Genomic DNA, 144,179 nt, shown 5'->3' on the forward strand with positions numbered 1-144,179 from the left:
CTGAGCGCTTTGCGCTCGTGCTGCTTAACGTCTTTTCAGCTTACCATCTTTTCAGCCATCGGCCAACCGGGGACATTTCTGGAGTGTGCAGAGCATAGTACTAAGCGCTTGGGAGAGTCCAATAGAGTTGGTAGGCATGATCCCTGCCCTCGAGGAGCTGACAGGATAGCCGCGCGGCTCATTTCCCTGCAGTGGGTTCCTTTCTGATCAAAATGCATTCAGGGAGGAAGTGGGTAGGGGAGGAGGAGAGGGCCTCAAGGGCCTTTTTCACGTTCTTTAAGCGCCTACTATGTGGCAGGCACTGTACTAAGCACTGGGATAGTTACAAGATAAACAGGTTGGACACAGTCCCTGTCTCACATGGGGCTCACAGTCATAATCCCCATTTTACAGATGAGGGAACTGAGGCCCTGAGAAGCCAAGTGACTCGCCCACGGTCACACAGAAGACGAACGGCGAAGCTGGGATTAGAACCCAGGTTCTTCCGTCTCCCTAGCCCAGGTCTGAGAGCCCCTGAGAATAATAAATAACTACCAGCAGTGTGAGCTTGGGAATGCAGCGTGAATGAAAATATTGATGACAAAGCTAAAGATTGAAACCTTAGATTTATTATTAACGATTAAATATGGTTTAATCAAAACTGGCAGGACTTTTGTAAGCATCAGAAATTCATCCAAGATCGCTTCTGTTCCCACGTTCCGCTGCCCGGCTAGAGGGAAAATGTCGGTTGTGTCTTTCTCGATGAGAGAAGAAAGACCAATATGTGCTTTTCGTGGTTTCAAACGGACCTTCTGTTCCTTCGGGGCTTTTGCTTAGTATCCAACAGCCAAATGGGGAAACTGAATGGGAAAAAAAGAATCATCATTAATTACTGTTAAATTCCTCAAACTAACCTGCTGTAAGTGATGGAAAGGAGACACTGTTAAAGTCCTCAAACTAACCTGCTATAAGTGATGGAAAGGAGTGTTATAAGATCGTAATGCTACTCGGTTTCTAATATTACCTTTTTTTTAATGGTATTTGTTAAGCGCTTACTATGTGCCAGCGCTGTACTAAGGTCTGGGTTGGATACAGGCTAATCAAGTTGGACACAGTCCTTGTCCCACATGGGGCTCGCAGTCTTAATCCCCATTTTACAGATGTGGTAAGAAGTCAAGTGACTTTCCCAAGGTCACCCAGCAAACAACTGGAGGAGCCAGGATTAGAACCCAGGTCTTTCTGAGTCTCAGGCCCATGCTCTAACCACTAGGCCACTGTGCTTCTCAGCCTAGTACCTAATGTGTATTTTAAAGAGCAAGGGGCAAATTTCAGGGTTCCTTACTCTCCCAAGCGCTTAGTACAGTGCTCTGCACCCAGTAAGCGCTGAATAAATGATTAACCGACAGGAAATGGGGCTGCCTATGCATAGTTGCTGGGACAGAAAACAGTGCTTTGCACACAGTAAGCGCTGAATAAATGCCGCCATCATTATTATTATTATTAAAAGGGAGTGATTCACAGCTGCTTGCCAACAGCCGCCGTCAGACAGGACCAGACCAAAGATGGTTTCCTTTGGAATTCCCAAACATTCCGGTTCTTAATGGCACGTGCGTTTCCTGATTCATTTTCCCTCACCCTCCACCCAGGTTGGAATCAGCCCAGGTTGTCGCAAGGACTGAGTTTCGGTTTCCGGCCGGGCGGAAACCATTTGCGGGGGCGGCTTCTCGGCCCACGTGAGTTTTCGACCGCGGGATCGTGCCCTGTGAGTTTTCCGCTGAACACCGTGCGGACACCTCATCCGATGGACAGCGCACGGGCCCGGGTGTCAGAAGGACCTGGGTTCTAATCCCGGCTCTGCCAAATGTCTGCTGTGACCTTGGGCAAGTCACTTCCCTCTTCTGGGCCTTGGTTACCTCATCTGCAAAATGGGTTTGAAAGGATGTGAACCCCGTGTGGGACGGGGACTGTGTCCAACCTGCTTGTTTTGGTTTTTGTTAATCAATCAATCATATAATAATAATAATAATAATGGCATTTATTAAGCGCTTACTATGTGCAAAGCACTGTTCTAAGCGCTGGCGGGATACAAGGTGATGAGGTTGTCCCACGTGGGGCTCACAGTCTTCATCCCCATTTTACAGATGAGGGAACTGAGGTACAGAGAAGTGAAGTGACTTGCCCAAAGTCACACAGCTGACAAGTGGCGGAGCCAGGATTTGAACCCATGACCTCTGACTCCAAAGCCCGGGCTCTTTCCCACTGAGCCACGCTGCTTCTCGTCTAAAAGGGGGAGACAGAGAACAAAACCAAACATAGTAACAAAATAAAACAAATAGAATAGATATGTACAAGTAAAATAAATAAATAAATAAATAGAGTAAGCACTTACTATGTGCCAGGCACTGTACTAAATGCTGAGGTAGATACAAGCTAATCAGATTGGACCAAGTCCAGGTTCACAGGTCTTGATCCCCATTTTACAGATGAGGAAACTGAGGCCCAGAGAAGTGACGTGAACGTTATTTTGTTGGTATGTTTGGTTTTGTTCTCTGTCTCCCCCTTTTAGACTGTGAGCCCACTGTTGGGTAAGAACTGTCTCTTTATGTTGCCAATTTGTACTTCCCAAGCGCTTAGTACAGTGCTCTGCACGTAGTAAGCGCTCAATAAATACGATTGATGATGATGATGACCCGAGATCACACAGCAGGGAAGTGACAGAGCTGGTCTTTCTGACTCCCACCCCCAGGCTCTATCCATTAGGCCACATTGCCCCTCTCCAGTTTCCAGGGAAGAAAAGCGCTCAAAATATATGCGTACTCCAAATAATCAACCGGAAAAACTCACCTCCCAAAAAGCCTGGTCATCAAAGTGTTTAACCACGTGGGGGGTTTTCCATATTTTCAACATTAAAAGTAAACCTGTTTAGGAACAGAACGTTTCCACGTGATTCATTCATTCAGTCGTATTTATTGAGCATTTACTGTGTGCGCGGCACTGTACTGGGCGCTCCATGTGATTCCGATGGAGTAGAAAGCACACTGCTTATGTCCGTAGCTGTAATTTATTTATTTCTATTAATCTCTGCCTCCCCCTCTAGACTGTAAGCTCGATGTGGTTAGGGAACGTGTCTGTTTACCATTCTACTGTACTCTCCCACGGGCTCTGCACACGGTAAGTGCTCAAATATGATTGAATGACTATATGAGAGCGTGGGAATCATCCAACATCCAGTCAGAATTACGGTAGGGATCCTTGGGAAAACTTCTCGCCGGTCCGGGGAGACAGATGAGTTAAAGTATCTTTCCTCTGTGGTTCTAACTGCTTCGGGAGACTTAAGCGTCTGGCAAGAACAAAGAAGAACTTGAGTCTGAGTTGTGTGGCTATCCTGCGCAATTTCGTGTGTTTGACCCAGGCCGAGCTGAGCTCAAGGGGTGGCCCATTTGAACCCCGGCCAGTTTAAAACAAAAACCGCATTCAAATTGGGCCACTTGGTTAGTTCCAGAAAAATAAACTTTCCTAGACCTCATTAGAACTAAACTACAAGCTTGTTGTGGGCAGGAAACGTGTCTATTGTATTCTCCCAAGTGCTCCTTCCTCCCCCTCTCCATCCCCCCGCCTTACCTCCTTCCCCTCCCCACACCACCTGTATATATGTTTGTACATATTTATTACTCTATTTTACTTGTACATATTCTATTTATTTTATTTTGTTAATCTGTTTGGTTTTGTTCTCCGTCTCCCCCTTCTAGACTGTGAGCCCGCTGTTGGGTAGGGACCGTCTCTAGATGTGGCCAACTTGGACTTCCCAAGCGCTTGGTCCAGTGCTCTGCACACAGTAAGCGCTCAATAAATACGATTGATTGATTGTTGAGTAGGGACCGTCTCTATATGTTGCCAACTTGTACTTCCCAAGCGCTTAGTACAGTGCTCTGCACACAGTAAGCGCTCAATAAATACGATTGATTGATTGTTGAGTAGGGACCGTCTCTATATGTTGCCAACTTGTACTTCCCAAACGCTTAGTCCAGTGCTCTGCACACAGTAAGCGCTCAATAAATACGATTGAATGCTCTGCACACAGCAAGTGCTCAGTAAATATGACTGAATGAGTGAAACACGTAATGATGTGATGAGGCCTGGAGAATCAGTCGTATTTCTTGAGCGCTTACTCTGTGCAGGGCACTCTGCTGAGCACTTGGGAGAGTACGGTACAGCAGAGAAGGGAAGCGACTTGCCTGAGGTCACACAGCGGACAAGTGGTGGTGCTGAGATTAGAACCCAGGTCCTCCCGATTCCCAGGGCCGGGCTGTAGCCACTAGGCCACTCTGCAGTCTGGGAGAGAAGCCGTCCTTGGGTGGAGTTGGCATATTAGGTGGGAAAAGGGGGATCAAATCGATCAAATGCCCGGGAGAAGATTGTTTCCTTGGGTTTATCGAAGGGCTTTTTCCACACTCACCTGTCAGGACGCCCGTCGCCAAACTCATAGCCACGGCTAAACTGAGACTGCCCGCGTCAAGCAGGGCCTGGTAGCCCATCCTAAAAACGAGAAAACAGAGAAGCAGAAGCAGCGTGGTGTAGTGAACAGCGCCTCAGAGTCAGAAGGTCACGGCTTCCAATCCCAGCTCTGCCACTTGTCTGCCGTATGACCTTGGGAAAGTCACTTTTAACCTCTCTGGGCCTCAGTTACCTCCTCTGTAAAATGGGGATTGAGACTGTGAGCCCCACGTGGGACAAAGGACCGCGTCCAACCCGACCTGCTCGTATCTACCCCAGCGCAGCGGGGCTCAGTGGAAAGAGCCCGGGCTTTGGAGTCAGAGGTGGTGGATTCAAATCCCGGCTCCGCCAAATGTCAGCTGTGTGACTTTGGGCAAGTCACTTCTCTGTGCCTCAGTGACCTCATCTGTAAAATGGGGATTAAGACTGTGAGCCCCCTGTGGGACAACCTGATCGCCTTGTAACCTCCCCAGCGCTTAGAACGGTGCTTTGCACATAGTAAGTGCTTAATAAATGCCATCATCATCATTATTATTATTATTACAGAGAATTATTATTATTAGAGAAGCAGCGTGGCTCTGTGGAAAGAGCCCGGGCTTTGGAGTCAGAGGTCATGGGTTCAAATCCCGGCTGCGCCACTTGTCAGCTGGGTGACTCTGGGCAAGTCACTTCACTTCTCTGTGCCTCAGTTACCTCATCTGTAAAATGGGGCTTAAGACTGTAAGCCCCCTGTGGGACAACCTGATCGCCTTGTAACCTCCCCAGCGCTTAGAACAGTGCTTTGCACATAGTAAGTGCTTAATAAATGCCATCATCATTATTATTATTATTATTACAGTGCCTGGCACATAGTAAGTGCTTAACAAATACCGTAATTCTTATTACTATTATCATTATTAATTTATTTTATTTTGTTAGTATGTTTGGTTTTGTTCTCTGTCTTCCCCTTATAGACTGTGAGCCCACTGTTGGGTAGGGACTGTCTCTATATGTTGCCAATTTGTACTTCCCAAGCGCTTAGTACAGTGCTCTGCACATAGTAAGCGCTCAATAAATACGATTGATGATGATGATGATTATTAAAGGCTTTCACCCCCACAGTGGCAACAACCGTCCCCCGTCTTGGACCGGGCCGCCGGGAATGCTGAATATCGGAACACCAGAATGGACAGGTTTCTCTGCAGCATTATTCATTCAATCGTGTTTATTGCGCGTTTACTGTGTGCAGAGCACTGTACTAAGCGCTTGGGAAGTACAAGTTGGCTTTTATGGGTTGGAAACACATTTTATGGGTGAGGAAACGGAGGCCCAGAGAAGTGAAGTGACCCACCCAAGGTCACCCAGCAGATAAGTGGTGGAGTTGAGATTAGAAACCAGGACCTCTGATTCTTAGGTCCATGCTCTTTTTCGTACTTTAAAAAAAAATGGTATTAAGCACTTACTATGTGCCAGGCACTGTACTAAATCCTGGGGTAGACACAAACTAATCAGGTTGGACACAGTCCCCGTCCCACCTGGGGCTCCCAGTCTTGGTCCCCGTTTTTCAATCAATCAATCAATCAGTCATATTTATTGAGCGCTTACTGTGTGCAGAGCACTGTACTAAGCGCTTGGGAAGTACAAGTTGGCAACATATAGAGACAGTCCCTGCCCAACAGTGGGCTCACAGTCTAAAAGGGGGAGACAGAGAACAAAACCAAACATACTAACAAAGTAAGATAAATAGAATCGATATGTACAAGTAAAATAAGTAAATAGAGTAATAAATATGTACATATATACAGGTGCTGTGGGGAAGGGAAGGAGGTAAGGCGGGGGGATGGAGATGAAGGAGGGGGCTCAGTGTGGGAAGGCCTCCTGGAGGAGGTGAGCTCTCAGTAGGGCCTTGAAGGGAGGAAGAGAGGGCAGAGGGAGGGCATTCCAGGCCCGGGGGAGGACGTGGGCCGGGGGTCGATGGTGGGACAGGCGAGAACGAGGTACAGTGAGGGGAGGGAATTAAGGCCCGAAGAAGTGAAGCGACGTGCCCGAGGTCACGCCGAAGACAAGTGGAGGAGCGGGGATCGGAACGCAGGGCCTCGAAGGGAAACGGAGGAACCTACTTGGTGAAATTGGTCCAACTGGCCTCCACCAGATTGAACCCGATGTAGGCGACGCCTCCGAGCAGCCCGGGCAGGCCGAAGGTGGAGTGAACGCCACAGGTGTCGTGAATCTTGAGCACTCGGTTAAAGCACACCTAGGGGGCAAAATGGGGCACGGGGGGCTGACCAATCTGCCTCGCCCCCTTCCCATGACGACCCACCCAACACAACCGGCCCATCTGATGCCAACCTCCTCGCTGAACCCCTGACGAGCAGCGGCCTCGGTAACGGGCTGTGACGCGGCAAGGACGGATTGTTTGAGGATTGTTTCTAGGCCGTGAGCCCGCTGTTGGGTAGGGACCGTCTCTATGTGTTGCCGACTTGTACTTTCCAATCAATCAATCAATCAATCGTATTTATTGAGCGCTTACTATGTGCAGAGCACTGGACTAAGTGCTTGGGAAGTACAAATTGGCAACACATAGTGACAGTCCCTACCCAACAGTGGGCTCACGGTCTAAAAGGGGGAGACAGAGAACAGAACCAAACATACCAACAAAATAAAATAAATAGGATAGAAATGTACAAGTAAAATAAATGAATAAATAGAGTAATAAATATGTACAACCATATATACATATATACAGGTGCTGTGGGGAAGGGATGGAGAGGGGGGCGAGAGGGAGAGGAAGGAAGGGGCTCAGTCTGGGAAGGCCTCCTGGAGGAGGTGAGCTCTCAGCAGGGCCTTGAAGGGAGGAAGAGAGCTAGCTTGGCGGATGGGCAGAGGGAGCGCCCTCCAAGCGCTTAGTGCTCTGCCCACAGTAAGTGCTCGATTAATACGATTGATTGATTGATCGATTGAGGAGGGAACCTCACCGGTAAGCATTTGGCCCCCAAGACGGAGATGGAGCCGGCCACCAGTCCAAGAGCCATGGCCAAGGCCGGGGACTCGATGAGGCGAGCCGTGGGGCCCACGGCCACCCCGCCGGCCAGCGTCGCGTTGTGTACGTCGACCTGCAGGACGGAGCGAGAACCAAAGGTGAGGTGGATGGACCCCCGGGGGGGGGGGGGGGCGGAGAGCACAATCCAGCGGGAAGACAGTTTTCAACCCTCAGTATTACAATTAAATTATAATTTATGGTATTTTTTTAATGGCATTTATTAAGCGCTTACTATGTGCAAAGCACTGTTCCAAGCGCTGGGGAGGATACAAGGTGACCACGTTGTCCCACTTGGGGCTCACAGTCTTAATCCACATTTTCTTTTAGACTGTGAGCCCACTGTTGGGTAGGGACTGTCTCTATGTGTTGCCAATTTGTACTTCCCAAGCGCTTAGTACAGTGCTCTGCACATAGTAAGCGCTCAATAAATACGATTGATTGATTGATTGATTTTCCGGATGAGGGAACTGAGGCCCAGAGAAGTGAAGTGACTGGCCCAAAGTCACCCAGCTGGCAATTGGCAGAGCCGGGATTTGAACCCGTGACGTTTGGCTCCAAAGCCCGGCACTGGGCCACGAGGGTGGGCACTGTGCTAAGCACTGGGGTGGATACAAGCACATCGGGTTGGACGCAGTCCCCGTCCCACGTGGGGCTCCTCTCAGTTTACAGAGGAGGGAACTGAGGCAAAGAGAAGTGAAGTAATTTGCCCAAAGCCACACAGCGGACAGGCGGCGAAGCCGGGATTGGGAGCCGGGTCCTTCGGACTCCCAAGCCCGGACTCTAGGCCACGAGGTCTTTTCCTGGGATTGGGAAGAGCTAGCGGCCCCGCTGCTCCGGTTACAGCTCGGGCCTGGGCGTCAGAAGGACCTGGGTTCTAATCCCAGCTCTGCCACTTCCCTGTTGTGTGACTTGGGGCAATTTTTTTTTATAACGGCATTTATTAAGCGCTTACTATGTGCCAAGCACTGTTCTAAGCGCTGGGAATTGTTAGTTTCTCTGGAGAAGCAGCATGGCTCAATGGAAAGAGCCCGGGCTTGGGAGTCAGAGGTCATCGGTTCAAATCCCGGCTCTGCCAATTAATAATAATGGCATTCGTTAAGCACTTACTATATGCAAAGCACTGTTCAAAGCGCTTGGCGGGGGGATACAAGGTGATCAGGTGGTCCCACGTGGGGCTCACAGTCTTAATCTCCATTTTACAGAGGAGGCAACTGAGGCCCAGAGAAGTGAAATGACTTACCCAATGTCACACAGCAGACATGTGGCGGAGTTGGGATTCGAACCCATGACCTCTGACTCCAGAGCCTGTGCTCTTTCCACTGAGCCACGCTGCTTCTGCTGTGTGACCTTGGCCAAGTCACTTCACTTCTTTTAGACTGCGAGCCCACTGTTGGGTAGGGACTGTCTGTATATGTTGCCAATTTGTACTTCCCAAGCGCTTAGTACAGTGCACACAGTAAGCGCTCAATAAATACGATTGATGATGCTGACTTCTCTTTGCCTCAGTTCCCTCCTCTGTAAGATGGGGATTAAGACTGTGAGCCCCACGTGGGACAACCTGATCACCTTGTATCCTCCCCAGCGCTTAGGACGGTGCTTTGCACATAGTAAGCGCTGAACAAATGCCATCATTTATTATTCTCTGGGCCTCTGTACCCTCATCAGTCAAATGGGCTTATTAATAATAATAATAATAATAATAATATAATAATAATAATAATAATAATGGGGTTAAGACCATGAGCCCCGTGTGGGATGGAGACCGTGTCCAACCCGATTTTCTTTTATCTACTCCAGCGCTCCATACACTGCCTGGCCCATAGTAAGAGCTTAAGAAACACCATTATTAGTATTATTGTTATTATTCCGAGGCGGAGCCGCCCTGCCCCAGCCTGCTGGTTAAGCTGGAAGAGCAGGAAAATGGCCGGTAGGTGCCCAAGAAAGGCCTGTGCCACCATCAATCAATCAATTGTATTTATTGAGCGCTTATTGGGTGCAGAGCACTGTACTGAGCGCTCGGGAGAGAACAACTCCAACAGAGTTGGTAGACAAGTTCCCCCACCTCAGCAGCTGGTCCTCGCTGTGGCTTTCCAGGGCTTCATAGCCTGCTGTTTTTTGGGAATGATACTTGTTGAGCGCTTACTATGTGCCAGGCACTGTTGAGCAGTGGAATAGGAGAAGCAGCGTGGCTCAGTGGAAAGAGCCCGGGCTTTGCAGTCAGAGGTCATGGGTTCAAATCCCGGTTCCACCAATTGTCAGCTGTGTGACTTTGGGCGAGTCACTTCTCTGGGCCTCAGTTACCTCATCTGTAAAATGAGGATTTAGACTGTGAGCCCCACTTGGGACAACCCGATCACCTTGTATCCTCCCCAGCGTTTAGAACAGTGGTTGGCACATAGTAAGCGCTTGTGGAAAGAGCCCGGGCTTTGGAGTCAGAGGTCATGGGTTCAAATCCCAGTTCCGCCACTTGTCAGCTGTGTGACTTTGGGCAAGTCACTTCTCTGGGCCTCAGTTACCTCATCTGTAAAATGGGGATTAAGACTGTGAGCCCCCTGTGGGCCAACCTGATCACCTTGTAACCTCCCCAGCGCTTAGAACAGTGCTTGGCACATTGTAAGTGCTTAATAAATAAAAAAGCAGCATGGCTCAGTGGAAAGAGCCCGGGCTTTGGAGTCAGAGGTCATGGGTTCAAATCCCAGTTCCGCCACCTGTCAGCTGTATGACTTTGGGCAAGTCAGTTAACTTCTCTGGGCCTCAGTTCCCTCATCTGTAAAATGGGGATGAAGACTGGGAGCCCCCCGTGGGACAATCTGATCACCTTGTAACCTCCCCAGCGCTTAGAACAGTGCTTTGCACATAGTAGACTGTGAGCCCACTGTTGGGTAGGGACTGTCTCTATATGTTGCCAATTTGTACTTCCCAAGCGCTTAGTACAGTGCTCTGGACATAGTAAGCGCTCAATAAATACGATTGATGATGATGATAGTAAGTGCTTAATAAATGCCATTATTATTATTATTATTATAATGAGGTTGGACACAGTCCCTGTCCCACATGGGGCCCCCAGTTTAGGGCCCTGTCCCTCCCCACATCCCCTCACCTTTCCCCTGCCCTCTCTCCCTCGGTCCCTCCCTCTCACCATATCGATCTTCCCTCGGCTGTGCGCTGCAGCCGACAGAGCTATGGCGGTCACCGCGCTGGCCGCGATGGCGTAGTAGGTGTTGAAGACGGCCTTCTTCGCCACGTGAACGTCCAGCAAGACGGAATTGAAGGTGGGCCAGAACATCCACAGGAAGAGCGTGCCTGCCACACAGGATGCCCGCCCGCCCGTCAGAACCTCAGCAGTCCTCAGGTCTGCCCGCCACATTTTCCCCCAGGCCTCCTGAGGAGGAGGAGGAGGAGGAGGAAGAGGAGCCCCCGGTTTCCTGGGAGGCAATCAGGCTTTTGGGAAAAGGAGAGAATTCTTCCCCAGCCCTTCCCGGGACGTCTGACCTTTGAGCCCCCTTCTAATAATAATAATAATGGCATTTATTAAGCCCTTACTATGTGCAGCGCACCGTTCTAAGTGCCGGGGAGGTTACAAGGCGATCAGGTTGGCCCATGGGGGGCTCACAGTCTTCATCCCCATTTTCCACATGAGGTAACTGAGGCCCAGAGAAGTGAAGTGACTCGCCCAAAGTCACCCAGCTGACAATTGGCGGAGCCGGGATTTGAACCCGTGACCTCGGACTCCAAAGCCTGGACTCTTTCCACTGAGCCACGCTGCTGCTGCTTCTTCTTCTAGACTGTGAGCCCGTTGTTGGGTAGGGACCATCTCTATATGTTGCCGACTTGTACTTCCCAAGCGCTTAGTACAGTGCTCTGCACACAGTAAGTGCTCAATAAATACTATTGAATGAATGAAAGAATGAACCAGGGGCTGAGCATGTGAGGGGGCTTCGCTGATACTCTTTAGACCATAAGGCTGTCCCTCTAGACGGCCTCTTGTGGGCAGGGAATCTGTCTACCAACTCTGTTGGATTGGACTCCCGAACGCTTAGTACATCATCATCATCATCAATCGTATTTATTGAGCGCTTACTGTGTGCAGAGCACTGTACTAAGCGCTTGGGAAGTACAAGTTTGCAACACATAGAGACAGTCCCTACCCAACAGTGGGCTCACAGTCTAAAAGGGGGAAGACAGAGAACAAAACCAAACATACTAACAAAATAAAATAAATAGAATAGATATGTACAAGTAAAATAAATAAATAAATAAATAGAGTAATAAATATGTACAAACATATATACATATATACAGGTGCTGTGGGGAAGGGAAGGAGGTAAGATGGGGGGGATGGAGAGGGGGACGAGGGGGAGAGGAAGGAAGGGGCTCACTGTGGGAAGGCCTCCTGGAGGAGGTGAGCTCTTAGTAGGGCCTTGAAGGGAGGAAGAGAGCTAGCTTGGCGGATGGGCAGAGGGATTGGGGGCATCCCAGGCCCGGGGGAGGACGTGGGCCGGGGGTCGATGGCGGGACAGGCGAGAACGAGGTACGGGGAGGAGATTAGCAGCACAGTGCTTGGCACACAGTCAGTCAATCGTACTATTGAGAGCTTACTGTGTACAGAGCACTGTACTAAGGTCTTGGGAGAGGACAACAGAACAATATAACAGACACATCCCCTGCCCACAGCGAGATTACAGTCTGGGGAGAGGAGGGGACAGACATTAATGTACATAAAAATAAATGACAGATACAGACTTAAGAAGCAGAGAAGCAGCATGGCTCCATGGGAAGAGCACTGACTTTGGAGTCAGAAGTCATGGGTTCAAATCCCGGCTCTGCCAATTGTCAGCTGTGTCACTTTGGGCAAGTCACTTCACTTCCCCTTTTAGACTGTGAGCCCACTGTTGGGTAGGGACTGTCTCTATATGTTGCCAACTTGTACTTCCCAAGCGCTTAGTACAGTGCTCCGCACACAGTAAGCGCTCAATAAATACGATTGATTGATTGACTGATTCCCTTTGCCTCAATTACCTCATCTGGAAAATGGGGATGAAGACTGTGAGCCCCCCCACTTGGGACAACCTGATCACCTTGCAACCTTCCCAGCGCTTAAAACAGTGCTTTTCACATAGTAAGTGCTTAATAAATGCCATTATTATTATTATTATAAGTGCTGTAGGGTTGGGAGTCGGGGGATGAATGAAGGGAGCGAGTCAGGGCGACGCAGAAGGGAGTGGGAGAAGAGGAAAGGAGGCGGTCCAGTAGATGCTCAAGGAATACGCTTGATTTCCCAGATGGGAACGCCCCAGCAGAGGAAAACGGGCCTCCCCGAGACCTGATTTTTCCACTCCCACCCACGGCACAACCTCCCCACCCCGCCTCCCTTGGGTGTGAGGGGTCTTACCCAGCATGGAAAATAAGCCGGTGGTAGTTGCTGCCTTGGCCTTCTCCAAGGCTTCCTTGGGCAGTGGCTTCCAGAGGAACCAGGCCACCATCAATCCAAAATAGGCCCCAAAAATGTGGACGTACATCATGAACTCGTGGGTCTCCACCTGCAAAGCAGCCCAGCAGGAACCTTGAGAATGGAAGCATCTGGAGGGCAGGCCTGGACGCCTTATTCCGTTGCCACATCCTCCAGGATGATCCTAAAACTGAAGACCTTTTACCCGAGTCTCGTCAATAGCGTGGCCTTATGGAAAGAGGCTGAAGGTCAGTAGCGGGGTTCACCCAGCCGGGCCCAGGAGCCCCCCCCACCTTCGACCTGAGGGTGGGAATTATTTCTCTTATTTCTCTTATTATTACTTCCATTATTTTTTATTATTATTTCTGCTTCTAGAGAAGCAGCGTGGCCCAGTGGAAAGAGCCCGGGCTTTGGAGTCCGAGGTCATGGGTTCAAATCCCCCTCCCCATCCCCGCGCCTTACCTCCTTCCCCTCCCCACAGCACCTGTATATATGTTTATATGTTTGTACAGATGTATTACTCTATTTTACTTGTACATCTTTATTCTATTTCTTTTATTTTGTTAATATGTTTTGTTTTGTTGCCTGTCTCCCCCTTCTAGACTGTGAGCCCGCTGTTGGGTAGGGATCGTCTCTGGATGTTGCCAACTTGTACTTCCCAAGCACTTAGTACAGTGCTGTGCACACAGTAAGCGCTCAACAAATACGATTGAATGAATGAATGAATAAAGAAGATTGAATGAATGAATAAATACGAATGAATGAATGAATGAATGAATGAATGAATGAATTTGACCAGCCCAAAATTCACTGCTTTTCTCCCTGGGCTAGTGACTGTTTTACCTACAGGTCTGCACCCCTCTTTTCAGGTCTCGGGGCTCAGAGTCAGAGTTTGAGTGCAGAAGGATTCCCACTGGGATACCTTTCCTCCAGAACAGTTGCCAAGAAGCAACTCGATAAAGGAGCCAAGAGAAGTGGATCTTTCAAAGCCCTTGATGGATTTGGCCCCGTTCTCCCTCATAAAGGTAAGGACGTCAGCCCCCGCTTTGGCTGGGGGGAAACCGAGGCATAGGCCGATCCAGAAGCAAGCCCATAGAGAGACGAACAGACCTGTGGGATGGATCTAGGAGGAGGTCCAGAGCCCCTGTGATACTTCACTGACATAATAATAATAACGATGGCATTTATTAAGCGCTTACTATGTGCAAAGCACTGTTCTAAGCGCTGGGGAGGTTACAAGGTGATCAGGTTGTCCCACGGGGGGCTCACAGTCTTAATCCCCATTTTACAGATGAGGCCCAGAGAAGTTAAGTGACTTGCCCAGAGTCACCCAGCTGACAATTGGCAGAGCCGGGATTTGAACCCATGACCTCTGACTCCAAAGCCGTGCTCTTTCCACTGAGCCACACTGCTTCTCTAACTTCACTCTTGACTAGGAATGCCCCCTGCACTTATAATAATAATAATGATAATAGTTAACAATGATTAATTACAATGTTTGCCACATAGTACACGCTTAAGAAATACCCTTAAAAAAAGTTTTTAAAAAGCACTTACTATGTATCCAGCACTGTACTAAGAGCTGGGGTAGCTACAAGATCGTCAGGTCCCTAATGGGGCTCCCGGTTTAAGTAGGGGGGAGAACAGGAATCGAATCCCCATTTTGCAGATGAGGGAACTGAGGCTCAGATAAGTGAAGTGACTTATCCAAGGTCATACAGCAGACAAGGAGCGCAGCTGGGATTATTATAATAATAATAATTGTGAGCCCGTTGTTGGGTAAGGACCGTCTCTATATGTTGCCAACTTGTACTTCCCAAGCGCTTAGTACAGTGCTCTGCGCACAGTAAGCGCTCAGTAAATATGACTGAATGAATGAATCGTGGTGTTTAAGTGCTTACTATGTGCCAGGCACTGTTCTAAGTGCTGGGGTGGATCCAAGCAAATCGGGTTGGACATAGTTCCCATCCCGCGTGGGGCTCACAGTCTTAATCCCCCTTTTAGACTGTGAGCCCACTGTTGGGTAGGGACTGTCTCTATATGTTGCCAACTTGTACTTCCCAAGCGCCTAGTACAGTGCTCTGCACACAGCGCTCAATAAATACGATTGATTGATTGATTAATCCCCATTTTCCAGATGAGGTAATTGAGGCCCAGAGAAGTGAAGCCACTTGCCCAAGGTCACCCAGCAGACAAGTGGCGGAACGAGCCCGTCTTCTAGACTGTGAGCCCGTTGTGGGGTAGGGACCGTCTCTCTATGTTGCCGATTGGTACTTCCCAAGCGCTCTGCACACAGTAAGCGCTCAATAAATCCGATTGAATTTTTAGACTGTGAGCCCACTGTTGGGTAGGGACCGTCTCTCTATGTCGCCAACTTGTACTTCCCAGGCGCTTAGTCCGGTGCTCTGCACATAGTAAGCGCTCAATAAATAATAATAATAATAATGGCATTTATTAAGTGCTTACTATGTGCAAAGCACTGTTCTAAGCGCTGGGGAGGTTACAAGGCGATCAGGTTGTCCCACTTGGGGCTCCCCGTCTTCATCCCCATTTTCCAGATGAGGAAACTGAGGCCCAGAGAAGTGAAGTGACCGGCCCAAGGTCACACAGCTGACAAGCGGCGGAGCTGGGGTTTGAACCCGTGACCTCTGACTCCCAAGCCCACGCTCTTTCCACTGACTGAGCCACGCTGCTTCTCAAGAAATCAATAAAAATACGATTGATTGATTGAATGAATGAATGAACTGGGATTAGAACCCACATTCAGTCAGCCAGTCAGCCGTATTTATTGAGTGCTTACTGTGTGCAGAGCACCGGACGAAGCGCTTGGGAAGTACAAGATCCTTGCGCCTCCGAGGCCCCGGGCTCCACCCATTAGGCCACACTGCTTGGCTTGGGGCAGCCAAGACGTTCCCAGGTCCCGGAACGGCCCCGCCGCCCGAGTCACCTGGAGGATTTCCAGGCTGAGCCACCTGGTGATGGAGAAGGCCGAGACTTCCACCAGCGTCATCACCAGGAGCTGGACCACATTGGCCTGGCCCAGGATGGCCCCGGCCGAGATCAGCACGGATACCACACTCATGGTGGCCACCAACAGGCTGCGAGACAGGGAGAGGGAGAGGGAGAGAGAGAGAGAGAGAGAGAGACTGTGTTCAATCAATCAATCAATCAATCAATCAATCAATCAATCGTCTTTATTGAGCGCTTACTGTGTGCAGAGCACTGTACTAAGCTCTTGGGAAGTCCAAATTGGCAACACATAGAGACAGTCCCTACCCAACAGTGGGCTCACAGTCTAAAAGTTTCATTCATTCAATCGTATTTATTAATAATAATAATGGCATTTATTAAGCGCTTACTATGTGCAAAGCACTGTTCTCATCAATCGATCAATCGTATTGATTGAGCGCCGACCGTGTGCAGAGCACTGGACTAAGCGCTTGGGAAGTCCAAGTTGGCAACATCTAGAGACGGTCCCGACCCAACGGTGGGCTCGCAGTCTAGAAGGGGGAGCGCTTACTATGTGCCAATCACTGGGATAGACACAATGACTATCTATGACTATGACTAATATCATCATCATCATCATCAATCGTATTTATTGAGCGCTTACTATGTGCAGAGCACTGTACTAAGCGCTTGGGAAGTACAAATTGGCAACACATAGAGACAGTCCCTACCCAGCAGTGGGCTCACAGTCTAAAAGGGGGAGACAGAGAACAAAACCAAACATACCGACAAAATAAAATAAATAGGACAGATATGTACAAGTAAAATGAGCCCACTGTTGGGTAGGGACTGTCTCTATATGTTGCCAACTTGGACTTCCCAAGCGCTTAGTCCAGTGCTCTGCACACAGTAAGCGCTCAATAAATACGATTGATGATGATCCAATGACTAAAATGACTATGATTAGACTGTGAGCCCACTGTTGGGTAGGGAGTGTCTCTATATGTTGCCAACTTGTACTTCCCAAGCGCTTAGTACAGTGCTCTGCACACAGTGAGCGCTCAATAAATACAATTGATGATGATGATGATGACTGTCTCTATATGTTGCCAACTTGTACTTCCCAAGCTCTTAGTACAGTGCTCTGCACACAGTAAGCACTCAATAAATATGATTGATGATGATACAATGACTATGACTATGACTATGACTAATAATGACTATGATTAGACTGTGAGCCCACTGTTGGGTAGGAACTGTCTCTAGATGTTGCCAACTTGGACTTCCCAAGCGCTTAGTCCAGTGCTCTGCACACAGTAAGCACTCAATAAATACGATTGATGATGATACAATGACTATCTATGACTATGACTATGACTAATAATGACTATGATTAGACTGTGAGCCCACTGTTGGGTAGGGACTGTCTCTATATGTTGCCAACTTGTACTTCCCAAGCGCTTAGTCCAGTGCTCTGCACATAGTAAGCGCTCAATAAATACGATTGATGATGATACAATGACTATCTATGACTATGACTATGACTAATAATGACTATGATTAGACTGTGAGCCCACTGTTCGGTAGGGACTGTCTCTATATGTTGCCAACTTGGACTTCCCAAGCGCTTAGTACAGTGCTCTGCACACAGTAAGTGCTCAATAAATACGATTGATGATGATGACTGTCTCTATATGTTGCCAACTTGTACTTCCCAAGCGCTTAGTCCAGTGCTCTGCACACAGTAAGCGCTCAATAAATACGATTGATGATGATACAATGACTATCTATGACTATGACTATGACTAATAATGACTATGATTAGACTGTGAGCCCACTGTTGGGTAGGGACTGTCTCTATATGTTGCCAACTTGTACTTCCCAAGCGCTTAGTCCAGTGCTCTGCACATAGTAAGTGCTCAATAAATACAATTGATGATGATACAATGACTATCTATGACTATGACTATGACTAATAATGACTATGATTAGACTGTGAGCCCACTGTTGGGTAGGGACTGTCTCTATATGTTGCCAACTTGGACTTCCCAAGCACTTAGTACAGTGCTCTGCACACAGTGAGCACTCAATAAATACGATTGATGATGATGATGATGACTGTCTCTATATGTTGCCAACTTGTACTTCCCAAGCTTTTAGTACAGTGCTCTGCACACAGTAAGCACTCAATAAATATGATTGATGATGATACAATGACTATGACTATGACTATGACTAATAATGACTATGATTAGACTGTGAGCCCACTGTTGGGTAGGGACTGTCTCTATATGTTGCCAACTTGGACTTCCCAAGCGCTTAGTCCAGTGCTCTGCACACAGTAAGCGCTCAATAAATACGATTGATGATGATACAATGACTATCTATGACTATGACTATGACTAATAATGACTATGATTAGACTGTGAGCCCACTGTTGGGTAGGGACTGTCTCTATATGTTGCCAACTTGTACTTCCCAAGCGCTTAGTCCAGTGCTCTGCACATAGTAAGCGCTCAATAAATACGATTGATGATGATACAATGACTATCTATGACTATGACTATGACTAATAATGACTATGATTAGACTGTGAGCCCACTGTTCGGTAGGGACTGTCTCTATATGTTGCCAACTTGGACTTCCCAAGCGCTTAGTACAGTGCTCTGCACACAGTAAGTGCTCAATAAATACGATTGATGATGATGACTGTCTCTATATGTTGCCAACTTGTACTTCCCAAGCGCTTAGTCCAGTGCTCTGCACACAGTAAGCGCTCAATAAATACGATTGATGATGATACAATGACTATCTATGACTATGACTATGACTAATAATGACTATGATTAGACTGTGAGCCCACTGTTGGGTAGGGACTGTCTCTATATGTTGCCAACTTGTACTTCCCAAGCGCTTAGTCCAGTGCTCTGCACATAGTAAGCGCTCAATAAATACGATTGATGATGATACAATGACTATCTATGACTATGACTATGACTAATAATGACTATGATTAGACTGTGAGCCCACTGTTGGGTAGGGACTGTCTCTATATGTTGCCAACTTGGACTTCCCAAGCGCTTAGTCCAGTGCTCTGCACACAGTAAGCGCTCAATAAATACGATTGATTGATTGATACAAGTTGATCAGGTTGGACACAGGCCTAATATAGAGACCCGAACTGCGCCACTCCACTCCCTTCACGTGGTCTGAAGGACAACAGTCCAGGGCGGTCAGACGGAATAATCGGTTGGCAGTGCCAGCTGTTCTAAGCGCTGGGGAGGTTACAAGGTGATCAGGTTGTCCCACGGGGGGCTCACAGTTTTAATCCCCATTTTCCAGATGAGGTAACTGAGGCCCAGAGAAGTGAAGTAGCGTGGCTCAGTGGAAAAGAGCCCGGGCTTTGGTGTCAGAGGTCATGAGTTCAAATCCCGGCTCCACCAGTTGTCAGCTGTGTGACTTTGGGCAAGTCACTTCACTTCTCTGGGCCTCATCTGTAAAATGGGGATGGTGACTGTGAGCCCCACGTGGGACAACCTGATCACCCTCTAACCTCCCCAGTGCTTAGAACAGTGCTTGGCACCTAGTAAGCGCTTAATAAATGCCATCATCATCATCGAGTGAAGTGACTGGCCCAAAGTCACACAGCTGACAGTTGGCGGAGCTGGGATTTGAACCCATGACCTGCTTTTGTTCTCTGTCTCCCCCTTTTAGACTGTGAGCCCACTGTTGGGTAGGGACTGTCTCTATATGTTGCCAACCTGTACTTCCCAAGCACTTAGTACAGTGCTCTGCCCACAGTAAGCGCTCAATAAATACGATTGATGAGGATGACCTCTGACCCCAAAGCCCGAGCTCTTTCCACTGAGCCACGCTGCTTCTCCAAGCAGCAGCAGCATGGACGTGGACTGTGTCCAACCTGATTAGCTGGTGTCTACCTCAGCATGGAGACGGTGCGTGGCGCGTAGTAAGCGCCTAATGATTACCCTGCCAAAAAAAATGGTTCAGAAGCCCGATTTGTTTGTTGACCAGTGTAGGGGGGGAGGCTTGGGGGTCCAGGAGCCGTAAGCAGCGGTTACCTGCGCAGGCCGATGTAAAGTTTCCCGGCGGAGAAGTGAAAGAGGAAGCCGTCCAGCAGGACGGTCCACTGGACGCCGACGGCCACGAGGAACAGGTTGAAGGCCAGCCCGCTCCAGGAGAAACGCCGCAGGGAGGCCACCAGGAAGCCGAAGCCCAGCACGGCCATGACGTTCACATCCTGGAAGGCTGCCCGGCGGGGGCGGCGGCGGCGGGGGAGAGGAAGAGAGTGAAGCAGAAGGGTCAGGAGGCAGTGGGGCCTAGTGGCTGGAGCTCCCCTTCTATCAATCAATCAATCAATCCCCAGACTGAGCCCCTTCCTTCCTCTCCCCCTCTCCTTCCCCACAGCACCTGTATATATGTATATATGTTTGTACGTATTTATTACTCTATTTTACTTGTACGTATCTATTCTATTTATTTTATTTTGTTAGTATCATCATCATCAATCGTATTTATTGAGCGCTTACTATGTGCAGAGCACTGGACTAAGAGCTTGGGAAGTACAAATTGGCAACACATAGAGACGGTCCCTACCCAACAGTGGGCTCACAGTCTAAAAGGGGGAGACAGAGAACAGAACCAAACATACGAACAAAATAAAATAAATAGAATAGATATGTACAAGTAAAATAAATAAATAGAGTAATAAGTATGTTTGGTTTTGTTCTCTGTCTCCCCCTTTTAGACTGTGAGCCCACTGTTGGGTAGGGACTGTCTCTCTATGTTGCCAATTTGTACTTCCCAAGCGCTTAGTCCAGTGCTCTGCACATAGTAAGCGCTCAATAAATACGATTGATGATGATGATCCCCATTTTACAGATGAGGTAACTGAGACACAGAGAATCAATCAATCAATCGTATTTATTGAGCGCTTACTGTGTGCGGAGCACTGGACTAAGCGCTTGGGAAGTCCAAGTTGGCAACATCTAGAGACGGTCCCGACCCAACAGCGGGCTCACAGTCTAAAAGACTGGGTAGGGACCGTCTCTAGATGTACACTTCCCAAGCGCTTAGTCCAGTGCTCTGCACACAGTAAGCGCTCAATAAATACGATTGAATGAATGATGGACTTCCCAAGCGCTTAGTCCAGTGCTCTGCACCCAGTAAGCGCTCAATAAATACGATTGAATGAATGATGGACTTCCCAAGCGCTTAGTCCAGTGCTCTGCACACAGTAAGCGCTCAATAAATACAATTGAATGAATGATGGACTTCCCAAGCGCTTAGTCCAGTGCTCTGCACACAGTAAGCGCTCAATAAATGCGATTGAATGAATGATGGACTTCCCAAGTGCTTAGTTCAGTGCTCTGCACCCAGTAAGCGCTCAGTAAATACGATTGAATGAATGGAGCTTGGGAGTCAGAGGACCTGAGTTCTTATCAGCGTGGCTCAGTGGCAAGAGCATGGGCTTTGGAGGCAGAGGTCGTGGGTTCAAATCCCCGCTCTTCCAACTGGCAGCTGTAGTCACTTCACGTCTCTATATGTATATGTTGCCAACTTGTACTTCCCAAGCGCTTAGTACAGTGCTCTGCACACAGTAAGTGCTCAATAAATACGATTGACTGATTCTCTGTGCCTCAGTTACCTCATCTGTAAAATGGAGATTAAAACTGTGAGCCCCCGTGGGACAACCTGATCGCCTTGTAACCTCCCCAGCGCTTAGAACAGTGCTTCGCACATAGTAAGCGCTTAACAAATACCATTATTATTATTATCCTGGCTCCATCACTGGCCTGCTGGGTGACCTTGGGCAAGTCACTTAACTTCTCTGGACTTCAGTTTCCTCGTCTCATGAAGTAATAACTGTGGGGATTTTTTAAGGGCTTACTATTTCTAGACTGTGAGCCCACTGTTGGGTAGTGACTGTCTCTATATGTCGCCAACTTGTACTTCCCACGCGCTTAGTACAGTGCTCTGCACACAGTAAGCGCTCAATAAATATGATTTAATGAATGAATGAATGTGCTAAGTAATAATAATAATAATAATAATGGCAGTTATTAAACACTTACTATGTGCAAAGCACTGTTCTAAGTGCTGACAGCGTGGCTCAATGGAAAGAGCCCGGACTTGGGAGTCAGAGGTCATGGGTTCAAATCCCGGCTCCGCCAGTTGTCGCTGTGTGACTTTGGGCAAGTCACTTAGCTTCTCTGTGCCTCAGTTACCTCATCTGTAAAATGGGGATGTGAGCCCCACGTGGGACAATCTGATCACCCTGTACCCTCCCCAGCGCTTAGAACAGTGCTTTGCGCATAGTAAGCGCTTAACAGATGCCATCATTATTATTATTACTGTACTAAGCACTAGGATAGTTACAAAAGAATCAGTCCAACTAGGAGAGAGGCTTGGTATTATTATTATTGTTATTAATTGGGGTACTTGTTTGGCACTTACTAAGTTTCAAGCACTGTACTAAGCACGTGGGGGAGTACAGAATAACAGAAGGGTGGACGTGTTCCCTGCCCGCAAGGGGATTACAGTTTAGAGTGAAAGTCTAGCCTCTTTAGCAGCTGTTTAGGAAAATGGAGTCAACTGGAGCGTTTCTTTCAAGGCCAGGGTCAACCATTAAAGGGGAGGGAGGGAGAGGAGGGGAAGGAGGAGGGAGGAGGAGGAGGGAGGAGGAGGCTATCCAATCAGTCTGACCCAAAAGCAGCTGCTGCCGGGGATAAGGGACCATTTTCTTTCTCAGCTGGGTCCCTCCAAAGTCCCAGGGCACTGCAATTAACTTTCACAACCCTTATCTTGGCCTTAGTCTTCCATGGCCCCCCCAGATCCCCATTAAAGCGCTTAGCACCGTGCTCTGCACACAGTAAGTGCTCAATAAATATGATTTAATGAATGAATGAATGTGCTAAGTAATAATAATAATAATAATGGCATTTGTTAAGCGCTTACTATGTGCAAAGCACTGTTCTAAGCGCTGGGGGGGGGGGGATACAAGGTGATCAGGTTGTCCCGCGTGGGGCTCACAGTCATCATCTCCATTTTCCAGATGAGGGAACCGAGGCTCCGAGAAGTGAAGTGGCTTGCCCAAGGTCACCCAGCAGACATGTGGCGGAGCTGGGATTCGCACCCGTGACCTCTGACTCCAAAGCCCGGGCTCTTTCCACTGAGCCATTCCCCATTTCCCTCAAACCCCTTGATTTTCACTCCACTCCCAAAAGCACCCTGAGGCATATCCGTTTGTAATTTTCCTTTTTGATTTTTCAAAGGTATTTGTTCAGCACTTACTTTTCATCAAACACTGTTCTGAGCCCCAAGTAAGGTACAATTTCAATAGGTTGGACACCGTCCGTGTATAACATGGGGTTCAGAGTCTAGGTAGGAGGGAGAAAAGGGATTTCATCCCATTTTACAGCTGCGGGAACTGAGATGCCCAGAGAAGTGAGGTGACTTACCCGAGGTCACGCAGCTCACAGTTGGCAGAGGCAGGATTAGAACCATAAGTGCAGGTGGATCGTCAATTATAAAACTTGAGAAGGAGCGTGGCCAGTGGAAAAGGCCCCGGGCCTGCGAGTCAGAGGACCCGCGTTCTAATCCTGGCTCCGCCACTTATGTGCTGTGTGACTTTGGGCGAGTCACTTCACTTCTCTGGGCCTCAGTTCCCTCATCTGCAAAATGGAGATTCAATACGTGTTCTCCCTCCTACTTAGACTGTGAGCCCCGTGTAAGACCGGAGTAGCTTGTATCTCCCCCAGTGTTTAGGATAGTGCTTGGCACATAGTGGGCTCTTACCAAATACCACTATTATTATTCTAATCCATCAATCAATCAATCATATTTATTGAGCGCTTACTGTGTGCAGAGCACTGTACTAAGCGCTTGGGAAGTACAAGTTGGCAACGTATAGAGACAGTCCCTACCCAACAGTGGGCTCACAGTCTGAAAGGGGGAGACGGAGAGCAAAACCAAACATACTAACAAAATAAAATAAATAGAATAGATATGTACAAGATATGTATAAATACATAAATAGAGTAATAGACTGTGAGCCCACTGTTGGGTACCCACTATTGGGTAGGGACCATCTCTATATGTTGCCAACTTGTACTTCCCAAGCGCTTAGTGCAGTGCTCTGCACACAGTAAGTGCTCAATAAATACAATTGAATGAATGAATGAATATTATTATTATTCAGTGCAGTTGCCTTTGAGGCAATTTACGTTGGGCAAAAAGGGGGCCATCCCAGCTGGAAGGGTTAAATGTTGGAATGAGTTTCAGAAATTAACAAGGAATCTCCTTTCTTGTGAGCCCATGTGAGACACAGACTGTATCCAACCTGATTATCTGGTATCTACCTCGGTGCTTAGAACAGTGCTTGGCACATAGAGCTTAACAAATACCACTATTGTTATTATTACTATTTCCAAAAAATAATAATAATAATGATGATGGCATTTATTAAGCGCTTAATATGTGCAAAGCACTGTTCTAAGCGCTGATCTTTAAGCCTAAGAAAGAGCCTCCCTTGCTTCCCTAGTGGAAATAATAATAATAATAATAATGGCATTTGTTAAGCGCTTACTATGTGCAAAGCACTGTTCTAAGCACTAATCTTTAAGCCTAAGAAAGACCCTTCCTTGCTTCCCTAGTGGAAATAATAATAATAATAATAATAATAATAGTAATAATAATAATAATAATAACATTTGTTAAGCGCTTACTATGTGCAAAGCACTGTTCTAAGCGCTGGGGGGGATACAAGGTAATGAGGTTGTCCCACGTGGGGCTCATGGTCTTAATCCCCATTTTCCAGATGAGATAACTGAGGCACAGAGAAGTTAAGTGACTTGCCCAAAGTCACACAGCAGACAAGTGGTGGAGCCTGAATTCGAACCCATGACATCAGACTCACTCCCAAGCCTGTACTCTTTCCAAAGATCACGGGTCTGGAAATCAGAGGACCTGGATTCTAATCCCGGCTCCGCCACTTGCCTGTTGTGAGACCTTGGTCCCGTCATTTTACGTCTCTGCGCCTCAGCTTCCTCAGCTGTCAAAGGGGGTTCAATCCCCGCTCTCCATCCTTCTTAGACCGGGAGCCCCACGCGGGCCGGGGACTGGGTCCGACCTGATTAACTTGCGTCCAATCAATCAATCAATCAATCGTATGTATTGAGCGCTTACTGTGTGCAGAGCACTGTACTAAGCACTTGGGAAGTACAAGTTGGCAACATATAGAGACAGTCCCTACCCAGCAGTGGGCTCACAGTCTAAAAGACAATAATAATAATGGCATTTGTTAAGCGCTTACTATGTGCAAAGCACTGTTCTAAGCGCTGAGGAGGTTACAAGGTGATCAGGTTATCCCACGAGGGGCTCACAGTCTTCATCCCCATTTTCCAGATGAGGTAACTGAGGCCCAGAGAAGTGAAGTGACTTGCCCGAAGTCACACGGCTGACAATTGGCGGAGCCGGGATTTGAACCCACGACCTCTGACTCCAAAGCCCGGGCTCTTTCCACTGATCCAGGCTGCTTCTCTATAATAATAATAATGATGGCATTTATTAAGCACTTACTATGTGCAGAGCACCGTTCTACGTGCTGGTTGGGGGGGGATACAAGGTGATCAAGTTGTCCCATATGGGGCTCACGGTCTTCATCTCCATTTTCCAGATGAGGTAACTGAGGCTCAGAGAAGTTAAGTGACTTGCCCAAGGTCACACAGCAGACACGTGGCGGAGCCGGGATTTGAACCCATGACCTCTGACTCCAAAGCCCGGGCTCTTTCCACTGAGCCACTGAGCCCAGCACTTAGCACAGCGCTCGACAGATGGTAAGGGCTTAACAGATGCTGCTTAGAGAAGCAGCATGGTTCAGTGGAAAGAGCCCGGGCTTTGGAGTCAGAGGTCACGCGTTCAAATCCCGCCTCTGCCACTTGTCAACTGTGTGACTTTAGGCAAGCCACTTAACTTCCCTGTGCCTCCGTTCCCTCATCTGTAAAATGGGGATTAAGACTGTGAGCTCCATGTGGGACAACCTGATCACCTTGTAACCTCCCCGGCGCTTAGAACAGTGCTTTGCACATAGTAAGCGCTTAATAAATGCCATTATTATTATTATTATTATACCTTTAAAAAAAAAAAGAAAAATCCTCCTCCCTCCTTTTCGCCTTCCCCGACTCCCTTTTCAAGTGGGCCGGGTAACGCAGAGGCAGGGGGATGGATGAGATGACCTTCCCGGCTCTAGGTCTACCAAGGCCTCTGCCGTCAGTCAGAGCTCTGCGCAAGGTAAGCGCTCAATAAATACGATTGACTGAACGAATGACACGCCAGCCTGCACACTTCACTCCTCTCAGGCCAAACCGTGCCTTCTTTTACTCGTCCATATCTATTCAATTTATTTTATTTTGTTAGTACGTTTGGTTTTGTTCTCTGTCTCCCCCTTTTAGACTGTGAGCCTACTGTTGGGTAGGGACTGTCTCTATACGTTGCCAACTTGGATTTCCCAAGCGCTTGGTACAGTGCTCTGCACACAGTAAGCGCTCAATCAATACGATTGATTGATTGATTGATTGATTGGCGTCTTCTTCCCACCCTCAGGCCTGGGCGCTCACCTGAGTACAGCTCCAGGGAATCCTTCAACATGTTGGCGGGAGCCTCAGAGGGAATGAGAAACATGAAGGTGAGGATGAAGGCCGCTTCCAGGAGGAGGGTCCACAGGGGCAGGAACAGCCGGAGCGAGGGGGCGTATTTGGAACCCATTACCGATCGGGGCGGCAGCCTTCGTGAGAGAAGAAAAACCATCTTCCCCATCCCCGTTGCTGGGTCTGCCCCGCTCAGGCCGATTTCGCGCCAGCCGAGGAGGGGGAAAGGCCCTGCCGGGGGCCGATAAGTCTGCGGGAGAGGCCTTATCTGTGGTAGCGACCCAACGGCCACGCCATCCTCAATCAATCGTATTTATTGAGCGCTTACTGTGTGCAGAGCACTGTACTAAGCGCTCGGGAAGTACAAATTGGCAACATATAGCCACAGTCCCTACCCAACAGTGGGCTCACAGCCTAAAAGGGGGAGACAAAACCAAACATACTACAAAATAGAATAGGTATGTACAAGTAAAATAAATAAATAGAGTAATAAATGTGTACAAACATATAGACATATATACAGGTGCTGTGGGGAAGGTCACCGACCAGTCTGTGCGGAGCGAGGTGGTTAATCAAGGTGGGAGGCAGGAGGACCCGAGTTCTAATTCCGGCTCCGCCGCTGGTCCGCTGTGAGACCTTGGGCCGGTCGCCTCACCGGGCCTCATCTGGAAAATGGGGATTGAGACTGTGAGCCCTATGTGGGGAAGGCGTCCAAAGTACTCAAGTGCTTAGTACAGTGCCTGTCACATAGGAAGCAGTTTTTAACAAATACCATTTAATAACAATAAAGGGATAGCTGTGAGAGCTTGGGCCAGTCACTTCACTGGGCCTCAGTTACCTCACCTGGAAAATGGGGATTGAGACTGTGAGCCCTATGTGGGGAAGGTGTCCAAAGTACTCAAGTGCTTAGTACAGTGCCTGCCACATAGCAGTTAACAAATACCATTTAATAACGATAAAGGAATAGCTGTGAGACCTTGGGCCAGTCACTTCACTGGGCCTCAGTTACCTCATCTGGAAAATGGGGATTGAGACTGTGAGCCCTATGTGGGGAAGGCGTCCAGCGTAATTAGCTGGTCTCTACTCAAGTGCTTAGTACAGTGCCTGTCACATAGTAAGCAGTTAACAAATACCATTTAATAGCAATAAAGGAATAGCTGTGAGACCTTGGGCCAGTCACTTCACTGGACCTCAGTTACCTCATCTGGAAAATGGGGATTGAGACTGTTAGCCCTATGTGGGGAAGGCGTCCAAAGTACTCAAGTGCTTAGTACAGTGCCTGTCACATAGGAAGCAGTTTTTAACAAATACCATTTAATAGCAATAAAGGAAGAGCTGTGAGACCTTGGGCCAGTCACTTCACTGGGCCTCAGTTACCTCATCTGGAAAATGGGGATTGAGACTGTGAGCCCCATGTGGGGAAGGCGTCCGACGTAATTAGCTTGTCTCTCCTCAAGTGCTTAGTACAGTGCCCGTCACATAGGAAGGAGTTAACAAATACCATTTAATAGCCGTAAAGGAATAGCTGTGAGACCTTGGGCCAGTCACTTCACTGGGCCTCAGTTACCTCATCTGGAAAATGGGGATTGAGACTGTGAGCCCTATGTGGGGAAGGCGTCCAACGTAATTAGCTGGTCTCTACTCAAGCGCTTATTACAGTGCCTGTCACATAGTAAGCAGTTAACAAATACCATTTAATAACAGTAAAGGAATAAGGAAAATTATTGAGCGCTTACTGGGTGCAGAACCCTGCACTAAGTGCTCGGGAGAGCACAGTACGACAGAGTAGGTCTAAACAATCCTCGCCCCCAAGGAGCTCATTAATAATAATAATAATAATAATTATGGTACTTTTAAGTGCTTACTATGTGCCAAGCGCTTACTATGTGCCAAGGGCTTACTATGTGCCAAGCGCTTGCTATGTGCCAAGCACTGTTCTAATCACTGTGATAGATACAAATTAGGTTGAACAGAGTCCCTGTCCCACAAAGAGCTCACACTCTTAATCCCCGTTCTACAGATGACGTAACTGAGGCCCGGAGAAGGGAAGTGACTGGCCCAAGGTCACACGGCAGACGCGTGGCGGAGCCAGAATTAGAACCCGGGTCCTTCTGACTCCAGGCTCAACCCGTATCCACTAAGCCACGTTACTTCCCCAAGCTTACAGACTTGATGGGGAGATGGACATTTAATAAATTACGGATGGATATGCTGTGGGGTTGAGGGACATAGATTCGTATCCAACCTGATTGTATCCACCTGGTGCTTAGTACAGTGCCCGGCCCATAGTAAGCGCTGATCAAATACCGACAACAAAAAGGAGGCGGTCGGGTCTAATGGTTAGTGCACTGAACCAAAGTCAAGAGACCTGGTTGCAGACCCAGAGAAGCAGTGTGGCTCAGTGGAAGGAGCCTGGGCTTGGGAGTCGGAGGTCATGAGTTCGAATCCCGGCTCCACCACTTGTCAGCTGTGTGACCTTGGGCAAGTCACTTCACTTCTCTGGGCCTCAGTTCCCTCATCTGTAAAATGGGAATGAAGACTGTGAGCCCCAAGTGGGACAACCTTGATCACCTTGTATCCCCCCAGCGCTTAGAACAGTGCTTGGCACATAGTAAGCGCTTAACAAATACCACCATTATTATTATTATTATTACCACTGGGACCAGAGTGAGAGGTACTGTGAGAAGCAGCGTGGCTCAGTGGAAAAAATTTTTTAAAAAAATAATAATAATGGCATTTGTTAAGCGCTTACTATGTGCAAAGCACTGTTCTAAGAGCTGGGGGTATACAATGTAAAGAAATGGAAAGAGCCCGGGCTTTGGAGTCAGAGATCATGGGTTCAAATCCCCGCTCCGCCATTTGTCAGCTGTGTGACTTTGGGCGAGTCACTTAACTTCTCTGTGCCTCAGTGACCTCATCTGTAAAATAGGGATAAAGACTGTGAGCCCCAACGAGGCAACTTGATCACCTTGTAACCTCCCCAGCGCTTAGAACAGTGCTTTGCACATAGTAAGCGCTTAATAAATGCCATCGTTATTATTATTATTATTACCACTGGCTCACTATGGGGCAAGTCATTCAACATCTCAGCCCCACCTGGGCATAATAACAATAATAATGATAATTGTGGTATTTGCTATGTGCTTACTGTGGCCAAACACTGTTCTAAGCTCTAAACAAGAGAATCAGATCCCGCATTGGGCTCCCTTTCTAAGTAGGATAGAGAACAGGTATCGAATCCCCATTTTCCAGATGAGGAAACTGAGGCTCAAAGAAGTGACTTGCCCAAGGCCACCCAGCAGGTAAGTGTGGAGTCAGGTTTAGGCTCCTAGGTCCTTGCTCGGTGAAGTAGGTCACACTGAGTCAGAAAGTAGAGAAGCAGTGTGGCTCAGTGGAAAGAGCCCGGGCTTTGGAGTCAGAGGTCATGGGTTCAAATCCCAGCTCCACCAACTGTCAGCTGTGTGACTTTGGGCAAATCACTAAACTTCTCTGTGCCTCAGTTACCCCATCTGTAAAATGGGGATTAAGACTGTGAGCCCCCCGTGGGACAACCTGATTACCATGTAACCTCCCCAGCGCTTAGAACAGTGATTTGCCCATAGTAAGTGTTTAATAAATGCTATTACTATTATTATTATTATTATTATTATTATTAAGGTCATCAGTTCTAATCCCTGCTCCACTGCTCATCTGCTGTGTGATCTTGGGCAAGTCATTTTACTTCTCTGGGCCTCAATTACCTCATCTGGAAAGTGGGGATTAAGACTGCGAGCCCCGGTGGGACAACCTGATCACCTTGCAACCTCCCCAGTGCTTAGAACAGTGCTTTGCACATAGTAAGCGTTTAATAAATGCTATTATTATTGTTATTATTTTATATATAATATAACATTATATATTATATTATTATATCATACTATATTATATTATATTATATTATATTATATTATATTATTATAATAATAAGGTCATGGGTTCTAATCCCCGCTCCACCGCTCGTCTGCTGTGTGATCTTGGGCAGGTCACTTTACTCCTCTGGGCCTCAGCTACCTCATCTGGAAAATGGGGATTGAGCCTAAGAGCACCACACGGGACAGGGACAGCGTCCAGTACGATTCGCTTGTATCCACCCAGCCTGGCACGCAGTAAGCACTTAACAAATACCATCATGATTATTATTATTATTATTATTGGTATTCTAAGTGGGCAGGTCTCCCTCCCTTGGTCCTTGTCAGGTCCTTTCTCTAATCTTTTCCCTCCTGAGCCCCGTTTGAAGCGCCTCGCTCAGTACAGAATGGTTCTGATTGACTCTATGTTGCCAACTTGTACTTCCCAAGCGCTTAGTACAGTGCCCTGCACACAGTAAGCGCTCAATAAATAGGATTGATTGATTGATTGATTGACTACCGGCTGTGACCTCGTTGATTCGGGCCCTGTTTTTAATGGCCCCCACCCAGGAGTTCCCAACTGGTTGAACTCCCAGGACCCGTGGGGGGCCCTGACCGGCTACTTGCTGGAGACTCTCTAATCTGCCCCACCCAGATGCCACCGGCCCATCTAACTGCCCCACCCCAGAAGACCGTCCTGACTGGCCGTTGGCCGTGACCCCACTGTCTCCTGATCGGCCTTACCTGTTCCCATGCAATTGATTTTTTAAAAATATGGTATTCATTAATCAATCAATCAATCGATCGTATTTATTGAGCACTAACTGTGTGCAGAGCACTGTACTAAGCACTTGGGAAGTCCAAGTTGGCAACCTCTAGAGACGGTCCCTACCCAACAGTGGGCTCACAGTCTAGAAGGGAAAGTACAATTCAGCAGCAAATAGAGACAGTCCCTGCCCACAGGGGCTCACAGTGGAGAAAGGGGGAGACAGGCATCAATATATAGAATTATAGATCAATCAATCAATCAATCAATCGTATTTATTGAGCGCTTACTGTGTGCAGAGCACTGTACTAAGCGCTTGGGAAGTCCAAGTTGGCAACCTCTAGAGATGGTCCCTACCCAACAGCGGGCTCACAGTCTAGTAGGGAAAGTACAATTCAGCAACAGAGACAGTCCCTGCCCACAGGGGCTCACAGTGGAGAAAGGGGGAGACAGGCATCAATATATAGAATTATAGATCAATCAATCAATCGTATTTATTGAGCGCTTACTGTGTGCAGAGCACTGTACTAAGCGCTTGGGAAGTCCAAGTTGGCAACATATAGAGACAGTCCCTACCCAACAGTGGGCTCACAGTCTAAAAGGGGGAGATAGAGAACAAAACTAAACATACTAACAAAATAAAATAAATAGAATAGATATGTACAGGTAAAATAAATAAAATAGATACATACACATTAATAAAATAGAATAATAAATAGGTGTCGACACATTTCCCTGCCCACAGGGCGCTTACAGTCTGGAGGGGGTGGAGGGGGGAGATAGACATGAATAGAAATAAATGACAGATATGGACATAATTGCTGTGGGGCTGGGAGCTGGGGGATGAATCAATCAATCAATCAATCACATTTATTGAGCGCTTACTGTGTGCAGAGCACTGTACTAAGCGCTTGGGAAGTACAAGTCGGCAACATATAGAGACAGTCCCTAACCAACAGTGGGCTCACAGTCTAAAAGGGGGAGACAGAGAACAAAACCAAACATACTAACAAAAGAAAATAAATAGAATAGATATGTACAGATAAAATAAATAAAATAGATACATACACATTAATAAAATAGAATAATAAATAGGTGTCGACACATTTCCCTGCCCACAGGGCGCTTACAGTCTGGAGGGGGTGGAGGGGGGAGATAGACATGAATAGAAATAAATGACAGATATGGACATAATTGCTGTGGGGCTGGGAGCTGGGGGATGAATCAATCAATCAATCAATCACATTTATTGAGCGCTTACTGTGTGCAGAGCACTGTACTAAGCGCTTGGGAAGTACAAGTCGGCAACATATAGAGACAGTCCCTAACCAACAGTGGGCTCACAGTCTAAAAGGGGGAGACAGAGAACAAAACCAAACATACTAACAAAAGAAAATAAATAGAATAGATATGTACAGATAAAATAAATAAAATAGATACATACACGTTAATAAAATAGAATAATAAATAGGTGTCGACACATTTCCCTGCCCACAGGGCGCTTACAGTCTGGAGGGGGTGGAGGGGGGAGATAGACATGAATAGAAATAAATGACAGATATGGACATAATTGCTGTGGGGCTGGGAGCTGGGGGATGAATCAATCAATCAATCAATCACATTTATTGAGCGCTTACTGTGTGCAGAGCACTGTACTAAGCGCTTGGGAAGTACAAGTCGGCAACATATAGAGACAGTCCCTAACCAACAGTGGGCTCACAGTCTAAAAGGGGGAGACAGAGAACAAAACCAAACATACTAACAAAAGAAAATAAATAGAATAGATATGTACAGATAAAATAAATAAAATAGATACATACACGTTAATAAAATAGAATAATAAATAGGTGTAGACACATTTCCCTGCCCACAAGGCGCTTACAGTCTGGAGGGGGTGGAGGGGGGAGATAGACATGAATAGAAATAAATGACAGATATGGACATAATTGCTGTGGGGCTGGGAGCTGGGGGATGAATCAATCAATCAATCAATCAATCACATTTATTGAGCGCTTACTGTGTGCAGAGCACAGTACTAAGCGCTTGGGAAGAACAAGTTGGCAACATATAGAGACAGTCCCTACCCAACAGCGGGCTCACAGTCTAGAAGGGGGAGACAGAGAACAAAACCAAACATACTAACAAAATAAAATAAATAGAATAGATATGTACAAGTAAGATAAATAGAGTAATAAATATGTACAAACATATATACATATATACAGAATAAATGGAGCAAGTCAGGGCGACGCAGAGGGGATTGGGAGAAAAATCAATCAATCAATCGTATTTATTGAGCGCTTACTGTGTGCAGAGCACTGTACTAAGCGCTTATAGAAAGGAGGGCTTAGTCAGGGAAGGCCTCTTGGAGGAGATGGGCTTTGAAAAATACTTTGAAGAGGGGGAGAGTCATTGTGTGCTATGAGAGAAGCAGCGTAGCTCAGTGGAAAGAGCCCGGGCTTTGGAGTCAGAGGTCATGGGTTCAAATCCCGGCTCTGCCAGTCGTCAGCTGTGTGACTTTGGAAATCCCGGCTCTGCCAGTTGTCAGCTGTGTGACTTTGGGCAAGTCGCTTCACTTCTCCGGGCCTCAGTTCCCTCACCTGGAAAATGGGGATGAAGACTGTGAGCCCCTCGTGGGACAACCTGATTACCTTGTATCTACCCCAGCGCTTAGAACTGTGCTTTGCACATAGTAAGCACTTAACAAATACCAACATTATTATTATTATTATTAGAACAGTGCTTGGCACATAGTAAGCGTTTAATAAATGCCATTATTATTATGAGGAGGGAGGGCATTCGAGGCCAGAGGCAGGATGTGGGCGAGAGGTCGGCGGTGAGATACCCGAGATGGAGGCACAGTGAGAAGGTTGGCATTAGGGAGTGTAGTGAGCGGGCTGGATTGGACTAGGAGAGTAGCGAGGTGAGGAAGGGGATTGACTGCCAGGGGTGATGAGTTTCTCTCTGATGCCTCCTGGAAGGAGCCCAGGCCTGGAGTCAGAATCAGTCAATCAATCAATCAATCAATCATATTTATTGAGCACTTACTGTGTGCAGAGCACTGTACTAAGCTCTTGGGAAGTCCAAGTTGGCAACATATAGAGACGGTCCCTATCCAACAGTGGGCTCACAGTCTAGAAGGGGGAGACAGACAACAATACCAAACAGATTAACAAAATAAAATAAATAGAATAGATATGTACAAGTAAAATAAATAAATAAATAGAGTAATAAATATGTACAAACATATATACATATATACAGGTGCAGTGGGGAAGGGAGGAGGTAAGATCAATCAATTGTATTGAGCGCTTACTGTGTGCAGAGCACTGTACTAAGCGCTTGGGAAATCCAAGTTGGCAACGTATAGAGACGGTCCCTATCCAACAGTGGGCTCACAGTCTAGAAGGGGGAGACAGAGAACAAAATCAAACAGATTAACAAAATAAAATAAATAGAATAGATATGTACAAGTAAAATAAATAAATAGAGTCAGCGTGGCTCAGTGGAAAGAGCCCAGGCTTGGGAGTCAGAGGTCATGGGTTCTAATCCCGCTCCGCCACATGTCTGCTGTGTGACTTGGGCAAGTCACTTAACGTCTCTGAGCCTCAGTTACCTCATCGGTAAAATGGGGATTAATCAATCAATCAATCAATCGTATTTATTGAGTGCTTACTGCGTGCAGAGCACTGTACTAAGCACTTGGGAAGTACAAGTTGGCAACATATAGAGACGGTCCCTACCCAACAGTGGGCTCACAGTCTAGAAGGGGGAGACAGAGAACAAATCCAAACAGATTAACAAAATAAAATAAATAGAATAGATATGTACAAGTAAAATAAATAAATAGAGTCAGCGTGGCTCAGTGGAAAGAGCCCGGGCTTGGGAGTCAGAGGTCATGGGTTCTAATCCCCGCTCCGCCACATGTCTGCTGTGTGACTTGGGCAAGTCACTTAACGTCTCTGAGCCTCAGTTACCTCATCGGTAAAATGGGGATTAATCAATCAATCAATCAATCGTATTTATTGAGTGCTTACTGCGTGCAGAGCACTGTACTAAGCACTTGGGAAGTACAAGTTGGCAACATATAGAGACGGTCCCTACCCAACAGTGGGCTCACAGTCTAGAAGGGGGAGACAGAGAACAAAACCAAACAGATTAACAAAATAAAATAAATAGAATAGATATGTACAAGTAAAATAAATAAATAGAGTCAGCGTGGCTCAGTGGAAAGAGCCCGGGCTTGGGAGTCAGAGGTCATGGGTTCTAATCCCCGCTCCACCACATGTCTGCTGTGTGACTTGGGCAAGTCAGTTAATGTCTCTGAGCCTCAGTTCCCTCATCTGTAAAATGGGGATTAAGACTGTGGAGCAACCTGATCACCTTGTATCCCCCCAGCGTTTAGAACAGTGCTTTGCACATAGTAAGCGCTTAACTTAGAGAAGCAGCTTGGCTCAGTGGAAAGATCAGGGGCTTTGGAGTCAGAGGTCATGGGTTCGAATCACGGCTCTGCCACATGTCTGCTGTGTGACCTTGGGCAAGTCACTTCACTTCTCTGAGCCTCAGTTACCTCATCTGTCAAATGGGGATTAAGACTGGGAGCCCCACGTGGGACAACCTGATCAATCAATCAATCAATTGTATTTATTGAGCACTTACTGTGTGCACAGCACTGTACTAAGCGCTTGGGAAGTACAGGTTGGCAACATATAGAGACAGTCCTACCCAACAGTGGGCTCACAGTCTAAAAGATCACCTTGTATTCCCCCAGTGCTTAGAACAGTACTTTGCACATAGTAAACGCTTAACAAATGCCATCATTATTATTATTATTATTATTAACAAATGTCATCATCATTATTATTATTAGAAGGACCTGGATTCTATATGTTTTGTTTTGTTGTCCGTCTCCCCCTTCCGGACTGTGAGCCCGCTGTTGGGTAGGGACCGTCTCTAGATGTTGCCAGCTTGGACTTCCCAAGCGCTTAGTACAGTGCTTTGCACACAGTAAGCGCTCAATAAATACGAGTGAATGAATGAATTCTAATCCCAGATCTGCCACTTGTCTGCTGGGTGACTTCGGACACAGAAAAGCAGCTCCCAGGAAGGAAGACACTTGTCCCAGACACTGGAAGTTTTAGAGCGCACACTCACACCAATCATAAAGACACACTCATACACTCCTTCCATCAATAAATCAATCAATTGTATTTATTGAGCGCTTTCTGTGTGCAGAGCACTGTACTAAGCGCTAATCCCAGATCTGCCACTTGTCTGCTGGGTGACTTCGGACGCAGAAAAGCAGCTCCCAGGAAGGAAGACACTTGTCCCAGACACTGGAAGTTTTAGAGCGCACACTCACACCAATCACAAAGACACACTCATACACTCCTTCCATCAATCAATCAATCAATCGTATTTATTGAGCGCTTTCTGTGTGCAGAGCACTGTACTAAGCGCTTGGGAAGTACAAGTTGGCAACATATAGAGATGGTCTCTACCCAACAGTGGGCAAGAAGACACCACCGACGGCAAAATGTACTTACGGGTGTGTGTCTGAAAAGGGCAGTGGGGACCCACAGTCCCGACGACAGCACGTCCGCAAAAATGCCGTCCTTTGTGTTGTTTTGCTTAAAGTTTGTGGTGTTTGCCCCTGTTTCCTCTTTGGCTCTCGTTCCTTAGCCGGTTTTTGTTCGAAAAGAACCGCTCCTTTCTTTTTTCTGTTTGTTTTGACAACGTACATGGACAGCTGGCCCGCGGCGGTTTACTGGCGAGCTGGTTTTGAGGTAAAGGAGCCCCCCCCCTTCGACCTGAGGGTGGGAATTCTTTCTCTTATTTCTATTATTATTACATTAATTATTTTTTTTTATTATTCCTGCTCCTAGAGAAGCAGCGTGGCCCAGTGGAAAGAGCCCGGGCTTTGGAGTCCGAGGTCATGGGTTCAGATCCCCCTCCCCGTCCCCCCGCCTTCCCTCCTTCCCCTCCCCACAGCACCTGTATATATGTTTATATGTTTGTACAGATTTATTACTCTATTTTACTTGTACATATTTATTTATTACTCTATTTATTTATTTATTTTACTTGTACATTTCTATCCTATTTATTTTATTTTGTTGGTATGTTTGGTTCTGTTCTCTGTCTCCCCCTTTTAGACTGTGAGCCCACTGTTGGGTAGGGACTGTCTCTATGTGTTGCCAATTTGTACTTCCCAAGCGCTTAGTACAGTGCTCTGCACATAGTAAGCGCTCAATAAATACGATTGATTGATTGATTGATTGATATTCCTTTGTTAATATGTTTTGTTGCCTATCTCCCCCTTCTAGACTGTGAGCCCGCTGTTGGGTAGGGACCGTCTCTGTACGTTGCCAACTTGTACTTCCCAAGAGCTTAGGACAGTGCTCTGCACACAGTAAGCGCTCAATAAATACGATTGAATGAATGAATGAATAAAGAAGGGCATTTTCTCGCCCCTTCCCCATTTGGGCTGCAGAGAGGTGTTGTCGCCCCTTCAGCTGCCAAGCGACCAATCCCTCGGACCGCCTATTCGAGAAGCAGGTAGGAGGCATCCCACCAGCAGGAATACGGCAATTGTTTTTCATAAGAGCTTAGTACAGTGCTCTGCACCCAGTAAGCGCTCAATAAACACCACTGATTGTCTGATTAGCGGTGATTTGTTGGCAACCCAACGAGAAGCCGCGTGGCCTAGTGGACAGAGTACGGGCCCAGGAGTCAGAAGGAACTGAGTTCTAAGCCGGACTCTGTCACTTTTTTTTTTAATGGCATTTATTAAGCACTTACTATGTGCAAATAATAATAATAATGTTGGCTCCTTCCCCCCATCTTACCTCCTTCCCTTCCCCACAGCACTTGTATATATGTATATATGTTTGTACATATTTATTATTCTATTTATTTATTTATTTATTTTACTTGTACATATCTATTCTATTTATTTTATTTTGTTAGTAGGTTTGGTTTTGTTCTCTGTCTCCCCCTTTTAGACTGTGAGCCCACTGTTGGGTAGGGACTGTCTCTAGATGTTGCCAACTTGTACTTCCCAAGTGCTTAGTACAGTGCTCTGCACACAGTAAGCGCTCAATAAATACGATTGATTGATTGATTGATTGATTTATTAAGCACTTACTATGTGCAAAGCGCTGGGGAGGTTACAAGGAGATCCGGTTGTCCCACGGGGGGTTTACAGTCTTAATCCCCATTTTCCAGATGAGGGAACTGAGGCCCAGAGAAGTGAAGCGACTTGCCCAAAGTCACCCAGCTGACAATTGGTGGAGCCGGGATTTGAACCCATGACCTCTGACCCCAAAGCCCGGGCTCTTTCCACTGAGCCACGACACCTCCTCCTTCCCCGTTCAAGAAGCAGCCCACTTGGTGGTTCCTGGGCGCTCTCTCTCCCAGTCTGAGGAGCCACCCAGCTGATTCATTCAATCCACTTTATTGAGCGCTTTCTGTGTGGAGTAAGTGCTTGGGAGACGGCAATAAAACAACAATAAGCAGTGACATTCCCTGCCCACAAAGAGCTTACAGTCTGGGGAGCCAGGGGGAGGGGGGAGACAGTAATACAAATCAATAAAATCGTTTGCTTGTGCGCTCTCTCTCTCGCTCTCTCTCTCACAATCAATCGTATTTATTGAGCGCTTACTGTGTGCAGGGCACTGTACTAAGCACTTGGGAAGTACAAGATGGCAACATATAGAGACAGTCCCTACCCAACTGTGGGCTCACAGTCTGGAAGGGGGAGACAGAGAAGAAAACCAAACATACTAACAAAATAAAATAAATAGAATAGATATGTACAAGTAAAATAAATAAATAGAGTAATAAATATGTACAAACATACACACACACGCACACACACACACACACACACACACACACACCCATCAAGTCCCAGGCTCTTTTCTTCTTTTTTTTCCTGTTTTTTTCCTTTTTCTTCTCTCTCTCTCACCAAAGGAGCCGCCCAGCTGACAGATCCAGGGGGTTTGGCTCTTTTTTTTTTCCTTTTCTTCTTCTCCCTCTTTTTTTTTTCCCTTCTCCTCCTTTCTTCCTTCTTGCTTCCTTGCTTCAGAGAAGCAGCGTGGTTCAGTGGAAAGAGCCCGGGCTTTAGAGTCAGAGGTCATGGGTTCAAATCCCAGCTCCACCAACTGTCAGCTGTGTGACTTTGGGTACGTCACTTCACTTCCCTGTGTCTCAGTTACCTCATGGGGAAAATGGGGATTAAAACTGTGAGCCCCCCGTGGGACAACCTCATCACCTTGTAATCTCCCCAGCACTTAGAACAGTGCTTTGCACATAGTAAGCACTTAAATACCATCATTATTATTCTCCTCCTTCCTTCCTTCTTCTGTTCCTTCTCCCTTCTTCTTCTTCTCCTTCGTTCTTCCTTCTTCTCCTCCTCCTTCCTTCTTCTTCATTCTTCTTCCTTCTTCTTCTCCTCCTCCTTCCTTCTCCTTCTCCTCTTTACTTCTCCTCCCAGCACTTAGAACAGTGCATTGCACATAGTAAGCGCTTAACAAATACCATCATTATTATTCTCCTCCTTCCTTCTTCTTCCTTCTTCTCCTCCTTCCTTCCTTCCTTCTTCTCCTCCTTTCTTCTCCCAGCACTTAGAACAGTGCTTTGCACATAGTAAGTGCTTAACAAATACCATCATTATTATTTTTCTCCTCCTTCCTTCCTTCCTTCTTCTCTTCCTTCTTCCTTCTTCTTCTTCTCCTCCTCCTTCCTTCCTCTTCCTTCTTCTTCTCCTTTATTTTCTCCTCTTCTTCTTCTTCTCCTTCCCCTTCTCTTTTCTTCTTCTCTTTTCTTCTCCTTCCCCCTCTCTTTTCTTCTTCTCTTTTCTTCTTCTCCTTCTTCTCTTTTCTTTTCCTATTCTCCTTCTCTTTTTTTCTACTTGTTTCTTCCCCTCCTTCTCTCTTCTTCTTCTTTTCTTCTCCTCTTTTCTTCTTCACCTCTCTTTTCTTCTTCTCTTTTCTTCTTCTTCTCCTTCCCCTTCTCTTTTCTTCTTCTCCTCTTTTCTTCTCCTTCTCCCCTCTTTTCTTCTTCTCTTTTCTTCTTCTCCTTCTCTTTTCTTGTCCTTCTCCTCTTTTCTTCTCCTTCTCTTTTCTTCTTCTTGTTTCTTCTCCTTCTCTCTTCTTCTCCTCTTCTTTTCTTCTTCTCCTTCTCTTTTCTTCTTCTCCTCTCCTTTTCTTCTTCTTCTCCTCTTCTCTTCTTCTTCTTCCTTTCGTCTTCACCTATTTTTTTCTCCTCTTTTCTTCTTCTCTTCTTTTATTCTTCTCCTTCTCTTCTTCTCCCCTTTTCCCATTCTCTTCTTCTCCTCCTTCTCTTTTCTTCTTCCTCCACTTTTCTTCTTCTTCTCGCTCCCCCACAGAACACCCCTGCCTCCGTCCAAGGAGCCACGCAGCTGACCCCGGGCCCGGGCTGTCATTCATTCATTCATTCAATTGTATTTATTGAGCGCTTACTGTGTGCAGAGCACTGTACTAAGCACTTGGGAGGTACAATTTGGCAGCAGATAGAGACAATCCCTGCCCACAGCGGGCTCACAGTCTAGAATGAGTCACGGTTGTTGACTGACGGAGGCCTGTAATAACAACAGTAAGAATAATGGTATTTGTTAAGGGTTTAGTCTGTGTCAAGCACTGTACTAAGCACTGGGGTAAATCCAGAACCGTCAAGTCAGGTGTAGTCTGACTGCACCTGTGAGCCCACCTGGGGCTCATAGTATAAACTGTGGGGGGAGAACAGGGATTAAATCCCCCATTTCAGAGGTGAGGAAACCGAGGCCCAGAGAAGTTAAGCGACTTGCCAGGGGTCACACAGTAGGCACAGGGCGGAGCGGGGATTAGAGCCTCTGTTTCTAAAGCCGGTGAGGAAAGGGGAGATTTCTAGGTTCCTCTGTTTTGTCTGGGGCTCTGCTTGGTTTGGACGCTTGTAGGTGTCTGGGGATCATTCAGTCGTATTTACTGAGCGCTTCCTGTGTGCAGAGGACTGTAATATTAATAAGCGCTTACTATGTGCAAAGCACTGTTCTAAGCGCTGGGGAGGTTCCAAGGTGATCAGGTTGTCCCACGGGGGGCTCACAGTCTTCATCCCCATTTTCCAGATGAGGTCACTGAGGCCCAGAGAAGTGAAGTGACTTGCCCAAAGTCACACAGCTGACAGTTGACTCTCTTCCTCCCTTCAAGGCCCTACTGAGAGCTCACCTCCTCCAGGAGGCCTTCCCAGACGGAGCCCCCTCCTTCCCCTCTCCCTCCCCATCTCTCCCCCGCCTTAACTCCTTCCCTTCCCCACAGCACCTGTATCTATGTATATATGTTTGTACGTATTTATCACTCTATTTATTGATTTATTTTACTTGTACATATTTATTCTATTTCTTTTATTTTGTTAATATGTTTGGTTTTGTTCCCTGTCTCCCCCTTCTAGGCTGTGAGCCCGCTGTTGGGTAGGGACCGTCTCTAGATGTTGCCGACTTGGACTTCCCAAGCGCTTAGTCCAGTGCTCTGCACACAGTAAGCGCTCAATAAATACGATTGAATGAATGAATTGGCAGAGGCGGGATTTGAACCCACGACCTCTGACTCCAAAACCCGGGCTCTTTCGACTGTACCGAGCGCTTGGGGCTTTTTTTTTTTTTGTCCTTTTTTTCTTTTCTCTCTCTGCCCCGCCCCCCACGCGCGCGCGCGCCGCTGACAGCTCCCGGGCACGCGCACGCTCACGCGCATGCGCCCCGCCCCACCTCTGCAGACGTGGAACCCCAACCGGGCCTTCCCTCCCTCCCTCCCTCGCGGCCCCGCCCCTTCAGTCCCCGCCCCCTGACGCTTCCTATTGGCCGACAGGCCCCCATACGTCATAGAGGGCGTGGCTTCGCGGAGGACGGACTGCTTCGTCATCCGCGGCCGCTTCACCGGAATCGCTCCGCCGGCCGGCCGGACGCGTTACTCATTCATTCAATCGTACTTATTGAGCACTTACTGTGTGCAAAGCACTGGACTAAGCGCTTGGGAAGTCCAAGTTGGCAACCTATAGAGACGGTCCCGACCCAACAGCGGGCTCACAGTCTAGAAGGGGGAGACAGACAACAAAACAAAACATATTCACAAAATAAAATATGAACAGGACATATCTCTGTATGTTGCCAACTTGGACTTCCCAAGCGCTTAGTCCAGTGCTCTGCACACAGTAAGCGCTCAATAAATACGATTGAATGAACGAATGAATTTACTATTCTATTTATTTTGTTTTGTTAAAATGTTTTGTTTTGTTGCCTGTCTCCCCCTGAGTGAATGAATGAAAGTAAGCGCTCAATAAATACGATTGAAAGAATGAATTTACTATTCTATTTTATTTTGTTAATATGTTTTGTTGCCTGTTTCCCCCTGAATGAATGAATGAGTGAATGAAAATAAGCGCACAATAAATACGATTGAATGAATTTGCTATTCTATTTATTTTATTTTTTTAATATGTTGTGTTTTGTTGTATGTCTCCCCCTGAATGAATGAATGAATGAAAGTAAGCTCTCAATAAATACGATTGAATGAATGAATTTGCTATTCTATTTATTATATTTTGTTAATATGTTTTGTTTTGTTGTCTGTCTCCCCCTGAATGAATGAATGAAAGTAAGCACTCAGTAAATACGATTGAATGAATGAATTTGCTATTCTATTTATTTTATTTTGTTAGTATATTTTGTTGTCTGTCTCCCCCTCAGTGAATGATTGAATGAGTGCATTTGCTATTCTGTTTTATTTTGTTAATATGTTTTGTTTTGTTGTCTGTCTCCCCCTGAATGAAAGCAAGTGCTCAATAAATACGATTGATTGAATGACTGAATGACTGAAAGTAAGCGCTCCATAAATACGATTGATTGACAATGAATGAATGAGTGAATGAAAGCAAGCGCTTAATACGATTGATTTAATGACTGACAATGAATGACATTAAGCGCTCAATAAATACGATTGATTGAGTGAATGAATGAAAGTGCTCAATAAATATGATTGATTGAATGACTGAATGAATTATGATGATGGCATTTGTTAATTCAATGAATGAATGAACGAATGACAGTAAGCGCTCAATAAATACGATTGAATGAAAGTAAGCGCTCCATAAATGCGATTGACTGATTGAATGAATGAATGAAAGCAAGCGCTCCATAAATGCAATTGATTGATTGAATGAATGAATGAAAGCAAGCGCTCTATAAATACGATTGATTGAATGAATGAATGAATACGCATGAACGAATGAAAGTATGAATGAATGAATGAAAGCAATCGCTCCATAAATTTGATTGCTTGAATGAATGAATGAAAGAAAGCAAGCACTCCATAAATATGATTGAATGAATGAATACGAGTGAATGAATGAAAGAAAGTATGAATGAATGAATGAATGAAAGCAAGCGCTCCATAAATATGATTGATTGAATGAATGAATACGAATGAATGAATGAAAGAAAGTATGAATGAATGAATGAAAGCAATCGCTTCATAAATTTGATGGAATGAATGAATGAAAGAAAGTAAGCGCTCAATACGATCGATTGAACGACAGAAGGAATGTAAATTAAGCACTCCACCAATACGATTGAATGGATGAATACGAATGAATGAATGAATGCAGGCGCTCCATAAATACGATTGAATGAATGAATGAGTACGAATGAATGAATGAAAGAAAGTATGAATGAAAGCAATCGCTCCATAAATTGATTGAATGAATGAAAGAAGTAAGCGCTCAATCAATACGATCGATTGAACGACAGAATGAATGAAAGTAAGCGCTCCATCAATACGGCTGAATGGATGAATACGAACGAATGAATGAATGCAGGTGCTCCATAAATACGATTGAATGAATGAATACGAATGAATGAATGAATAAATAAATACGAATGAATGAATGAAAGTATTAATGAATGAATGAAAGTATTAATGAATGAATGAAAGCAATTGCTCCATAAATTTGATTGAATGAATGAATGAAAGAAGTAAGCGCTCAATCAATACGATCGATTGAACGACGGAATGAATGAAAGTAAGCGTTCCATCAATACGACCGAATGGATGAATACGAACGAATGAATGAATGCAGGTGCTCCATAAATACGATTGAATGAATGAATACGAATGAATGAATGAATGAATGAATGAATGAATGAAAGTATTAATGAATGAATGAAAGCAATCGCACCATAAATTTGATTGAATGAATGAATGAAAGAGCTCAATCAATACGATCGATTGAACGACAGAATGAATGAAAGTAAGCGCTCCATCAATACGACTGCATGGATGAATACGAATGAATGAATGAAAGCAGGCGCTCCACAACTACGATAGAATGATGAATACGAATGAATGAATGAATGAAAGAATGAATGAATGAAAGCAATCATTCCATAAATTTGATTGAATGAGTGAAGGAAAGAAAGTAAGCGCTCAATCAATACGATCTATTGAACGACAGAATGAATGAAAGTAAGCGCTCCATCAGTACGACTGAATGGATGAATACGAATGAACGAATGAATGCAGGCGCTCCATAAATACGATTGAGTGAATGAATACGAATGAATGAAAGAAAGAATGAATGAATGAATGAAAGCAATCGCTTCATAAATTTGATTGAATGAATGAATGAAAGTAAGCGCTCAATATGATCGATTGAATGACAGAATGAATGAAAGTGCTCCATCAATACGACTGAATGGATGAATACGAATGAATGAATGAATGAATGAATGCAGGTGCTCCATAAATACGAATGAATGAATGAATACGAATGAATGAATGAAAGAAAGAACGAATGAATGAAAGCAATCGCTTCATAAATTTGATTGAATGAATGAATGAATGAATGAAAGTAAGCGCTCAATCAATACGATCGATTGAACGACAGAATGAATGAAACTAATCGCTCCACCAATATGAGTGAATGGATGAATACGAACGAATGAATGAATGCAGGCGCTCCATAAATACGATTGAATGAATGAATACGAATGAATGAATGAATAAATAAATATGAATGAATGAAAGTATGAATGAATGAATGAAAGCAATCGCTCCATAAATTTGATTGAATGAATGAATGAAAGTAAGCGCTCAATCAATACGGTCGATTGAACGACAGAATGAATGAAAGTAAGCGCTCCATCAATACGACTGAATGGATTAATACGAATGAACGAATGCATGCAGGCGCTCCATAAATACGATTGAATGAATGAATGAATACGAACGAATGAATGAAAGAAAGAACGAATGAATGAAAGCAATCGCTTCATAAATTTGATTGAATGAATGAATGAATGAATGAAAGTAAGCGCTCAATCAATACGATCGATTGAACGACAGAATGAATGAAACTAATCGCTCCACCAATATGATTGAATGGATGAATACGAATGAATGAATGAATGCAGGCGCTCCATAAATACGACTGAATGAATGAAAGTATGAATGAATGAATAAATACGAATGAATGAATGAAAGTATGAATGAATGAATGAAAGCATGAATGAATGAATGAAAGTATTAATGAATGAATGAAAGTATGAATGAATGAATGAAAGCAATCGCTCCATAAATTTGATTGAATGAATGAATGAAAGAAGTAAGCGCTCAATCAATACGATCGATTGAACGACAGAATGAATGAATGAAAGTAAGCGCTCCATCAATACGACTGAATGGATGAATACGAATGAGTGAATGAATGAAAGCAGGCGCTCCACAAATACGATTGAATGAATGAATACGAATGAATGAATGAAAGTATTAATGAATGAATGAAAGCAATCGCTCCATAAATTTGATTGAATGAATGAATGAAAGAAGTAAGCGCTCAATCAATACGATCGATTGAACGACAGAATGAATGAATGAAAGTAAGCGCTCCATCAATACGACCGAATGGATGAATACGAATGAATGAATGAATGCATGCAGGCGCTCCATAAATACGATTGAATGAATGAATACGAATGAATGAATACGAATGAATGAATGAAAGTATGAATGAATGAATGAAAGTATGAATGAATGAATGAAAGCAATCGCTCCATAAATTTGATTGAATGAATGAATGAATGAAAGAAGTAAGCGCTCAATCAATACGATCGATTGAACGGCAGAATGAATGAAAGTAAGCGCTCCATCAATACGACCGAATGGATGAATAGGAATGAATGAATGAAAGCAGGCGCCCCACAAATACGACTTATTGAATGACCGAGCGAACGAATGAATGAATGCTCTGGACATATCACTCCCCTCCTCAAAAACCTCCAATGGCTACCGATCAATCTGCGCATCAAGCAGAAACTCCTCACCCTGGGCTTCCAGGCTGTCCATCCATCCCCTCGCCCCCTCCTACCTCACCTCCCTTCTCTCCTTCTCCAGCCCAGCCCACACCCTCCGCTCCTCCACCACTAATCTCCTCACTGTACCTCGTTCTCGCCTGTCCCGCCGTCGACCCCCGGCCCATGCCATCCCCCGGGCCTGGAATGCCCTCCCTCTGCCCATCCGCCAAGCTCGCTCTCTTCCTCCCTTCAAGGCCCTGCTGAGAGCTCACCTCCTCCAGGAGGCCTTCCCAGACTGAGCCCCTTCTTTCCTCTCCCCCTCGTCCCCCTCTCCATCCCCCCGTCTTACCTCCTTCCCTTCCCCACAGCACCTGTATATATGTATATATGGTTGTACATATTTATTACTCTATTTATTTATTTTGTACATTTCTATCCTATTTATTTTATTTTGTTGGTATGTTTGGTTCTGTTCTCTGTCTCCCCCTTTTAGACTGTGAGCCCACTGTTGGGTAGGGACTGTCTCTATGTGATGCCAATTTGTACTTCCCAAGCGCTTAGTACAGTGCTCTGCACATAGTAAGCGCTCAATAAATACGATTGATTGATTGATTGATTGATTGATTGATTGAATGAATGCCCCGCGGAAGAAGCGCTCCTTATAAGCCCCCCCCGCCCCCCGTCGCGGCTCCCGTTTGTCCGGCCTCCTCGGGAGGGTCGGACGGGATTGGCCGGCGGGGCCTGTCCATCAAGGGGGAGGGCGCGGCGGTCCGGGCTGGGATTGGCCGCGGGGCCCGTCCGTCAGGGCGGAGGGGGCGGGCGCCGGCGCGGGAGCGGGGCGGGCCCGGAATTGTCGGCTCTTTGTTTCCGAAGGCGGCGGCGGCGAGCGCGTGCGCGTGCGCGCGCCCGGTCCGCGTCCCCGCTGCGCGTCCCCGTCCGGCGGTGCCCCACCGCGCACGGTGCGGCCGGTCCCCGGGGGTTGAGCGGCTGCAGGCCCGGCCGGCCGGGCGGGCGGCCCGGGCCCAGGATGAAGCGGCGGAACGCCGACTGCACCAAGCTCCGCCGACCCTTGAAGCGCAACCGGATCGCCGAGGGCATCTACGGCAGGTGAGGCCCGGGCCCGTTACGTAACCACCCGCCCACCCACCCGTTTTTAGACTGTGAGCCCTCCGTCGGGTCTCTAGATGTTGCCAACTTCTACTTCCCAAGCGCTTAGTACAGTGCTCTGCACATATTAATGGCTCAATCAGGATTGATGATATTTACTGAGCGCCTCCCGCCCGCAGAGCACTGCACTGAGCGCCGCGGCCACCGCCCCACCTCCTCCCACTAGGCCGCAAAACCGATTCCCCGCTCCCCATCCCCCATTCGTTCGTACTGATTGAGCGGCCCCCTTCCATTCATTCATCCACTCACTCATTCATTCACCCGGTCGTATTTACCGTGTGCAGAGCGCTGTGCTAAGCGCCTGCGAAGTCCCAAGTTGGCCGCGTATAGAGGCGGCCCCGACCCAACAATCGTGAGTCGTCATTCGTTCATTCGGTCGGATTGATTGAGCCCTGACTGGCCCCCACCCTCCCCATTCATTCATCCGGTCGTATTTATTGAGCGCCTGCTGTGTGCAGAGCACTGCACTAAGCGCCTGGGAAGTCCAAGTCGGCCGCAGATAGAGGCGGCCCCGACCCAACAGTCGTGAGTCGTCTATTCGTTCATTCCGTCGGGTTGATTGAGCCCTTTTTGGGTCCCCCGTTCATTCAGTTGTATTTATTGAGCGCCTACTGTGTGCAGAGCACTGGACTAAGCGCCTGGGAAGTCCAGGTTGGCCGCAGATAGAGGCGGCCCCGACCCAACAGTCGTGAGTCGTCTATTCGTTCATTCCGTCGGGTTGATTGAGCCCTTTTTGGGTCCCCCGTTCATTCAGTTGTATTTATTGAGCGCCTACTGTGTGCAGAGCACTGCACTAAGCGCTTGGGAAGTCCAAGTTGGCAACAGAAGCAGCCCCTACCCGACAGCGGGCTCGCAGTCGTGAGTCGTCATTCGTTCATTCTGTCGGGTTGATTGAGCCCTTATTGGGTCCCCCATTCATTCAGTTGCATTTATTGAGCGCCTACTGTGTGCAGAGCACTGGACTAAGCGCCTGGGAAGTCCAAGTTGGCCACAGATAGAGGCGGCCCCGACCCAACAGTCGTGAGTCGTCATTCGTTCATTCCGTCGGGTTGATTGAGCCCTTATTGGGTCCCCCGTTCATTCAGTTGTATTTATTGAGCGCCTACTGTGTGCAGAGCACTGCACTAAGCGTTTGGGAAGTCCAAGTTGGCCACATAAAGAGACGGTCCCTACCCAACAAAGGGCTCGCAGTCGTGAGTCGTCATTCCTTCATTCTGTCGGATTGATTGAGCCCTGACTGTCCCCCATTCATTCAGTTGTATTTATTGAGCGCCTACTGTGTGCAGAACACTGCACTAAGCGCTTGGGAAGGCCAAGTTGGCCACATAAAGAGACGGTCCCTACCCAACAGCGGGCTCGCAGTCGTGAGTCGTCATTCCTTCATTCCGTCGGATTGATTGAGCCCTTACTGGGTCCCCCCATTCATTCATTCAGTCGTATTTATTGAGCGCTTGCTTACTGTGTGCAGAGCACTGGACTAAGCGCTTGGGAAGGACAAGTCGGCAGTTCATTCCACCGGATTGAACCAGCGCTTACTATGTGCAGAGCACTGGGCTAAGCGCTTGGGAAGTCCAAGTTGGCCACATATAGAGACGGCCCCTACCCAGCAGCGGGCTCACAGTCGTGAGTTGTCATTCGTTCATTCCGTCGGATTGATTGAGCCCTTACTGGGTCCCCCATTCATTCATTCAGTCGTATTTATTGAGTGCTAACTGTGGGCAGAACACTGTACTAAGCGCCTGGGAAGTCCAAGTTGGCAACATATAGAGACGGCCCCTACCCAGGAGCAGGCTCACAGTCTTGAGTTGTCATTCGTTCATTCCGTCCGATTGAGCCCTTACTGGGTCCCCCATTCATTCATTCAGTCGTATTTATTGAGTGCTAACTGTGGGCAGAACACTGTACTAAGCGCCTGGGAAGTCCAAGTTGGCAACATATAGAGACGGCCCCTACCCAACAGCGGGCTCGCAGTCGTGAGTTGTCATTCGTTCATTCCGTCGGATTGATTGGGTCCCCCATTCATTCAGTCATATTTATTGAGCGCTTACTGTGTGCAGAGCACTGGACTAAGCGCTTGGGAAGGACAAGTCGGCAGTTCATTCCACCGGATTGATCCAGCGCTTACTATGTGCAGAGTACTGGGCTAAGCGCTTTGGAAGTACAAGTGGGCAACATATAGAGACGGGCCTGACCCCAACAACGGGCTCACAGTCTAGAAGGGGGCAGACAGACAGCAAAACCAAACAAGTAGGCATCATTAGGATCAATAATCATATTTAGTGAGTGCTTACTGTGTGCAGAGCACTGCACTAAGCGCTTGGGAAGTCCAAGTCGGCAACAGAGAGAGACGGGCCCGGCCCCAACAACGGGCTCACAGTCTGGAAGGGGGAGACAGACAATAAAACAAGTAGGCATCAACAGGATCAATAATCGTATTTATGGAGACAGGTTAATAAATGCCATTATTATTATTATTATTTATTGAGTGCTTACCGAGGGCAGAGTACTGGACTAAGCGCTTGGGAAGTCCAAGTCAGCAACAGAGAGAGACGGGCCTGACCCCAGCAATGAGCTCACAGTCTGGAAAGGGGAGACAGACAACAAAACAAGTAGGCATCAATAGGATCAATAATCGTATTTATGGAGACAGGTTAATAAATGCCATCATTATTATTATTATTTATTGAGTGCTTACCGTGGGCAGAGTACCGGATTAAGCACTTGGGAAGTCCAAGTCAGCCACACAGAGAGACGGTCCTCACCCCAGCAATGGGCTCACAGTCTAGAAGGGGGAGACAGACAACAAAACCAAACAAGTAGGCATCAGTAGGATCAATAATCATATTTAGTGAGCGTTTACTGTGTGCAGAGCACTGCACTAAGCGCTTGGGAAGTCCAAGTGGGCAACAGAGAGAGAAGGGCCCGACCCCAACAACGAGCTCACAGTCTGGAAGGGGGAGACAGACAACAAAACAAGTAGGCATCAATAGGATCAATAATCGTATTTATGGAGGCAGGTTAATAAATGCCGTTATTATTATTATTATTATTTATTGAGTGCTTACTGTGGGCAGAGTACCGGACTAAGCGCTTGGGAAGTCGAAGTCGGCCACACAGAGAGACAGTCCCGACCCCAACAACGGGCTCACAGTCTAGAAGGGGGAGTCAGACAAGAAGACAAAACATGGAGACAGGTGTCAAAATCGTCAGAACAAACAGAAATAAAGCTAGATGCACATCATTAACAAAATAAATAGTAAATATGTACAAGTAAAATCAATAGAGCATTCATTTGATCGTATTTATTGAGCGCTTACTGTGTGCAGAGCACCGGACTAAGCGCTTGGGAAGTTCAGGTCGGCAACAAAGAGAGATGGTCCCTACCCCACAGCGGGCTCACAGTCTAGAAGGGGGGAGACAGACAACAAAACCAAAAAAGTAGGCATCAATAGGATCAATAATCGCATTTATTGAGCGTTTACTGTGTGCAGAGCACTGGACTAAGCTCTTGGGAAGTCCAGGTTGGCAACAGAGAGAGACGGTCCCTACCCCACAGCGGGCTCACAGTCTAGAAGGGGGGAGACAGACAACAAAACCAAACAAGGAGGTATCAATAGGATCAGTAATCGTATTTATTGAGCGCTGACTGTGTGCAGAGCACTGCACTAAGCACTTGGGAAGTACAAGTTGGCAACATATGGAGACGGTCCCTACCCAACAGTGGGCTCACAGTCTAAAAGAGGGAGACAGACAACAAGACAGAGCATGCAGACAGGTGTCAAAATCGTCAGAACAAATAGAATTATGGTTATATGCACGTCATTAACAAAATAAATAGAATAGTGAACATGGACAAGTAAAATAAATAGAGCATTCATTCATTCAGTCGTCTTTATTGAGCGCTTACTGTGTGCAGAGCACCGGACTAAGCGCTTGGGAAGTCCAACTCCGCAACAGAGTTGGTCCCTACCCAACAACGGGCTCACAGGCTAGAAGGGGGAGACGGACAACAATACAAAACAAGTAGACAGGTTAATAAATGCCATCATTGTTATTATTATTATCTATTGAGTGCTTATCGTGTGCAGAGCACTGGACTAAGCGCTTGGAAAGTACAGTTCAGCAACAGAGACAGGCCCTACCCAATAACGGGCTCCCAGTCTAGAAGGGGGAGACAGACCACAAAACAAAACATGGAGACAGGTGTCGAAGCCGTCAGAACAAATAGAATTAGAGCTATATGCACATCATTAGCAAAATAAATAATAATAGTGATGGCATTTATTAAGCGCTTACTATGTGCAAAGCACTGTTCTAAGCGCTGGGGAGGTTACAAGGTGATCAGGTTGTCCCATGGCGGGCTCACAGTCTTCATCCCCATTTGACAGATGAGAGAACTGAAGCACAGAGAAGTGAAGTGACTGGCCCAGAGTCACACCGCTGACAATTGGCAGAGTCGGGATTTGAACCCGTGACCTCCGACTCCAATGCCCGAGCTCTTTCCACTGAGCCCACAAGTAAAATAAATAGAGCGTTCACTCATTTAGTCGTATTTATGGAGCGCTTACCGTGTGCAGAGCACTGGACTAAGCGCTCGGGAAGTCCAAGTCGGCAACATCTAGAGACGGTCCCTACCCAGCAACGGGCTCACAGTCAAGAAGGGGGAGACAGACAACAATACAAAACAGGTAGACAGGTGTCAAAACCATCAGAAAAAATAGAATTATAGCTATACAAATAGCATTATAACTATACCTCTGGAGGTGCGACTCTTCCTTCGCCCCCCTCCCCTGCCTGCACGATTTAATAATAATAATGATAATTCATTCATTTGATCATATTTACTGAGCGCTTACTATGTGCAGAACACTGGACTAAGCGCTTGGGAAGTACAATTTGGCAACATCTAGAGACGGTCCCTACCCAACAACGGGCTCACAGTCTAGAAGGGGGAGACGGACCACAAAACAAAACGTGGAGACGGGTTTCAAAACCGTCAGGGCAGATAGAATTAAAGCTAGATGTACATCATGAACAAAATAAATAGAATAGTAAATATGTACAGGTAAAATAAATAGAGCATTCGTTCATTCAGTCATACTTATTGAGCGCTTACTGTGTGCAGAGCACTGGACTAAGCGCTTGGGAAGCATAAGTCGGCACAGAGAGAGACGGACCCAACCCCACAATGGGCTCACTCCCCACAACACTTGTATAGATTTGTACAGATTTATTACTCTATTTTACTTGCACATATTTAGTATTCTATTTATTTTATTAATAATAATAATGGCAATTTTTAAGCACTTACTATGTGCCAAGCACTGTTCTAAGCGCTGGGGGGGGGGATACAAGACTGTGAGCCCACTGTTGGGTAGGGACCGTCTCTATATGTTGCCAACTTGTACTTCCCAAGCGCTTAGTTAATCAATCAATCAATCGTATTTATTGAGCGCTTACTGTGTGTAGAGCACTGTACTAAGCGCTTGGGTCCAGTGCTCTGCACACAGTAAGCGCTCAATAAATACAATTGAATGAATGAATGAATACAAGGTGATCAGGTTGTCCCATGTGGGGCTCACAGTCTTCATCCCCGTTTGACAGATGAGGGAACTGAGGCCCAGAGAAGTGAAGTGACTTGCCCAAAGTCACACAGCTGACCAGTGGCGGAGTCGGGATTAGAACCCAGGACCTCTGACTCCCAAGCCCGGGCTCTTTCCACCGAGGCACGCTGTTAATGATGTGCATATAGCTTTAATTTGATTTGTCCTGACTGCTTTGACACCTGTCTACTTTTGTTTTGTTTTGTTGTCTCCCCCTTCTAGACTGTGAGCCTGTTGTTGGGTAGGGAACGTCTATATGTTGCCGACTTGTACTTCCCAAGCGCTTAGTCCAGTGCTCTGCACACAGTAAGCGCTCAATAAAGACGATTGAATGAATGAATGAATAGAAGGGGGGGGGACAGACTACAAAACAAAACAGGGAGACAGGTGTCAAAACCGTCAGAACAAATAGAATTAGAGATATACCTCTGGAGGGGGGACTCTTCCTTCGCCCCCCACCCCTGCCTGCACGATTTAATAATAATAATAATAATAATGATCATTCATTCAATCGTATTTATTGAGCGTTTACCGTGTGCAGAGCACTGGACTAAGCGCTTGGGAAGTACAAGTTGGCAACATCTAGAGACGGTCCCTCCCCAACAACGGGCTCACAGTCTAGAAGGGGGAGACAGACGACGACACAAAACAGGGGGACAGGTGTCAAAATCGTCAGGACAAATAGAATTAGAGCTACAGCTACATCATTAACAAAATAAATAGAATAGTAAATATGTACAAGTAAATAGAGCATTCGTTCATTCAGTCGTATTTATTGAGCACTTGCTGTGTGCAGGGCACTGGACTAAGCGCTTGGGAAGTACAAGTCGGCGACATATAGAGATAATAATAATAGTAATGGCATTTGTTAAGCGCTTACTACGCTCCTAGCATTGTTCTAAGCGCTGGGGAGGATACAAGGTGATCAGGTTGTCCCCCGTGGGGAAATATTGATGGCATTTGCTAAGCACTTACTTTGTGCAAAGCACTGTTCTAAGCGCTGGGGAGGATACAAGGTGATCAGATTATCCCACGTGGGGCTCACAGTCTTCATCCCCATTTTCCAGATGAGGGAACTGAGGCACAGAGAAGTGAAGTGACTTGCCCAGAGTCACCCAGCTGACAATTGGCGGAGCCGGGATTTGAACCCATGACCTCTGACTCCCAAGCCTGTGGTCTTTCCACTGAGCCAATAATGATAATAATGGTATTTGTTAAGCGCTTACTACTTCAGAGCTGGCCGCAGTGGCAACTACTTGGCAACCCTGGGGGGTGGGGGTCTCTTTGTGGGCAGCAATCGCCCCTCTTTGTTACCATATTCATTCATTCAATCGTATTGATTGAGCGCTTACTGGGTGCAGAGCACTGGACTAAGCGCTTGGGAAGTACTACAGAGAAGCCGCGTGGCTCAGTGGAAAGAGCCCGGGCTTGGGCGTCAGAGGTCGTGGGTTCTAGTCCCGTTTCTGCCAATTGTCGGCTGTGTGGCTTTGGGCGAGTCACTTCACTTCTCTGGGCCTCCGTTACCTCATCTGGAAAATGGGAATGAAGACTTTGAGCCCCCTGTGGGACAACCTGATCACCTTGTAACCTCCCCAGCGCTTAGAACAGTGGTTTGCACCTAATAAGCGCTTAATAAATGCCATTTTTTTATTATTACTACAAGTCGGCAACATATAGAGACGGTCCCTACCCAACGACGGGCTCACAGTCTAGAAGGGGGAGGGGGACAACAATACAAAAATTGCTCCCTCCCAAGAATCTAGGACAGTGCCCTGCACACGGGAGGCGCCCAATAGATATCATCCAATGAATGAAAGTGTCCCCAAACCCTGGACCCCCCACCACCCAAGTTTGGGAGATGGGTTCTTTTTCCTCTTTTATAATTCCCTTGTGGGATAGCCAAGCCCCTTAAAGGAGGAACCGAGACCTGCAGTTGTAAACTGGGATTCCCAAAGTTGGGGAAAATGATGTTCCTTATTAATAATAAAGGTCATTGTAGTAGGGGCAGGCGCCGACTAGGTGCCAGGCCACTGTACTGAACGCTGGGGCGGACACCCGGTTGGGAAAATCAGAGTGTTGACCATATATAGGGACTGTACTGCTCCCAAGCGCGTGTGAAGAATTTACTGGAAACCCTGGGTTTGTTTTGTTGGGTTTGGGGTTTTTTTGGTGGGGTTGGGGGGCTTTAAATAGAAACACACCTTTTGAACTGGTAACCCAACACTTGGGAGACTGGAGAAAGTCAACAGGTTCACGGGACAGGGAGTTTCACAAGGTTCGTTTTTAAAACAGCCCAGCCCCGACGGGGTTTCTGTGGGGTCACTTGGTGTTTTTGTGGGGTCACTCGGAGTGGAGCGGCCTGTTGCGTTCAAACCGATCTTTCCTCGGCGCAGAAAAATCTTGAGAGTGGAAGAAATCCCCAGTGGGCCGTGGAGGGGTCCCCCATATCCTTGGCTGCCTGTTGTAGCCGAGGGCTCCGGTTGGGTTTTTAAATTTTGGCATTTCCAGCTCCGGCCCTTGCGGGGATACGAGGTGGCTGACAGCGACACCCGATGTGTTTTTAACACAGCTGCACAGCGTTGCGTATGTTATTGTGTACGCACACGAGTTGGCCCAGGTCCAAGCAGCTGTTTGGCGTAAACACTCGGAGGGGATTTTTCATCCAAAAGCCCATGGAAGAGCGCGATTAAAGAGGGCTTCTTGGGCGCTTCCTTAGGCGATGAGCCACGATTCCGAGCAGTCGAACGTGTCCACTTAAGCCTCAGTCGTAGGAAACGAAGGCACTCCTTTCTTTTGGACAGATTATTGGGGGAAAGGTGGTGCGTTCGTTGGATTCGAGACGAACTCCCCGGCTCTTGGAGACGTAGGAAACGAAGGCATTTCTTTCTTTTGGACAGATTATTGGGGGAAAGGTGGTGCGTTCGTTGGATTCGAGACGAACGCCCCGGCTCTTGGAGACGTAGAAACAACTTTCCGAGGGCACGAGCCGAGCGCGTCGAGGAGGGACGGGAGCGCTCGTGGAATTTGGGTGTCGTGATACAGTGACGTGGGGCGATAACGGAACTTCAGTTCCAGAGCTGAAGATCGAGCGTGCTGTATTTTCTTTTCCGCGTATTGCATCGGGTGAATTCCCAGTTCAGTGTGAACTTCTGTTTGCGTCTCTCCGGTGTGGACCCGTTTCCCCGTGCCTCAGAGGCTTCTGACAGGTGATCCTGTCGGATGTTGCCAACTTGTACTTCCCAAGCGCTTAGTACAGTGCTCTGCACACAGTAAGCGCTCAATAAATACGATTGATTGATTGATTGATTGATCCTGGAGAGGTTAATGGTTCTCGAGTCATCGTAAGGCATGACCTCGTGGGGACAACACGAGCCTGGGGGAAGATCTGGGTTCTTAGGGGCTCCGTCACCTTTCTGCTGCGTGACAAAGTCACTTTACGTCTCTGTGCCTGTGTCCTCATCTGGAAAATGGGGATTCACCCCCTGCTGTAGATGCTGCCAACTTGTACTTCCCAAGCGCTTAGTACAGTGCTGTGCACACAGGAAGTGCTCAATAAATATGATTGAGTGAATGAATGAATGAATGAATGCCCCTTGTAGTAATAATAATAATAATAATAATAATGGCATTTATTAAGTGCTTACTATGTGCAAAGCACTGTTCTAAGCCCTGGGAAGGTTACAAGGTGATCAGGTTGTCCCACGGGGGGCTCACAGTCTTCACCCCCATTTACTGTGAATTTTTTGTGGGACAAGGCACTGGTTCTGACTGGGTTATCTTGTGCCTACCCTAATGTTATGATGGTATTTGTTAAGCGCTTACTATGTGCACAGCACCGTTCTAAGTGCCGGGGAGGTTACAAGGTGATCAGGTTGTCCCACAGAGGGCTCACAGTCAAATCCCCATTTTACAGATGAGGTAACTGAAGCCCAGAGAAGTGAAGTGACTTGCCCAAAGTCACACAGTTGACAGTTGGTGGAGCCGGGATTTGAACCCATGACCTCTGACTCCAAAGCCCGGGCTCTTTCCAGTGAGCCATGCTGCTTCTCATGCGTACTAATGCTTAGTACGCCGTTTAGCACATACTAAGCACTCAATAAATACCCCTGTTGTTATCTCCTGAAAATTCGTAAACTTTTGTGGCTACAATTCTGTTAACTTTCAAAATGTGCTTGTTTTTTAATGGTGTCAAGTGCTCATTATCTGCCAAGCACCATACTAAACACTGGCATAGATACCAGCTAATCAGGTTGGACACCTGTATATATGTATATATGTTTGTACGTATTTATTACTCTATTTTACTTGTACATATTCTATTTACTTTATTTTGTTAATATGTTTTGTTTTGTTCTCTGTCTCCTCATTCTAGACTGTGAGCCCACTATTGGGCAGGGACCGTCTCTATATATTGCCAACTTGTACTTCCCAAGCGCTTAGTCCAGTGCTCTGCACACAGTAAGTGCTCAATAAATATGATTGATTGATTAGTACAGTGCTCTGCGCACAGTAAGCGCTCAATAAATACGATTGAATGAATGAATGGCACAGTCCTTGGTGTCTCACGTGGGGCTCACAGTCTTAATCCCCATTTTACAGATAAGGTAACTGAGGCCCGGAGAAGTGGAGGGACTCGCCCAAGGCCCCACAGCAGACAAGTGGCGGAGCCAGAATCAGAACCCAGGTCCTTCTGACGCCTGGGCTCTAGCTACTAGGCCACGCTGCTTCTCAGCTGCTCACTCACGACCGAAAGCAAAGGAGGAAAGTTAAAGACACCCAGAGCAACCAACCAATTGTTTGTATTGAGCAGAACATTCTTAATAATAATAATAATAATAATGGCATTTATTAAGTGCTTACTATGTGCAAAGCACTGTTCTAAGCACTGGGGAGGTTCCAAGGAGATCAGGTTGTCCCACGGGGGGCTCACAGTCTTAATCCCCATTTTACAGATGAGGGAACTGAGGCCCAGAGAAGTGAAGTGACTTGCCCAAAGTCACCCAGCTGACAATTGGCAGAGCTGGGATTCGAACCCGTGACCCCCGACTCCAAAGCCCAGGCTCTTTCCACTGAGCCATGCTGCTTCTCTTCTTCTTCTGAGCACTTAGGAGAGTACAACAGCGGTAACAGAAAAGTACCCTAAACCGGCAGATTTCTGAGATGGCTAAGTCTCGGGTTAATAATAATAATAATAATAATTATGGTACTTAAGCACTTACTATCTGCCAAGCGCTGTTCTAAGCGCTGGAGTAGATACAAGTTAGTGAGGTTGGGTGCAGTCCCTGTCACACATTGGGCTCACACTCTTAATCCCCATTTTACAGATGCCAAGAGGGAGTCACAGGCTAATTGGTGTTTGGAGGAAGCATTCCAATAAACTAAGCTCCTCATGGGCAGGAAATGTGTGTCGTGTGCCTCTTTGGTACTTTCCCACGTGCTTAGTGGTAAAAATAATAATAATAATATAATAAAAATAATAATAATAATAATATTAAGTGCCTGCTGTGTGCACTCATTGGGTTCTGATACCATTTTTACTCCTCTTCCTCCCCCTCCTCCTCCTCCTGCATGGCATCTCTTAATAATAAATGGCAGATTGAAGTGAATCAATCAGTCACTGGTATTTTGAGTTCCTAGTGTGTGCAGAATACTGTTCTAAACGCTTGGGAGAGTAGAGAAGCAGCGTGGCTCAGTGGAAAGAGCCCAGGCTTTGGAGTCAGAGGTCATGGGTTCGAATCGCGGCTCCACCAATTGTCAGCTGTGTGACTTTGGGCAAGTCACTTCACTTCTCTGGGCCTCAGTTCCCTCATCTGGAAAATGGGGATTAAGACTGTGAGCCCCCCGTGGGACAACCTGATCACCTTGTAAACTCCCCAGTGCTTAGAACATTGCTTTGCACATAGTAAGCGCTTAATAAATGCCATCATTATTATTACAGTACAACAGAATGGGCAGACACTAAGACACCAAATTTTTTTTTTTAATGGCATTTAAGCGCGTACTGTGGTGTCAAGCACTGTTCTAAACACGGGGATAGATTCAGGTTATTCGGGTTGGACACAGTCCCTTTCCCACCTGGGGCTCATAGAGGAAGAACAGGTATTGAATCCCCGTTTTTCAGATGAGGAAACTGAGGCCCAGAGAAGTTCAGCATCTTGCCCGAAGTCTTTCAGGAAGCAAATGGCAGAGGCAGGATTAGAACCCAGGTCCTCTGATCTCCAAGCCCGGGCTTGTCCCCTTAGTCCTCTAGACTGTAAGCTCGTCCTGGGCAGGGAATGTGTCTGTTTGTTGTTGTATCGCACTCTCCCAAACGCTTAGTACAGGTCTCTGCCTACAGTCAGCACTCAGTAAATACGATTAAATATTTTTCACAACCGGAGTTAAATCGGACAGATGGGGCATTCATTCCCGAGTGTGAACTTCAGGAAGCTCCAAGTGGATATGGGGGCTCGGTTTGGATTCAGCAGTTGGCAAAGAGGAGAGCGAGAGATAGCCTTCTCCGGGGCTTTGGCATCTCCTTGGGTGCTTTGAGAACCCTGTTTCCCCCCACTTGCTTCCCAGTATTTTCCCTTCCGCAAGGTCGGAATCTGGAATAACGGAGGTGGTCCTTCCAGGAAGGACTTGAGGGTCCTTCCAAAGCTGACAGAACTCAAAAAAAAATAATAATAATAATGGTATTTGCTAAGCGTTTACTATGTGCCAAGCACTGTTCAAAGCTCAAGGGCAGATACAAGTTAATAATAACAACTATAATAGTAGCTGTGGTTTTTCAGCGCTTACTGTATGCCAGACACTATGCACAGAGTGCAATACAACAATAAACAGACACATTCCCTGCCCACGACGAGCTTACATTCTAGAGGACTAAGGGGAAAAGCCCGGGCTTGGAGATCAGAGGACCTGGGTTCTAATCCTGACTCTGCCCTTTGCTTCCTGAAAGACCTCGGGCAAGACGCTGAACTTCTCCGGGCCTCAGTTTCCTCAACTGGAAAACGGGGATTCAATGCCTCTTCTCCTTCCTCTATCAATCAGTCAATCGTATTTATTGAGCGCTTACTGTGTGCAGAGCACTGTACTAAGCGCTTGGGAAGGACAAGTTGGCAACAAACGTCCTCTGTGTGGATCCCAGCAAATGGGATCCATCTGCAGTATTTACTGAGCCAGCTCTGGGTCTAAGCAGAGCGACTTTGGCCTCGTAATAATCCTGATGGCACTTACTATGTGTCAAGCACTGTTCTAAGCGCCGGAGGAGATGGAAGCTAATCCGACTCCCGCTCCCTGCGGCGCTCGGGAGCAGAACCGAGCAAGCCGTAACCAGGGGAGTCACGGCCTGTGCACAGCCTGGCTCCTTTTGGGAAAATCCCATCGGGGCTGACAGTGGGTTTCTGCACAGCCTGGCTCCTTTTGGGAAAATCCCGTCGGGGCTGACAGTGGGCTTCTCGGAACTTGCCGCTCAGGGATGTCGGCAGGTGGGCTGCTTTTTATCGCCTCCTCTGAAGGTCTTCGCTGTCGGAAGTTTTCGCTTCAAGTTCGTCAAGAAGGCAGAAGGGAACTCCGGGTCGGTTCCGGTTGATGTTGCTATCCCGGGATGGAAAATGAGAAGCAGGGGGTGGCCTTCTCCCCCGTGGTTTTGCCCTTTTGTCCTTTTTGTCTTCTTAAGTCTGCATTCTTGCGAAGCAGAAGAGAAGCGGCGGGGCTCAGTGGAAAGAGCCCGGGCTTTGGAGTCGGAGGTCATCATCATCATCATCAATCGTATTTATTGAGCGCTTACTATGTGCAGAGCACTGTACTAAGCGCTTGGGAAGTACAAATTGGCAACATATAGAGACAGTCCCTACCCAACAGTGGGCTCACAGTCTCACCAGTTGCCAGCTGTGTGACTTTGGGCAAGTCACTTCACTTCTCTGGGCCTCAGTTCCCTCATCTGGAAAATGGGGATGAAGATTGTGAGCCCCACGTGGGACAACCTGATCACCTTGTCACCTCCCCAGCGCTTAGAACAGTGCTTTGCACGTATTAAGTGCTTAATAAATACTATTATTATTATTATTATTCTTGGATTGATTTTTAAGGGCAAGTGGTCTTGAGTCCGGGTACTTATCGAGCACTTCCTGGGGACCGAGCCCCCGTGCTTAGCGCTTGGGAGGGGGCAGTGGAATGGAATCGATAAGCAGGCTCCCTGCCCACAAGGAGCTTACGCTCTAGTCGGGAAGACAGACATTACTACAGAGAAATCATCTGTAGATCAGCGCATGAGTGAGAAGCAGCGTGACCTGGTGGAAAGAGCCCGGGCGTGGGAGTCGGAAGGACCTGGGTTTTAATTCCGGCTCCGCCACTTGTCTGGCGTGTGACCTTGGGCAAGTCACTTCACTTCTCAGGGAAGCAGCAGTCTAACGGGATGAGCACAGGCCCGGGAGGCGGAAATCCGAGCTCCGCCGCTTGTCGGCTTTGTGACCCTGGGCCAGTCAAGTCACTTCTCTGTGCCTCAGTTCCCTCGTCTGGAAAAGGGGGATGCAGACCGTGAGCCCGTGTGAGACGGGGACTGCGTCCAGCCCAGTTACCTCGTATCTATCCCAGCAATTGCAAAAGTGCTTGGCACCTACTAAGCGCTTAACAAATTCCACGGCAATCATTATTCTTCTTCTTCTCTGGGCCTCATCTGTAAAATGGAGATTAAGACCGTGAGCCCCATGTGGAACAGGGACTGTGTCCAGCCTGACTTACAGTTATCCACCCCAGCGCTTAGTACAGTGCCTGGCACATAGTACATGCTTAACAAATACCGCTATTATTATTATTATTATTACTGTTATTAATACTAATACTAATGGTGGTATTTGTATTTCCCTTCAAGGCCCTACTGAGAGCTCACCTCCTCCAGGAGGCCTTCCCAGACTGAGCCCCCTCCTTCCTCTCCCCCTCGTCCCCCCTCCATCCCCGTCTTACCTCCTTCCCTTCCCCACAGCACCTGTATATATGGATATATGTTTGTACAGATTTATTACTCTATTTATTTTACTTGTACATATCTATTCTATTTATTTTATTTTGTTAATATGTTTGGTTTTGTTCTCTGTCTCCCCCTTCAAGACTGTGAGCCCACTGTTGGGTAGGGACTGTCTCTATATGTTGCCAACTTGTACTTCCCAAGCGCTTAGTACAGTGCTCTGCACACAGTAAGCGCTCAATAAATACGATTGATTGATTGATTGTTAAGCGCTTACTATGTGCCAAACACTGTTTTAAGCACTGGCGGGGGGGGGGGGGAATACAAGGTGATCAGAGTTGTCCCACGGGGGGCTCACAGTCTTAATCCCCATTTTCCAGATGAGGTCACTGAGGCCCAGAGAAGAGAAGTGACTTGCCCAAAGTCACACAGCTGAGAGTTGGCGGAGCCTGGATTTGAACCCGTGACCTCTGACTCCAAAGCCCGGGCTCTTTCCACTGAGCCCCGCTGCACAGTCTTAGCGGGAGAGAGATTAGGCAGTGGCTTGGTTATCAGCTGTGTGACTTTGGGCAAGTCCCTTAACTTCTCTGTGCCTCAGTTCCCTCACCTGTAAAATGGGGATGAAGACTGTGAGCCCCCCCGTGGGACCACCTGATCACCTTGTATCCCCCCAGCGCTTAGAACAGTGCTTTGCACATAGTAAGCGCTTAACAAATACCATCGTTGTTATCATTATGATCTGCTGCGGGACCCTCGGCATGTCACTTCAGCTGTCTGGGTCTCGGTTCCCTCATCCGTAAAATGGGGATCGAGGTTGTGTCAATCAATCAGTCGTATTTATTGAGCGCTTACTGCGTGCGGAGCACTGTACTAAGTGCTTGGGAAGTACAAGTTGGCAACATATAGAGACAGTCCCTACCCCACAGTGGGCTCACAGTCTAAAAGATCACCTTTGGTCCACCCGACTTGCTCGCATCCACCCCAGCGCTCAGTATAGGGCCTACCGCGTTGTAAGCGTCTGACAGATACCACAATTATTATATTTCCGCTGAAGCTCCCAGCGACTCATCATCATCAATCGTACTTATTGAGCGCTTACTGTGTGCATCTTCCCTCAGCACCGGATTTTGTGTTTTCCGCATTTTAGGGGTGAAAGTCTGTCCCACGGTGAGGTGTGTGCGTTTCTTTTTGCCAAAGCGTCTCCGGCGTGATTTTCGGCGCGGACTATTTTTCCCCCTCCCTCTCCCCTCGGCACGTATGAATCTTCTTGTTGAAATAAATAGTCCCCGCAGTTTGGCATTGGTTCTCTGTTTAGCCGTTGGACGGAGGGAACCGTGACAGAAATAGCAAATCTGTTCCAGATTACTAGCCTAAAAGCCTCCTGCTTTATCAATGATTTCACTCCTTTCCTATCATCCCGGTGCCTAATCAATCGGTGGTATTTAGCAAGTGCTTACTATCAATCAGTGGTACTTAATGAACGTCTAGTATGTGCAGAGCGCTTGGGAGAGGACAGTAGTAGAGGCGCAGTCCCTGCCCACAACGAGTTTACAGACTAGAAAAGGAGCTTGGGTGCTGAACGCTGGATTAATAATAATAATAATAATAATAATAATAATAATAATAATAATAATAATGACATTTGTTAATAATAATAATAATAATAATAATAGCATTTGTTAAGCGCTTACTATGTGCAAAGCACTGTTCTAAGCGCTGGGGTAGATACAAGGTAATCAGGTTGTCCCACGTGGGGCTCACAGTCTTCATCCCCATTTTACAGATGAGGGAACTGAGGCCCAGGGAAGTGACTTGCCCAAAGTCACACAGCTGACAAGTGGCGGAGCCGGGATTTGAACCCACGACCTCTGACTCCAAAGCCTGGGCTCTTTTCCACTGAGCCACGCTGCTTCTCTACTTATTGAGCGTCTAGTGTGTGCAGAGCACTGTACTGAGCGCTTGGGAGAGGACAGTATTAGAGACGCAGTCCCTGCCCACAACGAGTTTACAGACTAGAAAAGGAGCTTGGGTGCAGAACGCTGGATTAATAATAATAATAATAATAATAATAATAATAATGGCATTTGTTAAACGCTTACTATGTGCAAAGCACTGTTCTAAGCGCTGGGGAGGATACAAGGTGATCAGGTTGTCCCACGTGGGGCTCCCAGTCTTCATCCCCATTTTACAGATGAGGGAACTGAGGCCCAGAGAAGTGAAGTGACTTGCCCAAAGTCACCCAGCTGACAAGTGGCGGAGCCGGGATTTGAACCCACGACCTCTGACTCCAAAGCCCGGGCTCTATCCACTGAGCCACGCTGCTTGGGAGGAAGATTTCACCAGTCAGCTTTGCGAGCTTTCCAGTTACTCCCTCTTACTAAAAATATCGGTGGTATTTAAGCGCTTACTGCATGCCGAGGAGTGTACTAAGCGCTGGGGTATGTATGAGATCATCAGGTTGAACTCGGTCCCTGCCCCACATGGGGCTCCCAGGCTGAGTGGGAGGGAGAGCAGGTATTGAATCCCCAGTCAGTCGTATTTATTGAGCACTTACTGTGTGGCGAGCACTGTACTGAGCGCTTGGGAGAATACAATGCAATACAACGGACACATTCCCTGCCTACAATGAGCGAACAGTGTAGAGGAGACCCAGATTCTGGCTCTGTCGCTGGCCTTCCGGGTCCCCTTGGACAAGTCACATAATAATAATAATAATAATAATAATAATAATGGCATTTATTGAGCACTTACTATGTGCAAAGCACTGTTCTAAGCGCTGGGGCAGTTACAAGGTAATCAGGATTGTCCAACGGGGGGCTCACAGTCTGACTCCCCATTTTACAGATGAGGTAACTGAGGCCCAGAGAAGTGAAATGACTTTCCCAAGGTCACACAGCTGACAATTGGTGGAGCCAGGATTTGAACTTAACCCCCCACCTCTCTGGGCCTCAGTTTCCCCATCCGCGCAATGGAGAGAGAAGATGCCTGGTCTTTTAGTTTGTGTGTGGGACAGAGACTGTGACCTATCATCATCATCATCAATCGTATTTATTGAGCGCTTACTGTGTGCAGAGCACTGTACTAAGCGCTTGGGAAGTACAAATTGGCAACATATAGAGAGAGTCCCTGCCCAACAGTGGGCTTATGCCACTGTCGTGTATCTACCCCAGCGCTTAATACAGTGCTTGGCGCAGAAAAGGTGCTAAATAAGTACCATTGTTGTCGTTCTTAATAGTTTCATGTCAGCAGAGTCCGGAGGGTGAGATCAGACTTCCTAACAGAGCTAAACGTCATAAGTGAGTCTTTCAAAGTACAGCGAAGGGGGACGTGTCCTAGGAAAAACCCCTCACCGACATGTCCGGAAAAATTCCGTACGTTTTCCGGCTCCAGCCTTTAAACTTGGATTTTGCTTAGCTTCTTTTCGAGGATGGAGTCCAAAACAGGAATCTGGAATTCTTATAAAGCGAGGGAAACCCGCAGTACTTTGGAAGCAGCGGGGCTCAGTGGAAAGAGCCCGGGCTTTGGAGTCAGAGGTCAGGGGTTCAAATCCCAGCTCCGCCACTTGTCAGCTGGGTGACTTTGGGCAAGTCACTTCACTTCTCTGTGCCTCAGTTCCCTCATCTGTAAAATGGGGATTAAGACCGGGAGCCCCCCCGTGGGACAACCTGATCATCTTGTAACCTCCCCAGCGCTTAGAACAGTGCTTTGTACATAGTAAGCGCTTAATAAATGCCATCATTATTATTATTATTATTATTACTTTGGATCGCCATTCACAAAGTACCACTTCACCTCTGGGAAGTGTTCAGCATTTCATTTACTCTCCTTTCTCTGGTTCAGGGGATCAGAGTTTCCACAGATTTTTGTCTTCAACAAGGTCCTCCTCCTCCTTCATGAGTCCCAGCCTCCTTGTTGGGCTTAAGACCTCAAAGGTAAATTTCCCTTCCGTCCCTCTTTTCTGTCTCTCTGGTCTGGCCACTTAACTTCTCTGTGCCTCAGTTACCTCGTCTGTAAAATGGGGATTAAGACCGAGAGCCCCCAGCGGGACAACCTGATCACCTTGTAACCTCCCCAGCGCTTAGAACACATAGTAAGCACATAGTAAGTGCTTAATAAATGCCATCATTATTAGTATTTTAAGCATTCTGACCTTTGGCTGTCTGAAATGAGGGGGCAGTGGGGAAATCTGACCTCTCCGGATGGAGGGAGGGGACTGTAGTTTTTCAAAATAATCAAAACCCCCTTTCCCTTCTTCCTCCTCCTGTCCGTCAGTGGTATTTATTGAGCGCTTACCCTGTGTAGAGCACTGTACTAGGTGCTTTGATGTCTCTCTCTTTCCTGCCTTTGTAGATTATAAATTCCATAAGGACAGGGATCCGTTTCCTACTATAAAAGGGTTGACAAACTTTGCTGTTCCGACGCCACCTCCTCACTGTTCCTCAGTCTCGGCTCTCTCATTCATTCATTCAGTCCTATTTATCGAACGCTTACTTTGTGCAGAGCTATGTCCTAAGCGCTTGGGAGAGTTCAATGGAAAAATCAGCAGACACATTCCCTGCCCATAACAAACGCACAGTCTCTGTCCTCCCCCTGACCTGAACTCCCAGAGGGAGTTATTATTGACATCCCAGTGCTTACAACGGTGTATGGCTCATAATCAGGGCTTAACAAGTACCATAATTATTATTAAACAAGCCAGACAAATTGGACCCAATCCCTGTCCCACATGGGGCTCACAGTCTTCATCCCCATTATTCAGATGAGGTAACTGAGGCCCAGAGAAGTGACAAGTACCGTAATTATTATTATACAAGCCAAATAAATTGGCCCCAATCCCTGTCCCACATGGGGCTCACAGTCTTCATCCCCATTATTCAGGTGAGGTCACTGAGGCCCAGAGAAGTGAAGTGACTTGCCCAAGGTCCCACAGCAGACAGGTGGCAAGGCCGGGATTAGAACCCAGGTCCTTTGGACTCCCAGCCCTGGGCTCTAACCATTCAACTATGCTGCTTCTCACTGCTCGCTGCTCCTCCGTGCCTATACACTCTCCCCCTTTTAGACTGTGAGCCCACTGTTGGGTAGGGACTGTCTCTATATGTTGCCAACTTGGACTTCCCAAGCGCTTAGTACAGTGCTCTGCACACAGTAAGCGCTCAATAAATACGATTGATTGATTGATTGATTATACAGCTCCCTGGTCGATCTGTAAGTTGGGAATGTTTCTCTTTTTTGTTGTATTCTCCCATGTGCTAAATGCAGTGCTGTGCACCCAGTAAGCGCCCGATCAGTACGATCGGATGAATTTACCACAGCCTAAATGGGAATTGTGTCCCGGCCCGGGATTTTGGACCGGCCTCAAGGAAATGGAAGCCGGGAGCCCGGGACCGTTAGCGGGTTTCCAGTTTCAGGGAAGGGGAGGGGGCGCGGCTGAAGGGGCAGAAGTCACAGAGTACCCCCCCCCGGGAGAGCAAGCGACGGAGAGATAGGGCATGTGCGGGCAGCAGGCGAGGCCCGGTGGGCATCATCATCAATCGGATTTATTGAGCGCTTACTGTGTGCAGAGCACTGTACTAAGCGCTTTTAGCTGGCGGGGTCTGGGCCCGGTGGAGGAAGAAGCAGCCGGGCCTCAAGCCAGCGAGGACTCGGGAGTCCAGTGGGCGATTCAGGGATGGGGAGAGGGCCGACCCCGAAAAAGGCGCCCAGGTGAGGTGCAGCCCTATTCCTTTTTCCCCAAAGAAGGCTGCCCAATCAATCGATCAATCAATCGTATTTATTGAGCGCTTACTGTGTGCAGAGCACTGTACTAAGCGCTTGGGAAGTACAAGGTGGCTGCCCACCTGCAGCAGGAAAAGATTAAGCGTCGGGGAGCGGCGATGGGCTCCAGGGGGGTCCTCCCCTGCCCCGAGTCACGCTGACAGAGGGGGACCCTGAAACCTGGCTTATTAATAATAATTATGGTACTTGTTCATCCGTTCAGTCGTATTTATTGAGTGCTTACCGTGTGCAGTGCACTATACTGAGCGCTTGGGAGAGGACAGTTCAACAATAAACAGCCACATTCCCTTCCCACAACAAGCTCACAAGGGCTGTCTGAAGTGCAGAGGTAGATACAAGGTAATCAGGTTGGACACAGTCCCTTGTCCCACACAGGACGCACAATCTTAATCACCATTTTACAGATGAGGAAACTGAGGCACAGAGGAGTGAAGTGACTTGCCCACAGTCACACAGCAGACACGTGGCGGAGCCGGGATCAGAACCCACCCGATTTGCTTGTTATTTACCCCAGCGCTTAGTACAGTGCCTGTAATAATTTTTAATGTAACAGGTTTCCCCTTGACTGATAAGACCCCAAATCAATCCATCAGTGGTATTTATCTCTGGTATTTATTGAGAAGCAGTGTGGCTTAGTGGAAAGAGCACGGGCTTTCGAGTCTGATCATGGGTTTGAATCCCGGCTCCACCACATCATCATCATCATCAGTCGTATTCATTGAGCGCTTACTGTGTGCAGAGCACTGTACTAAGCGCTTGGGAAGTACAAGTTGGCAACATATAGAGACAGTCCCTACCCAACAGTGGGCTCACAGTCTAAAAGGGGGGAGACAGAGAAGCACACATGTCTGCTGTGTGACCTTGGGCAAGTCACTTCACTTCTCTGAGCCTCAGTTACCTCATCTGCAAAATGGGGGTTAAGACTGTGAGCCCCGCGTGGAACAACCTGATCACCTTGTATCCCCCCAGCGCTTAGAACAGTGCTTTGCACATAGTAAGCGCTTAACAAATGCCATCATCATTATTATTATTGTTCTTACACCCAGGCCCGTGCTCTAGCCACCAAGCCCCGCTGCTTCTTACTGCTTTTTGGGGAACAGAGGTAGCAGTGAATGGAGTTCGCCCCTTTCCTCCTGTTAATCCGAAGGGGGAAATATCGGGATGTTAAGGGGCAGAGGGAACGGGTGAGTCTTCTCCTGTTTCCCCCCAGCCCCTCACGGTTCTTCATCGCGGCCGGCGAGCCCGAAAACGGCAAATGCCATTATCTGCGTCTCGCTGCCGCCCAAAATAGTAGCGTGCTATTAAAAGGCCTCGCCAGCCTGCCCCTGGGTTCAGACTTTGGAACGTATCTATTATTGGCACGGAGAAGTACTTGAAAAATCCGAAGGGTCAACCGGAGCCGGGAGTTTTCAAGGGGCCCGCTGCGGTTTTCTGTCGGCTGAGGAGCGGAGAGATGGGGAAGGGGTGTATGTGTGTGAAAACGTATTGTTGGGGGCAACATTGTTACGTGAAAGTTGGTTTTTTTTTTCCTTTTGGATTTCCAGACCGTTGTGTGGTTTTTTTATGGTATTTAAGTGCTTACTGTGTGCCAGGAACTGAACTATAAGCGCTGGGGTGGATCATCATCATCAACCGTATTTATTGAGCACTTACTGTGTGCAGAGCACTGTACTAAGCGCTTAGGAAGTACAATATGATATGTACAATAGATATGAGCTAATTGGGTTGGACCCAGTCCATGCCCCACATGGGGCTCCCAGCTTTAATCCCCATTTTACAGATGAAATTAATAGAAGATCATCAGGTCCCAATTGGGATTCACAGCCCAAGCAGGAGGGAGAATTGGGATTGAATCCCCAATTTCGCAAATGAGGGAACCGAGACTCAGAGTAATGAAGTAACTCAATGATGATATAATAACTGTGATAATTACAGTAATAATAATAATAATAATAATGGCATTTCTTAAGCGCTTACTCTGTGCCAGACACTGTACTAAGCACTGGGGTGGATACAGGCAAATCGGTTTGGACCCCTGTCGCTCGTGGTCTCAATCCCCATTTTCCAGATGAGGTGACTGAGACACAGAGAAGTAAAGTGACTTGCCCAAGGTCACACAGCAGACAAGTGGCGGAGCTGGGATTAGAGCCCATGGCTTTCTGATTCCCGGGCCCGGGAAATATCCACTGCACCGTGCTGCTTCTTAAGTGCTTACTAGGTGCCAGGCCAGTGCTGTACTAAGCGTTGGGGTGGATACAGGCGAATCGGTCGTAAAACTCTCCAACGTGCCCAAGACCACGCAGTGGCCAAGTGGCGGGGCCAGGACTAGAACCCAGGTCCTCTCACTCCCAGGCCCGGGCTCTATCCGCTAGGCCACACCGCTTGTGTGGTGAACGCAGGGTCCCAGCTCTTCCGCAACCTTGGAGCGCTCGAGGCCACGGAGACGCCGCAGGGATCTGGATTCCACGGGCATCTCCCCCCCTTCTAGACTGTGAGCCCGCTGTGGGGTAGGGACCGTCTCTATATGTTGCCAACTTGTAATAATAATAATAATAATGGCATTTGTTAAGCGCTTACTATGTGCAAACCACTGTTCTAAGCGCTGGGGGGATACAAAGTGATCAGGTTGTCCCGCGCGGGGCTCACAGTCATCATCCCCATTTTCCAGATCAGTCAATCAATCAATCAATTGCCTTTATTGAGCGCTTACTGTGTGCAGAGCACTGGACTAAGCGCTTGGGAAGCACAAGTTGGCAACATATAGAGACGGTTCCTACCCAACAGTGGGCTCACAGTCTAGAAGGGGGAGACAGAGAACAAAACATATTAACAAAATAAAATAAATAGACTAGATATGTACAAGTAAACTAAAGAAATAAATAGATGTTTGTTGACTCCAACCTTTGAACAAGATGCTCCCATGAACTCCAACTCTAAATTTAGGGAAACACTGAATTAGGCTTCAGGCTCTCAGATGAGGTCACTGAGGCTCTGAGAAGTGAAGGGACTTGCCCACGGTCACACAGCAGACGTGCAGCGGAGTCAGGATTCGAACCCACGACCCGGGCTCTTTCCACTGAGCCACGCTGCTTCTCTAGGCAGCGGTAAGACTGTTCATTCATTCAGTCGTATTTATTGAGCGCTTACTGTGTGCAGAGCATGGACTAAGCGCTTGGAAGTTGGCAACATATAGAGATGGTCCCTATACCATTGCCAGCTTGTACTTCCCAAGCGCTTAGTACAGTGCTCTGCACACGGTAAACGCTCAATAAATACGATTGAATGAATGAACAGTCTTACCGCTGCCTAGAGAAGCAGCGTGGCTCAGTGGAAAGAGCCCAGGTCGTGGGTTCGAATCCCAGCTCCGCTGCACGTCTGCTGTGTGACCTTGGGCAAGTCTCTTCACTTCTCAGAGCCTCAGTGACCTCATCTGAGACCCTGAAGCCTAATTCAGTGTTTCCCTAAATTTAGAGTTGGAGTTCATGGGAGCATCTTGTTCAAAGGTTGGATGAATGAATGAATGAATCTCCGGCCTGGCCCTCTCTTCCGCCCTTCAGGAGCCCTTTTGGGATGCCGGAATGCCAATCCCGCCCGCCGGACTCTCCCCTCCCGGCGGAGCTGGGGGGTCCGGGCCGTGACTCGGTAGGATCCCGGAGGAACACGGAAGCCAGGAGGGCTCAACTAGGGGCAGAATTAAAGCGCTTTAATGGGGAAGCGGCTTGCTGTAATGGACGTGTGGTCAGCGAGGGCCAAGGCAGCGCAGACATCTCTCCTTTTTTCTCTGATTTTTTGCCTTTCCCCATCCCTTTAATTGTAAATGGCTGATTAGGGGAATACTTTTCTCCCACAGACAGTGGGAGCTTTTGTCTGGCTCCATTTGACCGTCGGGAGAAGAATCCACTCGCTTGGCCGGGCTTCTGTCAGTGACTCCGCCAGTCGGCTATTTAAGCTTCTAATTCTGTTTTGCGAGCCCCTTGTGGGGTAGGGACCGTCTCGACGTGTTGCCAACTTGTACTTCCCAAGCGCTTAGCACAGTGCTCTGCACACAGTAAGCGCTCAATAAATGCGATTGAATGAATGGAACTCTCCCAAGCGCTTAGTACAGTGCTCTTCACATTGCAAGCGCTCGATAAACGCGATTGATTGATTTACCGTGTGAGTGTTTCGTGCGGCACGCTGGACTAAACCCTTGAGATCGATCGGGGCAGCGTGGCTCACTGGAATGAGCACAGGCTTTGGAGTCGGAGGTCATGGGTTCAAATCCCGGCTCCGCCAATTGTCAGCTGTGTGACTTTGGGCAAGTCACTTCGCTTCTGTGGGCCTCATCTGTAAAACGGGGGTTAAGACTGTGAGCCCCCCGTGGGACAACCTGATCACCTTGTAACCTCCCCAGCGCTTAGAACAGTGCTTTGCACATAGTAAGCACTTAATAAATGCCATTATTATTATTATTCATCGAGCGCGTTACCGTGAGCAGAGCACTGTACTAAGCGCTTGGGAGAGGATGATATAACGGAGTTGATCGACACGAGCTTACGGTCTTGAGGGGGAGGCGGACATCGAGGTAAATGACTAAATTACAAATGTGGGCTGAAGGAGGGGGGGAAAAAAGGGTGAGTCCAATAACTGGAGAGTCCAGTGCGTTAGGCATGATCCCTCCCCTCAAGGAGCTTACAGTCTGGCGAAGGAGATTAGCACGGGTCGGAGGAAGCGCGAGACTGTCAAATGATCTGTTCTCCCTCCCCCCTCCGATTGCGAGCTCTGCGGGGGACGGGGGTCGTGGCGGATCCATCTTGTGTCTAACCCAACTCTTAGCCCATGATAAATTCTGAATAAATAATAGTATTAGTATTTATTCCTATTGCCATATTATAAATGCCATAATAAGCACAGTAGAGCAGCAGACTTGTCTTATTGGAGCTTGGAATGAAAAAAAAATATTAAAAACCGCATTTCGTTGGGAAATGTGGTACCATTCTCAGTTTTCCATTATTGGTATTGACCTGTATATATGTATATATGTTTGTACATATTTATTACTCTATTTATTTATTTATTTATTTTACTTGTACATATCTATTCTATTTTATTTTGTTAGTATGTTTGGTTTTTTTTTTCTCTGTCTCCCCCTTTTAGACTGTGAGCCCAATGTTGGGTAGGGACTGTCTCTATATGTTGCCAATTTGTACTTCCCAAGCGCTTAGTACAGTGCTCTGCACATAGTAAGCGCTCAATAAATATGATTGATTGATTGATTGATTGATTTTCCAGCTTTCCCCCCCACCTCCCACCAACCTTCACCCTTTTTATAGGAGAAGCAGCATGGCATAATGGATAGAACGTGGGCTTGGGAGTCAGGAGGTCATGGGTTCTAATCCCGACTTCACCACTTGTCTGCTGTTTGACATTGGGCAAGCCACTTCACTTCTCTGGGCCTCAGTTGCCTCACCCGGAAAATGGGGATTGAGAATGGGAGCTCCACCTGAGACAGGGACTGTGTCCAACCCTATTGGCTTGTATCCACCCCCTGCGCTTAGTACAGTGCCTGGCACGTAGTAAGCGCTTAACAAACGCCACAATTATTATTATTACTATTTTTATCACATGTGTCCTGCCCCTCTGTCTTGGTTCCTGTCAATCAGTGGTATTGACTAGGCGTTTTACTGTTGAACGAGCACTGTAAATTGAGCGCTTGGGAGAGCACAGTACACTTACCCAATCCCTGTGAGTGGGGCAGACCGACATGAAATTCCAGATGGGCGTCGTGCTTTCTACCGGTAAGTGGCATTGAATTAACCCCGTGCATTTTGTTTTTCTTTAACAGTACGTTCCTGTACCTGAAATTCCTCGTAGTGTGGGCCCTTGTATTGCTGGCAGATTTTGTCCTGGAATTCAGATTTGAATACCTGTGGCCATTCTGGCTTTTCATCAGGAGCGTCTATGATTCCTTCAGATACCAGGGCCTGGTATGTACAATCAGTCCACCAGTGGTATTTATTGAGCGCTTACTGCGGACAGAGGGCTCTACCAAATGCTTGGGAGGGTACAGTGTAACAGAGTTGGTGGAAATGTGAGCCAAGCATTAATTCCCAAGGAGGTTGGTGGGGGTGGGGGGGGTGAGAGAGAGAGTGTGTGTGAGTGTGTTTGTGTTTTGGGAGGTTGGGGAATGATGGTTATTCTAGGAAGATCTCCAGGGGCCAATCGGGAAAGTTTTCGGGGACCAGCTGTTCATTCAGTTGTATTTACTAGTGCTTACTATGTGCAACGCACTGTACTAAGCACTTTAGTACGAGCTAGCAAGACAAGGCCTAAACGGGGCTGTGGGCGAGGAGGTGATTTGCTAGCCCGCTAGCCCTCCCTTGGCCCCACCGGGACACCCAATCCCTCCCTCCCCACTGGGCAGGATCGAAGGTTGGGGTGGGAATTGGCTGAATCTTCCTCTCCCTTTCCCCTTCCAACCCCCCATCCACCCAGGTTCTTTTCAGTATCAATCAGTCGTATTTACTGAGCGCTTCCTGTGTGCAGAGCACTGTACTAAGCGCTTGGGAAGTACAAGTTGGCAACATATAGAGACAATCCACCCCACAGTGGGATCACAGTCTAGAAGTACTCAGCATTCCCATCGGCCTCACCTCAAGGCGGGATTGGCAAGCCCCTTCCCGCCAACCCCCATCCACCGGTTCTTGCTGATATTCCCTTTGTCCTCACGTCAGGGTGGGATCAACAGACCCCTTCTGGTCTTTATCATTAGGCCAGGCTGGGGCTCCCTAGGAACCCAGCCCCGTGGCCAGTGGCCTGTTCTACGTCCTTTCCCCTCACTTGGTTGTACTTCCCAAGCGCTTAGTACAGTGCCCTGCACATAGTAAGCGCTCAATAAATACGATTGATGATGATGAATGTTTGAACAAAGGTTTTGGCGTCCGACGCCGGGCCCAGGCCCACGTGGGGAAAAAACACCCCGCGCCGGCCTTCCGGCCAAACGAAACGTGTGGTGGCGGGAACCGGGGTCGGCCGGTTAGGAGCCACCTCTGGGGTGCTGGGGGGAACCCCGGAAAAGGCCCCCTTCGAGTCACGCGGGCGTCGCTCAGCGTCTACGATCTCTTTTGTCTCCCCTCTCCCTCCTAGGCCTTCTCGGTATTCTTCGTGTGTGTCGCCTTCACGTCGAACATAATATGTCTGCTGTTCATCCCGATACAATGGCTTTTTTTCGCGGCCAGCACGTACGTGTGGGTTCAGTACGTTTGGCATACAGGTGGGTCTTCCCGGAGCCGTGGGCGAAATCGAATCGCGGTCCTCTCCCGAGCGGCAGTGGGGATCCGACAGAGTCCGAGGCCTGGGCGCCCCTCTCCCGCCCATCCCACGAAGGACCGCCAACTGCAGATGTGGTTGGATCCTTTCCGAGCCTTTGACCCGTCTCTGAGACTTTTGTCCTGGTTTTCGGCGGCGACTTTCCATCCTTCAAAGTCCCCTTGCCCCTCGGGGTCCGATCACGGGGAGGATGAAGGGGCGGGAGGGCGATTCTAAAACGGCAGCCGACGTCCGTGTTGGCGGCCTGCAAGGAAGGGATGCCGACTTCGGCCCGGTTACTCCCCGAGCGGTCCGAGCTGGGTCTTCCCAAAGGCCAGCCGACCGGTGGTTTTTACTGAGCGCTTACTGCGTGCGGAGCACTGTACTAAGCGCTCTGAGTTGGTGGAAACAGTCCCTTCCCACAACGAGCTTCCAGTCTAGAGCGCCTTGGCCGCTTCCCGCCCCCCGCCGCGAAAGGCCAACACCGTTGGGGCCTCCCGCCCGCGGGGCTCGGAAGCGGATGGCGCGGCTGCCCCACTTCTGGTTGGGAGGGGAGCGCTCTGCACCCCTTTCTCGGGACCACCCAAAGTCACTGAGGGGCTGAGGGGCCGTGCTCCCCACACCACCCCATCCCGCCACTGACAGAGGGGCCCCTCCCCAACCCCGCTCCACCCTCAGAGGGTAGCTGGAGGAATGGAGAAGGACAGAAGCGGCGTGACCTTGTGGATCAATCAATCAGTTGTATTTATTGAGCGCTTACTGTGTGCAGAGCACTGTACTAAGCGCTTGGGAAGTCCAAGTTGGCAACATATACAGTCCCTACCCAACAGTGGGCTCACAGTCTAAAAGGGGGAGACAGAGAACAAAACCAAACATACTAACAAAATAAAATAAATAGAACAGATATGTACAAGTAAAATAAATAGAGTAATAAATATGTACAAACGCATATACAGGATCGAGCCTGGTTCCTGGGAGTCAGAAGGACCTGGGTTCTGATTCCGGCTCTGCCGCTTTCATTCATTCAGTCGTATTTATTGAGCGCTTACTGTGTGCAGAGCGCTGTACTAAGCGCTTGGGAAGTACAAGGTGGCAACATGTAGAGATGGTCCCTACCCAACAACGGGCTCATAGTCTAGAAGAGAAAAATAATAATGATGGCATTTATTAAGCGCTTACTATTCATTCAATTGTATTTATTGAGCGCTTACTGTGTGCGGAGCACTGGACTAAGCGCTTGGGAAGTACAAGTTGGCAACATATAGAGACGGTCCCTACCCAACAGTGGGCTCACAGTCTAGAAGGGCTTACTACGTGCCAAGCACTGTTCTAAGCACCGGGGAGATTACAAGGTGATCAGGTTGTCCCACGGGGGGGTTTCACGGTCTTAATGCTCATTTTACAGGTGAGGTCACTGAGGCCCAGAGAAGTGAAGTGACTTGCCCAGAGTCACCCAGCTGACAACTGGCGGAGCCGGGATTTGAACCCATGACCTCTGACTTCAAAGCCCGGGCTCTTGCCACTGAGCCACGCTGCTTGCCACTTTTCTGCTCTGTGGCCTTGGGCAACTTACTTCACTTCTCTGGGCCTCAGTTTCCTCATCTATAAAACAGGGATGAAGACCGTGAGCCCAGTGTGGGACAGGGATTGTGTCCAGTCCGATTACCTTGTATTTATCCCAGCGCTTAGTAGAGTGTCTGGCACAGAGTAAGCGCTTAGGAAATACAAAAAATGGGTTGGGAGGCTCACTGGGAAATGAGTTTTCAGTGGGACGGGACGGGGGCTACTCTGGGGAATCCTCCCCGGACTAGGGCAAACATGTGCCAGCAGAAGAGACGTGAGGGGCTTCAGGTATAACCACGGTATAAGTGAGCGAGGTTAAAGTTTTTCTCGGAGCAGGGGGGACGGTTCATGGTTTTGCAGTCCGGCAGCCAGGAAAGTGCCATCCCTCTCCCCAAGATGGGACTTCTCAGCTCAATTTTGGCAACAGTTCCCCTCGGGAGGGCCGCTCATCTCGGCTCGTGAAGCGTCTGTTGCCTGTCGGCCGTGATACTGAAATCAATCAATCGTATTTATTGAGCGCTTACTATGTGCAGAGCACTGTACTAAGCTCTTGGGAAGTCCAAGTTGGCGACATATAGAGACAGTCCCTACCCAACAGTGGGCTCACAGTCTAAAAGGGGGAGACAGAGAACAAAACCAAACATACTAACAAAATAAAATAAATAGAATAGATATGTACATGTAAAATAAATAAATAGAGTAATAAATATGTACAAACATATATACATATATACAGGTGCAGTGGGGAAGTGAAGGAGGTAAGATGAGGGGGATGGAGAGGGGAGGAAGGAAGGGGCTCAGTCTGGGAAGGCCTCCTGGAGGAGGCGACTGAAGCTCCCTGTTGGGGAAAACCCAGCGGCGCGACGCGGTCAGGGCGCACTGAGGACAGTCCGCCCCGGTTCGGGACAACAGAAAGGAAATCTTCCCAGGCTCCCGGGGAGGCCAAAGTTAATCCCCACTTCCTTTAGGTGGGCTCCCTGCCGGCATCCTCCCTTTCCTTCCTTGGCCTTCCCAGAGTGAGGATTTCCTCCCCTCTGTTCGGACTTCCCACCGGCCTGTCTTGGGGAAGGACTGCTCAGGCAGTGTTGGCTTCCCTGCCCCCCGACCTTGTGACATCTTCTCCTTCGCCTCCTGAGGTGCCCACACCCTCCCCGCCCTCACATAAAGTGGGAGCTGGGCCATCACATCCCATGGGCTTAGCCTCCTTCTCTCCCATCCCAATTCATCCCTGAGAAGGCCACGACACCGAACCGCTCGGTAACGGAGGGGCGTTCGGTCTCCGGGGTGAAAATTACCCCGTTGGAGGCGGTGCCTTAGCGATCAGCCCATCATTGGTATTTATCAAGTGCTGACTCTGTGCAGAGCGCTCTCTTAAGTGCTTGGGATGGTACAGTGGAACGGACGCGCGAGCTTCCAGTCTAGAGCGGGGGAGAAGGGCATGAATAGAAATAAATTAGGGAGCTGTGGGGAGCGGGGAGGCCGTTTCGGTGTTACCGATGCTCGTTTCCGGCTTTCTTTTTCCACAGAAAGGGGAGTGTGCCTCCCCACGGTATCGCTGTGGATACTCTTTGTGTACATTGAGGCGGCGATCCGATTTAAAGACCTCAAAAACTTTCACGTGGACCTCTGTCGGCCCTTCGCTGCTCACTGGTAAGACTGGCTCCGCGGCGTTGGAGCCGCCCGGCCCCGGCTGGGCTGGTATTAGATCCGTGGACGGCGGGGAGGAGGGAGGTGAGGACGGAGAGGAGCACCCGGGGGGTGCGGGAGGGGAAAGCAGAGTATCGGGGGGCAGACAGGCGGGAGGGAGGGGTGGAAGTCTACCTGTATATATGTATATATGTTTGTACATATTTATTACTCTATATATTTATTTATTTATTTTATTTGTACATATCTATTCTATTTATTTTATTTTGTTAGTATGTTTGGTTTTGTTCTCTGTCTCCCCCTTTTAGACTGTGAGCCCACTGTTGGGTAGGGACCGTCTCTAGATGTTGCCAACTTGTACTTCCCAAGAGCTTAGTACAGTGCTCTGCACATAGTAAGCGCTCAATAAATACGATTGATGATGATGATGATGATGGAAGCATCTTGGGGGTGGAGCACTTTCTCCTTTTTTCCTCTGTTTTTTTTTTAAATTTTATTGTATTTTTTTTTACGGTGTTCCTTAAGCACTTACTATGGACCAGGCACTGTACTAGCACTGGAGTAGATACAAGATAATCAGGTTGGACGCAATCCCTGTGCCACATGGGGTTCACAGCTTTAATCCCCATTTTACAGATGAGGGAACTGAGGCCCAGAGAAGAATAATAATGCTCATTCACTCATTCAGTCGTATTTATTGAGCGCTTACTGTGTGCAGAGCACTGTACCAAGCGCTTGGGAAGTACAAGTTGGCAACATCTAGAGACGGTCCCTACCCAACAGTGGGCTCACAGTCTAGTCTATAATAATAATAAGTGTGGTATTTAAGCACTTACTATGGACCAGGCACTGTACTAAGCACTGGGGTAGATCCAAGATAATCAGGTTGGACGCAATCCCTGTGCCACATGGGGTCCACAGCTTTAATCCCCATTTTACAGATGAGGGAACTGAGGCCCAGAGAAGAAGAATAATACTCATTCATTCATTCAGTCGTGTTTATTGAGAGCTTACTATGTGCAGAGCACTGTACCAAGCGCTTGGGAAGAACAAGTTGGCAACATATAGAGACGGTCCCTAACCAACAGCGGGCTCACAGTCTAGAAGGGGGAGACAGACAACAAAACCAAACATACTAACAAAATAAAATTAATAGAGTAGTAAATATGTACAAGTAAAATAAAATCAATCAATCAATCGTATTTATTGAACGCTTACTGTGTGCAGAGCACTGTACTAAGCGCTTGGGAAGTACAAGCTGGCAACAAATAGAGACAGTCCCTACCCAACAGTGGGTTCACAGTCTAGAAGGGGGAGACAGAGAACAAAACCAAACATACTAACAAAATAAAATAAATAGAATAGATAGGTACAAGTAAAATAAAAGAGTAATGAATAAAGAGTAATAAAAGAGTAATGAATCTGTACAAACATATACAGGTGCTGTGGGGAGGGGAAGGAGGTAAGGCGGGGAGATGGGGAGGGGGAGAGGAAAGAGGAGGCTCAGTGTGGGAAGGCCTCCTGGAGGAGGTGAGCTCTCAGTAGGGCTTTGAAGGGAGGAAGAGAGCTAGCTTGGCGAATGTGTGGAGGGAGGGCATTGTTTTGATGCCTGTCTCCCCCCTTCTAGACTGTGAGCCTGTTACGGGCGGGGATTGTCTTTATTGTTGAATTGTATTTTCCAAGCACCTAGTACCTAGTAAGCGATCAATAAATTCGATTGAATGAGTGAAATCCCCATTTTCCAGATGAGGTAACTGAGGCCCAGAGAATAATAACAATAATGATGGCATTTATTAAGCGCTTACTATGTGCAAAGCCCTGTTCTAAGCGCTGGGAAGTTTACAAGGTGATCGGGTTGCCCCACAGGGGGCTCCCAGTCTTAATCCCCATTTTACAGATGAGGGAACTGAGGCCCAGAGAAGTGAAGTGACTTGCCCAAAGTCACGCAGCGGACAGTCGGCAGAGCCGGGGTTTGAACGCATGACCTCTGGCTCCAGAGCCCGGGCTCTTTCCGCTGAGCCACGCTGGTGAAGTGCCTTGCCCAAGGTCGCCCAGCAGACAAGTAGCGGAGCCGGGTTTAGAACCCATGACCTCGCCCGTGATCTCCAGCACTGTCCTCCTCCGCCCGAAAGCCGGTGCTCTGTGTGTGTGTGTGTGTGTCTGTCTTTCTCTTTCTCTCGCGCGGGGAAATAAAAAACCAAAACGATACTAACCTCATCCCCGTTAACTGATCCTGCCTTCCTCCTAGTATTGGGTACCCCGTGGTGACCTTGGGCTTCGGCTTCAAGAGTTACGTCAGCTACAAGATGCGGTTGAGAAAACAAAAAGAGGTGCAGAAGGAGAATGAATTCTACATGCAGCTCCTCCAGCAAGCACTCCCTCCAGAGCAACAGATGCTGCAGAGGCAAGAAAGGGAGGCAGAAGAAGGTAGGTCTCCCTCCCCGGAACCTCCAGCCCGAAAGGGAATAACGACTTAGTCATCCAGTCGTATTTTTTGAGCGCTTACCGCGCGCAGAGCACTGAACTCAGCACTTGGGAGAGGACGGCACAACAGACACATTCCCTGCCCACAATGAGCTTGTGGTTTGAGCGGGGGAGACAGCAATAAAAATAAATCAATGACCGTGATGGATGTATGTCTTGTGGGAGGGGGAAGAGAAAGGGAGCAAGTCAGGGCGATGCAGAAGGGAGTGGGAGAAGAGGAGAGGAGGGGATTAATCTGGGAGGACCTCTGGGAGGAGATAATAATAATAATAATAATGTTGGTATTTGTTAAGCGCTTACTATGTGCAAAGCACTGTTCTAAGCGCTGCGGGGAACACAAGATGAGGTTGTCCCATGTGGGGCTCACAGTCTTAATCCCCATTTTACAGATGAGGGAACTGAGGCACAGAGAAGTGAAGTGACTTGCCCAAGGTCACACAGCAGACATGTGGGGGAGGTGGGATTCGAACCCATGACCTCTGCCTCCCAAGCCCACGCTCTTTCCACTGAGCCATGCTGCTCTCAGGCTTGGAAGGGGGGCGTGGAGAGCCATTTTCAGTAGGATTTGAGGAGGGAGGGCGTTCCCGGCCGGAGACAGGACGTGGGTAATAGTAATAATGGTGTCTAATGGTATAATGATGGAATAATAATGGTATCAGAGAAGAAGAATGGAGAAGGAGTGTGGCTCAGTGGAAAGAGCCTGGGCTTTGGAGTCAGCGGTCAGGGGTTCAAATCCCGGCTCCGCCAGTTGTCAGCTGTGTGACTTTGAGTAAGTCACTTCCCTTCTCTGGGCCTCAGTGACCTCATCTGTAAAATGGGGATGAAGACTGTGAGCCCCCCCATGGGACAACCTGATCACCTTGTAACCTCCCCAGCACTTAGTGCTTGGAGAAGCAGCGTGGCTCAGTGGAGAGAGCCTGGGCTTTGGAGTCAGAGGTCGTGGGTTCGAATCCCGGCTCCCCCACATGTCTGCTGTGTGACCTTGGGCAAGTCACTTAACTTCTCTGAGCCTCAGTTACCTCATCTGTAAAATGGGGATTGACTGTGAGCCCCACGTGGGACAACCTGATCATGTTATATCCCCACAGCGCTTAGAACAGTGCTTTGCACATAGTAAGCGCTTAACAAATGCCATTATTTTTCTCCCACTTTTAGACTGTGAGCCCACTGTTGGGCAGGGACTGTCTCTATATGTTGCCAATTTGTACTTCCCAAGCGCTTAGTACAGTGCTCTGCACACAGTAAGCGCTCAATAAATACGATTGATGATGATGATGATGCTTAGCACGTAGTAAACGCTTAATAAATGCCATCGTTATTAATATCATCTAAGTGCTTTCTATGTGCCAAGCACTGTACTAAGCACTGAAGTAGGTACAGGATAATGAAGGCCCACATGAAGCCCACATTCTAAGAAGGAGGGGGCACGGGTATTGAATCCCCATTTTGCAGATGAGGGAACTGAGGCCCAGAGAAGTGAAGTGACATGCCCAAGGTCACACAGCTGGCAAGTGGCTGAGCCGGGATGAGAACCCATGACCTCTGACTCCCGGGCCTGGGGTCTTCTTTTAGACTGTGAGCCCACTGTTGGGTAGGGACTGTCTCTATATGTTGCCAACTTGTACTTCCCAAGCGCTTAGTACAGTGCTCTGCACACAGTAAGCGCTCAATAAATACGATTGATTGATTGATAGGTCACGCTGCTGCTGTGATTGATCAGGGTCGGATTGCTGAGGTGTTTGTCCCCTCCCCTTCCCCCCGGAAAACTGTCGTTCCCAAGTCGTTCCCATCGTCACCCATGGTGCCAGAACAGAGACGTACCCTGGCCTAGTAGAAAGAGCTCGAGCCCGGGAAGTCAGAGGACCTGGGTTCTAATCCCAGCTCTGACGCTTGCTGTGCGACCTCAGGCAAGTCACTTTACTTTTCTGTGCCTCAGTTCCCTCAACTGTAAAATGGGGATTCAATACCTGTGCCCCCTCCTACTTAGAATGTGAGCCTCATGTGGGCCTTCGTTAGCCTGTATCTACCCCAGGGCTTTTAGTACAGTGTTTGGCACGTAGAAAGTGCTCAGCAAATCGTCATCATCATCAATCGTATTTATTGAGCGCTTACTATGTGCAGAGCACTGTACTAAGCGCTTGGGAAGTACAAATTGGCAACATATAGAGACAGTCCCTCCCCACCAGTGGGCTCACAGTCTAAAAGGGGGAGACAGAGAACAAAACCAAACATACTAACAAAATAAAATAGATAGAATAGATATGTACAAATAAAATAGAGTAAAAAAATATGTACAAACATATAGCAAATAGCATTTTAAAAAAAAAATGGTGGCAGCACGCACCTCCCTGGCAAGTGCCCGGCGCCAGAGAAACAGAGCCGGTCTCCCGGCCCTCCCAGGGGCGCGGCCTCGGTTCTCGGAGGTGAGTCGACCTGGAAAGAGCCAGCTGGGCCGGTGTGGCCAGGGTAAACAGCCGGCCGGGCTAGGGCAGAATAATAATAATAATAATAATAATAATAATGGCATTTATTAAGCGCTTACTATGTGCAAAGCACTGTTCTAAGTGCTGGGGGGATACAAGGTGATGAGGTTGTCCCACGTGGGGCTCACAGTCTTCATCCCCATTTTACAGATGAGGGAACTGAGGCACAGAGAAGTTAAGTGACTTGCCCAAAGTCACACAGCTGACAAGTGGCGGAGCCGGGATTTGATGATAACGATGGTATTTGTTAAGCACTTACTATGTGCCAAGCACTGTTTTAAGCGCTGGGGAGGTTACAAGGTGATCAGGTTGTCCCACAAAGGACTTCAAGCCTCCAGAAGGCGGGCCGCGGTTAATCCCCTGCGTTACCTCGGCTGCCGGTCCGGTGCGGAGGGGATGGAAATCTTTTCAGACCGGCATCGCTCCCGCGGTTGTTCCGTACTGTTAATCCCTAGAACTCAAGCGGAGCCGCGCGTCACAGCTCCGGCGGCCCGATGGGCTCTTCCTCTCCTCTGGGCCGCACGGGCGTTTTTCCCATTTCCGAAGATCGATCGATCAATCAGTCGTATTTATTGAGCGCTTACTGTGTGCAGAGCACTGGACTAAGCGCTTGGGAAGTACAAGCCGGCAACATATAGAGACGGTCCCTACCCAACATCATCATCATCAGTCGTATTTATTGAGCGCTTACTGTGTGCAGAGCACTGTACTAAGCGCTTGGGAAGTACAAATTGGCAACATATAGAGACAGTCCCTACCCAACAGTGGGCTCACAGTCTAAAAGACAGTGGGCTCACAGCTGCCCGCTTTTGTCCTCGGGTCCGGATTTTGACTCGGAGGTCCGGAATTCGAGGGTTCTGCCGTTCCCCCTCTCCCTGAATGGGAATGGCTCCCCAAGGAGACACCCTCACAAATCGATTTGGATCTGGTTTCCAATGCTAGCTTAAAGTGTTTCTCCCTTCTGCTGCTCTAGGCGTTCAGTGAGTTGCCTAAATAAATGATAGATAATGGAGGTTGCTGAATCACCCTGGTCTGGGGATTTTGTAACTTAAAATAATCCTTGCTACCTGCCTCTCTCGTTTTATTTGTCTTCCGATCTCTCTCTCTCTCTCCCTCTCTCTCTATCCCCCCTTTTCTCTCTCTTTCTCTCATTCTCTCTCTCCCGTCCTCTGTCTCTCTCTCTCTCTCTCTCTCTGTCTTTGGACCCGCAGCTGCCAAAGGATTGCCCGACGTGGATTCCTCACTACTTCTACACCACAACGGAGGCATTCCTTCCGGGAAAAAATTGTCCACGACATTGCCGGAGCTGGAATACAGAGACAAGGGGAAGGAGAGGGACAAGGAGGCGAAAAAGCACAACCTTGGGATAAATAACAATATTTTGCAGCCCGTAGACTCTAAAATCCAAGAAATCGAATATATGGAAAACCACATCAACAGTAAAAGATTGAATAACGATCTGGTCGGGAGCACCGAAAACCTCTTGAAGGAGGACTCATGCAGTGCCTCGTCCAAAAACTACAAAAATGCCAGCGGGGCGGGGAATTCGTCCCCCCGGGGGCACAGTGCCGCCAATGGCAGCATCCCGTCCTCCTCGTCCGGGAAGAACGAGAAGAAACAGAAGTGCACCGGGAAGAGCCCGACCACGCACAAGGACTTAATGGAAAACTGTATCCCGAACAACCAGCTGGGCAAACCAGACGCCCTGGTGAGGTGAGTTGGGCATGGGGATGCCCTCCGGCTCGGGGAAATGGGCGCGCCGGGACAGTAATAATAGTAATAATGATAATGGTATTATCATCATCATCATCATCATCATGGCATTTATTAAGCGCTTACTATGGGCAAAGCACTGTTCTAAGTGCTGGGGAGATTACAAGGTGATCAGGTTGCCCCACGGCGGGCTCACAGTCTTAATCCCCATTTTACAGATGAGGTAACTGAAGCAGAGAGAAGTTAAGTGACTTGCTCGAAGTCACACAGCTGACAGTTGGCAGAGCCGGGATTCAAACCCATGACCTCTGACTCCCGAGCCTGTGCTCTTTCCACTGAGCCACGCTGCTTCTCGCTTATTATTATTCTTCTCGCTGCTTATTATTATTAAGCGCTTACTATGTTCCGGGCACCGTACTAAGCACTGGGGTGGATAACAAGCCAATCGGGTTGGACGCAGTCCCTGTCCCACACAAGGCTCCCCCTCTTAATCCCCGTTTTACGGATGAGGGAACTGAGGCCAAGAGATAATAGTAATAATAATAATGGTATTATTATTAAGCGCTTACTATGTGCCAGGCACTGTACTAAGCACTGGGGTGGATAACAAGCCAATCGGGTTGGACGCAGTCCCTGTCCCGCACAAGGCCCCCCATCTTAATCCCCATTTTACGGTTGAGGGAACTGAGGCCAAGAGATAATAGTAATAATAATAATGGTGTTATTATTAAGGGCTTACTATGTGCCGGGCACCGTACTAAGCACTGGGGTGGATAACAAGCTAATCGGGTTGGACGCAGTCCCTGTTCCACACAAGGCTCCCCCTCTTAATCCCCGTTTTACGGATGAGGGAACTGAGGCCAAGAGGTAATAGTAATAATAATAATGGTATTATTATTAAGCACTTACTATGTGCCGGGCACCGTACTAAACACTGGGGTGGATACTAGCTAATCGGGTTGGACACAGTCCCTGTCCCACACAAGGCTCCCCATCTTAATCTCTGTTTCACGGATGAGGGAACTGAGGCCAAGAGATAATAGTAATAATAATAATGGTATTGTTATTAAGCATTTACTATGTGCCGGGCACCGTACTAAGCACTGGGGTGGATACAAGCTAATCGGGTTGGACGCAGTCCCTGTCCCACACAAGGCCCCCCATCTTAATCCCCGTTTTACAGATGAGGGAACTGAGGCGAAGAGATAATAGTAATCATCATCATCATCATCCATCGTATTTATTGAGCGCTTACTATGTGCAGAGCACTGTCCTAAGCGCTTGGGAAGTACAAATTGGCAACATATAGAGACAGTCCTTACCCAACAGTGGGCTCACAGTCTAAAATAATAATAAAAATAATAATAATGTTGGTATTTAAGTGCTTACTATGGGCCCAGCGCTGTTCTAAGCGCTCTGGGGGGGGGGATACAAGGTAATCAGGGTTGTCCCACGTGGGGCTCACGGTCTTAATCGCCATTTTACAGATGAGGTGACTGAGACACAGTGAAGTGACTTGCCCAAGGTCACACGGCAGAGCCAGGATTCGAACCCATGACCTTCTGATTCCCAGGCCCAGGCTGTAGCCACAATGACGTGTTGCTCCTCGAACGACTCTCTCCTCTTCCTCGTTTCTGGTGGCGGGGTGGGGGCTTGGGGACTGGGGAACCCCCTCCCTCAGCCTTGGGGATTGAGGGGTGGCATCCGTCCGTCACTGCCATGCCTCTCCGGGAGCCGCGCGGGAAGACAAGCGCTTAGTACAGTGCTATGCACGCGGTAAGCGCTCAGTAAAGATGAATGACTGTGAGCCCACTGTTGGGTAGGGACTGTCTCTATATGTTGCCAATTTGTACTTCCCAAGCGCTTAGTACAGTGCTCTGCACATAGTAAGCGCTCAATAAATACGATTGATTGATGGAATGAGTGGAAGAAGGGCCTCTGGTCACATCCCCCGGGAAAACCTGTCGGTGTGGTCTCAAGGAAACAAGAGTTCCCGTCAACTTCGGTGTAATTGTGTGTCATCCGGACGGGCTTGTGATCTGCGCCCGCCCGAGTCGGGGTGGCACCCTGGAACGAGGAAGGACGGATAGGTCTCGGGCCTGGGAATCAGAAGGACCTGGGTTCTAATCCCGGCGTCACCGCTTGTCTGGTGGGTGACCCCGGGCAAGTCACTTTACTTCTCCAGGCCTTGGTTACAGCGTCCGGAAAATGGGGATGGAGGCAGTGAACCCCGTGCGGGACAGGGACTGCATTCATCCTGATCTGCTTGTATCTACTTCGGCGCTCAGTACGGTGCTGGGCACAGAGTAAGCACTTAACAAACTCATTCATTCAATCGTATTTATTGGGCGCTTACTGTGTGCAGAACCCCGTGAGGGACAGGGACTGCATCCCTTTTAGACTGTGAGCCCACTGTTGGGTAGGGACTGTCTCTGTATGTTGCCAATTTGTACTTCCCAAGCGCTTAGTACAGTGCTCTGCACACAGTAAGCGCTCAATAAATACGATTGATGATGATTGATGATGCATCCATCCTGATCTGCTTGTATCTACTTCAGCGCTCAGTACGGTGCTTGGCACAGAGTAAGCACTTAACAAATTCATTCATTCAGTCGTATTTATTGAGCGCTTACTGTGTGCAGAACCCCATGCGGGACAGGGACTGCATCCATCCTGATCTGCTTGTATCTACTTCGGCGCTCAGTACGGTGCTGGGCACAGAGTAAGCACTTAACAAATTCATTCATTCAATCGTATTTATTGAGCGCTTACTGTGTGCAGAACCCCATGCGGGACAGGGACTGCATCCATCCTGATCTGCTTGTATCTACTTCGGCGCTCAGTATGGTGCTGGGCACAGAGTAAGCACTTAACAAATTCATTCATTCAATCGTATTGATTGAGCGCTTACTGTGTGCAGAGCACTGTACTAAGCGCTTGGGAAGTCCGAGTTGGCAACATATAGAGACGGTCCCTACCCGACAGCGGGCTCACAGTCTAGAAGGGGGAGACAGGCAACAAAACAAAACATATTAACAAAATAAAATAAATAGAATAAATATGTACAAGTAAATAAATAAATAGAGTAATAAATATGTACAAGCATATATACATTTGGATACATATATACAAATACCATAAAAGGATGAGGGGGATAGGGCCTGGGGTCTGAGGGAGAAAGATGAACAATTTCTCAAAATGAAAGTTTTTTTTCCAGACCAATCAATAGTGGGGCTGGAAGAGATCGATCTCGTTTTGCTTTTGTTTACGGCGTTTAAGCGCTTACTGTTAGCGAGGCACTATACTACTACTACTACTAATAATGATGGCATTTGTTAAGCGCTTACTATGTGCAATGCACTGTTCTAAGAGCTGGGGGGGATACAATGTGATCAAGTTGTCCCACGTGGGGCTCACAGTCTTAATCCCCATTTTTACAGATGAGGTCACTGAGGCTCAGAGAAGTTAAGTGACTTGCCCAAGGTCACACAGCAGACTTGTGGTGGAGCCGGGATTCGAACCCATGACCTCTGACTCCAAAGCCCGTGCTCTTTCCACTGAGCCATGCTGCTTCTCTTCTAAGTGCTAGGGTCGAGTCAAGGTAATCAGATGGGACACCATCCCTGTCCCACACGGGGCTCACAGTCTGAATCCCCGTTTTCCAGATGAGGGAACTGATGCCCAGAGAAGTGGAGTGACTCGCCCAGGGTTGCGCAGCAGACGCGGGGCAGAACTGGGATTAGAACCCAGCCCCGTGCTCTCTCCACTAGGCCCTACTGATTCTCAAACCCATCTGAAATTCCGGGAACTGAGGCTCACCCTTAGGCCTTCTTGGAGATGAAGAGGCAGGAGTGCCCAGTGGCGGGAGCCTGCTACCTTTGGCCTCGGTTTACCCGGGTGGTTGAATGGCTCAGGTCCAGAAAGACGGATCCGTGTCTCTCCGCTCTCATTCCGAGGGCCGGATTCAGTGGCTGTTATTATTAATAATAATAATAATGATGGCATTTGTTAAGCGCTTACTATGTGCAAAGCACTGTTCTAAGCACTGGGGAGGATACAAGGTGAACAGGTTGCCCCACATGGGGCTCACAGTCTTAATCCCCGTTTTCCAGATGAGGTAACTGAGGCCCAGAGAAGTGATGTGACTTGCCCAAAGTCACACAGCCGACAAGCGGCAGAGCCGGGATTAGAACCCGCGTCCTCTGACTCCCAAGCCCGGGCTCTTTCCTTTTAGACTGGGAGCCCACTGTTGGGTAGGGACTGTCTCTCTGTGTTGCCAACTTGTACTTCCCAAGTGCTTAGTACAGTGCTCTGCACACAGTAAGCGCTCAATAAATACGATTGATTGATTGATTTCCACTAAACCACGCTGCTTCTCTGGTCAGTTCTGTGCCTAACACATAGGAAGCCCTTAAAAAATGTCATTAAAAAAAACAACAACAATCCAAGTACAAGGGCAGCGCTGGAGGGAGCAGGAGAAGAGGTGTACCTTCGGTATGACTGTGAAGCCGGGGAGAGTCATCAATCAATCAATCAGTCGTATTTATTGAGCACTTACTGTGTGCAAAGCACTGTACTAAGCGCTGGGGAAGTACAAGTCGGCAACACATCGTCTATCAGATGTCTGTTCTGTTTTGCACATGTTCCGTCGGTCGGCCGGGCACTCGCATTCAAGCAGAAATGTCCCGAAGGCGGGAGGAGATGCGAGACTGCAGAGAGGGAGAGAGTTCGGGGCCGGAGAGGGAGATTTGGGGAGCCTCCGCGTAGTGCTGGTAGTTGAAGCCATGGAGAATAGATGGAGAATAGGAGAGCCCACTGCTGGGTCGGGACCGTCTCTATATGTTGCCAACTTGTACTTCCCAAGCGCTTAGTACAGTGCTCTGCACACAGTAATCGCTCAATAAAGACGATTGATTGATTTACCGAACCTTGGGGTTCCCCCAGAGTGAGGGGTTGGGCGGCAGAGGAGGAGACCGCGAACGAGCGGCCAGAGAGAGAGGAGGAGAACCAGCGGAGGACCGTGTCGGTGAAGCCGAGGTTCGTTCGTTCAGTGGTATTTATTGAGCACTTACTGTGTGCAGACCACTGTACTGAGCACTTGGGAGAGCACAACAACATAACAGAGACATCCCCCGCCCATAACGAGCTTACAGTCTAGAGAGGGAGGTGGAATGATCACGACCCTCGGCCCGGGGTTACCCCAGAGAGCTGGTGCACAGCTTTATTACTCTATTTATTTTACTTGCACATATTTGCTATTCTATTTATTTTGTTAACGTGGTGCATCTAGCTTTATTTCTGTTTGTTCTGACAACTTGACACCTGTCCACGTTTTGTTTTATTGTTTGTCTCCCCCTTCTAGACTGTGAGCCCGTTGTTGGGTAGAGAAGCAGCGTGGCTCAGTGGGAAGAGCCCGGGCTTTGGAGCCAGAGGTCATGGGTTCAAAACCCCGCTCTGCCAATTGTCAGCGGGTGACTTTGGGCAAGTCGCTTCAATCAATCAATCAATCAATCAATCGTATTTATTGAGCGCTTACTATGTGCAGAGCACTGTACTAAGCGCTTGGGAAGTACAAATTGGCATCACATAGAGACAGTCCCTACCCAACAGTGGGCTCACAGTCTAAAAGGGGGAGACAGAGAACAGAACCAAACATACCAACAAAATAAAATAAGTAGGATAGAAATGTACAAGTAAAATAAATAAATAAATAAATAGAGTAATAAATATGTACAACCATATATACATATATACGGGTGCTGTGGGGAAGGGAAGGAGGTAAGACGGGGGGATGGAGAGGGGGACGAGGGGGAGAGGAAAGAAGGGGCTCAGTCTGGGAAGGCCTCCTGGAGGAGGTGAGCTCTCAGCAGGGCCTTGAAGGGAGGAAGAGAGCTAGCTTGGCGGAGGGGCAGAGGGATTGGGGGGCATTCCAGGCCCGGGGGATGACGTGGGCCGGGGGTCGATGGCGGGACAGGCGAGAGCGAGGTACAGTGAGGAGATTAGTGGTGGAGGAGCGGAGGGTGCGGGCTGGGCAGTAGAAGGAGAGAAGGGAGGTGAGGTAGGAGGGGGCGAGGTGATGGACAGCCTTGAAGCCCAGGGTGAGGAGTTTCTGCCTGATGCGCAGATTGATCGGTAGCCATTGGAGGTTTTTGAGGAGGGGAGTAATATGTCCAGAGCGTTTCTGGACAAAGATAATCCGGGCAGCAGCATGAAGTATGGATTGAAGTGGAGAGAGACACGAGGATGGGAGATCAGAGAGAAGGCTAGTGCAGTAGTCCAGACGGGATAGGATGAGAGCTTGAATGAGCAGGGTAGCGGTTGGGATGGAGAGGAAAGGCCGGATCTTGGCAATGTTGCGGAGCTGAGACCGGCAGGTTTTGGTGACGGCTTGGATGTGAGGGGTGAATGAGAGAGCGGAGTCGAGGATGACACCAAGGTTGCGGGCTTGTGAGACGGGAAGGATGGTAGTGCCGTCAACAGAGATGGGAAAGTCAGGGAGAGGACACTTCACTTCTCTGGGCCTCAGTTCCCTCATCTGTAAAATGAGGATGAAGACTGTGAGCCCCCTGAGGGACAACCTGATCGTCTTGTAACTTCCCCAGCGCTTAGAACAGTGCTTTGCACATAGTAAGCGCTTAATAAATGCCATCATTATTATTGTTATTCCGAACTTCCTAGACAGGCCCGGGCCTCTTTCAGAGCGATGCCCTCACGGGACCCTGAGTTTGAGGAAAGCTCCGCAACGGGCTGCCCGTGGAGGGCATTCCGGGCCAGAGGCAGGTCGTGGGCGAGAGCCTGGCGACCAGGTGGACGCCCATCAGGAAGGGTGCGGGCCGGGATGCAGAAGGAGAGCGGGAAGGTGCGGTAGGAGAGGGCGAGGGGAATCGACGGTTTTAAAGCCAACGGTGAGGAATTTCGGTTGGATGCGGAGGTGGACGGGCAACCGCTGGAGATTCTTGAGGAGTGGGGACGTATGGACCGAAGATTTTTGTGGAAAAATGATCCAGACAGCAGAAGGGACGTCTGAACGGGAGTGGGGAGAGACGGGAAGCTGGGAGGTCAGCAAGGAGGCTGATGCCGTAATCCAAGTGGGAGAGGATATAAGCGATTGGATGAACGTGGTTGCAGTTTGGAAGGAGAGGAAAGAGTTCCCAGCTTTGGGTTTGTGGGCCCGGCTAGTAGTAAATAATAATAATGATGGGATTTATTAAGCGCTTACTCTGTGCCAAGCACTGTTCTAAGCGCCGGGGAGTTTACAAGGTGATCAGGTTGTCCCACGGGGAGCTCACCGTCTTAATCCCCATTTGACAGATGAGGGAACTGAGGCCCAGAGAAGCGAAGTGACTTGCCCAAAGTCACAAAGCTGACAAGTGGCGGAGCCGGGATTTGAACCGATGACCTCTCACTCCAAAGCCCAGGCTCTTTCCACTGAGCCACGCTGCTTCTCTAATAATGATAATGGCATTTATTAAGCGCTTACTATGTGCAAAGCACTGTTCTAAGCGCTGTTCTAAGCTCTAATACTTTCCCCGCCCACCCCCCGGGCTCCTCTGCCCGATCGTAGGAGAAGCTGGGTGGCCTAGTGGGTAGAGCACAGGCCTGGGGGTCAGAGGACCTGAGTTCTAATCCTCAGCTCTGCCACTCATCTGCTGCCTGACCTGGGGCAAGCCACTTCTCTGTGCCTCAGTTATCTCAGCTGTAAAGTGGGGATTGACGCGGTGGGACAGGGACTGTGTCCAACCCGTTTATCTTGTATATCTTACCCCAGCACTTAGTACGGTGCCTGGCACATAGAAGCACTTAAAAAATACCACAATTATTATTATTATTACTGTTATTATTGTTATTATTAATTACTGCAGGTCAACCCACTCATCAGCTCTTAAATGGCTCCTGCAGTCTCTGCCAAAGGAGCCCTGGCACATAAATAATAATAATAATGATGGCATTTGTTAAGTGCTTACTGCGTGCTGAGCACTGTTCTAAGCACTGGGGAGGATACAAGGTGATCAGGTTGTCCCATGTGGGGCTCACAGTCTTCATCCCCGTTTTACAGATGAGGTAACTGAGGCACAGAGAAGTTGTGACTTGCCCAAGGTCACACAGCTGACACAGCTGATAAATGGTAGACCGGCTTTTTAGCTGTGGTTCATTCATTCATTGTCATACTTATTGAGCGCTTACTATGCGCAGAGCACTGTATTAAGCGCTTGGGGGAATACAATGCAACAATAAACACACATTCCCTGCCCACAATGAGCTTACAGTCTAGAGAGGGACCCAAATGGACCTACGTCCAATTCTTACCTCCTCTTTTAGACCCCCAAGTCAAACTTGCCAAGGCAGAGCTGGGAAGTTGATGTGAAGTGGAGAGCCAAGGCAAGACTCCACTCCTCCAATAATAATAATAATGACTGTGGTATTTGGTAAGTGCTTACTATGTGCCAGACACTGTAGTAAGCGCTGGAGTGGATAGAAGCAGATCATCAATCGTCATCAATCGTATTTATTGAGCGCTTACTATGTGCAGAGCACTGTACTAAGTGCTTGGGAAGTACAAATTGGCAACATATAGAGCCAGTCCCTACCCAACAGTGGGCTCACAGTCTAAAAGGGGGAGACAGAGAACAAAACCAAACATACTAACAAAATAAAATAAATGGAATAGATATGCACAAGCAAAATAAATAAATAGAGTAATAAATCTGTACAAACATATATCCATATATACAGGTGCTGTGGGGAAGGGAAGGAGGTAAGATGGGGGGATGGAGAGGGGGAAGAGGGGGAGAGGAAGGAAGGGGCTCAGTCTGGGAAGGCCTCCTGGAGGATCAGGAGATCAGTTTGGACACAGCCCCTGCCGCACACGGGGCTCCCAGTCTTAATCCCCATTTTACAGTTGAGGTAACTGAGGCACAGAGAAATGAAGTGACTTGCCCAAACAGCAGACAAGTGGCGAAGCCAGGATTAGAAGCCGGGCCCTTTGACTTAGAGAAGCAGCGGGGCTCAGTGGAAAGAGCATGGGCTTTGGAGTCAGAGGTCGTGGGTTCGCATCCCAGCTCCGCCACATGTCTGCTGTGTGACCTTGGGCAAGTCACTTTGCTTCTCTGAGCCTCAGTTCCCTCATCTGTAAAATGGGGATTAAGACTGTGAGCCCCACGTGGGACAACCTGATCACTTTGTATCCCCCCAAGCGCTTAGAACAGTGCTTTGCACATAGTAAGCGCTTAACAAATGCTAACATTATTATTATTATTATTATTATTATTATTATTATTATTATTAATTATTATCATTATTGACTCTTAGGCCCAGGCTGTAGCCATTAGGCCCTTGCCGCTTCTCCGGGAGTTCAGTCCATCTTTCCTCAGTGTCCTACAGGGGCCACCGGGCAGGGGGATTTTCCCTGAGGTCTGGCGAAATTCATCAGAAATCCAGACAAAGCTGTGCTTTCACAAGGGAAGGGTCACGGTGGAGCTTGAGGGCCACAGACGGAATCCAGCCTCTATAATAATAATAATTATTTATTTTAATTAAATATTAAATATTAATGTTTAATAATAATTATTATTTTAGACCATGAGCCCACTGCTGGGTAGGGACTGTCTCTATATGTTACCAACTTGTACTTCCCAAGCGCTTAGCACAGTGCTCTGCACACAGCAAGCGCTCAATAAATACAACTGATGATGATGATGATGATGATGAATAATAATAATGGTATTTGTTAAGCGCTTACTATGTGCAAAGCACTGTTCTAAGTGCGTGGGGGTTACAGGGTGATCAGGTTGTCCCACGTGGGGCTCACAGTCTTAATCCCCACTTTACAGATGAGGGAACTGAGGCACAGGGAAGTTAACTGACTTTTTCTTTTTAATGGCATTTATTAAGCTCTTACTATGTGCAAAGCACTGTTCTAAGCGCTGGGGAGGTTACAAGGTGATCAGGTTGTCCCACGCGGGGCTCACAGCCCCCATTTTACAGATGATGTAACTGAGGCCCAGAGAAGTGAAGTGACTTGCCCAAAGTCACAAAGCTGACAATTGGTGGAGCCGGGATTTGAACCCAGGACCTCTGACTCCAAAGCCCAGACTCTTTCCACTGAGCCACGCTGCTTCTATGCCTCGGGAACCCCCACAGCCCTCTGAGCCCCCTCCCCAAAATAATAATAATACTGATGATGGTATTAAGCGCTTACTATGTGCAAAGCCCTGTTCTAAGCACTGGGGAGGTTACAAGGTGATCAGGTTGTCCCACGGGGGGCTCACAGTCTTAATCCCCATTTTACAGATGAGGGAACTGAGGCCCAGAGAAGTGATGTGACTTGCCCAAAGTCACACAGCTGACAAGTGGCGGAGCCGGGATTTGAACCCACGACTTCTGACTCCCAAGTCTGTGCTCTTTCCACTGAGCCACGCTGCTTCTCACCAAAACCGATTCCATCCGTCCAGAGCCTGGCCCGGTAAAGCCAGGATAATAATAACCGTGGTATTTGTTAAGCGCTTACTATGTGCCCCGCGGGAACCGTTCCAAGCTCTGGGGTGGATACAAGCAGATGGGGTTAGATACAGCCCCTTTCCCAAATGGGGTTCACAGTCTCGATCCCCATTTTATAGCTGAGGTAATTGAGGCCCAGAGAAGTGAAGCGCATCGCCCAAGGTTGTAGGACAGACAAGTGGCGGAGCCGGGATTAGAACTCAGGGCTAGGCCTGGGCTCTAGCCACTACGCCATGTTGCTGCCCCCTCTGAGTGAATCCACATCTCCCCTCCTCCCTTAATAATAATAATAATAATAATAATAATAATGGCATTTATTAAGCACTTACTATGTGCAAGGCACTGTTCTAAGCGCTGGGGAGGTTACAAGGTGATCACGTTGTCCCACATGGGGCTCACAGTCTTCATCCCCATTTTACAGATGAGAGAACTGAGGCCCAGAGAAGTGAAGTGACTTGCCCAAAGTCACCTAGCTGACATTTGTTAAGCGCTTACTATGTGCAGAGCACTGTTCTAAGCGCTGGGGGGGATACAAGGTGATCAGGTTGTCCCACGTGGGGCTCACAGTCTTAATCCCCATTTTGCAGATGAGGGAACTGTGGCACAGAGAAGCTAAGTGACTTGCCCAAGGTCACACAGCAGACAGCCTTCCCCAGCTCAACAGTGGTAATAGTAATAAATGGGTATTTATTAAGCTCTTACTTTGTGCGAACACCGCACCAAGTGCTGGGGTAGCTACAAGATTCATTCATTCAGTCAGTCGTATTCATTCATTCATTCATTCAATCGTATTTACTGAGCGCTTACTGTGTGCAGAGCACTGTACTAAGCGCTTGGGAAGTACAAGTTGGCAACATCTAGAGACGGTCCCTACCCAACAGCAGGCTCACAGTCTAGAAAGGGGAGACAGACAACAAAACAAAACATATTGAGTGCTTACTGTGTGCAGAGCACTGTACTAATACGATACGATGGCATTTATTAAGCGCTTACTATGTGCAAAGCACTGTACTAAGCGCTGGGGAGGTTACAAGGTGATCAGGTTGTCCCATGGTGGGGGGGGCTCACAGTCTTCATCCCCATTTTACAGATGTGGTAACTGAGGCCCAGAGAAGTGAGGAAGTCCAAGTTGGCAATGTCGAGAGACGGTCCCTACCCAACAGTGGGCTCACAGTCTAGAATCAATTAATCAATCAATCAATCAATCGTATTGAGCACTTACTGTTTGCAGAGCAGTGTACTAAGCGCTTGGGAAGTCCAAGTCCCTACCCAACAGCGGGCTCACCGTCTAGAAAGGGGGAGACAGACAACAAAACAAAACATATTAACAAAATAAAATAAATAGAATAAATATGTACAAGTAAAATAGAGTAATAACAAATAAAATAAATAGAGTAATAGATCAACAGGTCGGACGCAGACTCTGTTCCCCAAGGGGCTTCCGGGTCTAAAGGAGAGGGAGAATGGATATCGAATCCCCATTGTACAGATGAGGAAACTGAGGCCCAGAGAAACAAAGGCGACCCAGCAGGCAAGTGGCTCCTTTAGGCCCCACTTTTTGTCCAGGAATGGGGACGGCAAGGGCTTAGGTGTGGAGGAACAGCATGGCGGAGTGGATCGAGCCCAGTCCTGGGAGTAAGAAGATCAGGGGTTCTGCTCCTGGCCCTGCCCCTTGTCTGCTGTGTGACCTTGGGCAAGTTCCTTCACTTCTCTGGGCCTCGGTTACCTCATCGGTAAAATGGGGATGGAGACTGTGAGCCCCACGTGGGACAAGGGACTTTGTCCAACTCGATTGGCTTGCATCCACCCCAGCGCTTAGTACTGGGCCTGGCGCATAGCGTGAACAAATGCCTTGATGATTATTGTTATGCTTGGACACTTGTGGTCGTGGGTTCAAATCCCAGCCCCGCCACTTGTCAGCCGTGGGACTTTGGGTAAGTCACTTCACTTCTCCGGGCCTCAGTGACCTCCTCTGTAAAATGGGGATTAAGACTGTGAGCCCCCCATGGGACAACCCGATCACCTCGTTCCCCCACCCCCAGCGCTTAGAACAGTGCTTTGCACATAGTAAGTACTTAACAAATGCCATCATTATTGTTATTATTATTAACAAATTATTATTATTATTAACAAATACTGTACAAGAGAAGAGGAAAAGTGTAAGTGCTTAATACGTTATTATTATTATTATTATTATTATTATTATTATTATTATTATTATTATGCCGGGAAGACTTGGCTTCAGATATTTCCATAACTGCGGCTTCGGGTGTGTACCAACTTCCCAGGCCTGGAATGGGCCCCGGACATTTCCACAGCCCAACTGGATTGTACTCTCCCAGGCATTTAGTACAGTTCTCTGCACATAGTAAGCGCTCAATAGATACCGTTGATTAACTGGTTGCCCTTCGGGACCGGCCCAGCCGGTGTCCACAGCGCTAGAATGTTTCACGACTGATTTGATCCATATTCATTCGTATTTATTGAGCGCTTACTGCGTGCAGAGCACTGTACTAAGCACTTGGGAAGTACAAGTTGGCAACATATAGAGACGGTCCCTACCCAACAGTGGGCTCACAGTCTAGAAATATATACCGGATCAACCTCAGCGCTTGGCGTAAGGCAGTGGTTATGAGTTCAAATCCTGACTCCGCCACTTGTCAGCTGTGCGACTTTGGGCAAGTCACTTCACTTCTCTGGGCCTCAGTTATCTCATCTGTAAAATGGGGATTGACTGTGAGCCCCCTGTGGGACAACCTGATCACCTTGTAACCTCCCTAGCGCTTAGAACAGTGATTTGCACATAGTAAGTGCTTAGTAAATGCCAACATCATCATCATCATCATAAGGCATGGCACACAGTGAATGTTAATAGTTCTTTCGATTACTAGGGGAAATAACTTATGAAAGGAGCAGGGTATGATATGTTGCCAGCTTGTACTTCCCAAGCGCTTAGTACAGTGCTCTGCACACAGTAAGCGCTCGATAAATACGATTGATTGATTGATTGATTTCTTGTGGGGACAGATTTCCCAGAAAGCTTCATTCCACAGGCAGTGCCTTTTCTTTATTTTGGTTTCTGTTTAAATGGGATTTGTTATATCATCATCATCATCAATCGTATTTATTGAGCGCTTACTATGTGCAGAGCACTGTACTAAGCGCTTGGGAAGTCCAAGTTGGCAACATATAGATGCTTATTATATGCCAGACACTATACTAAGCGCTGGGTTAGGTACAAGCTATTAATTTGGACACAGTCCATGTCTCACTTGGAGCTCCCAGCCTTAACCCCCATTTTACAGATTTACATTTTCCTGGCTCCGTCACTTGTCTGCCGTGGGACCTCGGGCAAGTCACTCCACTTCTCTGTACCTCAATGACTTCATCTGGAAAAGGGGGATGGGGACCGTGAGCCCCACGTGGGACAGGGACTGTGTCCAACCCGATTTGCTTGGACCCACCCCAGCGCCTGGCACATAGTAGGATCTTAACAGATACCATTATCGTCATCAGGAGGAAACTGAGGCCCAGAGAAATGAAGTGCCTTGCCCGAGGTGACGGAGCAGACAAGTGGCGGAGCTGGGATTAGAACCCAGGTCCCACGGACTCCCAGGACCATATCCCAGCCAGCCGGCCTCTTTCTAGACTGTGAGCCCACTGTTGGGTAGGGACTGTCTCTATTTGTCACCAACTTGTACTTCCCAAGCGCTTAGTACAGTGCTCTGCACACAGTAAGCGCTCAGTAAATACGATTGATTGATTGATGACCTTTGAGTTTCCAGCCAGCGGAATCGGCCGCTCACTGAAATAGCCAGAGGGTCAGGAAAGGGAAGGTGTGGACCACCGCCAAAATCTGTTCCTCCACAGAGAGGTGATTGACAGCATCGGAAGCAAGGAAAAAAATCCCGTTCTGCTCCTTTTTTTTTTTTTTTTCAAAAAAAGCCACTTTTAATTTCTGTGCTTTTGGGCTTGAGTTCAGCTACAGGCAGATAAACCGACTTTATCCCCGGGCCCAGCCAAGTGAAGCCAGACTCACGGGCGGGGCGGGGCGGGGGGAGAGGAGCTTAGCTCAGTCCAGCCGCGGAATTGGATCCGAACTCTGCTCCTGATAACGGGCTTCTCCTTCCACGCCCCGGCCGCCTTCAATCAATCAATCAATCAATCAATCAATCGTATTTATTGAGCGCTTACTATGTGCAGAGCACTGTACTAAGCGCTTGGGAAGTACAAATTGGCAACAATTGGCCTTCCTTCAGACCCTGCCCCAACTTTATCTGTGAAGGGGACAGGCCAACCCGCTCAGCCGCCCTCCCTGTTCGGATAACCCACCCATTCACCGCGTGCCCCCAAGGGTCAGCAAACGGGTTTTTTTTCCCCATTAACGCCGCTCCTTCTGCCGCCTCACACCGATAAGTTTGGCGCTCGTGACTTGGACCCTTCGGTGGAATCAATCAATCAATCAATTGTATTTATTGAGCGCTTACTATGTGCAGAGCCCTGTACTAAGCGCTTGGGAAGTCCAAGTCGGCAACATCTAGAGACAGCCCCTACCCAACAGTGGGCTCACAGTCTAAAAGGGGGAGACAGAGAACAAAACCAAACATACTAACAAACTAAAATAAATAGAATAGATATGTACAAGTTAAATAAATAGAGTAATCAATCAATCAATCAATCAATCAATCGTATTTATTGAGCGCTTACTATGTGCAGAGCACTGTACTAAGCGCTTGGGAAGTACAAATTGGCAACACATAGAGACAGTCCCTACCCAACAGTGGGCTCACAGTCTAAAAGGGGGAGGCAGAGAACAGAACCAAACATACCAACAAAATAAAATAGGATAGAAATGTACAAGTAAAATAAATAAATAGAGTAATAAATATGTACAACCATAATAAATCTGTACAACCATATATACAGGTGCTGTGGGGAAGGGAAGGAGGTAAGACGGTGGGGATAGAGAGGGGGACGAGGGGGAGAGGAAGGAGGGGGCTCAGTCTGGGAAGGCCTCCTGGAGGAGGTGAGCTCTCAGTAGGGCCTTGAAGGGAGGAAGAGAGCTAGCTTGGCGGATGGGCAGAGGAAGGTGGAAGGGTTAAGCCGGCCATTATGAAGACAAGTGGCCTCCCTTCCTCCTAGACTGTGCACCCCTTACGCACTTTGATACCTCAGTCAGTCAACTGTATTTGCGCACTTACTGCGTACAAAGCACTGTACTAAGCGACTGAGTGCAATAGGATAGGCACGTTCCCGGCCCACAGTGAGCGGACAGTTTAGAGGGGGAGACAGACGGCGATAGAAAGAAAGAAATGACAGATAGGGACAGAAGTGGTGTGGGGCTGGGAGGGCGGGGAGGGGGATGAATAAAGGGAGCCAGTCAGGGTGACTCAGAAGGAAATGGAAGGAAGGAAAATGAGGGCTGAGTCAGGGAAGGCCTCTCAGAGGAGATGAGCCTTCAGTAGAAGGCAGGGAGAAGCAGCGTGGCTCAGTGGAAAGAGCCCGGGCTTTGGAGTCAGAGGTCATGGGTTCAAATCCCGGCTCCGCCAACTGTCAGCTGTGTCAGCAAGTCACTTCTCTGGGCCTCAGCTACCTCATCTGTAAAATGGGGATTAAGACTGTGAGCCCCCAGTGGGACAACCTGATCACTTGGTAACCTCCCCAGCGCTTAGAACAGTGCTCTGCACATAGTAACTGCTTAACAAATACCATCATTATTATTATTATTATTATTATTATTCAGTAAGGCTTTGAAGGAGCAGGGAGGAAGCAGGCCCAGGAATGTTTGCTGCTTTGGGTAAAAGTTCTTATTCTGCATCACACAGTTGGATTTTTCATGGATTCATAAGATGCTCTCGACCCTTCCTAATAAATGAAAATGTTTTAAAATGGCAATGGTTTTTAAGGAATTATGAATTTGAGAATAGCATGGCCTAGGAGGCTCTAACCCTGGCTCTACCAGGTGCCGGTTGTAGGTGTCTTTGAGCAAGTCACTTCCCTTCCTGGGCCTCAGTTTCTTCATCCGTAAAATAGGGGGTCAAATATCTGCCCCCCGCGCTTAGACTCCAAGCCCCATGAGGGACAGGGACTGATGATCTGGTGCCCCAGTGCTTAGTAGAAAGAGCCCGGGCTTTGGAGTCAGAGGTCCCGGGTTCAAATCCTGGCTCCACCACTTGTCAGCTGTGTGACGTCGGGCCAGTCACTTCACTTCTCGGGGCCTCAGTTCCCTCATCTGTAAAATGGGGATTAAGATTGTGAGCCCCCCATGGGACAACCTGATCACCTTGTAACCTCCCCAGCGCTTAGAACAGTGCTTTGCACATAGTAAGCGCTTAACAAATGCCGTCATTCGTAGTAGTATTAGCAGTAGAAGTACAGTGCTGGGCACGTAGTAAGAAATTGAAAAATACCCCAGTTCATAATAGTAGCAGCCGTGGTCTTCCCCCTACTCGTCACTGCCCACCTTGTTTTTCAGCCTTCTGCTCTAGGTCGCATCAGAGGGCTCTGGAATCCTTGTACTTCCCAAGCGCTTAGTACAGGCTCTGCCCACAGTAAGCGCTCAATAAATACGATTGAATGAGTGAATGAATGCATAAGGGCACCAAGAGCACCTAAGTGTGCCAGTCCAGGGAGCAGATCAGTCAGAGGGAGGCCCCGAGCCTCCTTCACAGGGTGGCATTTCACCTCATTGTGGGCAGGAACCCGTGTCTGTCACACTGTCATATTGTCCTCTCCCAAGCGCTTAGTATGGTGCCCTGCACACAGCAGGCCCTCAGTAAATACGACCGCCTGACGGAGGGCATAAAGCGCGGACTTTGGAATTGGCTCGCGGAGAGCCGGATTTCCCAGGACGCTGTCGGTTTCCCACTGCCAAGACCCTTCGCCCAGCCACGGATTGCGGGCGGCTTCCCCCCAGCTCGTTAAAAGCGATGAAGAGATCACAGTAGTTGTGGCGTACAAAATCCAGTTGCAGTTGAAGCAGTGTGACCTAGTGGCTACGCCACAGGCCTGAGTGTCAGAAGGAGCTTTGAATGGTATTTGTGTCAGTCAGTCCGTCGTATTTATTGAGTGCTCACTGTTTGCAGGGCACTGTACTAAGCCCTGGGGAGAGTACACCGAGTGAGTTAACAAGTAACTTAAGTGCTTTGTATGGGCCTGGCATTGTGGTAAGCACTGAAGTGGATACAAGACTGCCAGGTGGGACAAAGTCTGTGTCCCATGTAATAAATAATAAATAATTTAAATAATTACATAATTAAATAATAATAAATAAATAATAAATAATAATGATGGCATTTATTAATCGCTTCCTATGTGCACAGCACTGTTCTAAGCACTGGGGAGGTTACAAAGTGATCAGGTTGCCCCACGGGGGGCTCAAGTCTTAATCCCCATTGTCCAGATGAGGTAACTGAGGCCCAGAGAAGTGAAGTGACTTGCCCAAAGTCACCCAGCTGACGGTTGGCGGAGCCGGGATTTGAACCCATGGCCTCTGACTCCAAAGCCCGGGCTCTTTCCACTGAGCCACGCTGCTTCTCATGAAGACGGTGGGACTCACAGTCTTCATCCCCATTTTGCAGATGAGGGAACTGAGGCACCGAGATGTGAAGTGACTTGGCCAAGGTCACCCAGCAAACAAGCGGCGTATCCAGGATCAGAACACAGGCGCTTCTGACTCCCAAGCCTGTGCTCTATCCATTGAGCTCCACGGCTTCTCTGCTGAGGCAAGACTGGACAAGCCTGCTCCGGTTGGCCCCACTCCACCCTTTCTAATAGTAGTAGTAGTATTGTACTTGTTAAGTGCCAACTGTGTGCCAAGCACTGGGGCAGATCCAAGTTTGGACACAGTCCCTGACCCACATGGAGCGCACAGTCTTAATCTCCGTTTTCCAGATGAGGGAACTGAAGCACAGAGAAGTGACTTGCCCAAGGTCACATAGCAGACATGGGGCGGAGCTGGGATTAGAACCCGGGTCCTTCCGATTCCCAGCCCCGGGCTCTATCAACTAAGCCACGTTGCACCCTGGCCCCGAAGGCGGGGGGGTGGGTGCCCGAGGCTGAGAAGCTCTTCTTCCGCTAGCCGCTGAGGAAACCCAGTCGGAGATGCCAAAGAACAGCGCCCTGCCCTTTCCGGGGGGGACCTGGAGCAAGCGCGGTTCTTCCTTTCAATCAATCAATTAATCAATCAATCAGTCATATTTATTGAGCGCTTCCTGTATGCAGAGCACTGTACTAAGCGCTTGGAAAGTACAAGTTGGCAACATCTAGAGACAGTCCCTACCCAACAGTGGGCTCACAGTCTAGAAGGGGGAGACAGAGACCAAAACATATTAATAAAATAAATAGAATAGATATGTGCAAGTAAAATAGAGTAATAAATACGTACAAACATATATACGTATATACAGGTGCTGTGGGGAAGGGAAGGAGGTAGGGTGGGGGGGAGGAGGGGGAGAGGAAGGAGGAGGCTCAGTGTGGGAAGGCCTCCTGGAGGAGGTGAGCTCTCAGTAGGGCTTTGAAGGGAGGAAGAGAGCTAGCTTGGCGGATGTGGGGAGGGAGGGCATTCCAGGCCATGGGGAGGATGTGGGCCCGGGGGTCGACGGCGGGACAGGCGAGAACGAGGCCCGGTGAGGAGATTAGCGGCAGAGGAGCGGAGGGTGCGGGCTGGGCTGGAGAAGGAGCGAAGGGAGGTGAGGTAGGAGGGGGCGAGGGGATGGATGGACAGCCTTGAAGCCCAGGGTGAGGAGTTTCTGCCTGATGCGCAGATTGATTGGTAGCCACTGGAGGTTTTTGAGGAGGGGAGTAACCCCTCTGTGGGCCCCCAGCCCGATCCAGGCCTGGTGTCTGAGCAGCTTCTCGCCCCGCAGGTTGGAACAAGACATAAAGAAGCTGAAGGCAGACCTGCAGGCCAGCCGGCAAGTGGAACAGGAACTGCGCAGCCAGATCAGCTCCCTGACGGGCAGTGAGCGGGCCGTCCGGGCCGAGATCGGCCAGCTCCGCCAGGAGAACGAGCTGCTGCAGAACAAGTATGGAGGGGGTGGCCGCGGCGGCGGCGGCGGGGGGCACACCTGTGGGAGGGACGGGGGAACCACCGGGAGCCTCAATTTCGGGCTCCCCCTCGGGAGCCAAGACAAGTAATAATAATGATGGCATTTATTAAGTGCTTACTATGTGCAAAGCACTGTTCTGAGCGCTGGGGAGGTTACAAGGTGATCAGGTTGTCCCACGGGGGGCTCACAGTCTCAATCCCCATTTTACAGATGAGGTCACTGAGGCACAGAGAAGTGACTTGCCCAAAGTCACACAGCCGACAGTTGGCAGAGCTGGGATTTGAACTCATGACCTCTGACTCCAAAGCCCGGGCTCTTTCCGTTGAGCCACGCTGCTTCTCCAGTGGGTTTCCCCCTGGAACAGGAGGGACCCATTCTGGGGCACGACATCATCATCAATTGTATTTATTGAGAACTTACTGTGTGCAGAGCACTGTATTAAGCCCTTGATTAGCGCTTGACGACAGAGAGAGTCGAGGTTCCCTTCGTGTCAACGGCTGTGCCACGCCTCCTTCCCGTGCCCATTGGCGTGGTTTCAGAGCCCGGCGTGGCCCAGGGGACCCCACGGGAGTTGGCGCTCTCCCCGAATAGCTCTGTCTTCCTGAGGGTTCTGGCCCCACGTGACTCGACTTGGAGAATCTCCAAGCCAGCTCGCCCCTGGGGCTGGATCTCGAACCCACATCCAAACTCAGCCAGCCGGAAATCCCGGCCCCACGGCAGGGTGACCGAACGGTCGGCCCCAAGGACAAGCCAGGCAGACCCACGCCCTGGCCCCACAGTGAGCAAAGAATGGCCACCAAGGCAACCAAGCTGTTTTGCGCTCTATCCCATGTAGAGCAGGTAAATGCCAAGCGACCCTGGAGTCGCCCAGGCCTTTCTGGCCAGGTGTGTTGTGAGGGCGCGGAGGGGGGCGTTGCTAAAGGCCCTACTGAGAACTCACCTACTCCAGGAGGCCTTCCCAGACTGAGCCCCTTCCTTCCTCTCCCCCTCGTCCCCCTCTCCATCCCCCCATCTTACCTCCTTCCCTTCCCCACTGCACCTGTATATATGTATATATGTTTGTACATATTTATCACTCTATTTATTTTGCTTGTACATATCTATTCTATTTATTTTATTTTGTTAGTATGTTTGGTTTTGTTCTCTGTCTCCCCCTTTTAGACTGTGAGCCCACTGTTGGGTAGGGACTGGCTCTATATGTTGCCAACTTGTACTTCCCAAGCGCTTAGTCCAGTGCTCTGCACACAGTAAGCGCTCAATAAATACGATTGATGATGATGATGATGATGAAGCCAGCTCCAGCTAGGACCCTTGGGTTCGTTTCTCCCAGCCGGAGGGCCGAGAGGACTCGCGCTAGACCTCAGCCACCTCGGGCCTCCAGGCAGATCGGCCGGCCACGATCCAGTCGGGCGGCCTGGGCTTCGAGGCGGGGAAGTGGGCATAGCGCTCCGGTCCCAGGCCCATGTTAAAAGCTGGCTTTTTTCCAAGGGCGCCCCGCACCTTCTCTCCCCCCGACTCTTCTGATCTTTTCCCCCGATCTCTGGAATTCGGGCTCAGGCGGAAGACTCTCTGTAATTGTACCCCCCTCCTCAGGACCTTGCTTTTGATGTATCCTAAGTGAGAAATAATCCCGTCCTCCTCACACTTGCCCTCTGAGGCCTGTGGGGATCGGCCTGAGCGGGCAGGGGTGAGGGTGTGGATCTCCCTCCCCATCTCCCGCTGACCTTGAGGGTCCTGAGAAGAGCAGATCCATCTGAGGTGGCCGAGCCGGTCGGGGGAAAGGGGGGAGGCGGAGGTTTGTAGGGTGTCCGTCGAGCGCGAACGGCGGTGGCTTCTGTCCCAGGCTGCACAATGCCGTCCAGATGAAGCAGAAAGACAAGCAGACCATCAGCCAGCTGGAGAAGAAGTTGAAGGCCGAGCAGGAGGCCCGGGCCTTCGTAGAAAAGCAGCTGGCGGAGGAGAAGAAACGGAAGAAGTTAGAAGAAGCCACCGCGGCCAGGGCCGTGGCCTTCGCGGCGGCCACCAGGTACCGAGGACCCGGGTGGAAGTGGACCGGGGGTGGGAGGGAAGGGGGAATTGGGGCGGGGGGCGGATGGGGCTAGAAATGGACCCTCTGGGACCCCGGGGGTCTGGTCGGTCCAACCAGGCCGTTGCCAGGCTGAGCAGGACTGTGTCCAACATGATTCACTTAAATCTACCCCAGGGCTTAGTACAGTGCCCGGCACAAAATAAGCGCTCAGCAAATACTGTAAAAACAAAAAGAATCCTTGTAATACATCTCCATTAATGGATCTCCTCACCTCTCTGGGCTTCAGTCAATCAAGCAAATGTATTGAGCACTTATTAAGGGTAGAGTGCTGTACTAAGCACTTGGGACAGTTCTGTATAACAGTGGTAGACACGTTCCCTGCCCACAACGGACTTATAGTCTAGAGGAAGAGGACAGAAATGCTGTGCGTGGGGAGGGAGAGGTGAATAAAGCAAGGGTGACGGATGCAGAAGGGGAAAGGAGGACTTAGGGAAGGCCTTTTAGAGGAGATGGGCCTTCAGAAAGGCTTTGAAGCCCGGGGTAAGCGATGGTCTGTCGAATGTGAAGAGGGAGGGCGTTCGAGGCCAGAACTTCCCGGAGTTGCCGGACGGTGATTCTGGCTTGTCGGAGCTACACAATTACTGCCCTTATGCCCTTAGGAGAAGCAGCATGGCTCAGTGGCTAGACCCCGGGCTTGGGAGTCATGGGCTCTAAACCCGGCTCCGCCACTTGTCTGTTGTATGACCTTGGGGCAAGTCACGTCACCTCTCTGGGCCTCAGTTCCCTCATCTGTAAAATGGGGATTGAGACAGCGAGCCCCATGTGGGACGGGGACCGTGTCCAACCCAATTTGCTTGTATCCACCCCAGTGCTTAGTACAGTGCCCGGCACATAGTAAGCGCGTAACAAATACCATAATTATTATGGTGCAGGAGTCGGCTAGTGTGGGGTGGGATACCAAGATCCCCTCCCAGAATGCTGGCTGTAAGAAACCATTCCTGTGTTGTTGCAGTATTGAATAATAGTATCTGTTAAGCACGTACTATGTGCTAAGCTCTGGGTCGCTCACAGGGGCTTGGGGCCGGCTCGAGACGCAGGAAGGTTAAGCGGCATTTTCGGGGCGGATAACCCCCGAGGCTCCGGACCCCCCCATCCCGCCGCTGACGGCCACAGGGTCACCCTCCTCCGTCGGTCACATCCTGTGGCCGCTTTCGTTCAGTCGTATTTATTGAGTGCTTACTCTGTGCAGAGCACTGCACTAAGCGCTTGGGAGAGTACAACACAACAGTAAATAGACACATTCTCCACCCACAACAAGCTCACAGTCCGGAGGGGGAGACAGACGTGAATAGAAATAAATAAATGACAGATGTGGACGTAAGTGCTCTGGGGCTGGGAGGCGGGGATGAACGGAGGGAGAAAGTAGGATGATGCAAAGGGAGTGGGAGAAGAGCTGGTGCCCAGTGGGGTTAGTCGGGGGGCCGAAGGGGGTGGTCACCGACGTGGCCACTCCGGTCTTGCAACAGGGGGGAGTGCACGGAAACCCTGCGGAGCCGCATCAGGGAGCTCGAGGCCGAGTGCAAGAAGCTAACCCTCGACATGAAGCTCAAAGAAGACCAGATCCGAGAATTAGAAATCAAAGTGCAGGTGAGAGAATCCCCGAGGGTCACCGGGAGCTTCCCTGGGGGGATCCGGGTTGCGAATCCCAAGTCTGCCAGGGCTGGGGCGCTGACTCCGGATTGCTGGTTGGAGTCAGGGCGCCGACTCCGGGTCGATGGTTGGGTTGAAGTCCGACTCCGGATTAATCGTTGGGGGCGGGATGGTCCGGGGAGAGTCGGAGTTTCCCGGAAACATTCGAAGCGGTGAAGGGCTTCGGTGCCAGATAAATTAGCCCGAGGTGGTAGGTTTTTAGAGCCCCAGGGCTCGGGTCCGGTAGAGAAGAGGCTAGGATCTCCAGGCAGGGAGGACAGACAGAAGTAAAGGATTGTTCATTCATTCATTCATTCATTCAATCGTATTTATTGAGCGCTTACTGTGTGCAGAGCACTGGACTAAGAGCTTGGGAAGTACAAGTTGGCAACGTATCGAGACGGTCCCTACCCAACAGCGGGTTCACAGTCTAGAAGGGGGAGGCAGACAACAAAACAAAACATATTAACAAAATAAAATAAATAGAATAAATATGTACAAATTAAATAAATAGAGTAATAAATACGTACAAACATATATGCATATGTACAGGATCGTTCACTCCCTTCCTGCTTAGAGAAGCAGCGTGGCTCAGTGGAAAGAGCACGGGCTTTGGAGTCAGAGGTCATGGGTTCGAATCTCGGCTCCTCCACGTGTCTGCTGTGTGACCTTGGGCAAGTCACTTAACTTCTCGGAGCCTCAGTGACTTCATCTGTAAAATGGGGATTAAGACTGTGAGCCCCCCGTGGGACAACGTGATCAACTTGTAACCTCCCCAGCGCTTAGAACAGTGCTTTGCACATAGTAAGCGCTTAATAAATGCCATTATTATTATTATTATTATTCCCCAAGATCCCCACTACCTGATTAACTTATATCTTCCTCAGCACTTAGAACAGTGCTTGGCACATAGTAAGCGCTGAAGAAATACCATAATGATGGTTATTAACATGTCTCTCTGCTCTTCTCCCCCCTCCAACCTAAGCAAGCCCACCCAAGGACTCGCCCCTCTCCCTTGGGGGAGCAGTATCGGGTCCCCTCGGCCCCGGGGGAGGCGGGCTGGCCGGACCCCCCAGCCCCCTGACGGGTGACCGCTTCCGTCTTGGTGCCATCCGCAGGAGCTGCGAAAATACAAGGAAAACGAGAAGGACACCGAGGTGTTAATGTCGGCCCTCTCAGCCATGCAAGACAAAACACAGCACTTAGAGAACAGCTTGAGCGCAGAGACCAGAATCAAGTTGGATCTCTTCTCCGCACTAGGAGACGCCAAGCGACAGTTGGAGATTGCCCAAGGTACGGGGCCGGAGGGGACGGGACGGGGCGGGGGGCCGGCCGGCTGGACAATCAATCAATCAATCGTATTTATTGAGCGCTTACTGTGTGCAGAGCACTGTACTAAGCGCGGACAGAGGACAAACCCAGACCCCTTTCCCTGTGACTTGAGGTGGGTTGCCGGTCCGATTGTGGAGCGACTCCCAGCGGGTTCCGTATCAGGGATTTGGGGACCTGGTGGGTTGGGAGGTCAGGACTTCATTCATTCATTCATCCATTCAATCGTATTTATTGAGCGCTTACTGTGTGCAGAGCACTGGACTAAGCGCTTGGGAAGTCCAAGTCGGCGACATCTAGAGACGGTCCCTACCCCACAACCGGGCTCCCAGTCTAGACGGGGGAGACAGACAACAAAACAAAACGTAGACAGGTGTCAAGTCGTCAGAATAAGTAGAATTAAAGCTAAATGCACATCATCAACAAAATAAATAGAAGAGTAAATATGGACAAGCAAAATAGAGTGCTTAATACAGTGCTCTGCATACAGTAAGCATTCATTATATACAAGTGAAGTGAGTTAGGACCACCAGATCAGGCAGGTGGAAAAAAGAGCAGTCTCTCTGTCTCACACTCACACTCAAACACTCTCCCTCTCTCTCCCCCGTCTTCCCCCCGTCTCTCTCTTTCTCTCTCTCTCTCCCCCCACCCCCTTTCTGTGAGGATGCCGGGCTGATTAGACAACTGATCTCGCCCCACAATAGGGGATGCTTAGGGTCCCAACCCTCGATTTCAAAGACTCCCAAACCCCGAAAGGCAAGGCGCGGGACGTCACCATTCGAACTGGGTCCCGCCGCTTCATCAAGCTCAGGATTAGCCCTGGACGAGTCCTCTCAGGACAGGCTCGCCGCCCATCTCGGCGGGACTTTGTCGATTTCCTCCCAGCCCACCGAGCCCGCCAGAGTCCCAGGACGGCTCAGCCGCTCTCACCATTGGGTGGGGGCGGGAATGGCCCAGCCAGGGTCTCTCAGGGCGCTCCTCAAATATTAAACATCTCACTGGACCTCCATCTCATAATAATAATAATAATAATGGCATTTATTAAGCGCTTACTATGTGCAAAGCACTGTTCTAAGCACTGTTCTCATCCACCTCAACGCCAGCCTCTCACCCACATCCTGCCTCTGGCCTGGAACGCCCTCCCTCCTCATAACCAACAACGACTCTCCCTTCTTTCAAAGCCTTCTCGACGGCCCATCTCCTCTTCTCCCACTCAATCAATCAATCAATCAATCAATTGTATTTATTGTGCGCTTACTATGTGCAGAGCACTGTACTAAGCTCTTGGGAAGTACAAATTGGCACCGCATAGAGACAGTCCCTACCCAACAGTGGGCTCACAGTCTAAAAGGGGGAGACAGAGAACAGAACCAAACATACCAACAAAATAAAATAAATAGGATAGAAATGTACAAGTAAAATAAATAAATAAATAAATAAATAAATAAATAAATAAATAAATAGAGTAATAAATATGTACAACCATATATACATATATACAGGTGCTGTGGGGAAGGGAAGGAGGTAAGACGGGGGGATGGAGAGGGGGACGAGGGGGAGAGGAAAGAAGGGGCTCAGTCTGGGAAGGCCTCCTGGAGGAGGAGAAGGCCTTCCCAGACTGAGCCCCTCCCTTCTGTGTCGCCCTGACTCGCTCCCTTTATCCCCTCTCCCACTCCAGCCCCACAGCCCTTAATTCCATAGCTGTCATTTATTGATTTCTATTAAATGTCTGTTGCCCCCTCTAGACTGTAAGCTCATTGTGGGCAGGGAATAAGAATAATAAGAATAATAATAATTTTGGTATTTGTTAAGCGCTTACAAAGCCAAGCACTGTTCTAAGCACTGGGGGAGATACAAGGTAATCAGGTTGTCCCACATGGGGCCCACAGTCTTAATCCTCATTTTCGAGAAGCAGCGTGGCTCAGTGGCAAAAGCCCGGGCTTTGGAGTCAGAGGTCATGGGTTCGAATCCCGGATCTGCCGTATGTCTGCTGTGTGACCTTGGGCAAGTCACTTCTCTGAGCCTCAGTTACCTCATCTGTAAAATGAGGATTAAGACTGTGAGCCCCACGTGGGACAACTTGATCCCATTGTATCCCCCCAGCGCTTAGAACAGCGCTTTGCACATAGTAAGTATTTAGAGAAGCAGCGTGGCTCAGTGGAAAGAGCACGGGCTTTGGAGTCAGAGATCATGGGTTCGAGTCCCGGCTCCGCCACATGTCTGCTGTGTGACCTTGGGCAAGTCACTTAACTTCTCGGAGCCTCAGTTCCCTCATCTGGAAAATGGGGATGAAGACTGTGAGCCCCCCGTGGGACAACCTGATCACCTTGTAACCTCCCCAGTGCTTAGAACAGTGCTTTGCACATAGTAAGCGCTTAACAAATGCCATCATTATTATTATTATTAGGTAGCTGAGGCCCAGGGAAGTTAAGTGACTTGCCCAGGGTCACACAGCGGAAAAGTGGCAGGGCTGGGATTAGAACCCGTGACCTTCGACTCCCAAGCCCGCCCTTTTTCCACTGAGCCAGGCTGCTTCCCTGTGAGTCTGCTTACTGTTCTGTCCGACTCTCCCAGAGCGCTCCGTACACGGTCTGCACGCGGTAAGCGCCCAGCAAATACGAATGAACGGGCCTTTGTCGTTCCAGGACAAATCATTCAGAAAGATCAGGAAATCAAGGACCTAAAACAGAAGATAGCGGAAGTCATGGCAGTGATGCCAAGCATAACGTACACTGCGGCCACCAGCACCCTGAGTCCCGTGTCCCCCCATTACTCTTCCAAATTCGTGGAGACCAGTCCGTCCGGTCTCGACCCCAACGCCTCCGTGTACCAGCCCCTGAAGAAATGAATGCCAGCTCTTCTTTCTGCCCAGGAATTGCGTCCGCCCCGAAGGCATCACCGAGGAGTGTCCTCTCGCAGTCAAGATTTAAAAAGAAAAATTTTTTTTTTTTTCCCTCTTGTGTGGGACTGTACCATCTTGTCATTTGAAGCAGGGGAGGGGGGAGGGAGGGGGAAAAAAAAACCAATTTACTCCCAAGTTTGACTTAGAACTGCCCATCAGTTTCTCTTGTAAATTTTTAGAAAAACCTCACAGAACTTTGCAATTTATTTTTCTTGGCCAATGCATTAAAACAACTCTTGGATTTCAAATACCAGTTTTGCCTTTTTATGTACTCTTGCACGGTCTCCTCTTCACACGCACACACACATCACACCAGGATCAGCTTTTTTTTGTCGTTTTAAAATAATCGAGTGAAACTTGCCGATCGAGTCCATAAAGGGTATCGACGAAAAATCTTGTCCTTTGGAAACCGAGGGGGTCCGGTAACCTAACGAGTCTTTGGTCTCGTCGCCGTTGGAGATGAGGGTGCTGACGCTTTGGTCTTTTAAAAGGAAAGATTTGATTGCCCCCAATTCCCTCAACTCCCATCCAGAGTCGGACCATCATCATCATCAATCGTATTTATTGAGCGCTTACTGTGTGCAGAGCACTGGACTAAGCGCTTGGGAAGTACAAATTGGCAACATATAGAGACAGTCCCTACCCAACAGTGGGCTCACAGTCTAAAAGACCAGACAGATGAATTGAAATAGATTACAAAAATCTACATAAGTGTTATCGGGGTGGGGCAGAAGGGAGTGGAAGAAGAGGGCCCAGTCTTGGATTCCTGCTTCATTAAGATGCCTGGAAACAGGGAAAGGGATGCGGCCTTGATCTATCTAAGGGGAAAGAAAGAAACGGGAATAACCGATAATCATCATCATCATCATCAATTGTATTTATTGAGCGCTTACTATGTGCAGAGCACTGTACTAAGCGCTTGGGAAGTACAAATTGGCAACATCTAGAGACAGTCCCTACCCAACAGTGGGCTCACAGTCTAAAAGGGGGAGACAGAGAACAAAACCAAACATACTAACAAAATAAAATAAATAGAATAGATATGTACAAATAAATAGAGTAAAAAATATGTACAAACATATATACCGATAATGTCGCAGTGGTTGTCGTATGACGTATTTCGATCCCCACTGGTGCCTTCGGTCCATGGGAGACGCTCACGGTGCCTGGGGAGGAGACACCTCAAGAGGAAACCTGACGGATTTAAAACTATTTTTCCCACCCCTTCCACAGCTCCCCCCTCAAACCCACTCCCAGCTAGACGTGTGTCGGGAAAACAGTGCTCCGTTTTCTCCTTCAACCCACCTCGGGGACCAGTGCTCCCGCTTACAGGGGAAGGCGTGTCTTTGCCCAAGCGGACCCGTCGGCCACCGTTTGGGGTGAGAAACTGAGGCAGCGGACAGGCCACGATGCCGGGTTCGTTTCTGCTCTTCTCCCCGCTTTCAGCTTGCGTCGGGCAGGCTTGTCACGGGGCTGACCGTTCCTCAGCTCGTTGACTGGGGAAGCTTTATTCTGGGGACGGTTGAGGAAACTTGCAAACGACCCAGCTTTGGGGTTCAAATGGATATGGCACAGGGATAGAAAGTATTGGCACCGGTAAGCTCCGAGGAATTTAAGAGTCCGGGCGGGTAGGGGAAGGCGGAAAGAGAGAGGGGAGGCCGGAGCGGAATCGCATTCGGAAGCTAGGAAAAAGATCCAGAAACCAGATCTGTCGGTTTGACTCCCGCCGGCGGGTTTCCGGCTAGGATTTTCAGAGTTCAGTGTTGACTGGAGCGAACGTCTCGTTGAAATAGGCCGCGCGAGTCGGGAGCGTTGAAGTATTAAAAGAGCCGTCGTTTTTAATCACGGATCTTTTCGCAGAGAAAAAACAAAGCAAACTTCCAGCTTTAACCAGCTGTGCATGCCGCTGTCATTTTGCATTTTTGAATCACCTTGTGTAACGGTCATCGTCAAAGTATTATTCAGAACTGACCTCGGTCTTTTTTCATCTTTGTGCAGAACGTGAAAGTATTGTCACGGACTTTGTGTCACGTCACCATTTTGCCGCCTTTTTGGGACACAACTTTCGTTCACTATTTGGTCTCAGCATTTTTTTTTTTCCTGTGGGGTTTAAAAGAATAAACATTTTCTAGCAGATAAAAAGAAATTGCTCTGTGCCTTTTTAATAATAATACTAATAATGATGATAACATTTATTAAGCGCTTACTATGTGCAAAACACTGTTCTAAGCGCTGGGGAGGTTACAAGGTGATCAGGTTGTCCCACGGGGGGCCCGCAATCTTTATCCCCATTTTGCAGGTGAGGTCACTGAGGCCCAGAGCAGTGAAGTGACTTGCCCAAAGTCACACAGCTGGCAATTGGCGGAGCCGGGATTTGAACCCATGACCTCTGACTCCAGAGCCCGGGCTCTTTCCACTGAGCCATGCTGTTTCTCAACTTTTAACTTACATCTGAGGTGGGTACGGGGAGGAGTCTGGCCCTTGTGAACACTCCATCAGGCCATGAACTTTTTCTCCCTTTTCCCACCTCTCCAAGGGCGAGTCTTCCTGGGAGCTGGAATTCTCTAGAAGAGTATGGGGAGGAATCCTCTACGGTTCCAGACTACCCAGGGTTTTTCCTGATTTGCAAAGCCTACTCCCTGTTTCCAGGCATCTTAGTGAAGCAGGAGTCCAAGACTAGGCCCTCTTCTTCCACTCCCTTCTGCCCCACCCCGATAACACTTATGTACATTTTTGTAATCTATCTCAATTAATGTCTTCCCCTCTAGAATAATAATAATAATAATATTAAGCGCTTACTATGTGCAAAGCACTGTTCTAAGCGCTGGGGAGGTTACAAGGTGATCAGGTTGTCCCACATGGGGCTCACAGTCTTCATCCCCATTTTACAGATGAGGGAACTGAGGCCCAGAGAAGTGAAGTGACTTGCCCGAAGTCACACAGCTGACAAGTGGCGGAGCCGGGATTTGAACCCATGACCTCTGACTCCAAAGCCCGGGCTCTCTTCCACTGAGCCACGCTGCTTCTCTGTAAGAATGTAAGCTCGCCGTGGGCAGGGAGCATGTCTACCAACTCTGTTGTGTTGCAGTCTCCCAAGCGCTTAGTACAGAGCTCCGCACACAGTAAACCCTTCTCTCCCACCATATTCCCCCCCGGGGGCCCAGGACCACGGGGTGAAGGAGTGTGGCCACTCATAAAGTTGTGGAATGAGGGCCTCCCCTCCCTTGGCCTGACAATAATAATAATAACCATGGCATTTATTAAGCGCTTACTATGTTTACTTATTTTACTAAATAAAAATTATTATTCACCTGCCCTCCCAGCTCCACGCTACTGATGTCCCTATCATTTATTTCTATTAATGTCTGTCTCCCCCTCTAGACTGTAAGTTCGTTGTGGGCAGGGAATGTGCCTGTGATACTACTCTATTTATTAATTTATTTTACTTATTACTCTATTTATTTTACTTATTACTCTATTTTACTTGTACATATCTATTCTATTTATTTTATTTTGTCAATATGTTTGGCTTTGTTCTCCGTCTCCCCCGGCTAGACTGTGAGCCCGCTGTTGGGTAGGGACCGTCTCTCTACGTCACCAACTTGTACTTTCCAAGCACTTAGTCCAGTGCTCTGCACACAGTAAGCGCTCAATAAATGCGATTGATTGATTTTGTTGGGTGGTTCTTTCCCAAGCGCTTAGTACAGTGCCCTGCACACAGTAGGCATTGAATAAATACAGTCGATCATGTGGGGCGACACTGTCAAACCCTTCCAGGATGGCCTTTCTAGCAGGTGATGGGCGACCCAAAGTGTGCGCTGGGCAGCTAATGGGGGCTACGTGGTGGTTTTTAGGGGGTCTCTACCCTGGCTTTCGTGGCTAGCCTGCAGAACACCCACGAAGGGGGATCTGAGGAAGCAGAAAGGGGACCATTCCTTTAGTGGTATTTGTTAAGCGCTTATTATGTGCCAGGCACTGTTCTAAGCGCTGGGGGAGATAGAGGCAAACAGGTTCCTCTCCCCCTCGTCCCCCTCTCCATCCCCCCATCTTACCTCCTTCCCCACAGCACCTGTATATATGTATATATGTTTGTACAGATTTATTACTCTATTTATTTTACTTGTACATATCTATTCTATTTATTTTATTTTGTTAGTATGTTTGGTTTTCATCGTCATCATCAATCGTATTTATTGAGCGCTTACTGTATGCAGAGCACTGTACTAAGCGCTTGGGAAGTCCAAGTTGGCAACATATAGAAACAGTCCCTACCCAACAGTGGGCTCACAGTCTAAAAGGGGGAGACAGAGAACAAAACCATACTAACAAAATAAAATAAATAGAATAGGTATGCACAGGTAAAATAAATAAATAAATGGGGATTAAAACTGTGAGCCCCCGCCTCGGGACAACCAGATCACCTTGTAACCTCCCCAGCGCTTAGAACAGTGCTTTGCACATAGTAAGCGCTTAACAAATACCATTATTATTGTTATTATTTGGGCCAGTCACCTCACTTCAGTTCCCTCATCTGTCAAATGGGGATGAAGACGGTGAGCCCCCTGTGGGACTAAGCCTGATCACCTTGTAACCTCCCCAGCGCTTAGAACAGTGCTTTGCACATAGTAAGCGCTTAACAAATACCATTATTATTATTATTATTTGGGCCAGTCACTTGACTTCAGTTCCCTCATCTGTCAAATGGGGATGAAGACTGTGAGCCCCCTGTGGGACTAAGCCTGATCACCTTGTAACCTCCCCAGCGCTTAGAACAGTGATTTTCACATATTAAGCGCTTTATAAATGCTATTATTATTATTATTTAATTATTATCATTATTATTATTTTGCTAACCCAGGTCCTCCGACTCCCAGGCCCGGGGTCTTGCCGCGGAGGCAACGGCGCCCTCCTCCGCGCGGCCACGAGAGGGCGCCACCGACCAGGGAATGCGGTAGGGGGCGTGGCCAAGGGCCGGTGGGCGGGGCCACCAAGGGCCGTCCGGCTTTCCTATTGGATCGCGCTGAAGCCCCGCCCCCGGAGCCCGCTCTGGGCAATTCACCTCCATGACGGCAGGGGGCGTGTCTACCATTCAATCATTCATTCATTCATTCAATTGTATTTATTGAGCGCTTACTGTGTGCAGAGCACTGTACTAAGCGTTTGGGAAGTCCAAGTTGGCAACATATAGAGACGGTCCCTACCCAACAGTGGGCTCACAGTCTAGAAGGGGGAGACAGGCAACAAAACAAAACGTATTAACAAAATAAAATAAATAGAATAAATATGTACAAGTAAAATAGAGTAATAAATACGTACAAACATATATACAGACATACAGGTGCTGTGGGGAGGGGAAGGAGGCAAGCCGGGGGGGTGGGGAGGGGGATGTAAACCCATGACCTCTGACTCCAAAGCCCAGGCTCTTTCCACTGGGCCACGCCGCTTCTCTAGAAGCGGAAATAATAATAAAAAATAATGGAAGTAATAATAATAATAATAATAATAATAGTATTTATTAAGCGTTTACTGTGTGCAAAGCACTGTTCTAAGCGCTGGGGAGGTTACAAGGTGATCAGGTTGTCCCACGGGGGGCTCACAGTCTTCATCCCCATTTTGCAGATGAGGTAACTGAGGCCCAGAGAAGTGAAATGACTCGCCCAAGGTCACACAGCTGACAAGTGGCGGAGCCGGGATTTGAACCCATGACCTCTGACTCCAAAGCCCGGGCTCTTTCCACTGAGCCACACTAGAAATAATTCCTACCCTCAGGTCGAAGGTGGGGGGCTCCTGGGCCCGGCTGAGCAAACCCCGTTAATAATAATAATAATAATAATAATAATAATAATAATAATAATAATGGTATTTATTAAGGGCTTACTATGTGCAAAGCACTGTTCTAAGCGCTAGGGAGGTTACAAGGTGATCAAGATGTCCCATGGGGGGCTCACACTACCAACCCCGTTAATAATAATAATAATAATAATATAATAATAATAATAATGGTATTTATTAAGCGCTTACTATGTGCAAAGCACTGTACTAAGCACTGGGGAGGTTATGAGGTGATCAGGTTGTCCCACAGGGGGGCTCACAGTCTTCATCCCTATTTAGTATTCTATTTATTTTATTTTGTTAATATGTGTTGTTTTGTTGTCTGTCTCCCCCTTCTAGACTGTGAGCCGCTGTGGGGGAGGGACCGTCTCTGTATGTTACCAACTTGTACTTCCCAAGCGCTTAGTCCAGTGCTCTGCACACAGTAAGCGCTCAATAAATACGATTGATTGATTGATTTAACAGATGAGGTAACTGAGGTCCAGAGAAGTTTAAAGTGACTTGCCCAAAGTCACACAGCTGATGGTTGGCGGGGCTGAGATTTGAACCCATGACTTCTGACTCCAAAGCCCGGGCTCTTTCCACTGAGCCACGCTGCTTCTTACAAATACAATAATAACAACAATAATAATAATAACCTTCCCTTATTGCGGGTCAGGCAGCCCCCTCAGCAACCATTTGCCTTCCAGATGCTGCCCCGGGGGCAAAGGGGTCTACTGGGGGGTGGGGGAAGACCTCCTCTCAAGGCAATCAATCAATCAATCAATCAATCGTATTTATTGAGCGCTTACTGTGTGCAGAGCACTGTACTAAGCGCTTGGGAAATACAAGTCGGCAACATCTAGAGACAGTCCCTACCCAACAGCGGGCTCACAGTCTAAAAGGGGGGAGACGGAGAACAAAACCAAACATATTAACAAAATAAAATAAATAGAATAGATATGTACAGGTAAAATAAATAGAGTAATAAATATGTACGAACATATATACATATATACAGGTGCTGTGGGGAAGGGAAGGAGGTAAGGCGGGGGGATGGAGTCACTTCTCTGTGCCTCAGTTCCCTCATCTGGAAAATGGGGGTGAAGACTGTGAGCCCCCCAGGGGACAACCTGATCACCTTGTAACCTCCTCAGAGCTTAGAACAGTGCTTGGCACATAGTAAGTGCTTAATAAATGCTATTATTATAATAATAATTAGAACAGTGCTTTGCACATAGTGCTTAATAAATGCCATTATTATTATTACTATTATTATTATTTATTGTTATTATTATTTTATTATTATCCCAGCCCAGCTCCTGCCCTCCGGCTGAGTCCGCAGCCTGGCCAGGGAGGGGGGTGAGAGGAGCTGTGTGAAGGGGGTGGGCACGGGGGATGCCAGCCTGTCTCCTTCTCTGCCAGGCTGATCGTCCAAGCTCCCTAAGGCCAGGAGCTCGTTGTGGGGAGGAATTGTCTCTTTTTATTGTTGTATTGGAGTCTCCCAGTGCTCTGCACAAGGTAAGGGCTTAATAAATACAACTGAATGAATGATGAATGGGCAGGGGGCTGCAGCGCGAGGAAGTCGAGGGCACTGGGCCCCCCCGGGGAAGGGGACGAGACGTCAGGTTGATGCTGAGTGGGCATGATGTAATATGTTGCAATATGTTTGGTTTTGTTGTCTGTCTCCCCCTTCTAATCAATCAATCAATCAATCGTATTTATTGAGCGCTTACTGGGTGGGGGTGGGAGTAAAGAGAGTAAGAGCTTAATCAGATTGACTCATAGGGGCCCCTGAAGACTCAGCCTGACCCCCCAAGGGTCAGAGGTCAACCAGGGGCTCAGGTGGGGTCATCCCGCATCGCTTCCCAAAATCAATCAATCAATCAATCGTATTTATTGAGCGCTTACTGGGCGCAGAGCACTGGACTAAGCGCTTGGGAAGTCCAAGTTGGCAACATATAGAGACGGTCCCTACCCAACAGCGGGCTCACAGTCTAAAAGGGGGAGGCAGAGAACAAAACCAAACATACTAACAAAATCAAATAAATAGAATAGATATGTACAAGTAAAATAAATAAATAGAGTAATAATAATAATAATGGCATTTATTAAGCACTTACTATGTGCAAAGCACTGTTCTAAGCACTGGGGAGGTTACAAGTTGATCACGTTGTCCCACGGGGGGCTCACAGTCTTCATCCCCATTTTCCAGATGAGGTAACTGAGGCCCAGAGAAGTTAAGCGACTTGCCCAAAGTCACACAGCTGACAAGTGGCGGAGCAGGGATTTGAACCCATGACCTCTGACTCCAAAGCCCGGGCTCTTTCCACTGAGCCACGCTGTACAAACATATATGCATATATACAGGTGCTGTGGGGAAGGGAAGGAGGAAAGATGAGGGGGGATGGACAGGGGGATGAGGGGGAGAGGAAGGAAGGGGCTCAGTCTGGGAAGGCCTCCTGGAGGAGGTGAGCTCTCAGTAGGGCCTTGAAGGGAGGAAGAGAGCTAGACTGTGAGCCCACTGTTGGGTAGGGACCGTCTCTATGTGTTGCCAACTTGGACTTCCCAAGCGCTTAGTCCAGTGCTCTGCACTCAGTAAGCGCTCAATAAATACGATTGATTGATTGATTGACTGATGACCTCCTTCCCTTCCCCGCAGCACCTGTATATATGTATATATGTCTGTACATATTTATTACTCTATTTATTTATCTTGTACATATCCATTCTATTTATTTTATTTTGTGAATATGTTTGGTTTTGTTCTCTGTCTCCCCCTTCTAGACCGTGAGCCCGCTGTTGGGTAGGGACTGTCTCTAGATGTTGCCCACTTGGACTTCCCAAGCGCTTAGTCCAGTGCTCTGCACTCAGTAAGCGCTCAATAAATACGATTGATTGATTGATTGACTGATGACCTCCTTCCCTTCCCCGCAGCACCTGTATATATGTATATACGTCTGTACATATTTATTACTCTATTTATTTATTTATCTTGTACATATCCATTCTATTTATTTTATTTTGTGAATATGTTTGGTTTTGTTCTCTGTCTCCCCCTTCTAGACCGTGACCCCGCTGTTGGGTAGGGACTGTCTCTAGATGTTGCCAACTTGGACTTCCCAAGCGCTTAGTCCAGTGCTCTGCACACAGTAAGCGCTCAATAAATATGATTGATTGATTGATTGACTGATGACCTCCTTCCCTTCCCCACAGCACCTGCATATATGTATATGTCTGTACATATTTATTACTCTATTTATTTATTTATCTTGTACATATCCATTCTATTTATTTTATTTTGTGAATATGTTTGGTTTTGTTCTCTGTCTCCCCCTTCTAGACCGTGACCCCGCTGTTGGGTAGGGACCGTCTCTATAGGTTGCCAACTTGGACTTCCCAAGCGCTTAGTCCAGTGCTCTGCACACAGTGAGCGCTCAATAAATACGATTGATTGATTGATTGATTGATTGACAGGCTCAGGAGGGAGGCAGCAGGGAGAGAGGAGTGGCCGGCGGGAGGAGGGGAGGGTGGGCAGAGGATGGGGCAGCCCTGCCCCTTCCCCCACTGGCCATTCTGGCAAATCCGGTGGCCATTTCCATCCTCTTGAGCCCATCAGGGCCCCTTAGGCCGGGCCTGGGGCCGCTCAGTCTAGTCACCCTGGCCGTAGTGGCTGCCATTTCCTCAGTCTGAACCCCCGCTAGGCCCAGAATTGTGTCCCTCGACCCCACGGAAGTCTCCTTCCCACTGGTTTTCAGGAAAAATCAGCTCCCAGACCATTCGCGGAAATCCCCCCGTAACTGGATCCGCCCAGCTCGGTCTCGTTTTCCATCCAATTTGGTCTTTAATTAATTGTTTTAAAAACTGTGCTCAGCTCAGGCCCACGCAAGCCCGGACCTGCCCTCCTCAGAAAGAAGGAAAGTCTATGTGCCTTTTTGGGTTGCCGACTTGTACTTCCCAAGCGCTTAGTCCAGTGCTCTGCACACAGTAAGCGCTCAATAAGTAACGATTGATTGATTGGTTCGTTTTGGGAAGCGATGCCCAGGCCGAGAGAGGACTGGGGACGACCCCACCTGAGCCCCTGGTTGACCTCTGACCCTTCATCATCATCAATCGTATTTATTGAGCGCTTACTGTGTGCAGAGCACTGTACTAAGCGCTTGGGAAGTACAAGTTGGTAACATATAGAGACGGTCCCTACCCAGCAGTGGGCTCACAGTCTTGGGGGGTCAGGCTGAGCCTTCAGGGGTCTCTATGAGTCAATCTGATTAAGCTCTTACTTTCTTTACTCCCACTCCCTTCCGTGTCACCCTTGCCCTTGGATTTTCATAATAATAATAATAATAATGGCATTTGTTAAGCACTTACTATGTGCGAAGCACTGTTCTAAGAGCTGGGGAGGTTACAAGGTGATCAGGTTTTCCCACGGGGAACCACTACAGAGCCCTGGCTCCTTCCTCCTGAGCCCCCGGGGTGCTTGCACCTCTGTTTGTTTGCTTTTGTATATATATGTATATATGTTTGTACATATATATTACTCTATTCATTTTACTTGTACATATCTATTCTATTTATTTTATTTTGTTAGTATGTTTGGTTTTGTTCTCTGTCTCCCCCCTTTTAGACTGTGAGCCCACTGTTGGGTAGGGACCGTCTCTATGTGTTGCCAACTTGGACTTCCCAAGCGCTTAGTACAGTGCTCTGCACACAGTAAGCGCTCAATGAATACGATTGAGTGAGTGAGTGAGTGAGTTTTAGACTGTGAGCCCACTGTTGGGTAGGGACCGTCTCTATATGTTGCCAACTTGTACTTCCCAAGCGCTTAGTACAGTGCTCTGCACACAGTAAGCGCTCAATAAATACAAGTGATTGATTGATCATTATTATTATTAAGTGAAGTGACTTGCCCCAACTCACACGGCTGACAGTTGTCGACATTTGAACCCATGACCTCTGATTCCACAGCGCGGGCTCTTTCCACTGAGCCACCACCCCGGCGCTTAGTACAGTGCCTGGCACGTAGTAATATGTATATATGTTTGTACATATTTATTACTCTATTTTACTTGTAAATATCTATTCTATTTATTTGATTTTGTTAGTATGTTTGGTTTTGTTCTCTGTCTCCCCCTTCTAGACTGTGAGCCCACTGTTGGGTAGGGACTGTCTCTAGATGTTGCCAGCTTGTACCTCCCAAGCGCTTAGTACAGTGCTCTGCACACAGTAAGCGCTCAATAAATACGATTGATTGATTGATTGATTGATAGTAAGCGCCTAACAACTACGTCACGGAGATTGGGCCGAGGGGGAGGGGCGGCCAGGGGAAATGTGCTGCCCCCTGCTGGCCAGCGGGGGCAACGGGACCGGCCCTGCGCACGCGGCGTCGCGCGCGCCCTTTGTCTCGGAGGGGCGGGGCAGGGAAGGGCAGGGGGCGGGGCCAGAGACGAAAGGGGGCGGAGTCTCATTTGCATATCCCGCCCTCCTCTGGCTCGCCTCCTGCCTTGAGGGGGTGGGAGGACGGGGCCTCATTTGCATGTTCCGCCCCCCCCCCCCCCCCCCGGGACTCCCGGCCGTCCGATTGGAGGTGTCGGTCCGAGGGGCGGGGTCTCATCTGCATACCCCCGCCCACCTCTGGTTCGGCTCAGGGCCAGCAGGGGAGGGCAGGGGCTCATTTGCATGTCCCCGCCCCCCGGCGGAGCTCCCGGCCGTCGCATTGGTGCCGGCGGAGCGGTGGGCGTGGCCTTCTGCGGAGGGCAGGATCTCATTTGCATGTCCCCGCCCCCTCTGGCTGGGCTCCCGGGCGCTAGGGGCGGGGTTTGCGGTGGGATGGGCCTTCCTTCCTTTATTCATTCATTCAATCGTATTTAATATAATAATATATAATGGTGGTTGTTAAGCGCTTACTCTGTGCAAAGCACTGTTCTAAGCGCTGGGGAGGTTACAAGGTGATCAGGCTGTCCCATGGTGGGGGGCTCACAGTTTCAATCCCCATTTTACAGATGAGGTAACTGAGGCACAGAGAAGTGAAGTGACTTGCCCAAAGTCACACAGCTGACAGTTGGTGGAGCCGGGATTTTTTATCGAGCGCTTACTGTGGGCAGAGCACTGTACTAAGCGCTTGGGAAGTACAAGTTGGCAACATCTAGAGACGGTCCCTACCCAACAGCGGGTTCACAGGCTAGAAGGGGGAGACAGTCATTCATTCATTCATTCATTCATTCATTCATTACGAATGAACGAATGAACGAATGAATGAATCGTATTTATTGAGCGCTTACCGTGTGCAGAGCACTGGACTAAGCGCTTGGGAAGTACAAGCTGGCAACATCTAGAGACGATCCCTACCCAACAGCGGGCTCACAGTCTAGAAGGGGGAAACAGACAACAAAACCAAACATATTAACAAAATAAAAGAAATAGAATAAATCTGTACAAATAAAATTGAGTAATAAATATGTACAAACGTATATACATATATACAGGTGCTGTGGGGAGGGGAAGGAAGGGATGGGGAGGGGGAGGAGGGGGAGAGGAAGGAGGGGGCTCAGTGTGGGAAGGCCTCCTGGAGGAGGTGAGCTCTCAGTAGGGCTTTGAAGGGAGGAAGAGAAGCAGCTGCTTCAGCGGAGAAGCAGTGTGGCTCAGTGGCAAGAGCCTGAGCTTTGGAGTCAGAGGTCATGGGTTCGAATCCCTTTTCCGCCACTTGTCAGCTGGTTGACTTTGGGCAAGCCACTTTACTTCTCCGGGCCTCAGTTCCCTCATCTATAAAATGGGGGTGAAGACTGTGAGCCCCATGGGGCTTAGAACAGTGCTTTGCATATACTAAGCGCTTAATAACTGCCATCATTATTATTATTATTATTATCATCAAATTGTAACCTCCCCGGCGCTTAGAACTGTTCTTTGCACATAGTAAGCGCTTAATAAATGCCATCATTATTGTTATTATTATTATTTCTAGACTGTGAGCCCGCAGTTGGGTAGGGACCGTCTCTATGTGTTGCCGACTTGTGCTTCCCAAGCTCTTAGTCCAGTGCTCTGCACACAGTAAGCGCTCAATGAATACGATTGAATGAATGAATGAATGAATTAATATTTGCATATCCCCGCCCACTTCTTGCTCGGCTCAGGGCGCGAGGGCGGGGCCGGTTGGGGGCGGGGCGGGACCTCATTTGCATGCCCCGCCCCCGGGGGTCTTTAGGCCGTCGCATAGGAGGCTAGGGGCGGGGGCTCATTTGCATGTCCCCGCCCCCCGAGGGGATCTTCCGGCCGTCGCATTGGAGCCGGCAGGGCGAGGGGCGGGGTCTCATTTGCATGTACCCGCCCACATCCAGCTCGGCTCGGGGCGCGAGGGCGGGGGGAGAATGGAGCCTCATTTGCTTGTCCCCGCCCCCCGGGGGGTCTTCCGACCGTCGCATTGGAGCCGCCGGGGCGAGGGGCGGGGCCTCATTTGAATGTCCCCGCCCTCCTCTAGCTCGGCTCGGGGCGCGAGGGCGGGGCCGGTCGGGGGTGGGGCCTAATTTGCATGTCCCCCGTGGGTCTTCCGGCCCTCGCGTTGTATGCGAGGGGCGGAGTCTCGTTTGCATGTCCCCGCCCACCTCTCACTCGGCTCGGGGCGCGAGGGCGGGGCCGGGCAGAGTACGGGGCTTCATTTGCATGTCCCCGCCCCCCCGGGGGTCTTCCGGTCGTCGCATTGGAGCCGGCTGGGCGAGGGGCGGAGTCTCATTTGCATGTCCCCGCCCCCGGGCAGGCGGGCGGGCGGAGCCGGCCGCCTCGGCCCCAGCGGAAAGTTTTTCCGGCGGAGTTTTCGGCGGCGGCGGCGGCGGCGGCTCGGCGGGAGGAGGAGGAGGAGGAGGAGGAGGGGGAGGAGGAAGGGTCCGGAGGGCGTTGGGGGTTCCGGCGGGGTCCATGGAGGCGCTGAAGTCGGCGGGCCGGGCGCTGATGCGCAGCCCCAGCCTGGCCAAGCCGGGAGGCGGCGGAGGCGGGGGCGGCGGCGGCGGCGGCGGCGGCGGCGGAGGCGGAGGAGGAGCCCGGCACCACAGTGAGTCTGGCCGCCTGGACCGGACTTGGGGCCGAGTTTGTGTCCGGAGGAGGAGGAGGGAGGGAGGGAGGGGGCAGGCCCTCCCTCCCTCCCTCCCGGAGCCCCGCCGCCCCGCCCGGTTTCCCGTCCCCTGGGCCTCCCTCCGGCCTGGGGCGGCCCGGGGCCTGGGCCGAACGGGGGCCCAATCGGCGCCCCGTCCCGTCCCGTCCCGTCCCGTCCCTCAACCCCTGACCCTTACAAACCCTTTTCTTCTCCCCCCTTCCCTCTCCACGCTTTTCCCCTCTCCCCCTTCTCCCCCTCCCCCCTTTTCCCTCTCTCCCCCTTTCCCCTCTTCCCCCCATCCCCTCTCCCCCTTTCCCCCTCCCTCTCTCCCCCATTCTTCCCCTCTTCCTCCCTCTCCCCACTTTTCCCCTGCCCCTTTCCCTCTCCCCACTTTCCCCCCTCCACTTTTCCCCTCTCCCCCTTTCCCCCCTCCCCTTCCCCTCTCCCCCCTTTCTTCCCCTCCTCTTCCCCCTCCCTCCCTCTCCTCCCTTTCTTCCCCTCCTCTTCCCCCTCCCTCCCTCTCCTCCCTTTTCCCCTACCCCTTTCCCTCTCCCCTTTTCCCCTCTCCCCCTTTCCTCCCCTTTCCCCTGCCCCTTTCCCTCTCCCCCTTGTCCCTCTCCCTCCTTTCCCCTCCCCTTTTCCCCTGCCCCTTTCCCTCTCCCCCCCCTTTTCCCCTCTCCCCCCCTTTTCCCCTCTCCCCCCCTTTTCCCCTCTCTCCCCCTTTCCCTTCTTCCCCCCTTTTCCCTCTCTCCCCCTTTCCCCTCTTCCCCCCCTTTCCTCCCTCCCCCCCCTTTCCCCTTCCCGTCCTCCCTCTCCCTCCTTTTCCTCCTCCCCCCCCCCCCCTTCCTCGCTAACCCCTCGCCGGCCCCCCGGCCCAGGCAGGCCTCACTCACGCAGTCGTCTTCATTGAGCGCTTAGTCTGCGAAAAGCCCTCTACGCCTCCTCCTCCTCCTACTACTACTAATAATAATAGCGACCGTATCCGTGAAGCGCTTACTAGGTGCCAAGCGCCGTGCTAAGCGCCGGGGCGGATATGAGAGGTGCTCGGGTTGCCCCACGTGGGGCTCCCAGGCTTTTATCCTCCTTTTGCCGGGGAGGGAGCCGAGGCGCCCGGAAGGGAAGTGACTTACCCAAGGTCTCCCAGCAGACAAGTGGCGGGGGCGGGATTGGAACCCAGGTCCTCTGACCCCCCCCCCCCCAAGCCCGGGCCCCTGCTACTAGGCCGCACTGCCGCTCCCGCTGTGCTAAGCGCTCGAGTCCCGCGGGGCTGGAGGTGGCAGGGAGAGGGGGTACGCTTGGAAGTCAGAGGGCCTGGGTTCTAATCCCGCCACCCCAGCTTGCCTGCCATGTGACCTTGGACAAGTCACTTTACTTCTCAGGGCCTCAGTTCCCTCCTCTGAAAAATGAGGTTTGAGACTGTGTCCATGTGGGACAGGGACTGTGTCTAACCCGGCTAGCTTGTATCCACCCCAGCGCCTGATACAGTGCCTGGCACATAGTGAACGCTTAACAAATAGCATAATAATAATAATTATTATTAGTTTGGGGGCACCAAGGCTGGGCAGACAGGGGTGGCCCTGTTTCTCTCGGGGATGGAGAGGGAGTTGGCATCAGGGAGGGAAAATGGAGAGGGACAGAGGCATCCGGTGAGAGCCAACCTGTGGGCATCCAGTGTGCCAGCTGGCGGCTGTCGGAGGCCGCCAAATATTTTTCCTCATTATCAACCGTATTTATTGAGCACGCTTACTGTATGCAGAGCACTGTACTGAGCGCTTGGGAGGACAGTGTAACAACAAACAGACCCATTCCCTGCCCACAGTGAGCTCACGGTGTAGAGGTCTCTAAATATGTTTAAGTGTCTGGGCGAGTCCTCATCGATGCTATATATGTATATATGTCTGTACATATTTATTACTCTATTTTATTTGTACATATCTATTCTATTTATTTTATTTTGTTAGTATGTTTGGTTTTGCTCTCTGTCTCCCCCTTTTAGACTGTGAGCCCACTGTTGGGTAGGGACTGTCTCTAGATGTTGCCAACTTGGACTTCCCAAGCGCTTAGTACAGTGCCCTGCACACAGTAAGCGCTCAGTAAATATGATTGATGATGATGATATCTATTCTATTTTATTTTGTTAGTATGTTTGGTTTTGTTCTCTGTCTCCCCCTTTTAGACTGTGAGCCCACTGTTGGGTAGGGACTGTCTCTAGATGTTGCCAACTTGGACTTCCCAAGCGCTTAGTACAGTGCCCTGCACACAGTAAGCGCTCAATAAATACGATTGATGATGATGATATCTATTCTATTTTATTTTGTTAGTACGTTTGGTTTTGTTCTCCGTCTCCCCCTTCTAGACTGTGAGCCCACTGTTGGGTAGGGACTGTCTCTATATGTTGCCAGCTTGGACTTCCCAAGTGCTTAGTACAGTGCCCTGCACACAGTAAGCGCTCAATAAATATGATTGATGATGACGACTGTCTCTATATGTTGCCAACTTGTACTTCCCAAGCGCTTAGTACAGTGCCCTGCACACAGTAAGCGCTCAATAAATACGATTGATTGATTGGTACTGTACGCTTATTGCGTGCAGCACACTGTACTGAGCGCTTGGAAGAGGGCCGTACAGCGGGGTTGGTAGACACGGTCCCTGCCCACAACAAACTCGCTGGCCAGTGTCCTCATCTATTGGTGGTATTTATTGAGGATTTACTCCCTGAATTAAGCGCATAATAATAATGGTAATGGCACTTGTTCAGCACTTAGGTTGATCAGATCATTCATTCAGTCGTATTTATTGAGCGCTTACTGTGTGCAGAGCACTGGACTGAGCGCTTGGGATGTCCAAGTTGGCAACATCTAGAGATGGTCCCTACCCAACAGTGGGCTCACGGTCTAAAAGGGGGAGATGATAGAGAACAGGTCGAAGCAGCGTGGGATTTGGAAGTCAGAGGGCCTGGGTTCTAATCCTGACTCCGAACGGCCGTGTGATCTTGAGCAAGTCACTTCACGGTGCCAAGGTTGCGTCGTCAGCGAAATAGGGATTAAATCTTCCTCCCTCCAGTTTAGACTGTGAGCCCCACGTGGGAGGGGGATTGTGCCCAACCCGATTAGCTGGTCCCCACCTCGGTGCGTAAGTGCTCAACAAATACCATTAAAAATAAAAAAACTGAGACAGTCTTCATCTTCCCTGGGCCTCAGTTCCCGAGGGTGGGGAGATGAGGAGTCAATCAGTCAATCGGTGGTAGTTATCGAGCGCTTACTGTGTTCAGAGCACCATTACCTCATCTGTAAAAATGGGGATTAAGACGGTGAGCCCCCCGTGGGCCAACCTGATCACCTTGTAACCTCCACAGCGCTTAGAACAGCGCTTCGCGCATAGTAAGCGCTTAATAAATGCCATTATTCATCATCATCAATCATCAATCGTATTTATTGAGTGCTTACTATGTGCAGAGCACTGTACTAAGCGCTTGGGAAGTACAAATTGGCAACGTATAGAGACAGTCCCTACCCAACAGTGGGCTCACAGTCTAAAAGGGGGAGATAGAGAACAAAACCAAACATACTAACAAAATAAAATAAATAGGATAGATATGTACAAGTAAAATAAATAAATAGAGTAATAAATATGTACAAACATATATACATATATACATTATTATTATTATTAGTATATGGAGAAGCAGCGTGGCTCCGTGGAAAGAGCCCGGGCTTTGGAGTCAGAGGTCATGGGTTCAAATCCCGGCTCCGCCACTTGTCAGCTGTGTGACTTTGGGCAAGTCACTTCACTTCTCTGGGCCTTAGTTTCCCTCATCTGGAAAATGGGGATGAAGACTGTGAGCCCTCCATGGGATAATCTGATTACCCTGTAACCTCCCTAACGCTTAGAACAGTGCTTTGCACATAGAAAGCGCTTAATAAATACCATCATTATTATTGTTATACTAAGCGCTTAGGAGAGACCCCTCTAGGAGAGTCATCAGGCCCGTTCCCCGGCCAGGACGAGGTGAGGTGGAGAGTGACGTTGTGGCTGTGGTTCATTCATTCATTCATTCAATCATATTTATTGAGCGCTTACTGTGTGCAGAGCAGTGTACTAATCGTTTGTACTAAGTGGTTCCCAGGGCATCAAAGAGCTCGGGCTTTGGAGTCAGAGGTCATGGGTTCAAATCCCGGCTCCGCCAATTGTCAGCTGTGTGACTTTGGACGAGTCACTTCACTTCTCTGTGCTTCAGTTACCTCATCTGTCAAATGGGGATTAAGACTGTGAGCCCCCCGTGGGACAACAACCTAATCACCTTGTAACCTCCCCAGCGCTTAGAACAGTGCTTTGCACATAGTAAGCGCTTAATATGTATATATGTTTGTACATATTTATTACTCTATTTATTTTACTTGTACATATCTATTCTATTTTATTTTGTTAATATGTTTGGTTTTGTTCTCTGTCTCCCCCTTCTAGACTGTGAGCCCACTGTTGGGTAGGGACTGTCTCTATATGTTGCCAACTTGGACTTCCCAAGCGCTTAGTACAGTGCTCTGCACACAGTAAGCGCTCAATAAATACGATTGATTGATTAATAATAATAATAATGGTATTTATTAAGCACTTACTATGTGCAAAGCACTGTTCTAAGCGCTGGGGAGGTTACAAGGAAATCAGGTTGTCCCACAGGGGGCTCACAGTCTTCATCCCCATTTTCCAGATGAGGGAACTGAGGCCCAGAGAAGTGAAGTGACTTGTCCAAAGTCACACAGCTGACAATTCTTTACGTTGCCAACTTGTGCTTCCCAAGCGCTTAGTACAGTGCTCTGCACACAGTAAGTGCTCAATAAATACGATTGAATGAATGAATGAATATAATAATGGTATATTATTATACCTAGACTGTGACCCCACTGTTGAGTAGGGACCGTCTCTATATGTTGCCAACTTGTACTTCCCGAGCGCTTAGTACAGTAAGCGCTGAATAAATATGATTGATTGATTGATAAGCAGCTTAATAAATGCCATCATCATCATCATCAATCGTATTTATTGAGCGCTTACTTTGTGCCATCATTATTATTATTATTATTATTATCCCGGAGGTAGGAAGTGGGAGGCCGGCCGGCTGTCCCCTGTGCCCCGGCCTTGCCCCGGCTGAGATCAATCAATCAATCATATTTATTGAGCGCTTACTGTGTGCAGAGCACTGTACTAAGCGCTTGGGAAGTCCAAGTTGGCAACATATAGAGACAGTCCCTACCCAACAGTGGGCTCACAGTCTAGAAGGGGGAGACAGAGAACAAAACCAAACATACTAACAAAATAAAATAAATAGAATAGATATGTACAAGTAAAATAAATAGAGTAATAAATATGTACAAACATATATACAGGTGCTGTGGGGAAGGGAAGGAGGTAAGATGGGGGGGTGGACGAGGGGGAGAGGACGGACATGGGATGGCCAGCGTGGCGGCCTCCCCCCGACCCCGGGGCCCCACGGGGAGGGCTGGGGATCCTGGTCAGCCACTGGCCACACTGGCCCAGTCGTGGTCAGCCAGCAGCCACACCGGGAGGCGGGAGGAGGGGCGGCCGGCGTGGTCAACGTTGGGCACGCTCGGGCAGGGGCTGGGCTGGGGGACGGATTCGCGGTGACCCCAAGGCTGTGCCCGGATCCCTGCCCGGACCCCGCTCCGGGGCCCCTGCCCACACTCTGGACCCCATCCAGTGCCCTCCTCCCTCCGGACCCCCCTGGCCCTGGCAGCTGCCAGAGGAGACGTGGCAGGGGACCGGGGGGTGGTCCCTGCCCCATACTGCCAGAGGGGAAAGGTCCCAGCAGGGGCGGGGTGGCCGCCCTGAGGGTCCGGGTGAGATCCAGAGTCAGGGTGACTGTCTAATAATAATAATAATGATGATGATGGCATTTATTAAGCGCTTACTATGTGCAAAGCGCCGTTCTAAGCGCTGGGGAGGTTCCAAGGTGATCAGGTTGTCCCACCTGGGGCCTCAATCAATCAATCAATCAATCGTATTTATTGAGCGCTTACTATGTGCAGAGCACGGTACTAAGCGCTTGGGAAGTACAAATTGGCAACACATAGAGACAGTCCCTACCCAACAGTGGGCTCACGGTCTTAATCCCCATTTTCCAGATGAGGGAACTGAGGCCCAGTGAAGCGACTTGCCCAAAGTCACACAGCTGACAAGTGGCAGAGCTGGGACTTGAACCCGCGACCTCGGACTCCGAAGCTCGCGCTCTTTCCACTGAGCCACGCTGATATATATCCATGGTTCCTCATGCGGTTGTCAGGGGGCCACACTGGCCAGTGACCCGTCCCCCAACCCCTTCACACCAAAAGGGGTTGGGACTTCAGAGGATGCCCGGTTGCAAGGGCCCACCCCCCACATCGAGAGGGAGTGTGAACTAGACGCCCTCGGCTGGGGGAGTCGCACCCCAGGCATGGCTGTGAGAGGGTTTGGGGATTAATAATAATAATAACAAGCCCGTTGTTGGGTAGGGACCGTCTCTATATGTTGCCAACTTGTACTTCCCAAGAGCTTAGTACAGTGCTCTGCACACGGTAAGCACTCAACAAATACGATTGAATGAATGAATAACAATAACAATAATAATGGCATTTGTTAAGCACATATTACGTGCAAAGCACTGTTCTAAGTGCTGGGGAAGATACAAGGTGATCAGGTTGTCCCACGTGGTGCTCACAGTCTTAATCCCCATTTTCCAGATGAGGTAACTGAGGCCCGGAGAAGTGAAGTGACTTGCCCAAAGTCACCCAGCTGACAATTGGTGGAGCCGGGAATTGAACCCATGACCTCTGATTCCAAAGCCCGGGCTCTTTCCACTGAACCACGACTGTGAGCCCCTGTGGGACAACCTGATCACCTTATTACCTCCCCAAAGCTTAGAACAGTGCTTTGCACATCGTAAGCACTTAATAAATACTATCATTATTATTATTATTAGAGAAGCAGTGTGGCTCACTGGAAAGAGCCCAGGCTTTGGAGCCAGAGGTCATGGGTTCAAATCCCGGCTCCGCCAATTGTCAGCTGGGTGACTTTGGGCAAGTCACTTAACTTCTCTGTACCTCAGTTCCCTCATCTGGAAAATGAGGATTAAGACTGGAAACCCCCCGTGGGACAACCTGATCACCTTGTAACCTCCCCAGCGCTTAGAACAGTGCTTTGCACATCATAAGCACTTAATAAATGCTATCATTATTATTATTATTAGAGAAGCAGTGTGGCTCACTGGAAAGAGCATGGGCTTTGGAGTCAGAGGTCATGGGTTCAAATCCTGGCTCCGCCGCTTGTCAGCTGTGTGACTTTGGGCAAGTCACTTCACTTCTCTGGGCCTCAGTTCCCTCATCTGGAAAATGGAGATTAAGACTGTAAACCCCCCGTGGGACAACCTGATCACCTTGTAACCTCCCCAGCGCTTAGAACAGTGCTTTACACATAGTAAGCACTCAAGAAATGCCATTACTGTGGGAGCGAGGTGGCCTAGTGGAAAGAGCAAGGGTTTGGAGTCAGAGGGACCCGAGTTCTAATCCCCACCCTGCCACTTGTCTGTTGTGTGGTGATGGGCAAGTCATCTTAATTTCTCTGTGCCTCAGTTAGCCCATCTGTAAAATGGGGAATAAGACGGTGAGCCCCCTGTGGCTCCATCCTGTTAGGTTTGTATGTACCCCAGTGCTTTTCTTTTTTCCAGCACTTAGAACAGTGCTTTGCACATAGTAAGTGCTTAATAAATGTCATTATTATTATTATTATTATTATTATTATTATGTCCGGCACGTGGTCAGTCTCAGCATGCGTGTGAAAACCTCTGCGTCCAAAGGAGGACCAACTCGAGGTCGGCGATTGAGGCGAGGGAGCCGGGAGGGGGTGGCCGGCAGGAATTGGGGGGTCCCAGCGGCTCTTCTCTCCCCGCGCCCCCCGCGCAGAGTTGCCGGAGAACTGGACGGACACGCGGGAGCCCCTGATGGAGGGGGTTCTGTTCCAGCTGAAATACCTGGGCATGACGCTGGTGGAACAGCCCAAGGGCGAGGCCCTGTCGGCCGCAGCCGTGAAGAGGATCGTGGCCACGGTGAGACCCCCTTTCAATCAATCAATCAATCAATCAATCAATCGTATTTATTGAGCGCTTGCTGTGTGCAGAGCACTGGACTGAGCGCTTGGGAAGTACAAGTTGGCAACAGATAGAGACGGTCCCTACCCAACAGTGGGCTCACAGTCTAGGAGGGGGAGACGGAGAACAAAACCAAACATACTAACAAAATAAAATAGATAGAATGGATATATACAAGTAAAATAAATAAATAAATGGAGTAATAAGTACAATCAATCAATCAATCAATCAATCGTATTTATTGAGCGCTTACTATGTGCAGAGCACTGTACTAAGCGCTTGGGAAGTACAAATTGGCATCACATAGAGACAGTCCCTACCCAACAGTGGGTTCACAGTCTAAAAGGGGGAGACAGAGAACAGAACCAAACATACCAACAAAATAAAATAAGTAGGATAGAAATGTACAAGTAAAATAAATAAATAAATAAATAAATAGAGTAATAAATATGTACAACCATATATACATATATACAGGTGCAAATAGAGTAATAAATATGTACAAACATAGATACGTATATACAGGGACCTCCTCAAGGGGCTGGAGGTCCAGCAGCTACACATGGAATAATTTACTTTCTAATACTATGCCTGCTCAGTCCTCCCCACCCACATCCCTGATGACCCCTGATAGAGATCACTCAACTCTTCTCAGAGAACAGTGGGGTGGACACACCGATGGGCACTACCCTCCACCTAGCACTATATTGCCAGAAGCCACCGGCACTCAAAAAAGGGCTCCTTTCCTGGGAGGAGAGAATGGAAATCAATCAATCAATCGTATTTATTGAGCGCTTACTATGTGCAGAGCACTGTACTAAGCGCTTGAAATGGAAATGGAAAGAGGGTTCGAATCCCGGCTCTGCCCCTTGTCAGCTGGGTGACCTGGTGCAAGTCATTTCTGTATATACCTGTATATATGTTTGTACATATTTATTACTCTATTTATTTTACTTGTACACATCTATTCTATTTATTTTATTTTGTTAGTATGTTTGGTTTTGTTCTGTCTCCCCCTTTTAGACTGTGAGCCCACTGTTGGGTAGGGACTGTCTCTATATGTTGCCAATTTGTACTTCCCAAGTGCTTAGAACAGTGCTCTGCACACAGTAAGCGCTCAATAAATACGATTGATGATGATGATGACCCCTGATAGAGATCATTCAACTCTTCTCAGAGAACAGTGGGGTGGACACACTGATGGGCACTATCCTCCACCTAGCACTATATTGCCAGAAGCCGCCGGCACTCAAAAAAGGGCTCCTTTCCTGGGAGGGGAGAATGGAAAGAGTGACCTTGACACCCAGACACACTTGATATTCCCTTCCAGCTCACCCATTAACATAATCCCACCCACTAAGCACTGAAAAATTCACTCCAAAGCAATTACGTCCGTATCGTTATACTCAGATCCTTCCCTTACCTGCATTGTATCATCTAATTACTCTATTTATTTATTTATTTATTTTACTTGTACATATCCATCCTATTTATTTTATTTTGTTAGTATGTTTGGTTTTGTTCTCTGTCTCCCCCTTTTAGACTATGAGCCCACTGTTGGGTAGGGACTGTCTCTAGATGTTGCCAATTTGTACTTCCCAAGCGCTTAGTCCAGTGCTCTGCACATAGTAAGCGCTCAATAAATACGATTGATGATGATGATGATCTGGGTCCACTCCATTAAACTGATCCTGGACCACCCCGCCCCTGCCCCGCCTGGAAATCTTGGGGGCCAGGCCCCCTCCACGCCTTCCCCGTTGGCCCCGTGTCCGGCTGGGAACGGGAGGCCATCCGGGTGAGCGAGCCCTGACTCACCTGCCGACCCGAGTCCGCGCCCTCCTCCGCGGCCGGGGGCCGTAGCCTCGCCTTTTTCCTTGTACATATCTATTCTATTTATTTTATTTTGTTAGTATGTTTGGTTTTGTTCTCTGTCTCCCCCTTTTAGACTGTGAGCCCACTGTGGGGTAGGGACTGTCTCTATATGTTGCCAACTTGTACTTCCCAAGCGCTTAGTACAGTGCTCTGCACACAGTGAGCGCTCAATAAATACAATTGATGATGATGATGATGGCTGTCACGGCTTACTGTGTGCCGAGCACTGTACTAGGTCACGGGTTCAAATCCCAGCTCCAGTTGTCAGCTATGTGACTTTGGGCGAGTCACTGAACTTCTCTGGGCCTCAGTTACCTCATCTGTCAAATGGGGATTAAGACTGTGAGCCCCCCGTGGGACAACCTGATCACCTTGATGATGATGGTATTTGTTAAGTACTTACTATGTGCAAAGCACTACTCTAAGCGCTGGGGGGTTACAGAGTGATCAGGTTGTCCCACATGGGGCTCACAATCTTAATCCCCATTTTCCAGATGAGGTAACTGAGGCCCAGAGAAGTGAAGTGACTCGCCCAAAGTCACACAGCTGACAATTGGCGGAGCGGGATTTGAACCCATGACCCCCGACTCCAAAGCCCAGGCTCCTTGCACTTAGCCACGCTGCTTCTGTTCTTCACCTTGTAACCTCCCCAGCGCTTAGAACAGTGCTTTGCACATAGTAAGCGCTTAACAAATGCTATCGGTATTATTGTTATTACTATTACTAAATGCTTGAGAGAAGGCGGTAGAACAACAGACACATTCCCTACCCACAATGAGCTTACAGTCTAGAGGGGGAGACAGACAATTAATGTAAAAAAACTGTCTCCGCCCCCCACCCCACCCCGACTTCCATTTTTTTGGAGTGTCAGCCTCCGAGGGTCAGAGAGTCCTTGCTGGGGCGGGCTAACGAGACCCCGGACTCCCGGACCAAGGATCGGTCAAGCCTGGGGTCGGCCGACCGGCCGGCCACCCGATCCTCAGGCCGGGCATCTACGGGGGGCCGCCCCGCTCACCCCTCCTTCCCCCGGCCCAGGCGAAGGCGAGCGGGAAGAAGCTGCAGAAGGTGACCATCAAGGTGTCGCCGAGGGGGATCGTGCTGACGGACAGCGGCAGCGGCCAGATGATCGAGAACGTCTCTATCTACAGGTGGGCCGGCCGCGGGGGACCCTCCCCACGGTAGCACGGGAGAGAAACCCGTGTCCGGGGCGCGGGCCAGAGGCAGGGAGATGGACAAGATGACCTCTGGGGCCTTGAGAGTGAGGGGTGGGGGGGAAGTGGCCAAAGTCCCAGAGCCGAAGACTGAGGGCGTCTTCCTCGGGGGTGGGGAATTTGACCCCCGGTGGGGGCAGGGCCTTGGGGAAGGGGTCCAAGGGTGAACCGTGGTCTTTACGGGTCCCTCCCTCCCCCCGGCCCGGGCCTCCAGGATCTCCTACTGCACAGCCGACAAGGCCCACGACAAGGTGTTCGCCTACATCGCCCAGAGCCTGCAGAACGAGAGCCTGGAGTGCCACGCCTTCCTGTGCGCCAAGCGGAAAATGGTCAGTGACGGGTCATCCCACGTCCCATCCGGCCCCCCCGCCGACCCTCACGCCCACCCCCGGGCCGGGCCGGGCCCACCAATCGGACCCTCCGGCCTCGAACGCCTCGTCCTGCCTGCCCGAGGGACGTGGCGAGCCGCCGCATGCCCGCCCCCGGCCTGACTGGGGGGAGAGAAGAACGTAACCTAATAATAATTATAATAATAGTAATGTATCAGGCGCTTACCCTGTGCCGGGCGCTCTACTAAGTGCCGGGGTAGACACAAGCAAATCGGGTTGGACACGGTCCCTGTCCCACGTGGGGCTCCCAGTTTTCATCCCCACTATAGATCATCATCAATCGTATTTATTGAGCGGTTACTATGTGCAGAGCACTGTACTAAGCGCTTGGGAAGTACAAATTGGCAACTTATAGAGACGGTCCGTGTCCCACATGGGGCTCCCAGTTTTCATCCCCACTATAGATCATCACCAATCGTATTTATTGAGCGCTTACTATGTGCAGAGCACTGTACTAAGCGCTTGGGAAGTACAAATTGGCAACTTATAGAGACGGTCCCTGTCCCACATGGGGCTCCCAGTTTTCATCCCCACTATAGATCATCACCAATCGTATTTATTGAGCGCTTACTATGTGCAGAGCACTGTACTAAGCGCTTGGGAAGTACAAATTGGCAACTTATAGAGACGGTCCCTGTCCCACATGGGGCTCCCAGTTTTCATCCCCACTATAGATCATCACCAATCGTATTTATTGAGCGCTTACTATGTGCAGAGCACTGTACTAAGCGCTTGGGAAGTACAAATTGGCAACTTATAGAGACGGTCCCTGTCCCACATGGGGCTCCCAGTTTTCATCCCCACTATAGATCATCACCAATCGTATTTATTGAGCGCTTACTATGTGCAGAGCACTGTACTAAGCACTTGGGAAGTACAAATTGGCAACTTATAGAGACGGTCCCTGTCCCACATGGGGCTCCCAGTTTTCATCCCCACTATAGATCATCACCAATCGTATTTATTGAGCGCTTACTATGTGCAGAGCACTGTACTAAGCGCTTGGGAAGTACAAATTGGCAACTTATAGAGACGGTCCCTGTCCCACATGGGGCTCCCAGTTTTCATCCCCACTATAGATCATCACCAATCGTATTTATTGAGCGCTTACTATGTGCAGAGCACTGTACTAAGCGCTTGGGAAGTACAAATTGGCAACTTATAGAGACGGTCCCTGTCCCACATGGGGCTCCCAGTTTTCATCCCCACTATAGATCATCACCAATCGTATTTATTGAGCGCTTACTATGTGCAGAGCACTGTACTAAGCGCTTGGGAAGTACAAATTGGCAGCATATAGAGACAGTCCCTCCCCAACAGTGGGCTCACAGTCTAAAAGATGAGGTCATTGAGGCACAGAGAAGTAAAGCGACTTGCCCGGGGTGTCACAGCGGGCAAGTGGCAGAGCAGGGATTAGAACCCAGCTCCCCTTGACTCCCGGGCCCAATCCGCTAGGCCCCGAAGCCCGAGACTCGCCAACTGGGAAGAGTTTCGTGCTTCTCTCTCCCGTCCGTCTGTCCGCCCGCCCCCTCGCCCCCACCCACGAGGCCGGTCAGCAACCGGGACCGCTTTTCTCATCAGCCGACCGGCCCACGGGAGGGGACGCGGGGGACCCCAATTTCGGCTGTTGGTCAGCGTTGACTCAACGGGCGGCCGAGAGGACCGCGGGGGCGGGTCCGGCCTGAGCCGGCGGGAAGACTGTAGATTGGAGGGTTCAATCAATCAATCAATCAATCAATCAATCGTATTTATTGAGCGCCTACTGTGTGCAGAGCACTGTACTAAGCGCTTGGGAAGTCCAAGTTGGCAACACATAGAGACAGTCCCTACCCAACAGTGGGCTCACAGTCTCACACTCCCGTGCCTCAATCATCTCATCTAGCAAACGGGGATTGAGACTATGAGCCCCGCGTGGGACAACCCAGTTACCTTTTACGATATTAATTAGCGATTAATCAATCAATCAATCAATCGTATTTATTGAGCGCTTACTATGTGCAGAGCACTGTACTAAGCGCTTGGGAAGTACAAATTGGCAACCCATAGAGACAGCCCCTACCCAACAGTGGGCTCACAGTCTAAAAGGGGGAGACAGAGAACAGAACCAAACATACCCACAAAATAAAATAAATAGGATAGAAATGTACAAGTAAAATAAATAAATAAATAAATAGAGTAATAAATATCAATCAATCAATCAATCGTATTTATTGAGCGCTTACTATGTGCAGAGCACTGTACTAAGCGCTTGGGAAGTACAAATTGGCATCACATAGAGACAGTCCCTACCCAACAGTGGGCTCACAGTCTAAAATATGTACAAACATATATACATATATACAGATTAAGCTGTTACTATCTGCCAAGCACTGTTCTATGCGCTGGGGGAGATGCAAGATAATCAGGTTGTCCCATGTGGGGCTCAGTCTCAATCCCCATTTTACAGACGAGGTCACTGAGGCACAGAGCAGTTAGCCGACAGGTGGAGGAGCCGGGATTAGAACCCACGTCCTCCGACTCCCAAGCTCGGGCTCTTTCCACTAAGCCACGCTGCTTTCATGCGCCGCGGCGTTCAGAACGGCGCGTGGTACGTAGTAAGCGCTTAGCAAATACCATGATAGTTATTTTCCTTATTAGACTCGCAGCGACCGAACCGGCTGCACAACCTCGGAGTGAGGTGGCCGCCCTCGCCCCCTTGGTCTGTTCTCCTGTTCTCCAGGAGGCCTCACCTCCTCCAGGAGGCCTTCCCAGACTGAGCCCCTTCCTTCCTCTCCCCCTCGTCCCCCTCTCCATCCCCCCATCTTACCTCCTTCCCTTCCCCACAGCACCTGTATATATGTATATATGGTTGTACATATTTATTACTCTATTTATTTATTTTACTTGTACATTTCTTTCCTATTTATTTTATTTTGTTGGTACGTTTGGTTCTGTTCTCTGTCTCCCCCTTTTAGACTGTGAGCCCACTGTTGGGTAGGGACTGTCTCTGTGTGTTGCCAATTTGTACTTCCCAAGCGCTTAGTACAGTGCTCTGCACATAGTAAGCGCTCAATAAATACGATTGATGATTGATTGATTGATTGATTCTCCCACCGCACCCCTCTTGCCCTCTTTGTAGCCAACCTGCAAACCGAGCCTCATTCTCTTCCCAAGCAGATGCAGCCCGGCTCAGTGGAAAGAGCCCGGGCTTTGGAGTCAGAGGTCGTGGGTTCGAATCCCGGCTGCCAATAGCCAGCTGTGTGACTTTGGCCAAGTCACTTAACTTCTCTGGGCCTGTAAAATGGGGATTAAGACCGTGAGCCCCCCGGGGGACAACCTGACCACCTTGTAACCTCCCCAGCGCTTAGAACAGTGCTTTGCACATAGTAAGCGCTTAATAAAATGCCATCATTATTACTATTATTCCCACCCGAACCTGTTGCTCACACTCTGCCCTTCAAGTCCGCCGCACCGCAGCTCTCCCAGTCGAGCGCTTCCGTCGCAAAGAGCACTGTACTGAACGCTTGGGAGAGTACAGTATAAGTACACTTTTAGACTGTGAGCCCACTGTTGGGTAGGGACTGTCTCTATATGTTGCCAATTTGTACTTCCCAAGCGCTTAGTACAGTGCTCTGCACATAGTAAGCGCTCAATAAATACGATTGATGATGAGTATAACAGAGTGGGTAGAGTTGGTTCCCGGCCCACAAGGAGCTTATTCGTTCATTCAGTCTTATTTATTAAGCCCTTACTGAGTGCAAAACACTGTACTAAGCACTTGGGAAAATACAGTATAGCAATAAACAGACAAATTTCTGCCCACAACGAGCTTATGGTCTACCCGGGGAGGCAGAAATTAATAGAAATAAATTACAGATATATACATAAGTGCTGTGGGGCTTACAGTTTTCAGCTTTCAGCATGGTTTAATGGCTTTGGAGACAGAGGATGTGGGTTCTAATTCCGTCTCAGCCACTTCTCTGCTGTGTGACCTTGGGCAAGCCACTTAACTTCTCTGGGCCTGTGACCTCATCTAAAATGGGGATTAAAACTGTGAGCCCCAAGTGGGACAACCTGATTACCCTGTATCTATGCCAGCGCTTAGAACAGTGCTTGGCAGAAATACCAGGATAATTATAAGAAGCTGCGTGGCTTAGTGGAAAGATCCCGGGCTTTGGAGTCGGAGGATGTGGGTCCTAATCCCGGCTCCGCCACGTGTCTGCTGTGTGACCTCGGGCAACGCACTTGACTTCTCTGTGCCTCAGTTCCCTCTTCTAGAAAATGGGGATTAGGACTTTGAGCCCCACGTGGGACACCTGATTACCTTGTGTCTACCCCAGCGCTTAGACGAGTGCTTGGCACATACTAAGCGCTTAATAAATACCATAATAATAATAATAATAATAATGGCATTTATTAAGCGCTTACTATGTGCAAAGCACTGTTCTAAGCGCTGGGGAAGATACAAGGTGATCAGGTTGTCCCATGGGGGGCTCACAGTCTTAATCCCCATTTTACAGAGGAGGCAACTGAGGCACAGAGAAGTCAAGTGACTTGCCCAAAGTCACACAGCTGACAGTTGGCAGAGCCGGGATTTGAACCCATGACCTCTGACTCTAAAGCCCGGGCTCTTTCCACTGAGCCATGCATAATAATTATTATTGTTATTATTGTGCTCCTTGTACAGTGCTAAGCGCTCAGTCAGTACCATCGATCGGCTACCCGAGGGCAGGGATCGCGGTCTACCTATTCCGTTGTATTCTCCCAAGCGCTTAGTACAGTTCTTTGTGCTAAGTAAGTGCCAATTTGTTTCTTGAAGGCAGGGACCATGCCTACCGATTCCTTGGTGTGCTCTCAGGCGCTTAATTCAGTGCTCTGCACTCAGTAAGCGCTCAGTACCATTGAGATCATTCATTCAATTGTATTTATTGAATGCTTACTGTGTGCCAAGCACTGTACTAAGCGCTTGGGAAGTACAATTCAGCAACAGAAACAATCCCTGTCCACAACGAGCTCACAGTCTAGAAGGGGGGAGACAGACATCAAAACAAGTAAACAGGCATCAGTAGCATCATGAGAAATAAATGGAATTATAGATATGTGCACAACATTTGTAGAGCAAAGGGAGTGAGTTGGGGCAATGGGGAGGGGGGTAGAGGAAAATAATAATAATAATAATGGCATTTATTAAGCGCTTGCTATGTACAAAGCACTGTTCTAAGCGCTGGGAAGGTTACAAGGTGATCAGGTTGTCCCTCAGGGGGCTCACAGTCTTCATCCCCATTTTACTGATTAGGGAACTGAGGCCCAGAGAAGTGAAGTGAGTTGCCCAAAGTCACACAGCTGACAGTTGGCAGAGCTGGGATTTGAACCCGTGACCTCTGACTCCAAAGCCCGGGCTCTTTCCACTGAGCCACGCTGCTTCTCTGGAAAAGGGCGGCTTAGTCTGGGAAGGCCGTAGACTGGGAGTTGCTTCTGGAGGGCAGAGATCATGTCAACCACTTCCATTGTAATCTCCCAAGCGCCTAGTACAGTGCTCTGCGCTCAGTAAGTGCTTCTTAAAGGCAGGGATTGCATCTACCAATTCTGTTGTACTCCCTCGAGCGCTTAGCGCAGCGCCGTGCGCTCGGTAAGCGCCCAGTCGATACCGTCGATTCTCTTCTTGAGGGCGGGGATCGTGTCGCCCGATTGCGACACGCCCTCCCAAGCGCCCAGCACAGCGCTCGGGTCCTACGGTCGCCGTCGTGATCCGCGCGTCTGTCTGTCCCAGGCTCAAGCAGTGACGCTGACGGTCGCTCAAGCCTTCAGAGTTGCGTTCGAGTTCTGGCAGGTGTCTAAAGAAGGTGAGCCCGTGCTCCCCCGTCTGCGAGTACGTCCGCCTCCGTCTGCCCCGTTAAAGCGGACGCTCCCTCGCTTCTCACCCGCTTGTCCCGCCCATCCCCAGTGCTTACGACAGTGCGCGGCGCCCAGTTAGTGCCACCGTTGCCA

The 144,179-nt window shown here is 48.8% G+C and overlaps 3 protein-coding genes across 3 annotated transcripts in view; 2 read left to right on the forward strand and 1 right to left on the reverse strand.

Moving 5' to 3' along the window:
* Nucleotides 1-588: 588 nt before the first annotated feature.
* RHCE (Rh blood group CcEe antigens) lies at nt 589-48,061 on the reverse strand. Its single transcript, XM_038758181.1, has 11 exons — nt 47,990-48,061; nt 26,525-26,691; nt 19,970-20,156; nt 15,889-16,039; nt 12,885-13,032; nt 10,632-10,795; nt 7,428-7,565; nt 6,573-6,706; nt 4,436-4,515; nt 2,824-2,897; nt 589-839 (listed from the first exon to the last, which is right to left on the reverse strand). The coding sequence occupies exons 2-11, from the start codon at nt 26,670-26,672 to the stop codon at nt 813-815; spliced, it is 1,251 nt and encodes a 416-aa protein (XP_038614109.1). The 5' UTR covers nt 26,673-26,691; nt 47,990-48,061; the 3' UTR covers nt 589-812.
* Nucleotides 47,555-112,743, forward strand: MACO1 (macoilin 1). The gene is made up of 11 exons (XM_038758180.1): nt 47,555-47,654; nt 73,864-74,005; nt 75,165-75,291; nt 78,416-78,539; nt 80,785-80,963; nt 84,715-85,216; nt 104,581-104,739; nt 106,607-106,789; nt 108,319-108,439; nt 109,600-109,774; nt 112,456-112,743. The coding sequence occupies exons 1-11, from the start codon at nt 47,575-47,577 to the stop codon at nt 112,656-112,658; spliced, it is 1,995 nt and encodes a 664-aa protein (XP_038614108.1). The 5' UTR covers nt 47,555-47,574; the 3' UTR covers nt 112,659-112,743.
* A 13,685-nt stretch (nt 112,744-126,428) lies between these two features.
* Nucleotides 126,429-144,179, forward strand: part of LDLRAP1 (low density lipoprotein receptor adaptor protein 1) — a 22,397-nt gene continuing 4,646 nt past the window's right edge. Inside the window, exons 1-5 of the mRNA XM_038757991.1 lie at nt 126,429-126,561; nt 134,556-134,698; nt 137,648-137,760; nt 138,038-138,152; nt 143,962-144,034. Of these exons, the coding sequence (XP_038613919.1) occupies nt 126,429-126,561; nt 134,556-134,698; nt 137,648-137,760; nt 138,038-138,152; nt 143,962-144,034 (577 nt within the window). The remainder of the gene's footprint in view (nt 126,562-134,555; nt 134,699-137,647; nt 137,761-138,037; nt 138,153-143,961; nt 144,035-144,179) is intronic.

This window comes from Tachyglossus aculeatus, chromosome 16, assembly GCF_015852505.1.
Source record: "Tachyglossus aculeatus isolate mTacAcu1 chromosome 16, mTacAcu1.pri, whole genome shotgun sequence".
Lineage (NCBI taxonomy): Eukaryota > Metazoa > Chordata > Mammalia > Monotremata > Tachyglossidae > Tachyglossus > Tachyglossus aculeatus.

Bases quoted from the DNA above. Each gene is read 5' to 3' on its own strand.
- RHCE (XM_038758181.1), bottom strand. From the start codon at position 26,672: ATGGGTTCCAAATACGCCCCCTCGCTCCGGCTGTTCCTGCCCCTGTGG. The intron at 13,033-15,888 runs GTGACTCGGGCG...GCTGCTTTGCAG, and splicing joins TCAGCCTGGAAATCCTCCAG to GTGGAGACCCACGAGTTCAT. The intron at 840-2,823 runs GTGAGTTTTTCC...TTTCCCATTCAG, and splicing joins ATGACCAGGCTTTTTGGGAG to TTTCCCCATTTGGCTGTTGG.
- MACO1 (XM_038758180.1), top strand. From the start codon at position 47,575: ATGAAGCGGCGGAACGCCGACTGCACCAAGCTCCGCCGACCCTTGAAG. The intron at 85,217-104,580 runs GTGAGTTGGGCA...CTCGCCCCGCAG, and splicing joins AAACCAGACGCCCTGGTGAG to GTTGGAACAAGACATAAAGA. The intron at 109,775-112,455 runs GTACGGGGCCGG...TTGTCGTTCCAG, and splicing joins ACAGTTGGAGATTGCCCAAG to GACAAATCATTCAGAAAGAT.